Source organism: Homo sapiens, chromosome 10, assembly GCF_000001405.40.
Source record: "Homo sapiens chromosome 10, GRCh38.p14 Primary Assembly".
NCBI classification, from domain to species: Eukaryota; Metazoa; Chordata; class Mammalia; order Primates; family Hominidae; genus Homo; species Homo sapiens.
Window position 1 is genome coordinate 38,760,934 of NC_000010.11, and position 144,179 is coordinate 38,905,112.

The 144,179-nt window shown below is 38.1% G+C and overlaps 31 annotated features.

The window, feature by feature from the left end:
- Positions 24,337–25,292: an enhancer, noted in NCBI's record as "OCT4-NANOG-H3K27ac-H3K4me1 hESC enhancer chr10:39078401-39079356 (GRCh37/hg19 assembly coordinates)". NCBI's record gives its function as "activates a minimal SCP1, AML or CMV promoter by ChIP-STARR-seq in naive and primed H9 embryonic stem cells {active_cell/tissue: H9 hESC(naive and primed)}" and the evidence as "EXISTENCE:reporter gene assay evidence [ECO:0000049][PMID:30033119]".
- Positions 25,293–26,248: an enhancer, noted in NCBI's record as "OCT4-NANOG-H3K27ac-H3K4me1 hESC enhancer chr10:39079357-39080312 (GRCh37/hg19 assembly coordinates)". NCBI's record gives its function as "activates a minimal SCP1, AML or CMV promoter by ChIP-STARR-seq in naive and primed H9 embryonic stem cells {active_cell/tissue: H9 hESC(naive and primed)}" and the evidence as "EXISTENCE:reporter gene assay evidence [ECO:0000049][PMID:30033119]".
- Positions 26,249–27,205: an enhancer, noted in NCBI's record as "OCT4-NANOG-H3K27ac-H3K4me1 hESC enhancer chr10:39080313-39081269 (GRCh37/hg19 assembly coordinates)". NCBI's record gives its function as "activates a minimal SCP1, AML or CMV promoter by ChIP-STARR-seq in naive and primed H9 embryonic stem cells {active_cell/tissue: H9 hESC(naive and primed)}" and the evidence as "EXISTENCE:reporter gene assay evidence [ECO:0000049][PMID:30033119]".
- Positions 27,206–28,161: an enhancer, noted in NCBI's record as "OCT4-NANOG-H3K27ac-H3K4me1 hESC enhancer chr10:39081270-39082225 (GRCh37/hg19 assembly coordinates)". NCBI's record gives its function as "activates a minimal SCP1, AML or CMV promoter by ChIP-STARR-seq in naive H9 embryonic stem cells {active_cell/tissue: H9 hESC(naive)}" and the evidence as "EXISTENCE:reporter gene assay evidence [ECO:0000049][PMID:30033119]".
- Positions 28,162–29,118: an enhancer, noted in NCBI's record as "OCT4-NANOG-H3K27ac hESC enhancer chr10:39082226-39083182 (GRCh37/hg19 assembly coordinates)". NCBI's record gives its function as "activates a minimal SCP1, AML or CMV promoter by ChIP-STARR-seq in naive H9 embryonic stem cells {active_cell/tissue: H9 hESC(naive)}" and the evidence as "EXISTENCE:reporter gene assay evidence [ECO:0000049][PMID:30033119]".
- Positions 29,119–30,073: an enhancer, noted in NCBI's record as "OCT4-NANOG hESC enhancer chr10:39083183-39084137 (GRCh37/hg19 assembly coordinates)". NCBI's record gives its function as "activates a minimal SCP1, AML or CMV promoter by ChIP-STARR-seq in naive and primed H9 embryonic stem cells {active_cell/tissue: H9 hESC(naive and primed)}" and the evidence as "EXISTENCE:reporter gene assay evidence [ECO:0000049][PMID:30033119]".
- Positions 30,289–30,868: an enhancer, noted in NCBI's record as "OCT4-NANOG-H3K27ac hESC enhancer chr10:39084353-39084932 (GRCh37/hg19 assembly coordinates)". NCBI's record gives its function as "activates a minimal SCP1, AML or CMV promoter by ChIP-STARR-seq in primed H9 embryonic stem cells {active_cell/tissue: H9 hESC(primed)}" and the evidence as "EXISTENCE:reporter gene assay evidence [ECO:0000049][PMID:30033119]".
- Positions 30,869–31,447: an enhancer, noted in NCBI's record as "OCT4-NANOG-H3K27ac hESC enhancer chr10:39084933-39085511 (GRCh37/hg19 assembly coordinates)". NCBI's record gives its function as "activates a minimal SCP1, AML or CMV promoter by ChIP-STARR-seq in primed H9 embryonic stem cells {active_cell/tissue: H9 hESC(primed)}" and the evidence as "EXISTENCE:reporter gene assay evidence [ECO:0000049][PMID:30033119]".
- Positions 33,186–33,764: an enhancer, noted in NCBI's record as "OCT4-NANOG-H3K27ac hESC enhancer chr10:39087250-39087828 (GRCh37/hg19 assembly coordinates)". NCBI's record gives its function as "activates a minimal SCP1, AML or CMV promoter by ChIP-STARR-seq in primed H9 embryonic stem cells {active_cell/tissue: H9 hESC(primed)}" and the evidence as "EXISTENCE:reporter gene assay evidence [ECO:0000049][PMID:30033119]".
- Positions 33,765–34,343: an enhancer, noted in NCBI's record as "OCT4-NANOG-H3K27ac hESC enhancer chr10:39087829-39088407 (GRCh37/hg19 assembly coordinates)". NCBI's record gives its function as "activates a minimal SCP1, AML or CMV promoter by ChIP-STARR-seq in primed H9 embryonic stem cells {active_cell/tissue: H9 hESC(primed)}" and the evidence as "EXISTENCE:reporter gene assay evidence [ECO:0000049][PMID:30033119]".
- Positions 39,584–40,290: an enhancer, noted in NCBI's record as "OCT4-NANOG-H3K27ac hESC enhancer chr10:39093648-39094354 (GRCh37/hg19 assembly coordinates)". NCBI's record gives its function as "activates a minimal SCP1, AML or CMV promoter by ChIP-STARR-seq in primed H9 embryonic stem cells {active_cell/tissue: H9 hESC(primed)}" and the evidence as "EXISTENCE:reporter gene assay evidence [ECO:0000049][PMID:30033119]".
- Positions 40,291–40,995: an enhancer, noted in NCBI's record as "OCT4-NANOG-H3K27ac hESC enhancer chr10:39094355-39095059 (GRCh37/hg19 assembly coordinates)". NCBI's record gives its function as "activates a minimal SCP1, AML or CMV promoter by ChIP-STARR-seq in primed H9 embryonic stem cells {active_cell/tissue: H9 hESC(primed)}" and the evidence as "EXISTENCE:reporter gene assay evidence [ECO:0000049][PMID:30033119]".
- Positions 50,991–51,914: an enhancer, noted in NCBI's record as "OCT4-NANOG hESC enhancer chr10:39105055-39105978 (GRCh37/hg19 assembly coordinates)". NCBI's record gives its function as "activates a minimal SCP1, AML or CMV promoter by ChIP-STARR-seq in naive H9 embryonic stem cells {active_cell/tissue: H9 hESC(naive)}" and the evidence as "EXISTENCE:reporter gene assay evidence [ECO:0000049][PMID:30033119]".
- Positions 51,926–52,542: an enhancer, noted in NCBI's record as "OCT4-NANOG hESC enhancer chr10:39105990-39106606 (GRCh37/hg19 assembly coordinates)". NCBI's record gives its function as "activates a minimal SCP1, AML or CMV promoter by ChIP-STARR-seq in naive H9 embryonic stem cells {active_cell/tissue: H9 hESC(naive)}" and the evidence as "EXISTENCE:reporter gene assay evidence [ECO:0000049][PMID:30033119]".
- Positions 52,637–53,610: an enhancer, noted in NCBI's record as "OCT4-NANOG-H3K27ac hESC enhancer chr10:39106701-39107674 (GRCh37/hg19 assembly coordinates)". NCBI's record gives its function as "activates a minimal SCP1, AML or CMV promoter by ChIP-STARR-seq in naive and primed H9 embryonic stem cells {active_cell/tissue: H9 hESC(naive and primed)}" and the evidence as "EXISTENCE:reporter gene assay evidence [ECO:0000049][PMID:30033119]".
- Positions 53,611–54,584: an enhancer, noted in NCBI's record as "OCT4-NANOG-H3K27ac hESC enhancer chr10:39107675-39108648 (GRCh37/hg19 assembly coordinates)". NCBI's record gives its function as "activates a minimal SCP1, AML or CMV promoter by ChIP-STARR-seq in naive and primed H9 embryonic stem cells {active_cell/tissue: H9 hESC(naive and primed)}" and the evidence as "EXISTENCE:reporter gene assay evidence [ECO:0000049][PMID:30033119]".
- Positions 54,585–55,558: an enhancer, noted in NCBI's record as "OCT4-NANOG-H3K27ac hESC enhancer chr10:39108649-39109622 (GRCh37/hg19 assembly coordinates)". NCBI's record gives its function as "activates a minimal SCP1, AML or CMV promoter by ChIP-STARR-seq in naive H9 embryonic stem cells {active_cell/tissue: H9 hESC(naive)}" and the evidence as "EXISTENCE:reporter gene assay evidence [ECO:0000049][PMID:30033119]".
- Positions 55,559–56,530: an enhancer, noted in NCBI's record as "OCT4-NANOG-H3K27ac-H3K4me1 hESC enhancer chr10:39109623-39110594 (GRCh37/hg19 assembly coordinates)". NCBI's record gives its function as "activates a minimal SCP1, AML or CMV promoter by ChIP-STARR-seq in naive H9 embryonic stem cells {active_cell/tissue: H9 hESC(naive)}" and the evidence as "EXISTENCE:reporter gene assay evidence [ECO:0000049][PMID:30033119]".
- Positions 56,531–57,504: an enhancer, noted in NCBI's record as "OCT4-NANOG-H3K27ac-H3K4me1 hESC enhancer chr10:39110595-39111568 (GRCh37/hg19 assembly coordinates)". NCBI's record gives its function as "activates a minimal SCP1, AML or CMV promoter by ChIP-STARR-seq in naive H9 embryonic stem cells {active_cell/tissue: H9 hESC(naive)}" and the evidence as "EXISTENCE:reporter gene assay evidence [ECO:0000049][PMID:30033119]".
- Positions 57,505–58,477: an enhancer, noted in NCBI's record as "OCT4-NANOG-H3K27ac-H3K4me1 hESC enhancer chr10:39111569-39112541 (GRCh37/hg19 assembly coordinates)". NCBI's record gives its function as "activates a minimal SCP1, AML or CMV promoter by ChIP-STARR-seq in naive H9 embryonic stem cells {active_cell/tissue: H9 hESC(naive)}" and the evidence as "EXISTENCE:reporter gene assay evidence [ECO:0000049][PMID:30033119]".
- Positions 65,835–66,772: an enhancer, noted in NCBI's record as "OCT4-NANOG hESC enhancer chr10:39119899-39120836 (GRCh37/hg19 assembly coordinates)". NCBI's record gives its function as "activates a minimal SCP1, AML or CMV promoter by ChIP-STARR-seq in naive H9 embryonic stem cells {active_cell/tissue: H9 hESC(naive)}" and the evidence as "EXISTENCE:reporter gene assay evidence [ECO:0000049][PMID:30033119]".
- Positions 66,961–67,462: an enhancer, noted in NCBI's record as "OCT4-NANOG-H3K27ac hESC enhancer chr10:39121025-39121526 (GRCh37/hg19 assembly coordinates)". NCBI's record gives its function as "activates a minimal SCP1, AML or CMV promoter by ChIP-STARR-seq in naive H9 embryonic stem cells {active_cell/tissue: H9 hESC(naive)}" and the evidence as "EXISTENCE:reporter gene assay evidence [ECO:0000049][PMID:30033119]".
- Positions 82,057–82,904: an enhancer, noted in NCBI's record as "OCT4-NANOG-H3K27ac-H3K4me1 hESC enhancer chr10:39136121-39136968 (GRCh37/hg19 assembly coordinates)". NCBI's record gives its function as "activates a minimal SCP1, AML or CMV promoter by ChIP-STARR-seq in naive and primed H9 embryonic stem cells {active_cell/tissue: H9 hESC(naive and primed)}" and the evidence as "EXISTENCE:reporter gene assay evidence [ECO:0000049][PMID:30033119]".
- Positions 82,905–83,752: an enhancer, noted in NCBI's record as "OCT4-NANOG-H3K27ac-H3K4me1 hESC enhancer chr10:39136969-39137816 (GRCh37/hg19 assembly coordinates)". NCBI's record gives its function as "activates a minimal SCP1, AML or CMV promoter by ChIP-STARR-seq in primed H9 embryonic stem cells {active_cell/tissue: H9 hESC(primed)}" and the evidence as "EXISTENCE:reporter gene assay evidence [ECO:0000049][PMID:30033119]".
- Positions 83,753–84,600: an enhancer, noted in NCBI's record as "OCT4-NANOG-H3K27ac-H3K4me1 hESC enhancer chr10:39137817-39138664 (GRCh37/hg19 assembly coordinates)". NCBI's record gives its function as "activates a minimal SCP1, AML or CMV promoter by ChIP-STARR-seq in primed H9 embryonic stem cells {active_cell/tissue: H9 hESC(primed)}" and the evidence as "EXISTENCE:reporter gene assay evidence [ECO:0000049][PMID:30033119]".
- Positions 84,601–85,448: an enhancer, noted in NCBI's record as "OCT4-NANOG-H3K27ac hESC enhancer chr10:39138665-39139512 (GRCh37/hg19 assembly coordinates)". NCBI's record gives its function as "activates a minimal SCP1, AML or CMV promoter by ChIP-STARR-seq in primed H9 embryonic stem cells {active_cell/tissue: H9 hESC(primed)}" and the evidence as "EXISTENCE:reporter gene assay evidence [ECO:0000049][PMID:30033119]".
- Positions 85,449–86,296: an enhancer, noted in NCBI's record as "OCT4-NANOG-H3K27ac hESC enhancer chr10:39139513-39140360 (GRCh37/hg19 assembly coordinates)". NCBI's record gives its function as "activates a minimal SCP1, AML or CMV promoter by ChIP-STARR-seq in primed H9 embryonic stem cells {active_cell/tissue: H9 hESC(primed)}" and the evidence as "EXISTENCE:reporter gene assay evidence [ECO:0000049][PMID:30033119]".
- Positions 86,297–87,144: an enhancer, noted in NCBI's record as "OCT4-NANOG-H3K27ac hESC enhancer chr10:39140361-39141208 (GRCh37/hg19 assembly coordinates)". NCBI's record gives its function as "activates a minimal SCP1, AML or CMV promoter by ChIP-STARR-seq in primed H9 embryonic stem cells {active_cell/tissue: H9 hESC(primed)}" and the evidence as "EXISTENCE:reporter gene assay evidence [ECO:0000049][PMID:30033119]".
- Positions 90,846–91,842: an enhancer, noted in NCBI's record as "OCT4-NANOG hESC enhancer chr10:39144910-39145906 (GRCh37/hg19 assembly coordinates)". NCBI's record gives its function as "activates a minimal SCP1, AML or CMV promoter by ChIP-STARR-seq in naive H9 embryonic stem cells {active_cell/tissue: H9 hESC(naive)}" and the evidence as "EXISTENCE:reporter gene assay evidence [ECO:0000049][PMID:30033119]".
- Positions 94,847–95,570: an enhancer, noted in NCBI's record as "OCT4-NANOG hESC enhancer chr10:39148911-39149634 (GRCh37/hg19 assembly coordinates)". NCBI's record gives its function as "activates a minimal SCP1, AML or CMV promoter by ChIP-STARR-seq in primed H9 embryonic stem cells {active_cell/tissue: H9 hESC(primed)}" and the evidence as "EXISTENCE:reporter gene assay evidence [ECO:0000049][PMID:30033119]".
- Positions 95,737–96,621: an enhancer, noted in NCBI's record as "OCT4-NANOG hESC enhancer chr10:39149801-39150685 (GRCh37/hg19 assembly coordinates)". NCBI's record gives its function as "activates a minimal SCP1, AML or CMV promoter by ChIP-STARR-seq in primed H9 embryonic stem cells {active_cell/tissue: H9 hESC(primed)}" and the evidence as "EXISTENCE:reporter gene assay evidence [ECO:0000049][PMID:30033119]".

The following is a 144,179-nucleotide window of genomic DNA, read 5'->3' on the forward strand; positions in this document are numbered from 1 at the left end:
AACAACTTTGTAAGAATAGCTATCATTATATTACCATTGTATTTAAGTCTTTGTTTTTATGTGTTACAATTATCTTCTGCTAGTTTGTGGCTTATTTTTCATTCTGTGATGTTAATTTTTTAACCTAGTATTCTATTATTTTAAAAATACACAATCTTGAGTAGTCTACATGGTCATAACCATGGCATATTCATGTTGCGTATGTTCTGTGTCATAACCCAGAATTTTCTTTTTTTTTTTTTTTGAGATGGAGTTTTGCTTTCGTCACCCAGGCTGCAGTGCAATGGCGTGATCTTGGCTCACTGCAACCTCGCCTCCTGGGTTCAAGTGATTCTCCTGCCTCAGCCTCCCGAGTAGCTGGGATTACAGGTAGCTGCCACCACGCCCAGCTAATTTTTGTATTTTTAGTAATGACGTTTCACCATGTTGGCCAGGCTGGTCTCGAAATCCTGACCTCAGGTTATCCGCCGACCTTGGCCTCCCAAAGTGTTGAGATTACAGGCATGAGCAGCTGCACCCAGCCAACTTTCAGTCTTAAGTACCATTTTTTGCTGCTGTTTCTTTTTTTGAACCCCAGGAAAAAATTAACTCATTTAATCCCTTATTCAAACTGCTACAATTTTATTTTCAGTGTTGTCGCCTGGTTGTAGATGCATTTGTCTCTCCAAATGCACTGTGATTATTTTGAAGACAAAACATTTTTAGCATTGTGATATATATATATATATATATATATATATATACACATATATATGTATGTATGTATGTATATATGTATATAATATATATTGTATAAATATTTATATTTTATATATCATATAAAATTTATATATAAAAATATATATATATATAAATGCCTCTTATCCCTAATATAGGGACTCGATTCGTTTCTTCTAGTGTGGAGACAAGTCATATCATGGCTAGGGGCCATGATGGTAGGAGCAGTCAGAGGATTTCTTGCATTGTGATGAGTGCATATAAGTTAAATGAGCCACTTATCAGTAGATTTGATAGCAGGATAACAATTATATCACTGATGCCTAGGCAGTACATGACACTCGGTAAAGAATAGATTAATCCTCATGCTCTTCATCTTCCTCCTAATCTCTTTACCTGTGCTGCCCTCCAACTTTCAAAGTGCTCTGAGTCATCACTTACACAGTGTTCCTTAGCTGCCCCTTCAGTGGGCCAGTGTTTCTGTGCCCCAGTGTTCCTGAGAGTTAGAACACAGAAAACAGAGCAGCCTCTTGCCCACATCACAGAACATCTTTGTCTCCCTGTGGATCCTGCACATTTGTTCATTAGAGCTCAGGAATTGCCAGAGACTGGCTTTTGTGGCAATGGACACTAGATTCTTCAGAAGAATATTGATTGAAATCTCCCTGCTGTGACAGTTCCCTGCATGCAGGGCAGGAGTGTGTGCTTCTTCCCAGCAAAGGCAGAGGCAGGGCCTACAGAAACTGTGCCCGCAGCCTATAGTGATGGGGTCTATGAGGTAATTCAGGCAGATGAGGCAGTTGAGTTCTTTCTGGAAGGCTTGGGGGAAGTCTAAGTCCATTTTCCTGATGGAAGAAAACCAGAAGAATTTATTCTTATGCCATAGACAGACAAAGATCTACGCAAAGTTTGAATCAGGTTTTGAGTAGGATCCACTCACAGGTTTAAATCTATAGCAGGCTACGATTTTATTTTGCACATAACAAAAATGAAAAACTGAGGCACAGAATTCAAGCTTTGCAGAAAAATGTGTTGGCTCCCTAACCAACACACACACACACACACACACACCTACTTTCCCAAATTCTTTCCTCCTGTATGAAAAAAACTTAAGGCTGGGCACAGTGGTTCATGCTTGTAATCCAGCTCTTTGGGAGGCTGAGGCAGCAGGATTGCTTGATCCAAGGAGTCCAAGACCAGCCTGGGCAACATGATGAGACCCTGTCTCTACAAAAAGAAAAGGAGGAAAAAATTAGCTGAGCATGCCAATAGTCCCATCTACTAGGGAGGCTGAAGGGAGAGGATTGCTTGAGCCCAGGAGGTCAAGGCAGCAGTGAGCCGTAATCCAGCCACTACACTCTAGCCTGAATGACAGAGCAAGACTCTGTCTCAAAAATGAACAAAGAAAGAAAAGAAAGAAAGAGAGAGAGAGAGGGAGGGAAGGAGGGAGGAAGGAAGGAAGGAAGGAAGGAATGAAGGAAGGAAAGAAGGAAGGAAAAAAGGAAGGAAGGAAGTTTACAGAGTTTTTTGAGGTGTTAGTGTTCCCTAAATTGTATGGTCTTCAGAGGTTTACCCTCCTATAGCTTCAAGGGGTGAGTCCTGACTGGTAGGAAAATCAATCACACTCTTACTTGTCAGTGATTCATTTAGGGAAGACAGCTAACTAAGCTCTTCCAATTTGATTATTTCATTTAATTGTAACAACCATCTTATCATGACTTCTTCAAAATTACCCTGCCAGTAAGTGTTGGAGGACTCCCCAGAAACAGAAACCACCATGCTTCCTATATAGTCTATGGAACCATGAGCCAACTAAAGGTGTTTCTCAGGTATTTCTTTATATCTTTGGCCAAAATTAAAGAGTTAGGCTTTACTCTCCAAGATACTGCAACAGACAAAAAAAAGCCACCACTGTTTTCTAATGTTGTTTTCTTGTTAATTCAATCAACAAGTATTTTCTGGTAAGTTTAGTGTTCCAGAGACTGTTAACCTGGTGATGCACCGGTTAATAAAACATCCTTAAGAGAAATAAAAGTTTAAAAATAAACCTGATGATAAAATGCAGTAGTGTACACAATGCCACTTATCAGCATGTTTTCTGTCGGTCACCCATGATCCAGAAAATGTCTTTAGTATAAGCCATTGATAAAGATGCCTGAAAAATTTACGTATAGAAGACATAGTCACAAAATTATTTTTTTCTTTGATATCCCTTGTTACCTCAAACAGAATTTACCACTCCAATTCAATTTCTGAATACATGGGAGTTAATAGAATACTCCTAATCCATTTATAGGATCTACACTAAGTAAAAAAATTAAAGACATCTGAAAATTATTTTGTGAGTCCTTATAATCCATATCAACAATCATGGAATATATTATGTAATAGACCAAAAATTAATCATCATATTAACCAAAAACACATAGCAAGGCAAGATAACTAAATATTTTCATTTGGAAATTGGGAAATTTAGTCAATTTTAAAACTCAGCAAATGAGATCATTTCACAGAAGCAACCTAGGTTTGTTGGTAAATTAAAATTATAACATTTTCTTTTGGTTTGGGAGGGTAGTTGCTCTTCTGTAAATTGTGTACTCACATAAGAAATATATCTATGTTCTCAGAGACACTTGCTGTAGAGGTAATAATATGAAGTTAGCTCAGGGATCAGGGCCTCACAGTGCAGTGCTGGTAGCTTTTTTTTTTTTTTTTTTTTTTTTTTTTTTTTGCCCTGCACCTTGAGTAAAAGTTTCCTGAGGCCTCCCCGGAAGCAGAAACCACCATGCTTCCTGCATAGCCTATGGAACCGTGAGCCAACTAAAGGTATTTCTCACGTATTTCTTTATAGCAATGCAAGAACGTACTAATACAGCTAAGCAGAGGCCATCAGGACCAGCAACAGTCTGAGCTGGATGAGAGACAAAGCTAAACTTTGAGCAGCGGCAGGAGCTGCCAAGGAGACAGAAAGGAAGGATGGACTCCTAAATTCCAGGATGTCTCCTTTAAGTCTGTAAGAAGCTCAGCCACCGTCTCCTTACCTGACTCCTCTGGGAAAGAGTTTCCCTAGGTTAATCCATACAGGGATAGGGTAGGAGATGCCATTTGGATCTAGGAGCAGAGGGCAGAGACTCAGCAGGAAAAGTGTCTCTATGAGAAGGAGACACAGTGGAACAGGTGTGTAGGTTCACAGGGCCAGCTATGGGTAGAGTCGGGTGTACATTTTTAGAAGCCACAATTCCCAAAAATCTCCTGACTATAACATCAGTGCACAGAGCCAGTCAAATGGAGGAGGAGTGGGTCCAGGCAATTCAGGAAGAAGGAAAGTAACAAATGAGTTGTTGCAGGAGGACACCTTTTCTGTCGAGGTCACTAAACAAAACATTGTCTCCTCCCCTTAACTTCAGAAACAAGCAATGGAGGGTAAAAGTGTTGCCTGGGCCCTGGGGGCAAAGGCAGTAGATAACTTCTCTGTCGTGTTCTCCAGAAGGGCCCATTCCAGCCTCACAGGCCGAGAAGTCTGTTCGGTTCCCAAGTACTAGAGATGCTGCTATACGGGACTCCCGAATTTCCTTCCTGAAGCAGAGGCTGCCCAGCCTTTTCTTCCTGTTTTATTTTTTCCCAGGAAGAAACTTTCTTGTACAATTACAAGGTTCTACGGTTCTAAATTCCAATCTAGTCTTCCACATCATTTTGAAGGTATAATATTACTTGTCAAAATGGGATGATAGAAGATATGTGTGGACATAAATTGTTGACAAGGAAAAAACTAAAATAAGAAAATAAGAGAGAAAAATATATGTATGTACAGTGGTTAGCTAGAAATATGCCTTTTAAATATTTGGCATGTGGTATGTGGGCCTCAATATGTACTATTGCACTAGCTTCCCCAATATTAAGGGATGTCTTTTAAAAGAAAAACCTCTTCCTAAAAGGTTAACAGTTAAAATAACCAGAGTGGCACAGGTACCAGTCATTAAGTGAAACCTTTCATCTTCCCAGAATAGTACCTGTTCCCAAGCCAGCTTCTTTGAAAATCTCTTTTCTCTCCTTTACTATTTAGTTTACAGATTGTATAGTAACATTACAGAAACCACAATAGTAGCAAAAAAATAAATAATATTTTTAAATGAAAACTCACATCCTAACTCTACCAAAACATGAAAATTAAACCTGAATGCCTCCCATTCCTGATATATTTTTCACCTAAATATTCAGCTCTGGGATTGCATTGTTTTTGGATTGAGTGGAAATTATTGCCTGGTCTTGAAATCTTCCATAATGTGTGTGTGTGTGTGTGTGTGCATGTGTGTATGTGTATGTATGTATGTGTGGTGAATATATTTCTTTTTGTTCAGAGCAAACATTTTTTCAATATGTATATTTATTTTAGGCAGATTATGCTAGTAATTTTCTACAAATGTGCTTTTTAAAAAATAACCTTTAACTAAAAAAAAAATTATTCTTACTCAGTGGCCCACAATTGTTAAAAATGCTACTAATGGAGCTGGGTATGGTGACACACACCTGTCATCCCAGCTACTTGGGAGACTGAGGCAGGGGTATTGCTTAAATTTGGGAATGTGAAACCAGCCTGGGCAACATAGTGAGATCTCAATCTCAAAAATCAATCAATCATTAAAAAATAAAATAAAATAAAACACTACTAATAGCTTTTTAAAAAATAGTTCTTAACCAATTTTCCTAGCACCTTCCTTTCCTCAGTGAAGTATAGAAATATGTGGTCAGGCACTGTGGCTCACACCTATAATCCCAATAATTTGGGAAGCCAAGGTATGAGGATCAGTTGATTCCAGGAGTTCAAGACTAGCCAGGGTGATATAATGAGACTTGGTCTCTAACAAAAATTTTTTTTTCTTTAATTACCAGGGCATGATGGTGCATGCCTGTAGCCCAGCTACTTGGAAGGCTGAGGTAGGAGAATCACTTGAGCCCAGGAGGTCAAGGCTGCAGTGAGCCATGGTTGCACCACTGCACTCCATACCTGGGTGACAGAGTGAGACACAGTATCAAACACAAACAAACAACAACAAAAAGTATTTGTTTTAGAAAAAACATTTGGTGAGGTTTGGGCTTAAAAATATATTATTCTAAAATATTCATAAATATTCTCTAGTAATGATAAGATTAAAGTGACAAAGACAAACTTTTTTCCTGTGCAGTTCCATCTCTCACCTTCCTGTAATTTGTCTGTCCCATCCAGCTTCCAAAGGAAATTATTTACAAAATAATGTCTGCATCCTGGGTCTATATATCTATTGCCTATGAGGAGAGCGTTTAAGATCTGAGCCATCTTCAAGTCTTATTCTTTGTGTATAGCTCTCATGTTTTTGCAGGTTAAGTAAGTTTGTATACCCTTTATTTTATTAATCTGTGTATGGTCAGTTCATTTCAGGTAATCTTCAGAGGGTGAAAGGGGAAGCTTTTCACTTCACTCCTACTGTGACAACTAACTACTTTCTTAATTATTCAATTTTTTAGTCTATATCAACACTTTCATATACATTTACTTTTAAACAAAATTTTGCATCATTACACTTAAAATTTTATTTACCTTTTAAAAAGGAAATTAAAAATAAAATTAAAAATTATAAAATTTTACATAATAAAAATAAAATAAATGATTTATATAAAAATTAATCTGACCTGTGAAAAACACTATCCAGAGGCCAGGCGTGGTGGCTAACGCTTTTAATCCCAGCACTTTGGGAGACCGAGGTGGGTGGATCACGAGGTCAGGCGATCTAGACCACGATGAAACCCCTCTCTACCAAAAATACAAAAAATTAGCTGGGCGTAGTGGCGGGCGCCTGTAGTCCCAGCCACTTGGAGAGGCTGAGGCAGGAGAATGGCATGAACCCGGGAAGTGGAGCTTGCAGTGAGCCGAGATCATGCCACTGGAATCCAGCCTGGGTGACAGAGCCAGACTCTGTCAAAAAAAAAAAAAAAAAAAAAAAAAGAAAAAGAAAAAGAAAAACACTATCGAGAGAATAAAAAGACAAATCACAGACTGGGAGTAAAAATTTACAAAAGCTATATCTGGTGAAGATACATTTGTTATCCAAAATATACAAAGAACTCTCAGGACTCAATAATAGGAAAACAAATAGTCTAACACAAATGTAGAGATCTGAACAGACATTGCACCATAGAATACAGATGGATGATATGTAAGAACATTGAAAGATGTTCAACATCATTCATCATTAGGGAAATGTAAATTAAAACCACAATGAGATACTGCTACATGCCTATTAGAATAGCTAAAATTTAAAAGACTGACCATACTAAACATTGGTGAGAACACAAAGGAAAAGGAATGCTCATACACTGCTGCTGGAAATATAGCCACTTTTTCAGTTTCTTTAAAAGTTAAAGTGGCTGGGAGCAGTGGCTCACGCCTGTAATCCCAGCACTTTGGGAGGCCAAGGCGGGCAGATCACGAGGTCGGGAAATCAAGACCATCCTAGCTAACACGATGAAACCCCATACCTACTAAAAATACAAAAAATTAGCCGGGCGTGGTGGCTAGCACCTGTAATCCCAGCTACTCCAGAGGCTGAGGCAGGAGAATGGCGTGGACCCGGGAGGCGGAGCTTTCAGTGAGCCGCGATGCACCACTGCACTCCAGCCTGGGCAACAGAGCGAGACTCCGTCTCAAAAAAAAAAAAAAAGGTGAACATATCACACCACCTAGTCATTCAAATCCTGCTTATTTGCCCAAGACAAATGAAAGCGTATGTCCAAATGATTGGACAAACATTCGTAGCAACTTTATTAGAAATAGCAAAAACAACTGGAAGCAAACCAAATGTCCATCAAGAGGTGAATAGATACTCTAACTGTAGAATATCCATACAATAAAACTATTTTTTTTAAACTACGGGACAAAAAACAAAAAACCAAAGATAGAATCTAACTTCTTGGTAAATACATTCACTACTAGGATTTTTATAACAGAGAAGTCATTCTTTATTAACACTCTTTTGACTATGAAAATATTTTGACATCAAAAATCTGCAAAATTTGAAGAAACAAAGGACACACAGCTTTTTCTATTTTTTATTTTTATTTTATTTTTATTTTTTTGAGGAGTCTCTTTCTGTCACCCAGGCTGGAGTGCAGTGGCGCGATCTTAGCTCACTGCAAGCTGCGCCTCCCGGTTCACGCCATTCTCCTGCCTCAGTCTCCCGAATAGCTGGGACTACAGGCGCCCGCCACCAATCCCGGCTAATTTTTTGTATTTTTAGTAGAGACGGGGTTTCACCGTTATCCAGGATGGTCTCAATCTCATGACCTCGTGATCTGCCCGCCTCGGCCTCTCAAAGTGCTGGGATTACAGGCGTGAGCCACCGCCCCCGGCCCCAGGACACACAGCTTTAAAATTTCTTCTTGGTCTCACCCAGTGCCAACCACCTAAAACCTCTCATTTTCCCACAGACATTTCTTCTGCCTCCAGGACGGAGGTAGAGAATCTTGGCCTTGGGCCACGCACTGGGGACCATGCTGGGCTGCCATGGTCAGTGACGGACTCAGGTTCTCACCAGGGTCCCCAAAATAGGCCCCTGAAAAAAATGTTACCATCAGGGTGTGCTCCCTGATTCTTGTGTCTGCTGGAAGGAGGAAATCAAGTCAGGAACATTGTCAGGATAGAGATGAAAATGGGGCTCACTTTTCTGTCTCTTGTGATGTCAGACAAGCCTTTCAGCTCTGTCTCCTCAGCCCTCATGGAATTGTTTGGTGTGGACGCACCGAGATTCTGAACTGGGTCCCCTTTCCCTCTGCCCTTCTCTGGGGCCACATTCTGAGCTCTCCATTCCAATTTTTCCCCTAATTTGCCCTTGCATTTATTTATCTGGATTACTGTCTGCCTGTCCCAAAGAATAAAAGCTTTATCACAGTGGGGATTTTGTTTAAAAAATAATAATAACAGCTATATTTTTAGGAACCATAACACTGTCCAGCATATCGGTGGTGTCTGATAAAAAATGTTCGTTGACTGAATGAACAAATATATTATTCACAATTCACATTATCATGAACTGGCTAGGAAATTAAATACCTGATATCAGTATTGGCAACATTATGAAGTAAATATAATTCTGATACAGTGCTCGTGAAAGTCTAATATGAAATGCTCATTTTAGAAAACATTTTCTTGTAGATTTGAAAATGTTTCATCTCCATGAACTAGTTGTACATCTGCAAGTTGTGTATCTTTGGGTTAGGCAGAATAATTGCCCCCCACCAAAGACAGCCACATCCCAGTCTTCAGATAAGGTGAACATGCTAACGTAAGTTAGCATGTTCAAAGGGACTTGGCAGATGTGATTACCATTAAGGGAAATTACCTTGAATTACCTTGGTGAGCCAATCTAATCTCATAATTCCTTGAGAGCAGAGAATATTTTCTGGATGCTGAGATTCAGACAGATGGCAGTATGAGAAAGATGTGGCCTGCTATTACTGGCTTTTAAAACAGTGGTAGGGGGCCACAAGCCAAGGAAAGCCAGTGACCTTAGAAGCTGGGAATGACCCAAAGTTTACAACCAGGAAGAAACTGAGGATCTACAACAAGGAACTGAATTCTGCCAACAACCCAGATGCTCTTTTAGAGCCTTCAGAAAGAAATGCAGCCTGCCAACATCTTGATGTTAGTTCAGTGAGAGCCATGCCAGATTTCCAACCAAAACAATTCTAAGACAATAAGTTTGTGTGTGTTTTTTAAAACTGACTCAAATCTTACAAAAATGTGTTCTTTTAAGCCACTGAATTTGTGGTAAATTGTTACAGCAGGAATAGAAAACTGATACAACCCTAGAGAAAGTCTTTTACCTGTGCCCTGTAAACACACAGCAGAATTTTTTTTAACTTTTTATTGAGTTAAAAATACATATATAATTTACCTTCTGTACATTTTTAGAGGACAGTTTAGTGGTGATAAATACATTTATATTTTCTTCTCTTAATCTCCTCTTCCCACTCCCCTTGCTGGCCTCTAGCAACCACCGATTTACTTTCTATCTTCATGAGATCCACTTTTTTACTGCCCACATATGAGTGACAACATGTGGTATTTGCCTTTCTGTGCTTGGCTCATTCCACTTAACACAATGGCCTATGTTCATTAGGTTAAACCAAATGGCCAGCGCCACCTGTGTTGCTGCGAATGACAGAATTTCATTCTTCTTTGTATCTGAGTGGTATTCCATTATGTGTATATATGACTTTTAAAATCTATTCATTTGTTGGTGAGCACTTACGTTGATTCCATATTTTGTCTATTGTGAATAGCGCTGCAGTACACATCGGCATGTAGATATGTCTTTGATACATTAATTTCCTTTATTTTGGATATATATCCAGTAAAGAAATTGCTGGACCACATGGTAGTTCTATTTTTACTTTTTTGAGGAACCTCCATACTGTTCTCCATAGTGGCTTTATTAATGTAGATTCCCACCAACAGTGTGGTAGTATTTCCCTTTCTCCACATCCTTGCCAGCATCTGTTATTGCCTGTCTTTTTGAAACAAGTCATTTCAACCAAGGTGAGATGATATTGCATTGTGATTTTGATCTGCATTTCTTTGACGAATAGTGATATTTAACATTTTTTCATCTTCCTATTGGCCATTTGTATGTCTTCTTTTGAGAAAATATCTGTTCAGATCTTTTGCCCATTTTTAAATTGTATTTATTTATATATTTTTAACTATTGTTTTTTTTAGAAGCAAGGTCTTGCTTTGTCACCCAAGCTAAAGGGCAGTAGCATAATCATAGCTCACTGTAACCTCAAACTCCTGGGATTAAGAAATCCTCCTGACCAGGCGCGGTGGCTCACGCCTGTATTCCCAGCACTTTGGGAGGCCGAGGCGGGCAGATCACGAGGTCAGGAGATCGAGACCATCCTGGCTAACAAGGTGAAACCCCGTCTCTACTAAAAATACAAAAAATTAGCAGGACTTGGTGCCGGGCGCCTGTAGTCCCAGCTACTCAGGAGGCTGAGGCAGGAGAATGGCGTGAACCCCGGGGGAGCAGAGCCTGCAGTGAGCCGAGATCGTGCCACTGCACTCCAGCCTGGGCGACAGCGAGACTCCATCTCACAAAAAAAAAAAAAAAAAAAAAAAGAAATCCTCCTACCTCAGCCTCTTCAGTAGCCCATTTTTCAATCAGATTTTTTGTTTGTGTATTATTGAGTTGTTTGAGCTCCTTATATATTCTACTTGTTAATCCTTTATCAGATAGATAGTTTGAAAATATTTTGTCCCATTCTCTGGTTAGCTCTTCACTTTGTTGATTGTTTCCTTTGCTTGAGGCTTTTTAGTTTGATATAATCCCATTGTCTATTTTTGATTTTGTTGCCTGTGTTTCCGAGGTCTTACGCAAAAAAATCTTTGCCCAGACTAATGTCCTGGAGCATTTCTCCTATGCTTTCTTTTTTTCTTTCTTTTTTTGTTTTCACGCCATTCTCCTGCCTCAGCCTCCTGAGTAGCTGGGACTACAGGCGCCCACCATCATGCCCCGCTAATATATTTTTTTTTTGTATTTTTAGTAGAGACAGAGTTTCACCATGTTAGCCAGGGTGGTCTCGATCTCCTGACCTTGTGATCTGGCTGCCTTGGCCTCCCAAAGTGCTGAGATTACAGATGAGAGCCACCGCACCCAGCCTTTCCTATGCTTTTTTTTTTTTTTACTAGCTTCACAGTTTCAGGTCTCAGATTCAAGTCTTTAATCCATTTTTATTTGATTTGATTTTTGTGTATGGTAAGATGGGTTTCATTTTATCCTTCTGCATATGGTTATTCAGTTTTCCCAGGATCATTTATTGAAAAGACTGTTGTTTTCCCAGTGTATGTTCTTGATGCCTTTGTCAGAGATGAGTTGTTAGTAAATGTGTATATTTGTCTGTGATCTCTATTCTGTTCCACTGTCCTATGTGTCTGTTTTTATGCCAGAAGAAATATATTGGCAATAATTAGTACAGAAAAGCTGAAACAATGAAATGACAAAACTGAACTATACTGATATAATTCATTATGCTCACTAAATGCAATAGCATACAGCTAGGAAAACAATGTAGTGCACACGGTATTAAAATACAACACAATTCAATATACACAGTGCTCATAGTGGCCATCGTTAGAGTGTTGAAGAAGGGGATGTAGTCAGCAATAGTTGTACAGGTGACTTCAAAAGTAATAATAAGCACTTATGATTACTTTTGGCTTAATTTCTTAAACCAAGACTGGAGACACAGGTGTTCATTATGTGCTTATTATATATATAAAATAAATATTTTATAAATATATTGTTTCTATTCAGTATTTAATAAAGTAAATCAATAGAAAAGGTTAAAAAGCAAAGCACACATATTTCAAATGTTTTTTGCTCCAAATTATATAAACATTGCATAGTTATTGCCCTGGGCCTGGCAAGGTGACTCACACCTCTCATCCTAGCACTTTAGGAGACTGAGGCAGGAGGATAGCTTCAGCCCCAGAGGTCAAGGCTGCAGTGAGCCTTAATTGCACTACTGCACTCCAGCCTAGGTGACAGAGCAAGATGCTGTCTGAAGATAAAAATAAAAATAAGTTAATAAATAAATAAATATATGTTTATATATTAACTGATTTTATTAACTATATATATATATAGTTGTTGTCTTGGTCTATATGCAATCTTACAGTGCTTAAGACTTTGATACTGAGAACAGATCTCCTAGGTATATGCTGTGTTTCTGGGGTGACATGATGCTCTCATCTGGCCTCCGTGAGCCTAATTCTATCTTACATTTACCCCACTCTTCAACAACAACTTGGGGAGGTGTCCCTAAACATTCCTAGGTGAACCCAAACCTGTGGCCCTCAACACATTTCTAGGTAAAGCAAGCTCCTGACATATCCGTGGATATCCTCTCATTGGAAGAAGGGGGAAGAGGCCATCTCAAAATAATTCATTTAATATAGCTTTTCAGCATTAATTTTATTTTGATAAAGAGACACACAGCAAATAAAATTTCTAAAAAACTATAAACTTTCAAGCATTCTCACGCTAAATCTAGCCCTGCTCACATGCCAGGGAAATATAAAGGTAATCTGTTTCTCAACCTGACCAGGATGCTACAGTAATTAAAAATAAACTCAATCCCTGGATCCCTACCAAAGGGTCATTTCATATGGATCAAAGTTCTGGAAAAATTATTTGTCTGGAAATAGACTAATTTTCCAAAATATAATTGAAATAACAGCCTCTGGAAAGGGCCAAATACGACTCTTAATGATACAACAGCTAAATATAGGTCTGATGCTCATTCCGTGTGGACAACAATAGCAGCCGTCCCCACAAATGGCTGATTTGTGGGAAGTAAACACTACTTTTGCAGAATCTTACATGATTTCAGTAGAAGGGCAAGGATATTTCAGTTGGGAACAGATTGCTCCATGGTAATGTGATCACTATGTACCCAACAATGGCTCTTTCTTCCTAGCATCAATGCAGATGTTATTTTCACCTTAACTATTATCATTGCCTTTTCTAACCACATAAAAGTGTATCCTTTATATATCTGAAGTAAATTCATACTAGTGGTGTAACATCTCCAGCCATTTAAGTGTAAAAACAGAAAATGTATGATGTGTTTACTTACTGTTTTATACTCCTAACGCATGAAGAGAAGATCCTTTTATTCATTGCCTATACTTTTATTTCAAAACTTTCTGTAACACTTTATCTTATATCCAGCATAGAATTAAGATTTGCTTTTTGATTTAATCTGACAATATTTTTTCCTCTAGTAAGAGTCAAGCCCGCTTACTTTTAATGATAAATTGTGTTTGGTTATATTTTGTTTACAGTATATTATGCTATGATTTATATGCACATATCTGTCTTTTGCTGTCTTGTTTGTTTTTATTGCTTTTGTTTTGATGTTGTGATATTTGGAAGAGTTAAACTTTTATTCTGATGGCTACCTTATGTAATTTCAGAAAATCATCTCTTTCTTTAGACAGTAGCTAATGTCTCTAAACTAAGAACAATGGTATTAGCTGTATTCTCTTTCTTGTCCTCCCTATGTGATTTTTCATCACACAATTTGATTTAATCATATTAACTTTGATTCCCCTGATGCCATTAAGTGTGTTTACATTTCTATAAACAATATCCTTTGACTCCCAGGCATTACAGTTGAGCAGTCAGTAAAATCATTCTGAGGAATACTTTCTCTTTCCTTTTCTTCCATTTTTCTTAGTTGTATCATTTCTATATTGCCAGAGCACCTACAGTTGCATTTCTTTCTGTCAGCTTTATCCAGCATTTGTTTTTGTCTTTTATTTGAAGTTAAATATATTCCTTGCTCACTACAACACTGGGGGAAGGAAGGTTTCTGTTGTCATTGTTGTGCTTGTACAGTTGTTTATTTAAAAACATTGGCAAAAACAAAAACTGTATGTAGATGGAATGGAGATAAGACAGAAAATGAGAGAGACTGATTATGAGTGTGCCTATTCTAGACTGGGAGGCGTGCTACACTGAGTAGTGTCTGAAGGCCGCAGGAAAGGATGGATGATTGTGAGCAGGTAGACTTTCCACTGGAGGAGAGAAGTCCTGCTCTCAACAACCTGTGCAGAACCAGAAACTGGTAATGCTTCAAATCAACTTACAGACCTTTAGGTAGAAATTTAAGAAAACTCGTTTAACACCTAGTTTCCTAGAAAATATTAGCTACTATTTGCTGAGCATCTGTCAGTCTGTCTGTAGCATGGAAGATCTGAGTACAGGGGAAACTGAATTAGTAACAGTGGGTCAGAAAATTATATAATATTCAACCAAAATTCCTGCTTTACATACATAGCACCTGGTATTTCCAGAACTAGAAGGTAAAGAAATTATTTGTGCTTGAACTTGCAGAAAACTGCCTTTTCCCTTCTTCTCTTGCATCTTAACCTGGAGCTTTCCTTTTCTTGGGCCTCAGTGTGCTTCCCAACTCAATTTATAATTGACTTTCTGCAGTTTCTCCTTAGGACAGGGCTTTGTTTTGGGGGTGGTTAATTTGTAGGGTTCATAGGAAACAGACCACTCGCAGCACCTGCTTTTTGCCATCCTCACTCTCAGCTATGAGTTGAGGCCCAGGAAGCCTTCTGCCAGTCTCAGCTGCTGTTCTCAGATTAATCTGCTGAGTTCTTTTTGCCTAGTAAGAATCTCTGAATTTAGGAACATAGATGTTAGCGCTTCTATTTCTAGGTTTTCCAGTTCCCAGGGCCATTAAACATTTTTTTCCTTTCCTTTCCTTCTTCCAAAAAAATTGGTGATTCCCCTGGATCCCTGTGGTTTAACCTCACAAAAGGTCCATGATGACACCCTGTTACATTGTTTTGTCATAGTTAATACCTTGTTATCCCAGTTGCTCAGTCAGTTTTTGTGAGAGATTCAGGGATATTAATAAAACTGTGCTGCTGCTGCTACTAACATCTTGCATAAAATCCTATTAATTAAAATGTTTATTTTGCATGTGATTTGAACTTGTAATTTTTATTCAAAGTTTTTCAACAGAGATCCAGAAAAGACCCTCCTTATATTTTTAGTTGTGTGCATTGCAACACTTTTTAGTGAAAAAAAAAAAAAACATGAGAACAACACAAGTGATTTTAAAAGAATAAACCTACAATCCATTAATTATAAAATGAAATACTATGGAGATGTTAAGAATGAGGGAATCAATAAGAACTTGTGTGGGGTAACTACAAACTTTTAAAAAATTAATTTAATGCTCATGTGACCATATTATCGTTAAAAAATACTAGCATACTTGCACACACCTTCAAGCAAAATGGGTACACGCATTTAAAAATGTTTAAATTAAGTAAATGGCCCAATAATTTAACTATGTACAATTCTATGTTCTCTGATTATTTTATATGCTAGAAACAGACATTTCTGTTTTGTTTATTTCATTTGAAATAATTGTAGTCACATGAGGTTTAAGTTATAATACAGAGAGGTCACATATGCCTATTTTCTAATTGAATACCTTATTTATTACTATTGAGTTTTGAGAATTTTTTACATATGCTAGATGTAAGTTCTTTGTCAGATGTATGGTATGCAAATTATTTCTCCCAGTCTGTAATTCATTTTTTCAACCTCTTTACAGGGTTTTTCTAAGTAAAAAAAAAAAAAAAAAAAAAAAAGTATTATTTTAATGAAGTCCAGTTTTATCACTTTTTCCTTTTGTAGATTTTGTTTTTGATATCAAGCCTAAAAATTATTTGCCTAACCCAAGGTCTCAAGAGTTTTCTTCTATTTTAAAAGTTTAATGTATTTATTTATTAATTATTTTTGAGACGAGGTTTCGCCCAAGCTGTAGTGCAGTGGTGCCATCATTGCTCACTGCATCCACTAACTGCTGGATTGAAGTGATGCTTCCACCTCAGCCACTTCAGTAGTAGCTGGGATTACAGGCACGAGCTACCATACACAACTTTAAGTTTTATAATATTACATTTTACATTTAAGCCTGTGATTTATGTGAGCTAAATTTTATATAAAGTATAAATTTAGGTCAGTCTTAGTTTTTGTACCTGTGAATGTCCAATTGCTCTAGCACCATTTGTTGAAAAAGATATCTTTCCTTTAAACTGATTTTACATCCTTGTAAAAAAAAATCAGTTGAATATAGTGTGGTCTGTCATCTTTTAATAAGATAAAAACATTGGCACTCACCAGATATCAAAGTTTAGATATTTTTTTAAAGCTGAACTTCTGAAAATAGAATAAAAACACCTTCACATGTCAAATTAGTCAATTTATATAGGACTAATTCATTTAAATATATTAAAATACAAAATAATTCAAACCAGTAAAGTGATAATACAAGCCTATAAATTTAAAGGCTAATTATTAAGTCAAATTGCTGTATTCTACGTGTTAGAGTGAGTTCAAAAGATCCATTGTATTACTGAATAGGCAAAAGTTTTAATTTCAGAGGATGAAACTGATATATTACTGTCACCTTGTGGATATTCTGTTATTACAGGCTCTTATAAAAAGCAATGAGGGTATGTAATCTGTTCTAACAAGAAGCGTTTCCTTTTTTTTGTTGTTTTTATTATTGTTATTATTACATTTTAAGTTCTGAGATACATGTACAGAACGTGGAGGTTTGTTACATAGGTATACACATGCCATGGTGGTTTACTGCACCCATCAACCCATCATCTACATTAGGTATTTCTCCTAATGCTATCACTCCCCCTGCCTCCCACCCCCCTGACAGGCCTCGGTATATGATGTTCCCCTCCCTGTGTCCATGTGTTCTCATTGTTCAACTCAAAAGAAAATCAGAAGCATTTTCTGCTTTCCCAATTTCTTAAATACAATGCAACTTTATGTTTAATTTAACTAACTTAATTTTTTGAGACAAGGTCTAGCTCTGTTGCCCAGGCTGGAGTGGAGTGGCGTGAATATGGTTCAGTGAAACCTCCACCTCCCTGGCTCAAGTGATCCTCCTTCCTCAGCCTCTCGAGTAGCTAGGACCACAGGCACACACCACCATGGCCAGCTAATCTCTTTTTTATTTTTTGTAGAGATGAGGTCTCACTTTGTTGTCCACGCTGGTCTCAAACTCCTGGGCTCAAAGGATCCTCTTGACATGGCCTCCCACAGGGCTGGGATTTATAGGTGTGTGCCATGGCACCAGGCCTAAGCAACTGTAGAGAAGCCTTTTTTTCTTTCATAAAAACAGTTGTAGATATTTTCCTTATGGAATTTATTTGTGGTGAAATATTTTAATAGACGGATTAATTTGTTAAATAATTTGTCTCAGATAAAAATAATTGATTAATATTAAAACTACAAAACAAGTAGGGTCTTCTTTTTCTATGAAAAATGAAAGTTGATTCTGACATTTATGTAAACATTTTAAATATTCAAAGTATATAAATGTGAAGTCCTATCAAGGGTAATTAGACAAGAGAAAGAAATAAAGGGCATTCGAATCGGAAAGGAGGACATCAAATTGTTCCTATTGGCAGATGACATGATCTTATATATAGGAAAACCTGAAGACTCTACCAGAAAACTTTTAGAACAAACAAATTCAGTGAAGTTGCAAGACACAAAACTAATACACAAAGATTGGTTGCATTTATATATATGAACAACAAACTCGCTGAAAAAGAAATTAAGAAGGCAAACCCATTTACAATAGTTACCAAAAAAAACCCAGACATAAATGTAACCAAGGAGGTAAAATGAAAACTACAAAACACTAATGAAAGAAATTGAAGAGGATACAAACAAATGAGAAGACATTCACACTCATGGATCAGAAATATGAATGTTGTTAAAGTGACAGTACTACTCAAACGTAACCTACAGATTCAATGCAATCTCTATCAAAATACCTATGAACATTCCTCACAAAATTAAAAAAAAAATCCAAAGAGATTTTATGGAATCAAAAAATATTCTGAATAACCAAAGCCATCCTAAGCAAAAAGAACAAAGCTGGATGTATCATGCTACCAGACCTCAGAATATACTACAAAACTGTAGTAACCCAAAACATCATGGTATTGGCATAAAAACAGACACATAGACCTATGGAATAGAATAAAGAACCCAGAAAATCCACATATCTCAGCCAACGGATTTTTTACAAAGATGCCAAGAACAGTCATTGGGGAAAGGATAGTCTCTTCAATAAATGGTGCTGGAAAAACTGGATATCCATATGCCGAAGAATGAAACTAAACCTCTGCCTCTCACCCTATACAAAAATCAACTCAAAGTATCTCAAATACCCAAATATAAGACCCAAAATGGTAAAGCTACTAGAAGAGAACATAGGGAAGATCCTTCAGGACATTGCTCTGGGAAAATATTTTATGAATAAGGCATCAAAAGCACAGGCAACAAAAGAAAAAATAAACAAATGGGATCACATCAAGCTAAAAATCTTCTGCACAGCAAAGGAAATAATAAAGTGAGTGAAAACACAACCTACAGAATGGGAGAAAATATAAACTCATCTGGCAGGAAATTAATATCAAGAATATACAAGGAATTCAAACATATCAACAGCAAAGAAGCACAACAATCTAATTAAATATAAACAAATGCTCTGAACAGACATTTCTCAAAAGAAGACATACAAATTACCAACAAATATATGTAAAAATGTTCAACACCACTAATCAGCAAGGAAATGCTAATCAAAGCCACAGTGAGGCATCATCTTACTCCAGTTAGGATGGCTATAATAGAAGAGACAAAAATAACAAATGCTGACAACGACGTGAAGAAAAGGGACCTTTTTTTGACAGAATCTCACTCTCCGTCCAGGCTGGAGTGCAGTGGTGGTGTAATCTGGCTCCCTCTGCTTCTAGGGTTCAAATAGTTCTCCTCCCTCAGCCTCCTGGGTAACCGGAGAAAAAGGAACTCTTATGAACTGTTGGTAGGAATGTAAATTAGTGCAGCCAGTATGGAGAACTTTATTGAAACCCCTCAAGCAATCCCACTACTGGGAATTTATCCAAAGGAAAGAAAAGCATTATATTGCAGAGACATCTGCATCCCCATGTTTATTGCAACAGTGTTCACAATAGCCAAGATATGGAATCAACCTAGGTTTCCAACAACAGATGAATGGATTTTTAAAATATGGTATATATACACCAAGGAATGCTATTTAGCCATAAAAAAGAATAAATAAAATCCTGTCATTCTCAGCAACATGGATGGATCTGGAGGATATTATGTTAAGCAAAATAAGCCAGGAATAGAAATTTCAACACCACATGTTCTCACTCACGCAGAAGCTAAAAAATAGTTGATCTCATAGAAGTAAAAAGTAGAACAGAGGATACTGCAGGCTGAAAAGGGTAGGGAGAAAGGAGGAATAGTAAGAGATTTGTTAATGGATACAAAATTACAGCTAGGTAGAAGTAATAAGTTCTAGTGTTCTATAGTACTGTAGATGACTATAGTTAACAATACTATATTATGTAGTTTAAAATACCTAGGAGTAGTTTGAATGTTCCCAACACAAAGAAATAATAAATGTTTGAGACGATAGATATGCTAATTACCCTGATCTGATCACCATCTACATGTACTGAAACATCCCTGTATAGCCATGAATATGTATAATTTTTGTCAATTTAAAAAGTAAAAAAAAAAAATTAATCTTGGAGAATGCATTTGAAGGACTTGTACTTGAGAAATCAACTTAAGAACCTCTGTCTCCTTGGAATTTGTGTTTTCTAGACCAGCACTTCTCCAAATTAAAGCAAATTTAGGCTGGGCATGGTGGCCCATGTCTATAATCTCAGCACTTTGGAAGGCCGAGGCGGACAGATCACTTGAGGTCAGGAGTTCCAGACCAGCTCACCCAACATTGTGAAACCCTGTCTCTACTAAAAATACCAAAATTATCCGGGCATGATGGCATGTGCTGTAATCCCAGTTACTTTGGAGGCCGTGGCAAGATAATCGCTTGAACTGGAGAGGTGGAAGTTGCAGTGAGCCGAGATTGCACCACTTTGCTCCAGCCTGGGCAACAGAGCAAGACTCTGTCTCAAAAAAAAAAAAAAAAAAAAGCGAATTTAGTTCACTTTGGTATTGTGTCAAAATGCTGATTCTTTTAAAGTAAATCTAAAGAATTTAGATGTAGTTGAAGCTTGTCATCTGTTCTTAATTTTTTAATAAAAATATAATATTTCGATTCAGAGTAAATCTAAAGTGAGACCTGAAGCTGCTCCCAGGTGATACTGATGCTGCTTATTTTTGCACAGATTTTGAGTCACAAGGTTCTAAATTATTGGTTTGAAGTCCCACATGAGTAATTACTTGGGGAGCTCAATTAACACCCAGCAACAGACTAATTATTAATAAATCAGAATCTTCAGTATTAGGCTTCAATCATTGGCAATTTTTTTTTTGACACTCAGTCTCCCACTGTCGCCCGGGCTGAAGTCCTGAGGCCAGAATGAGACTAGCACATGGTTCCTTTGCCTACGTAAAGTGTGGCACACAATGGAATACTTCAGACTTCAAATTAGTATGGTAAGTGCTATGAAGAGTATGATTCGAGTCCATTATTTACCCAGAAAAGGGTCACTCAGCCCAGCCTGGGAGTTAGAGAAGGTTTCCTGAAGTCTTGACATGTGAGTCATGAAAGGACATAAGGAGTTAACCACGTGACAAAATAAGCTAAGAGAATTCTCAACAAAAGACAAAATATTGGCAAAGGCTTTTAGGCATATACTAGCTTAGTATTATTGGGAGAATGTAATGATTTTCTGTATTTCAAAAGTGTAAAATACAAACTGGGCCATGATATGAGATAAACCAGTAAATATGTTCTGGGAACAGATCATAGAAGGGCGTGTATGCTGTCCTAAGGAGCTTAAACTTCAACTTCAGTTCATGGGAGCCAATGACAAGATCTGAGCAGGGGAAGGATGTGGCTAGAGGGGCGTTTTAGGCAGACAAGATCCTCTGTGGATTACACCTAGGCTAAGCAACGGGTTAAAGTTGTTGTCTTAAGACAATAGTCCAGGTAAAAGATAATAAAGTTTTAAATTAGGATGTTAGTAGGAATGAGGAAGAGGGATGGATTTCAGAAATAGCAAGGAAATGTATTAGCAGGACTTGATTAGTGATTGACTTGGGGAAGGAGGGGAAGATAGAGTTCAGGATGACTCCGAGACTGTCTGGTGTCGGTGGCTAATGACTGAAGCTATTAATAGAGGTAGGAAATGCAAAACAAAAGCAGGCCCGGGGTGAGAGATGATAAATTTGAATTTTAACATTTTGAGTTTGGACATCCAGGATGAAATAACCACAAAATATTTAAATATACGAATCTGAAAAGGTAAGCATCATAAGCATATGAGCTATTGGTAAAATTCTGATACTTAATGAAGTCTCGCAGAGAGGCAGTACAGAAGCAAGCAATGGGCTGGGTATAAAACATAGGGAAATATTATTTAAATGAAGATGAAAGAAAAGGAGCCCACAAAGGAAGCTGAAAAGTCATAGTCAAAAAAAGAGGCTTGCCAAAGTGCCACCTTTGAAGCTCTGCTGTTACACTTTATAAGGAAACTTTTGGTTACCTGGGATTGCATGCATTTATAAAAGTTTCTATCATTAGGAAGACAATAATAATGATAAGGCTCTTTCTCATTGTTGTCAGTGTAATTTATCTATTTAATTATAGAACCTAGTTCCAGGATGCTTAATCTGAAGTATATACTTGGGGCAAAATGAATTATATCTTAATAATAATCTGGAATTTTTCTCTCTAACTTGACATATTTTAATTCTTGTTAGATTTTCAAAACGTCATACCTCGAACCACCACCAGATGGCTATGAGAATGTTACAAATATTGTGCCACCATATAAAGCTTTCTCAGCCCAAGGCATGCCAGAGATAAAATAAAATACATTTGTAACCCAAGTCTTTAAATGGTTCTTTTGCTATATAAAACCTTTATAGAGGACTAAAACCAAGGAAATTAGGTGAATCATTCATGCGGATTCATTGTTTGATATTCAGTACTATGAAAATCTCATCCCTCAAATTTAAAAAATTATAATAAAATAGAAAAGAACACCAGACAGAGAAAAAAGAAACAAAACAAATACATTAAAAACTGACCCTGCTGAAGCAGATGCCACTCTTTGAAATAACAAAGAAACTGCTGAACACGCCTTTAATTCAGTGAGGCAGTAGGTGTTTTTTTTTCTTTATTTTTGAGTATTGCCATTTGAATACATTCCACTCTCTTCCATTCGAGTCCATTCCACTCCATTCCATTCCATTCCATGCCATTCTATTCCATACGAATCATTTTGATGCCATTCCATTTGATTATATTCCTTTCGACTCCATTCCTTTCCATTCCGTTCCATTCCATTCCATTCCATTCCATTCCATTCCATTCCATTCCTTTCTATTCGATTCCAGTCCATTCCATTCAATTTGTATCCATTCCAATCGAGTCCATTTCACTCCCGTCCATTCCATTCGATGCCATTCCATTCGAGTCCATTCTATTCGAGTCCATACCTTTCAATTCCCTTCGATGCCATTCCATTTGATTCTATTCCATTCGACTCAATTCCCTTCCTTTACATTCCATTTGATTCCATTCCATACTATCCCTTTCCATTCCATTCCGTTGCATTCCATTTCATTCCATTCGTTTCCATTCCATTCGAGTCCATTCCATTCCAGTCCATTCAATTCGAGTCCATTTCATTTCAATCCATTCCATTTGATTCCATTCCATTCCATTCCATTTGATATCTTTCCATTGCACTCCATTCCATTCTATTCTTTTCGTTTCCATTCAATTCCATTCCTTTCGATTCCATTCCTTTCGATTCCATTCCATTAGACTCCATTCAATTCGAGTCCATTCCATTCCATTCCATTCCTTTCGAATCCGTTCGATTCCAATTTGCTCCAATCTATTCAATTTGAGTCCATTCCATTCCACTCCATTCCATTCCAGTATATTCCATTTGATTTCATTCCATTTGATTCCACTCCATACTATTGCAAATCCATTTCTTTCCATTCTATTTGAATAAATTTCATTCGAGACCATACCTTTCGGGTACATTCTATTTGAGTGGATTCCATTCGAGTCCAGTATAATTGGATCCATTCCATTCCATTCAATTCGATGCCATTCCATTCGATTCATTCCATTCGAGTCCATTCCATTCCATTCTATTCCATTCCATTCCATTCGTTTCCACTCCAGTCGGGTCCATTCCACTCCAGTCCTTTCCATTTGAGTTCATTGCATTCCAGTCCATTCCATTTGAGTCCATTCCATTCCATTGCATTCCATTCGATATCTTTCCATTACAATCCATTCCATTATTTTCCTTTCCATTCCATTCAAATCCATTTCATTCGATTCCATTCAATTCGACTCCATTCTATTCAAGTCCATCCCATTCCATTCCATTCCACTCCCTTCCTTTCAATTCCAATACGTTTGATTCCATTATGTTCCAGGCCATTCCATTCGACTCCATTTCATTCCAGTCCATTCCATTCTATTCCATTCCTTTTGATTCCATTCCACTCGATTCCACTGCATTCCATTCCATTGCATTCCGTTCTATTTCATGGCATTGCATTCCATTCCATTCCATTTGATTACATTCTATTTGATTCCATTCCATTCGAATCGATCACATTGCAATCCATTACATTCATGTCCGCTATATTCCAGTCCATTCCTTTCCCGTCCATTCCATTCAATTCCATTCTATTCGAATCAATTCCATACTACTGCATTCCATTCGATTCCATTCTATTCGAATAAATTCCATTCGAGACCATTTCTTTCGTGTCCATTCTATTTGAGTCCATTCGTTTCTAGTCCATTACATTTGGGTAAATTCCATTCCATGACATTCCATTCCATTCCATTCCATGTCATTCCATTCGATTATTTTCCATTCGAATCCATTCCTTTAAAGTCCATTCCATTCCATTAAATTCCAGTCCATTCCATTTGATGCCATTCCATTAGATTGTATTACATTCAACTCCATTCCATTCCATTCCGTTCCATCTGATTCCTTCCCATTCTATTCCTTTCCATTCCATTCCACTGCATTCCATTCCATTCATTTCCATTCCATTCGAGTCCATTCCATCTGAGTCCATTCCATTCCAGTCCATTCCACTCCAGACCATTCCATTTGAGTCCTTTTCATTCAATTCATTTCATTTCATTTGATATCTTTCCATTACACTCCTTTCCATTCCATTCCTTTTGATTCATTTCAATTCCATTCCTTTCGATTCCAATCCGTTTGATTCCATTCCATTCCTGTCCATTCCATTCTATTCCATTCCATCCCGTACCATTCGATTCCAGTCTTGTCGATTCAATTTTATTGCAGTCCAATCTTTCGATTCCACTCCTTTTAATTCCATTTGGAATCCTTTGGATTCCATTCCACTCGATTCCACTCTGTTCCATTCCATTGCATTCCATTCTATTCCATTCTATTGCATTCCATTCCATTCCATTTGATTACACTCCATTCGATTCCATTCCATTCAAATCTATTAGATTGCAATCCATTGCATTCAAGTCAGTTCTATTCCAGCCCATTGCATTCTGATCCATTCAATTCGATGCCATTCCATTCGATTCCATTCCGTGTTATTGCATTCCATTTGATTCCATCCTATTCGAATAAATTCCATTCGAGACCATTCCTTTCGAGTCCATTCTATTTGACTCCATTCCATTCGAGTCCATTACATTTGCGTCCATTCCATTCCATTCCATTCCATTCCATGACATTCCATTCGTTTCTATTCCATTCGTTTCCATTCCATTCGAGTCCATTTCATTCGAGTTCATTCCATTCCATTCCATTCCATTCCATTCGATGCCATTCCATTCGATTCTATTCCATTCGACTCCATTCCATTCCATTCCATTCCATTCCATTCCATGACATTCCATTCGTTTCTATTCCATTCGTTTCCATTCCATTCGAGTCCATTTCATTCGAGTTCATTCCATTCCATTCCATTCCATTCCATTCGATGCCATTCCATTCGATTCTATTCCATTCGACTCCATTGCATTCCATTCCATTCCATTCCATTCGTTTCCATTCCATTCGAGTCCATTCCACTCCAGTCTATTCCATTCGAGTCCATTCCATTCCAGTTCATTCCATTCGAGTCCATTCCATTCCATTCCATTCGATATCGTTCAGTTACACTCACTTCCATTCTATTCCTTTCGTTTCCATTCAATTCCATTCTATTCTATTCCATTCCATTCGATTCCATTCCATTCTATTCCATTCCTTTCGATTAAATTCCACTGGATTCCACACCATTCCATTCCATTGCATTCCATTCTATTCCATTCCATTGCATTCCATTACTTTCCATTTTATTACATTCCATTCGATTAAATTCGGTTCCATTCCTTTCGACTCCATTCCATTCGAGTCAATTCCCTTGCAATCCATTCAATTCCATTCCTTTCAGTTCGACTCCAATCCGTTGAATTCCAATATGTTCCAGTCCATACCATTCGAGTTCATTCCTTTCCAGTCCATTCCATTCGATTCCCTTCCATTTGATTCCATTTCTTTCGACTCCATTGCACTGGATTCCACTCCATTCCATTCCTGTGCATTCCATTCTATTCCATTCCATTGCATACCACTCCGTTCCATTTGAGTACATTTCATTCGTTTCCATTCCATTCAAATCAATAGCATTGGATACCATTACATTCGAGTCCATTCTATTCCAGTCCATTCCATTCCGGTCCATTCCATTCGTGTCCATTCCATTCCATGCCATTCCATTTCATTTGATTCATTTCCATTCGATTATATTCCATTCGACTCCATTCCATTCCATTCCTTTCCATTCCATTCTATTCCAATCCATTCCATTCGTTTCCATTCCATTTGAGTCCGTTTCACTACCGTCCATTTCATTCGATTTAATTCATTCCAGTCCATTCCATTCGAGTCCATTCCATTTCATTCCATTTCATTCGATATCTTTCCATTACACTCCATTCCATTCTATTCTTTCCATTACATTCAACTCCTTTTCATTCGATTCAATGCCATTCAATTCCATTCCATTTGATTCCAGTCCATTCTAATCCATTCCATTCCATTCCGTTCCATTCAAATCCAATCCGTTCGATTGCATTATGTTCCAATCCATTCCATTCTATTCCATTCCATTCCAGTACATTCCATTTGATTCCATTCCATTCAATTCCATTCCATTCGATTCCACTGCATTCCATTCCATTGCATTCCGTTCTATTCCATTCCACTGCATTCCATTCCATTACATTTGATTACATTCTACTCGATTCCATACCATTTGAATCATTCACATTTCAATACATTACATTCGTGTCCGTTCTATTCCAGTCCATTCCTTTCCAGTCCATTCCATTTGATTCCATTCCATTCGATTCCATTCAATTCGATTCCATGCCATACCACTCTTTTCCATTTGATTCCATGACATTTGGGTCCATTCCATTCCATGACATTCCGTTCCATTACATTCGATGCCATTCCATTCGATTATATTCCATTCAAGTGCATTCCATTCGAGTCCATTCCATTCCATTTCATTCCATTCCATTTGATGCCATTCCATTCGATTCTATTCCATTCTACTCCATTCCATTCCATTCCATCCGACTCCATTCCATTCTATACTTTTCCATTCCATTCCATTGCATTCCATTCAATTCGTTTCTATTCCATTCGAGTCCATTCCACTCCTGTCAATTTCTTTCGAGTCCATTCCATTCCAGTCCATTTGATTCGAGTGCATTCCATTCCAGTCCATTCCACTCGAGTCCATTCCATTAAATTCCATTCCTTTTGACATCTTTCCATTACACTCCATTCCATTTTTTTCCAATCGATTCCATTCCATTCGAATCTATTACATTGCAATCCATTACATTCCTGTCCGTTCTATTCCAGTCCACTCCATTCCAGTCCACTCCATTCGATTCCATTCCATTTGATACCATTCCATACTATTGCATTCCATTCCATTCTAATTGAATAAATTCCATTCGAGACCCTTCCTTTTGAGTCCATTCTATTTGAGTCCAGTCCGTTCGAGTTCATTACAATTTGGTCCATTCCATTCCATTAAATTCCATTTGATGCCATTCCCCTCTATTCTATTGCATTCGAGTCCATTCCATTCCATTCCATTCGATGCCATTCCATTTGATTCTATTCCATTCGACTCCATTCCATTCCATTGCCTTCCATCCAATTCCATTCCATTCTATTCCTTTCCATTCCATTCGTTTCATTTCCATTCCCATCCATTCCACTCCAATCCATTCCATTCGAGCCATTTCAATTCCAGTACATTACATTCGAGTCCATTCCATTCCATTCGATTTGATTTCTGTCCATTCCACTCCATTCCACTCTATTCCTTTCAATTCTCTTCAATTCCATTCTATTCCTTTCCATTCCATTCGGGTCCATTCCACTTGACTCCATTCCATTCGAGTCCATTCCATTCAATTCCATTCCATTCAGTTCAATTCCAATCTGTACAATTCCATTTTGTTCCAGTCCTATCCATTCGAGTCCATTATATTCCAATCCATTCCAATCGATTCCATTCCATTCGATTCCATTCCACTCGATTCCACTCCATTGCATTCCAGTGCATTCCATTCTATTCCATTCAATTGCATTCCATTCCACTCCATTTGATTACATTCCATTAAATTCCATTCAATTCGAATCAATTACATTGCAATACATTACTTTCCTTTCCATTTTATTCCAGTCCATTCCACTCCGGTCCATTCCATTTGACTCCATCCATTCAATTCCATTACATACTATTGCATTCCATTCGATTCCATTCAATTCGAATAAATTCCATTTGAGACCATTCCTTTCGAGATCATTCTAATTGAGTCCATTCCATTTGAGTTCATCACATTTGAGTCTATTCCTTTCCTTTCCTTTCCATTCCATTTGATGCCATTCCATTCGATTCCATTTCATTCGAGTCCATTCCATTCGACTTCATTCCATTTCATTCCATTCCATTCCATTCCATTCCTTTCCATTCGAAGCCATTCCATTGGATTCTATTCCATTTGACTCCATTCTATTCCATTCCTTTCCATCTGATTCCATTCCATTCTTTTCCTTTCCTTTCCATTCCATTCGTTTTCATTCCATTCGAGTCCATTCCACTCCAGTCCTTTCCATTCGAGAAAATTCCAATCCAGTCCATTCCATTGAAGTCCATTCCATTACATTCGATATCTTTCCACTGCGCTTGCTTCCTTTCCATTCCATGCGATACCATTGCATTCTATTCTATTCCATTTGAGTCCATTCCATTCGAGACCATTCCATTCCACTGCATTCCATTCCATACACTTCCATTCCATACTATTCCTTTCCATTCCATTCTTTTCAATTCCATTCGTTTTCTTTGCATTCGAGTCCATTCCACTCCAGTACTTTCCAGTCATGTCTGTTAAATTCCAGTCCATTCCATTCGAGTCCTTTCCATTCCATTCCATTCGATATCTGTCCATTACACTCCATTCCATTCTATTCCTTTTGATTCCATTGAATTCAATTACGTTCGATTCCATTGTATTCAATTCCATTCCATTCGACTCCATTCCATTCGAGTCCATTTCATTCCATTCCATTACGTTCCGCATGATTCCAATCCGTTCCATTCCATTTTTTTCCATTCCATTCCATCCCAGTCCATTCCATTCTAGTCCATTTAATTCCATTCCATTCCATTCAATTCCACTCGTTTCCAGTTGGTTCGATTCAATTTTGTTGCAGTCCATTCCATAACTTTACATTCCATTCGATTCCATTCCACTCGATTCCATTCCACTCGATTCCATTCCACTCAATTCCATTCTACTCGAAACCACTCAGTTCCATTACATTGTATTCCATTCTATTCCATTCCATTGCATTTGATTACATTCCATTTGATTCCATTCCATTCGAATCAATTACATTGCAATCCATTACAATCAACTGAGTTCTATTCCAGTCCACTCCATTCCAGTCCCTTGCATTCGATTCAATTCCGTTCGATTCCATTCCATACTATTGCATTCCATTTGATTCCATTATATTGGAATAAATTCCATTCAATACCATTCATTTCGAGTACATTCTATTTGAGTTCATGCCATTCGAGTCCATTACATTTGGGTCTACTCCACTCCATTCCATTCCATTCCATTCTATTCCTTGCCCTTCCATTCCATTGTATTCCTTTTGAGTCCATTTCATTCGAGTCCATTCCATTCCATTACATTCCATACCATTTGATGCCATTCCATTCGATTCTATTCCAGTTGACTTCATTCCACTCCATTCGATTCCATCTGATTCCATTCCATTCTATTCCTTTTCATTCCATTCCATTCCATTCCATTGCATTCCATTCCATTCCATTCCATTCCATTCCAATTGTTTCCCTTCCCTTCCCTTCCATTCCATTTCATTCCATTTGTTTCCTTTCCATTTGAGTCCATTCCATTCCATTCCATTCCATTCCATTCCATTCCATATCTTTCCATTGCACTCCATTCCATTCTATTCTTTTTGATTCCATTCAATTCCGTTGTATTTGATTCCATTCCATTCAATTCCATTCCATTTGACTACATTCCAATCGAGTCCATTCCATTCCATTCCATTCTGTTCCACTCGATTCCAATCTATTCGATGCCATTTTTTCCAGGCCAATCCGTTCGAGTACATTACATTTCAGTCCATTCTATTCCATTCCATTTGAAGCGATTCAATTCCACTCGATCCCACTCCTTTCGATTCCATTGCATTCTATTCTATTCCAATCCATTGCATTCCGTTTGATTACATTCCGTTTGATTCCATTCAATTTGATTCCATTCCATTTGATTCATTTCCATAGTATTGCATTCAATTAGATTCCAGTGTTTTCGTATGAATTCCATTCGAGGCCATTCTCTTTGGAGTCCATTCTATTTGATTCCATTCCATTAGTGTACATTACATTTGGGTCCATTCCATGACATTCCATTCCATTCCATTCCATTCCATTCCATTCATTTGATGCCATTCTATTTGACTCCATTCCATTCGAGTCCATTCCATTCGAGTAAATCCTTTCTGTTCCATTCCATTTCATTCCATTCCATTCGAAGCCATTCCATTGGATTCTATTCCATTTGACTCCATTCCATTCCATCTGATTCCATTCCATTCTATTCCTTTGCATTCCATTCCATTCCCTTCCCTTCCATTCCATTCGTTTCCATTTCTTTCGTGTCCATACCACTCCTGTCCATTCCATTTGCATCCATTCCACTCCAGTCCATTCCATTCGAGTCCATTCCATTCCATTCCATGCCATTCGATATCTTTCTATTACACTCCATTTCATTCTATTCCTTTCAATTCCATTCCATTCGGTTCCATTCCATTCGACTCTATTCCGTTCTAATCCATTCCATTCCATTCCATTCCATTCCATTCCGTTCTGTATGATTCCAATGTGTTAGATTCCATTTTGTTCCAGTCCATTACATTCGAGTCCATTCCATTGCAGTCCATTCCATTCGATTCCATTGCACTTGATTCCATTCCGTTCCATTCCATTTCATTCCATTCTATTCCATTCTATTGCATTCCATTCTATTCCATTTGATTACATTCCATTCGATTCCATTCCATTTGAATCAATTACCTTTCAATCCATTGCATTCGATTCCGTTCTATTGCAGTCAACTCCGTTTGATTGCATTCCATTCGATTCCATTCCATACTATTTCATTCCATTCGATTCCATTCTATTCGACTAAATTCCATTTGAGACCATTCCTTTCGAGTCCCTTCTATCTGAATCCATTCCATTCGAGTCCATTACAGTTTTGTCCACTCCATTCTATTGCATTCCATTCCATTCCATTCCATTGCATTCCATTCCATTCCATTACATTCCATGCCATTACATTCCATGCCATTACATTTGATTCTATTCCATTCGAGTCCATTCCATTGAATTCCATTCCATTCCATTCCATTCTATGCCATTCCATTCGATTTTATTCCATTTTACTCCATCCCATTCCATTCAGTTCCATCCAATTCCATTCCATTCTATTCCTTTCCCTTCCACTCCATTCCATTCCTTTCATTTCCATTCCATTCTAGTCCATTCGTCTCTAGTCCATTCATTTGGGTCCATTAAATTGCACTCTATTCCATTCGAGTCCATTCCATTACATTCCATTCGATATCTTTCCATTACACTCCACACCTTTCTGTTACTTCAAATTCATTCAATTCCGTTCCATTCGATTCCATTTCATTCAGTTCCATTACATTCAAATCCTTTCCACTCGAGTCCATTCCATTCCATTCTGTTCCATTCAATTCCAATCCGTTTGATTCCATTTTGTTCCAGTAAATTCCATTCGAGTCCATTCCATTCAAGTCCATTCCATTCGATTCCATTCCATTTGATTCCATTGCACTCGATTCCACTCCATTCCATTCCATTGCATTCCATTCTATTCCATTCCATTGCCTTCCATTCCATTCCATTTGATTACATTCCATTTGATTACATTCCATTTGATTCCATTCCATTCGAATCAATTACTTTGCAATCCATTTCATACGAATTTGTTCTATTCCAGTCCATTCTATTCCATTCCATTCCATTTGATTTCATTCCATTCTATTCCAATCCATAGTACTGAATTAAATTCGATTCCATTCTATTAGAATAAATTTCATTTGAGACCATTCCTTTTGAGTCCATTCTATTTGAGTCCATTCCATTAGATTCCTTTACATTTGGGTCCACTCCATTCCATTCAATTCCATTCGATGCCATTCCATTCTATTCTATTAAATTTGAGTCCATTCCATTAAATTCCATTCCATTCCATTCGATGCCATTCCATTAAATTCTGTTTCATTCGACTCCATTCCATTCCATTCTGTTCCATCTGATTCCATTCCATTCTATTCCTTACCATTCCATACAATTCATTTCCACTCTTGTCCATTCCATTTGATTCCATTCGACTCCAGTCCATTCCATTCGTGTCCATTCAATTCCTGTCCATTCCTTTCGAGTCCAATGCTTTAGACTCCATTCCATTCGTTTCAATTCCATACTATTGCATTACTTTCGATTCCATTCTATTCGAATAAATTCCATTCGAGAACTTTCCTTTCAAGTCCATTCAATTTGAGTCCATTCTTTTCTAGTCCATGACATTTTTGTCCATTCCATTGCATTCCATTTCATTCCATTTCATTCTATTCCATTCTATTCCATTCCATTCCATTCTATGACACTCCATTTGACTCTATTCCACTCGACTCCATTCCATTCGAGTCCATTCCATTCCATACCATTCAATTCGATGGCATTCCATTTGATTCTACTACATTCGACACCATTCCATTCCATTATGTTCCATCATATTCCATTCCATTCTATTCGTTTCCATTCCATTCCATTGCATTCCATTCCACTCCTTTTCTTTCCATTCATTTCCATTCCATTCCATTGCATTCCATTCCACTCCATTTCATTCCATTCTTTTCCATTCCATTCGAGTCCATTCCCCTCCTGGCCATTCCATTCTAGTCCATTCCATTCCAGTTCATTCCAATCGAGTCCATTCCATTCCATTCCATTCCATTCCATTCCATTCCATTCCATTCCATTCGTTATCTTTCCATTACCCTCCATACCATTCTATTCCTTTCGATTCCATTCAATTCTATTCCATTTGATTCCATTGCATTTGATTCCATTCCATGCGACTCCATTCCATTCGAATCCATTTAATTCCATTCCGTTCCTTTTCATTCAGTTCTATTAAATTTCAATCCGTTTGATTCCATTTTTTCCAGTCCATTCATTTCGAGTCCATTCCATTACAGTCCATTCCATTCGAATCCATTCCATTCCATTCCATTCAATTGCATATCTTTAACTTACACTCCATTTCATTCTATTCCTTTCGATTTCATTTAATTCCATTCCATTGCTCTCCATTCCATTCGAATCCATTCCATTCCATCAGTTCCATTCAATTCCAATCCATTCGATTACATTTTGTTCTGGTCCATTCCATTCGAGTCCATTCCATTCCATTCGATGTCACTCCATTGGATTCTATTCCATTTGACTCCATTACATTCCACTCCATTCCATCCTATTCCATTCCATTCTGTTCCTTTCCATTCCATTCCATTCCATTCTATTCGTTTCCATTTCTTTCGAGTCCATTCCACTCCAGTCCATTCCATAAGAGTCCATTCAATTGTAGTGCATTCCATTCGAGTCCATTCCTTTCTATTCCTTTCGATTTCTTTCCATTTTACTCCATTCCATTCTACTCCTTCCGAATCCATTCAATTCCATTATATTTTATTCCATTCCATTCGATTCCATTCCATTCGAATCCATTCCATTCGATTCCATTCGATTCCATTCCATTCCATTCGATGTCACTCGATTGGATTCTATTCTATTCGACTCCATGACATTCCACTCCGTTCCATCTAATTCCATTCCATTCTATTCCATTCCATTCCATTCCATTGCTTTCCATTCCATTCCATTCCATTCGTTTCCTTTCCTTTTGAGTCCATTCCACTTCAGTCCATTCCATTCTAGTCCATTGCATTCCAGTCCGTTCCATTCGATTCCATTGCATTCCATTACATTTGATAACTTTCCATTACACTCCATTCCATTCTATTCCATTCGACTCCATTCAATTCCATTACATTTGATTCCATTCTACTCCATTCCATTCTAGTTAAATCCTTTTCATTCCATTCCATTCCATTTGATTGTGATCTGCACGATTCCATTTTGTTCCAGTCCATTCCATTCGAGTCCATTCCATTCCAGTCCATTCCATTAAATTCCTTTCCCTTCGATTCCACTCCATTCGATTCCATTCCACTCGATTCCACACCGTACCATTCCATTGCATTCCATTCTATTCTATTCCATTCCATTGCATTCCATTCCATTCCACTTGATTACATTCCATTATATTCCTTTCCATTCGAATCAGTTACATTGCCATTCATTACATTTGAGTCCGTTCTATTTCAGTCCATTCCATTCCGGTCCATTCCATTCGATTCCATTCCGTTCAGTTCCATTCCATACTATTGCATTCTATTCGATTCCATTGTATTCGAATAAATTCCATTTGAGAACATTCTTTTCGAGTCCTTTCTCTTTGAGTTCATTCCATTCGAGTCCATTGCATTTGAGTCCATTCCATTCCATTCCATTCCATTCCATTCCATTCCACTCCATTCCATTCCATTCAAGGCCATTTCATTCAATTCTATTCCATTCGAGTCCATTCCATTCGACTCCATTCCATTCCATTACATTCTATTCCGCTCCATTCTATTCCATTTAAGGCAATTCCATTCGATTATATTCCATTCGGGTCCATTCAATTGGAGTCCATTCCATTCCATTACATTCCTTTTGGTTCTATTTGATGCCATTCCATTCGATTCTCTTCCATTCGAATCCATTCCATTCCATTCCCTTAAATCCAACTTCATTCCATTTTAGTCCTTTCCATTCCATTCCATTCCATTCTTTTCCCATCCATTCCAGTCCATTCCACTCCAGTCCATTCTATTGGAGCCCATTCCATTCCAGTCCTTCCCATTTGAGTCCATTCCATTCAAATCCATTCCATTCGAATCCACTCCATCCCTTTCCTTTCTATTCGATATCTTTCCATTACACTCCATTCTATTCTGTGCCTTTCGATTCTATTCAATTCCGTTCCATTCAATTCCATTTCTTTCAATTCTTTCCTTTTGACTCCATTCCATTCGAGTCCATTCTATTCCATTGCATTCAATATCTCTAGATTACACTCCATTCCATTCTATACTTTCAAATCCATTAATTCCATTCCATTCGTTTCCTTTCCATTCGGTTCCATTCCATTCGACTCCCTGCCATTCGATTCCATTCCATTCCATTACAATCCATTCAATTCGAATCCAATCCTTTCGATTCCATCTTGTTCCAGTCCATTTTATTCGAGTCCATTCCATTCCAGTCCATTCCATTTTATTCCTTTCCATTCAATTCCATTCCACTCGATTCCACTCCCTTCCATTTTATTGCATTTCATTCTATTCCCTTCCATTTCATACCTTCCATTCCATTTTATTACATTAGATTTGAATCCATTCCGTTCAAATAAATTACATTGCAATCCATTACAGTCGAGTCCATTCTGTTCCAATATATTCCATTCCAGTCAATTCCATTTGGTTCCATTCCTTTCTATTCCTTTCTATACTATTGCCTTCCATTCGATTCCATTCTTTTTGAATAAACTCCATTCGAGACCATTCCTTTCGAGTCCATTCTATTTGAGTCCATTCAATTCTTGTCCATTGTATTTGGTTCCATTCCGTTCCATTCCATTTCATTCCTTTCCATTCTTTCCATACCATTCGATCTCATTTCATTCTGTTCTATTCCGATCGAGTCCATTCCATTTCTTTCCATTCCATTCGATTCTGTTCCATTCGTCTCCATTCCTTTCCATTCCATTTCATCCGATGCTGTTCCATTCTATTCCTTTCAATTCCATTCCCTCCATTCAATTCGTTTCGATTCCATTAGAGTCCATTCAACTCCAGTACATTACATTTGTCTCCATTCCATTCCAGTCCATTTCATTCGAGTCCATTCCATTCCACTTGATATCTTTCCAATACTCTCCATTCTATACTATTCTATTTGATTCAATTCAATTCCATTCTATTCAATCCCATTCCATTCGTTTCCATTCCATTCGACTCCATTCCATTCGCGTCCCTTCCATTCCATTCCATTCCATTCTGTTCGATGCCATTCCATTGGATTCTATTCCATTCGTCTCCATTCCATTCCATTCCGTTACGTATGATTTCATTCCTTTCTCCTCCTTTCTATTCCATTCCCTTCCATTCGTTTCGTTTCCATTCCATTCGAGTCCATTCCACTCCTTTCCATTGAATTCCAGTCCATTCTCTTCCAGTCCATTCCATTCGAGTCCATTCCATTCCTTTCCATTCGATATCATTCCATTACCCTCCATTCCATTCTGTTCTTTTCGATTCCATTCAATTCCATTCCATTCAATTCCATTCCGTTCGGTTCCACTCCATTCGAATCCATTCCATTCGCTTCATTTCCATTCCATTCCGTTCCGTTCGATTCCAGTTGGTTTTATTCCATTTTTTTCCAGTCCATTCCATTCGATTCCAATCCATTCGAATATATTCCATTCAATTCCATTGCACTCGATTCCACTCTGTTCCATTCCATTGCATTCCATTCTATTCCATTCCACTGTATTCCATTCCGTTCCATTTTATTACTTTCCATTTTATTCCATTTCATTCGAATAAATTACGTTTCAATTCATTATATTCGAATCCATTCTATTCCACTCCATTCTATTCCAGTCCTTTCCTTTCAATTCCATTCCAGTCAATTCCATTCCATACTATTGCATTTCATTTGATTCCATTCCATTCAAATAAATTCCATTCAGGACCACTCCTTTTGAGTCCATTCTATTTGAGTCCAGTCCATTCGAGTCCATTACATTTGCTCCCATTCCGTTCCATTTGCATTCCATTCCATTCAATGACACTCCATTCCTTTCAATTCCATTTGAGTTCATTCCGTTCGAGTCCATTACATTTGGGTCCATTCCATTCCACTCCATTCCATTCCATTCCATTTGCATTCCGTTCCATTCCATTCAATGACAGTCCATTCCGTTCAATTTCATTTGAGTCAATTTCATTCGAGTCCATCACATTTTGGTCCTTTCCATTCCATTCCAATCCATTCCAATCCATTTGCATTCCATTCCATTCCATTCAATGACAGTCAATTCCATTCAATTCCATTCGAGTCCATTCAATTCGAGTACATTCCATTCCCTTCCTTTCGATTAAATTTCATTTGATTCTATTCCAGTCAACTCCATTCCATTCCATTCCGTTCCATCCAATCCCTTTCCATTCTATTCCATTCCAATCCATTCAATTTCATTCCATACCATTCATTTCCATTCCATTTGAGTCCATTCCACTCCAGTCCATTCCATTCCAGTCAATTACATTCAAGTCCATTCCATTCAAGTCCATTCCATTCCATTTGCTATCTTTTCATTACACTCCATTCCATTCTATTTCTTTAAATTCCATTCAATTCCTTTTTATTCGATTCCATTCCATTCGATTCCATTCCATTCGACTACATTCCAATCGAGTCCATTGCATTCCGTTCCTTTCCATTCCGTTCCGTTCGATTCCAATCCATTCGATTCCTTTCTTTTGCATTCCATTCCTTTAGACTGCATTCCATTACAGTTCATTCCATTCGATTCCATTCCATTCGATTGCATTCCATTTAATTTGATGCCATTCAATTTGATTCACTTCCATTCGACTCCATTCAATTCAATTCCATTCCATCAGATTCCATTCCGATATATTCCTTTCAATTCCATTCCTTTCCATTCCATTCCATTCCATTCCACTCGTTTCCATTGCACTCAATTCTATTCCACTTCAGTCAATTCATTTGAATACATTCCATTAAAGTTCATTCCATTCGACTCCATTCCTTTCCATTCCTTTCCATCAGATTCCATTCCGTTTTCTTCATTTCTCTTCCATTCCTTTCCATTCGTTTCCATTCCATTCGAGTCCATACCACTCCAGTCCATTCCATTTGAGTCCATTCCATTCCAGTCCATTCTTTTAGAGTCCATTCCATTTCATTCCATTTGATATCGTTCCATAACACTCCATTCCATTCCATTCCTTTCGATTCCATTCAATTCCATTCCATTCGACTCTATTACATTCAATTCAATTCCATTTGATTCCATTCGATTCCATTCCATTCCCTTCCAGTCGACGACTTTCCATTCGATTCTATTCCATTTGATTCCATTCCTTTTTATTCCGATCCATCCAGTTCAATTCCATTCTATTCCTTTCCATTCCATTCCGTTTTTTTCCTTTCCAGTCGAGTCCATTCCACTGCATTCCATTCCATTCGAGTCCATTCCAATACAGTCTATTCCATTTTAGACCATTCCATTCCATTCCTTTGCATTCGATATCTTTCCATTACACTCCATTCCATTCTATTCATTTGTATTCCTTTCAATTCCATTCCATTCGTTTCCATTCCATTCGACTCCATTCCTTTCGTGTCCATTCCATTCCAACCCGTGCGATTTGATTCCTAGCCATACGATTGCATTTTGTTCCAGTCCATTCCATTCGAGTCCATTCCATTCTATTCCATTCCATTCCTTTCTATTAAATTCCAGTCTAGTCCATAACATTCGAGTCCATTCCTTTCCATACCATTCCATTCCATTCCATTCCATTCCATTTGATGCCATTGCATTCAATTCTATTCCATTCGACTCCATTCTCTTCCATTCCATTCCATCCGATTCCATTCCATTCCTTTCCTTTCCATTCGTTTCCATTTCATTTTAGTTGATTACACTGTAGTCCATTCCATTCGAGTCTATTCCTTTCCAGTACATTCTAGTCCATTCTATTCCATTCTATCCCATTGGATATCATTACATTACCCTGCCTTTCATTCTATTCCTTTCGATTCCATTCATTTCCATTCCATTCAGTTTCATTCCATTCAACTCCATTCCATACCATTCCACTCCATTCCATTCCATTCCTTTCAGTTTGGTTCCAATCCGTTCAATTCTGCTTTGTTCTAGTCCATTCCATTCGAGTACAATGCATTGCAGTCCATTCCATTCGATTCCATTCAAATCAATTCCATTCCACTTGATTGCACTCTGTTCCCTTCCATTGCATTCCATTCTATTCCATTCCACTGCAATCCATTCGATTCCATTTGATTACAATCCATTCGATTCCATTCCATTTGAATCAAATACTTTGCAATCCATTTCATTTGAGTCTTTTCTATTCCAATCCATTCCATTCCAGTCCATTCCATTCAATTCCATTACATACTATTGCTTTTCATTTGATTCCATTCTATTCGAATAAGTTCCATTTGAGACCATTTCTTTCGAGTCCATTCTGAGTCCATTCCATTCGAGTCCATTTCATTTGGGTCCATTCCATTCCATGCCATTCCATTTGATTCATTTCCATTAGAGTACATTCCATTCGAATCCATTCATTCCATTCCATTCCATTCCATGCAATTCCATTCAATTATATTACATTCGACTCCATTCCAATCCATTCTGTTCAATCCGATTCTATTCCAGTCTATTCCTTTCCATTTCATTCCATTCTGTTCCTTTCGATTCCATTTCATTCGAGTCCATTCCATTCCATTCCAAGCCATTCCATTCAATTCTATTCCACTCGCCTCCATTCCATTCGACTCAATTCCATTCCATTCCATTCGACTCCATTCCATTCCATTCCATTCCATTCCATTCCATTCCATTCCATTCTATTCGATGACATTCCATTGTATGCTATTCCCTACAACTCCATTCAATTCCATTTCGTTCCATCAGATTCCTTTCCATTATATTGCTTTCCTTTCCATTCCATTCCATTCTATTCAATTCCATTCCATTCCATTCGTTTCCATTACATTTGAGTCCATTCCATTCGATTCCATTCCATTCAAGTCCAATCCTTTTGAGTCCATTCCATTCCATTCCATTTGATATCTTTCCATTACACTCCATTCCATTCTATTCCTTTCGATTCCATTCAATTCCATTCCGTTCGATTCCATTCGATTCAATTCCATTCCATTCGACTCTATTCCTTTTGAGTCAATTCCATTCCATTCTATTCCATTCCTTTCGATTCCATTCCATTTGATTACATTTTGTTCCAGTCCATTCCTTTCGAGTCCATTCCATTTCAGTCCATTCCATTCGATTCCATTCCATTCGACTCCGTTCCATTTGATTCCATTCCACTAGATTCCACTCCATTCTGTTCCATTGCATTCCATTCTATTCCATTCCTTCGCATTGCATTCCATTCCATTTGATTACATTCCTTTCGCTTTCAAGGCATTCGAATCAGTTACATTTCTTTCCATTATATTGGAGTCCTTTCTATTGCAGTCCATTGCATTCCAGTCCATTCAATTCTGTTCCATTCCACTCGATTCCATTCCATACTGTTGCATTCCATTCGATTCCATTCTATGCAAATAAATTCCATTTCACACCATTCCTTTAGAGTCCATTCTTTCGGATTCCATTACATTCGAGTCCACTACATTTGGTTCCATTCCATTCCATTCGATGCCATTCCATTCTATTCTATTACATTCGATAACATTCCATTCCAGTCCATTCCTTTCCATTCCATTCCATTCCATTGCATTCCATTCGATGCCATTCCTTTCGATTCTATTCCATTCGTCTCCATTCCATTCAATTCCTTTCCATCCGATTCCATTCCATTCTATTCTATTCCATTCCATTCTTTTACTTTCCATTCGATTACATTTCGTTTGAGTCCAGTCCACTGCAGTCCATTCCATTCCAATTCCATTCCATTGCAGTCCATTCGAGTCCATTCTATTTCATTCCATTCCATTGGAGATCTTTACATTACACTCCGTTGCATTCTATTTCTTTCGAATCCATTCAATTCCATTCCATTCGGTTCCTTTCCTTTCGACTCCATTCCATTCCATTCCATTTCATTCCATTCGATTCAAAGACGTTCGATTCCATTTTGTTCCAGTCCATTCCATTGGAATCCATTCCATTCCATTATGTTCCATTCGATTCCAATTCATTCGATTCCATTTTGTTGCAGTCCATTCCATTCGAGTGCATTCCATTCCAGTTCACTAAATTCGATTCCAGTCCATTTGAGTCCATTCTATTCCATTCCATTACATTGGATATGTTTACTTTACACTCCCTTTCATTCTATTCCTTTTGATTGCATTCAATTACATTAATTCCCTTCCATTCCATTTGAGTCCATTCCATTCGAGTCCATTTTATTCCATTCCATTCCATGCCGTTTGATTCCAATAGGTTCGCTTCCATTTTGTTCCAGTCCATTCCATTCGAGCCCATTGCATTCGATTCCATTCCATTCGATTCCATTGCATTCGATTCTATTCCACTCGATTCCACTCTGTTCTATTCCTTTACATTCCATTCTATTCCATTCCATTGCATTCCATTCCATTCCATTTGAATATTTTCCATTCGATACCATTCCATTCAAATCAATTCCATTCCATTCCATCACATTCATGTCTGTTCTATTCCGGTCCATTCCATTCAGGTCTATTCCATTCAATGCAATTCCATTCCATTCCGTTCCATACTATTGAATTCCATTCGATTCCATTCTATTTGAATAAATTCCATTCGAGACAATTACTTTCGAGTCCATTCTATTTGTCCATTCAATTTGAGTCCATTACATTTGGGTACATTCCTTTCCACTCCATTTCATTACATTCCGTGCCATTCGATGCCATTCCATTCCATTCTATTCCATTCGACTCCATTCCATTCGAGTCAATTCCTGTCCTTTCCATTCCATTCGATGTCATTCCATTAGATTCTATTTAATTCGTCTCCATTATATTCCATTCCAATCTTTCCGATTCCATTCCATTCCATTAGTTGCAATTCCATTCCATTCCATTTCATTCCATTCGATGCCATTCCATTCAATTGTATTCCATTCGACTCCATTCCATTCCATTCATTTCCATCCGATTCCTTTCCATTCCATTCCATATCATTCCATTCCATGCCATGCCATTGCTTTCGATTTTATTCCAGTCGACTCCATTCCATTCTGTTCAGTTCCATCTGATTCCATTCCATTCTGTTCCTTTCCAATCCATTCCATTCCGTTTCATTCCATTGCATTCCATTCTTTTCCATTTCATTCGAGTCCATTACACCCCAGTGCATTCCAATCGAATCCATTCCATTCCAGTCCATTCATTTGGAGATCATTCCATTCCATTCAATATCTTTCCATTACGCTCCTTTCCATTCTATTCCTTTCGATTCAATTCAATTCAATTCCATTCAATTCAATTCCATTAGATTCCATTACATTCGATTCTATTCCATTCTATTCTATTCCACTCTATTACACTCCATTCCATTCTATTGCATTCCATTCTATTCCATTCAATTGCATTTCATTCATTTCGATTTGATTACATTCCATTCGATTGCATTCAATTCGAATCAATTACATTGCAATCCTTTACATTCGAGTATGTTCTATACCAGTGCATTGCAGTCTGGTCCATTCCATTCGATTCCATTCCATTCGATTCCATTGCATACTATTGCATTCCATTCCATACTATTGCATTCCATTCCATTCCATTCTATTCGAGTAAATTCCATTCAAGACCATTCTTTTGGAGTCCATTTTATTTGATTCCATTCCATTCGAGTCCATTACATTTGACTTCATTCCATTCCATTCCATTCCATTCCGTTTGATTCCATCTGTTCGATTCCATTTTTTTCCATTCCAATCCATTTGATTCTATTCAATTCCAGTCCATTCCATTCGATTCCATTCCATTGACTTCCATTCTATTCCGCTCCATTTCATTCCATTCCTTACCATTCCGTTGCATTCCATTCCATTCCGTTCCATTCCATTTGATTACATTCCATTCAATTCCAAGGCACTCAAATCAATTACTTTTCATTCGATTACATTTTACTCCGTTCTATTCCAGTCCATTCCATTCCAGTCCACTCCATTCGATTCTATTCCATTCAATTCCTTTAGAAACTATGGCATTCCTTTCGATTAAATTGTATTCGAATATATTCCATTCGAGACCATTCCTTTCGAGTCCATTCTATGTGAGTCCATTCCATTCAAGTTCATTACATTTGGGACCATTCCATTCCATTCCTTTCCATTCCTTTCCATTCCATTCGATGCCTTTCCATTTGATTCCATTTCATTAAGACCATTCCATTCGAATCCATTCAATTCCTTTCCATTCAATTCCATTCTTGGCCATTCCATTCGATCTGTTCTATTCGAATCCATTCCATTCCATTACAGTCCATCTGATTCCATTACATTCCATTCAATTCCTTTCCATTCCAATCCGTTCTATTCGTTTCAATTCCCTTCGATTCCATTCCACTCCAGTCCATTCCATTCGAAGCTATTCCATTTGAGTCCATTCCATTCCGTTCCATTCCATTTGATATCTTTCCATTACAGTCTGTTCCTTTCTATTCCTTTCACTTCCAATCCATTCAATTCCATTCCATTTGGTTCCATTCCAGTCGACTCCATTCCATGCGAGTCCATTCCTTTCCATTCCATTCCATTTCATTCCTTTCCTTTCGACTCCAATCCGTTCGATTCCATTTTGTTCCAGTCCATTCCATTCGAGACCATTCCAAACCAGACCAATCCATTCAATTCCATTCCGTTCAATTCCTTTCAAATCGATTCCATTTCACTCAATTCCACTGCGTTCCATTCCATTGCATTCCATTATATTCCATTCCATTGCGTGCCATTCAATTCCATTTCATTACATTCCATTCGATTCCGCTCCTTTCAAATCAATTGCATTGCAATCCATTACATTCAAGTCCGTTCTATTCCAGTCCATTCCACTCCAGTCCATTCCATTTGATTTCATTCCATTCGATTACTTTTCATACTATGGCATTCCATTCGATTCCATTCTATTTGAATAAACGCCATTGGGGACCATTCCTTTCGAATCCATTCTATTTGAGTACATTCCATTTGAGTCCATTACGTTTGGGTCCATTCCATTCCATTCCATTCCATTCCATTCCAATATATTCCATTCCATTTGTTGCTAGTCCGTTCGATTCTATTCCATTCGACACCATTCCATTCCTTTCCATTCCATCTGATTCCATTCCATTCTATTCCTTTAAATTCCATTCCATTCCATTCCACTCGACACCATTCCATTCGAGTCCATTCCATTCCATTCCATTCCACTCCATTCTGTTCCGTTCGACTCCAATCCATTCAATTCCATTTTGTTCCAGTTCATTCCATTCGATTCCATTCCATTCCAGTCCATTCCATTCAATTCCATTCCATTTGACTCCATTTCACTCGATTCCACTCCATTTCTTTCCACTTCATTCCATTCTATTCCATTCCTTTGCACTCCATTCCATTCCATTTGATTATATTTCATTTGATTCTATTACATTCAAATCAATTACATTGCAATCCATTACATCCGAGTCCTTGTTATTCCAGTCCATTCGATTCAGATCCATTCCATTCTATTCTATTCCATTCGATTTCATTTCATACTATGGCATTCCATTCGATTCCATTCGAATAAATTCCATTCGAGACCATTCCCTTCAAGTCCATTATATTTGAGTACACTCCATTCTAGTCCATTACATTTGTGTCCATTCCATTCAATTCCATTCCATTCCTTTCGATGCCATTCAATTCAATTCTATTCCACTCAAGTCCGTTCCATTTTACTCCATTCCATTCCATTCAATTGCATCCGATTCTATTCCATTCTATTCCTTTCCATTCCATTCCTTTCCATTCCATTTGAGTCCATTCCACTCCAGTCGATTCCATTTGAGTCCTTTCCCTTCCAGTCCATTCCATTAGAGTCCATTCCATTTAATTCCATTCCATTCGATATCTTTCCATTACAATCCATTCCCTTTTATTCCTTTCAATTCAATTCAATTCAATTCAATTCAATTCAATTCTATTCGATTCCAGTCCATTCCATTCCGTTGCATTCAATTACAATCCGTTCGATTCCATTTTGTTCCAGTCCATTCCCTTTGAGTACATTCCATTCCAGTTCATTCCATTCGATATCATTCCTTTCGATTCCCATCCATTCGATTCCATTCCGTTGGAGTCAATGCCATTCCATTGCATTCAATTCTATTCAATGCATTTCCATTCGATTCTATTCCATTCGACACCATTCCTTTTCTTTCCCATGCCATCTGATTCAATTCCATTCTATTCCTTTCCATTCCATTCCATTCGTTTCCATGCCATTCGAGTCCATTCCTATCCAGCCAATTCCATTCGAGTCCATTCCATTCTATTCCATTCCTTTCAGTATCTTCCATTACACTCCATTCCATTCTATTCCTTTTGATTCCATTCAATTCCATTCAATTTGATGCCAATCCATTCGATTACATTACATTCGACTCCATTCCATTCGTGACCATTCCATGTCATTCCATTCCATGCTGTTCCATTTGATTCCAATCTGATTGATTCCATTATGTTCCAGTCCACTCCATTCTAGTCCATTGCATTCCAGTCCATTCCAATTGATTCCATTGCATTCGATTCCTTTCCACTCGATTCCACTACATTCCATTCCATTGCATTCCATTCAATTCCATTCCATTGCTTTCCGTTCCATTGCATTTGATTATATTCCATTCAATTCCATTGCTTTCGAATCAATGACATTGCAGTCCATTCCATTCGAGTTCGTTCTATTCCAGTCCATTCCATTCTGGGCCATTCCATTCGATTCCATTTCTTTTAATTCCATTCCCTACTATTGCGTTTAATTCGATTCCATTCTATTTGAATAAATTCCTTTCGATACCATTCCTTTCGAGTCCATTCTATTTTAGTCCATTCCATTTGTTTCTTTTACATTTGGGTCCATTCCATTCCATTCCAATCCATTCCATTCCATTCTATTTCTTGCCATTCCATTCGATGCTGTTCCATTCAAGTCCATTCCATTTCATTCCATTCCATTCAATTTCATTGCTTTCTATTTGATGCCATTCCATTGGATTCTATTCCATTCCCCTCCATTCCAATCCATTCTGTTCCATCCGTTTCCTTTCCATTATATTGCTTTCCATTCCATTCCTTTCCATTCCATTCGAGTCCATTTCACTCTAGTCCATTCCATTCGTGTCCATTCCATTCAAGTCCAATCCTTTCGAGTCCATTCCATTCCATTCGTTATCATTCCATTACACTCCATTTCACTCTATTCCTTTTGATTCCATTCAATTCCATTCCATTCTATTCCATTCCATTCCTATCCATTCCATTCTACTTCATCCCTTTTGAGTCCATTCCTTTCTACTCCATTCCATTTGAGTCCATTCCATTCCATTCCACTCCTTTCAATTCCGAGCTGTTTGATTCCATTGTGTTCCAGTCCATTCCATTTGAGTCCATTCCATTCTAGTCCATTCCAATCGATTCCATTCAATTTGATTCCATTGCATTCGATTCCACTCCACTCGATTCCACTATGTTCCATTCCATTGCATTCCATTCTATTCCATTCCATTGCATTCCATTCCATTCTATTGCATTTGATTATATTCCATTCGATTCCATTGCTTTCGAGTCAATGACATTGCAGTCGATTCCATTCGAGTTCGTTCTATTCCAGTCCATTCCATTCTGGGCCTTTCCATTCAATTCCATTCCTTTCGATTCCATTCCCTACTATTGCATTTAATTAGATTTCATTCTAGTCGAATACATTCCTTTTGACACCATTCCTTTCGAGTCCATTCTATTTTAGTCCATTCCATTTGATTCCATTCCATTTGGTTCCATTCCATTCCATTCCATTCCATTCCATTCTATTCCTTACCATTCCATTTGATTCTGTTCCATTCGAGTCCATTCCATCCAGTCCATTTCATTCCATTCCATTCAATTTCATTGCTTTCTATTTGATGCCATTCCATTGGTTTCTATTCCATTCCACTGCATTCCATTCCATTCTGTTCCATCCGTTTCCATTCCATTATATTCCTTTTCATTCCATTCCTTTCCATTCCATTCGAGTCCATTTCACTCCAGTCCATTCCATTCGTGTCCATTCCATTCAAGTCCAATCCTTTTGAGTCCATTCCATTCGTTATCTTTCCATTACACTCCAACTCACTCTATTCCTTTTGATTCCACTCAATTCCATTCCATTCGATTCGATTCCATTCCTATCCATTCCATTCTACTTCATCCTTTTTGAGTCCATTCCTTTCTACTCCATTCCTTTTGAGTCCATTCCATTCCATTCAATTCCGCTCCTTTTGATTCTGATCGTTCGATTCCATTGTGTTCCAGTACATTCCATTCGAGTCTATTCCATTCCAGTCCATTCCAATCGATTCCATCCAATTTGATTCCATTGCATTCGATTCCATTCCACTCGATTCCACTACGTTCCATTCCATTGCATTCCATTCAATTCCATTCCATTGCATTCCATTCCATTGCATTTGATTATATTCCATTCGATTCCATTGCTTTCGAGTCAATGACATTGCAGTCCATTCCATTCGAGACCGTTCTATTCCTGTCCATTCCATTCTGGGCCTTTCCATTCGATTCCATTCGTTTCGATTCCATTCCCTACTATTGCATTTAATTAGATTTCATTCTAGTCGAATACATTCCTTTTGATACCATTCCTTTCGAGTCCATTCTATTTTAGTCCATTCCATTTGATTCCATTACATTTGGTTCCATTCCATTCCATTCCATTCCATTCCATTCCATTCCATTCTATTCCTTACCATTCCATTTGATTCTGTTCCATTCGAGTCCATTCCATCCATTCCATTTCATTCCATTCCATTCAATTTCATTGCTTTCTATTTGATGCCATTCCATTGGATTCTATTCCATTCCACTCCATTCCATTCCATTCTGTTCCATCCGTTTCCATTCCATTATATTCCTTTCCATTCCATTCGAGTCCATTTCACTCCAGTTCATTCCATTCGTGTCCATTCCATTCAAGTCCAATCCTTTTGAGTCCATTCCATTCCATTCCATTCGTTATCTTTCCATTACACTCCAATTCACTCTATTCCTTTTGATTCCACTCAATTCCATTCCATTCGATTCGATTCCATTCCTATCCATTCCATTCTACTTCATCCTTTTTGAGTCCATTCCTTTCTACTCCATTCCTTTTGAGTCCATTCCATTCCATTCAATTCCGCTCCTTTTGATTCTGATCCGTTCGATTCCATTGTGTTCCAGTACATTCCATTCGAGTCTATTCCATTCCAGTCCATTCCAATCGATTCCATTCAATTTGATTCCATTGCATTCGATTCCATTCCACTCAATTCCACTACGTTCCATTCCATTGCATTCCATTCAATTCCATTCCATTGCATTCCATTCCATTGCATTTGATTATATTGCATTTGATTCCATTGCTTTTGAATCAATGACATTGCAGTCCATTCCATTCGAGACCATTCTATTCCTGCCCATTCCATTCTGGGCCATTCCATTCGATTCCATTCCCTACTATTGCATTTAATTCGATTCCTTTCTATTCGAATAAATTCCTTTCGATACCCTTCCTTTCGAGTCCATTCTATTTTAGGTCATTCCATTTGATTCCATTACATTTGGTTCCATTCCATTCCATTCCACTCCATTGCATTCCATTCTATTCCTTGCCATTCCATTCGATTCTGTTCCATTCGAGTCCATTCCATTCCAGTCCATTTCATTCCATTCCATTCCATTGCATTCCATTCCATTCCATTGCTTTCTATTCGATGCAATTCCATTGGATTCTATTCCATTCCACTCCATTCTATTCCATTCTGTTCCATCCGTTTCCATTCCATTATATTCCTGTCCATTCCATTCCTTTCCTTTCCATTCGAGTCCCTTTCACACCAGTCCATTCCATTCATGTCCATTCCATTCCAGTCCAATCCTTTTGAGTCCATTCCATTCCATTCCATCCATTATCTTTCCATTAAACTCCATTTCATTCTATTCTTTTTGATTCCATTCAATTCCATTCCATTCGATTCCATTCCATTCGGATCCATTCCATTCTACTTCATCCCTTTCAAGTCCATTCCTTTCTACTCCATTCCATTTAAGTCCATTCCCTTCCATTGCATTCAATTCCGCTCCTTTCGATTCCGATCCGTTCAATTCCATTGTGTTCCAGTCCATTCCATTTGAGTCCTTTCCATTCCAGTCCATTCCATTCGATTCCTTTCCATCTGGTTCCATTCCATTTGATACCATTCCACTCGATTCCACTCAGTTCCATTCCATTGCATTCCATTCTATTCCATTCCACTGCATTCCATTCCATTACATTTGATTCCAATCCATTCAATTCAATTCCGTTTTAAATTATTACTTTGCAATCCATTACATACGAGTCTGCTCTATTCCAATCCATTCCATTCTGTTCCATTCCGTTCGATTCCATTCCATTCTATTCCATTCAATACTCCTGCACTCCATTCGATTCAATTCTATTCGAATGAATTCCATTCAAACCCGTTCCATTTATTAAATTCCATTTGAGTCCATTACATTTGGGTCCATTCGATGAAATGCCATTCCATTCCATTCAATTCAATGCCATTCCATTCGACTGTATTCCATGAGAATCCATTCCATTCGAGTCCATTCCATTCCATTACATTTCATTCTATTCCATTTGATGCCATTCCATTCGATTGTATTCCATTCGACACCATACCATTCGATTCTATTCCATTGGACTCCATTACTTTCCATTCCATTCCATCCGATTCCACTCCATTATATTCCTTTCCACTCCATTTCATTCCTTTCCATTCCATTTGAGTCCATTCTACTCCAGTCCATTCCATTTGAGTCCATTCCACTCCAGTCAATTCCATTCGAGTCCATTCCTTTCCATTCCCATCCATTCGAGTCCATTCCATTCCCTTCCATTCCATTCGATATCTTTCCATTACACTCCAATCCATTCAATTCCATTCCGTTCGTTTCCATTCCACCTGATTCCACTTCGTTCCATTCCGTTGCATTCCATTCTGTTACATTCCATTGCATTCCATTCAATTCCATTTTATTACATTTCATTCGATTCCATTCCATTCGAATCAATTCCATGGCAATCTATTACATTCGCGTCCATTCTTTTCCAGTCCATTGCATTCCATTCCTTTCTATTCCATTTGATTACATTCCATTCGATTCCATTCCATTAGAATCATCCATCACAATCCATTACACTCGAGTTCTTTCTATTCCAGTCCATTCCATTTCTGTCCATTCCATTCCATTCCATTCCATACTTTTGCTTTCCATTCGATTTTATTCTATTCAAATAAATTCCTTTCTAGACCATTCCTTTTGAGTCCATTCTATTTGAGTCAATTCCATTCCAGTCCATTACATTTGGGTCCATTCCATTCCCTTATATTTCATTCCACTCCATTCGATTGGATGCCATTCCATTCTACTCAATTCCATTTGTGTCCATTCCATTCAAGTCCATTCGAATCCATTCCCTTCCATTCGATGCCATTCCATTCGATTCTATTCCATTGCATTCCATTCCGTTCCATCTGATTCCATTCCAGTCTATTCCATTCCATTCCATTCCATTCCATTCCATTTCACTCGTTTCCATTCCATTCGAGTCCATTGCACTCCAGTCCAATCCGTGCTACTCCAATCCATTCCAGTCCATTCCATTGCATTCCATTCCATTCCTTTCCATTCCATTGAATATCTTTCCAATATATTCCATTCCATTCTAATCTTTTCGATCCCATTCAATTCCATTACATTCGGTTCCATTTCTTTCGACTCCATTCCATCCGAGTCCATTGCATTCCCTTCCATTCCATTCCAGTTTTGTTCCATTCCAATCCGATTGATTCCATTTTATGCCAGTCCACTCCATTCGAGTACATTCCATTCGAGTACATTCCATTCGATTCCATTCCATTCGATTCCTTTCCACTCGATTCCAGTACGTTCCATTCCATTGCATTCCATTCTATTCCATTCCATTGCATTCCATTCCATTCCATTTGATTACATTCCATTCGATTCCATTCCACTTGATTCCATTCCATACTATTGCATTCCTTTTGATTTCATTCTATACAAATAAATTAAATTCGAGACCATTCCATTTGAGTCCATTGTGTTTGAGTCCATACCATTTGAATCCATTACATTTGGGTCCATTCCATTCAATGCCATTCCATTCTATTCTATTCCATTCGAGTCCATTCCATTCGAGTCCAATCCATTCCATTCAATTCCATTGAATTCCATTCCATTCCATTTTTTGCCATTCCATTCGATTCAATTCCATTCTAAAACATTCCATTCCTTTCCGTTCCATCCTATTTCATTCCATTCTATTCCATTCCATTCCATTCGTTTCCATTCCTTTCGAGTCCATTCCTCTCCAGTCGATTCCATTCGAGTCCATTCTACTCTAGTCCATTCCATTCAAGTACATTCCATTCCAACCCATTCCATTCGAGTCCATTCTATTCCAGTCCAATCCATTTGATATCTTTCCATTACACTCCATTCCATTCTATTCCTTTCTATTCTATTCAATTCCATTACACTCGGTTCCATTCCATTCGATTCCATTCCATTTGATTCCATTAATCTCGAGTCGTTTACATTCCATTCCTTTCTGTGCGATTCCAATATCTTCTATTTCAATTTGTTCTGGTCTATTCCATTCGACTCCATTCCATTCTATTCTGTTCCATTCCATTTTATTCCATTCGATTCTATTCCACTCGATTCCACTCTATTCCACTCCATTGCATTCCATTCTATTCCATTCCATTTCATTCCATTTCATTCCATTTCATTCTGTTCCATTCAATTCAATTCCATTCTAATCAATTACATTGAAATCCATTATATTCGAGTCCGATCTAATCCAGTCCATTCCATTCCGGTCCATTTCATTTGATTCCTTTCCGTTTGATTCCTTTCCATACTATTGCATTCCATTCGATTCCATTCCGTTTGATTCCCTCCCATACTATTGCATTCCATTCGATTACATTGTATTCAAATAAATTCCATTCGAGACCATTTCTTCTGAGTTCATTCTATTTGAGTCCATTCCATTTGAGTCCATTACATTTTGTTGCATTCCATTCCAATCTATTCCATTCCATTCGATGCCATTCCATTCTTTTCTGTTCCATTCGTGTCCATTCTTTACAAGTCCATTCCATTCCTTTCCATTTCATTCATTTCCATTCCATTCCGTTCCATTCCATGCCATTCCATTCTAGTAAATTCCATTCCATTCCGTTCTATCCGATTCCATTAATTCCAAACAATTTGATGCCATTCCATTCGATTCTGTTCCATTTGATTCCATTCCATTCCATTCCATTCCGTCCGATTCCATTCCATTCTATTCCTTTACAATATGTTCCTTTCCATTCTATTCGTTTCCATTCCATTATAGTCCATTCCACTGCAGTCCAATCCGTTCGATTCCATTTGATTCGACTCCATTCCTTTCGAGACCATTCAGTTCGATTCCTTTGCATTACATTCCATTCCTTTCCATTTGATGAAATTCCATTTGATTCTATTCCATGTCACTCCATTCCATTCCATTCCGTTCCATCCAATTCCAGTCCATTCAATTCCATTCCATTCCAATCCATTCCATTCCATTCCATTGGTTTCCATTCCATTCAAGTCCATTCCACTCCGTTCCACTCCACTCGATTCCATTCCTTTCAACTCCATTGTGTTCGAGTTCTTTCCATTCCATTCCATCCCTTTCTGTTCCGTTTGATTCCAATCCATTCCATTCCATTTTGTTCCAGTCAATTCCATTCGAGTCCATGCCATTCGATTCCATTTTATTCAATTCCATTCCATTCGATTCCATTAGACTCGATTCCACTCCATTCCATTCCATTGCATTCCATTCTATTCCATTCCATTGCATTCCATTCCTATCCATTTGGTTATATTCCATTCAATTCCATTCCATTCGAATCAATTACTTTGCAATCCATTACATTCGAGTCTGTTCTATTCCATTCCATTCCATTCCAATCCATTCTATTCGATTCCATTCCATTCGATTCCATTCCATACTATTGCATTCCAATCCATTCCATTCGATTGGAATAAATTCCTTTCGAGACCATTCCTTTCGAGTCCATTCCATTTGATTCTGTTCCTTTTGAGTCCATTATATTTGGGTCCATTCTATTCCTTTCATTTCCATTCCATTCTATGCCGTTCCATTCAATTCTATTCCATTTGTGTCCATTCCATTCGAGACCATTCCGTTCCATTCCATTCCATTCCATTCGATGCCATTCCATTCGGCTCTATTCCATTCAACTCAATTCCATTCCATTCCATTCCATCAGATTCCATTCCATTGTATTCATTCCGTTCCATTCAATTCCATTCCATTCATTTCCATTCCATTTGAGTCCATTCCATTCCAGTCAATTCCTTTTGAGTCCATTACAAGTCATTCCAATTGACATCTTTCCATTATATTCCCTTCAATTCTATTCCTTTCAATTCCGTTCCATTCGATTCCATTGCATTCGACTCCATTCCATTCAAGTCCAGTCCATTCTGTTCCGTTACTTCCATTCTGTTCGATTCAAAATCGTTTGATTCCATTTTGTTCCAGTCCATTCCATTCGAGTCCATTCCATTCGAGTCCATTCCATTGAAGTCCATTCCATTCGATTCCATTCCATTTGATTCCATTCCATTCGATTCCATTCCACTTGATTCCACTCCGTTCCTTTCTATTGCATTCCATTCTATTCCATTCCTTTGCATTCCATTCCATTACATACTATTGCATTCCATTGGATTCCATTTTATTCGAATAAATACAATTCGAGACCATTCCTTTTGAGTTCATTATTGTTGAGTCCATTCCGTTCAAGTCCGTTTCATTTGGGTCCATGCCATTCCATTCCATACCATTCCATTCGATGCCATTCCATTCCATTCTTTTCCATTCGAGTCCATTGCGTTCCATTCCATTCCATTCCATTCCGTTCCATACCATTTGATGCCATTCCATTCGACTCTATTCCATTCGACTCCATTCCTTTCCATCGCATTCCATCCGATTCCATTCCATTCAAATCAATTACATTGCAATCCACTACATTCAAATCCGTTCCATTCCATTCCATTCCATTCCAGTTCATTTCATTCAATTTCATTCCATTCGATTCCATTCCATACTATTTATTCTATTTGATTCCATTCTATTCAAATAAATTCCATTCGAGACCCTTCCTTTCGAGTCCATTCTATTTGGGTCCATTCCATTTGAGTCCATTACATTTGGATCCATTCAATTCCTCTCCATTTCACTCCATTCCTTTCCATTCGATGCCATTCCATTCTATTCTATTCCATTCGAGTCCATTCCATTCCATTCCATTCCATTCGATGCCATTCCATTCAATTCTGTTTCTTTTGACTCCGTTCCATTCGACTCCTTTCCATTCCATTACTTTCTATTCCTTTCCTTTTCATTTCATTCCATTCCATTCCATTCCATTCCATTCCATTCGTTTCCATTCCATTCGAGTCTATTCCACTCCAGTCCATTACATTGGAGTCCATTACATTCCAGTCGATCCATTCGAGTCCATTCCATTCCATTCAATATCTTTCCATTACACCCCAATCCATTATTTTCTTTTCAATTCCATTCAATTGGATTCCATTCGTTTCCATTCCATTCAATTCCATTCCATTCGAATCCATTCCATTCGATTCCATTCCATTCCTTTCCATTGTATTTCATTCCATTCGTTTCCAATTCGTTCGATTCCATTTTGTTCCATTCCATTCTATTCCATTCCATTTGATTCTACTCCATTCCATTCCATTCCGCTCAATTCCACTCCGTTCCATTCAATTGCATTGCATTCCATTACATTCCATTTGTTTACATTCCATTCGAGTCCATTCCATTCGAATCAATTACATTGCAATCCATTACATTTGCGTCCGTTCTATTCCAGTCCATTCCATTCCATTTCATTCCATTTGATTCCATTCCATACTACTACATTGCTTTCTATTCCAGTCTATTCGAATATATTCCATTCGAAACCAATTCTTTCGAGTACATTCTATTTAAGTCCATTCTATTCGAGTCCAGTGCATTTGGGTCCATTACTTTCCATTCTGTTCAATTCCATTTCATTCCATTCCATTCCATTCCATTCCATTTGATTCTGTTCCATTCGAGTCCATTCCCTTCGAGTCCATTCTATTCCATTCCATTCCATTTGATGCCATTCCATTCATTTCTATTCCATTCGACTCCATTCCATTCCATTCCGTTCTATCCAATTCCATTCCATTCTATTCCTTTCCCTTCCATGCCATTTCATTCCATTCCATTCATTTCCATTCCATTCGAGTCCATTCCCCTCCAGTCCATTACATTCCACTCCATTCGTCTCCAGTCCATTCCATTCCAGTCAATTCCATTCCAGTCCTTTACATTCGAGATAATTCCATTCCATTCCATTCCATTCCTTTCCATTACACTCCATTTCTTTCTATTCCTTTCGATTCCATTCACTTCCATTCCATTCGATTCCATTCGATTCCATTCCATCCATCTCCATTCAATTTGACTCCATTTCTTTCCATCCTATTCCATTCCATTCCATTCGATTCCAAACCGTTAGATTCCATTTTGATCCAGTCCATTCCATTCGAGTCCATGGCATTCCGGTCCATTCCATTCGATTCCATTGCATTCAATTCCATTCCACTCGATTCCACTCCTTTCCATTCCATTGCATTCCATTCTATTCCATTTTATTGGATTCCATTTAATTCCAATTGATTATATTCCAATTTATTCCCTTCCATTTGAAAGAATTATATTGCAATCCATTATTTTCGAGTCCATTTTATTCCAGTCCACTCCATTCCGATGCATTCCTTTTGATTCCATTCCATTCGATTCCATTCCATACTACTGCATTCCATTTGATTCCATGCTATTCGAATATATTCCATTCGAGACAATTTCTTTCAAGTCCATTCTCTTTGAGTCCATTCCATTCGAGTCCATTACATTTGGATATATTCCATTCCATTCCATTCCATTCGATGCCTTTCCATTGAAGACCATTCCATTCGAGTCTAGTTCATTCAAATCCATTCCATTCCATTCAATGCCATTCAGTTCGATTCTATTCCATTCGTCTCCATTCCATTCCACTCCGTTCCAACCGATTCCACTCCATTCTCTTCCTTTACATTCCATTCCATTCCATTCTTTTCCTTTCCATTCGAGTCCATTCCACTACAGTCTATTCCATTCAAGTCCATTCCATTCGAATCCATTCCATTCAATTCCATTCCCTTCAATTCCATTCCACTCGATTCCACTCCATTCCATTCCAATGCGTTCCATTTCATTCCTTTCCATTCGTTTCCATTCCATTCGCGTCCATTCCACTCCTGTCCATTCCCTTTGAGTCCATTCAATTCCAGTCCATTCCATTTGAGTCCATTCTATTCTGTTCCATTCTAAATCTATCCATTACCCTCCCTCCCTTTCTATTCCTTTTGATGCCATTGAATTCCATTCTAATAGATTCCGTTCCATTCAATTCCGTTCCATTCGTGTCCCTTCCATTTGAGTCAAATTCATTCCATTCTGTTCCATTCAATTCGATTCCAATCCGTTCGTTTCCATTTTGTTCCAGTCCTTTCCAGTCGAGTACATTCCATTCCAGTCCATTCTAATTGATTCCATTCCATTCGATTCCATTCCACTCGATTCCACTCTGTTCCATTCCATTGTCTTCCATTCTATTCCATTCTATTGCATTCCATTCCATTCCATTTGAATTCATTCAATTTGATTCCATTCCATTCGAATTAATTACATTGCAATCCATTTCATTCGAGTACGTTCGATTCCAGTCCATTCCATTCTGGTCCATTCCATTCGATTTCATTCCATACTATTGCATTCCATTCGATTCCATTCTATTTGAATAAATTCCATTCGAGGCCATTCCTTTTTCTTCCATTCTATTTGAGTCCATTCCATTAGATTCCATTCCATTCCTTTCCATTCCATTCAGTATCTTTCCATTACACTCCATTCCATACTATTCATTTTGATTCCATTCAATTCCATTCCATTTGGTTCTTTTCCATTCGATTCCATTCCTTTCGACTCCATTCCATTCGAGACCTTTCCATTCCATTCCATTCCATTCCATTTCTTTCCATTCCAATATGTTTGATTCCATTTTGATCCAGTCCATTCCATTCGAGTCCATTCCATTCCAGTCCATTCCATTCCAATTATTTCCATTCCAATATGATTGATTCCACTTTGATCCAGTCCATTCCATTCGAGTCCATTCCTTTCCAGTCCATTCCATTGAATGCCATTCCATTCGATTCCATTCCATTCAATTCCATTCCACACGATTCCACTCCGTTCCATTCTATTGCGTCCCATTCTATTCCATTCCAGGGCATTCCATTCCATTCCATTTGATTATATTCCATTCAATTCCATTCAAGTCGAATAAATTACATTGCAACCTATTACATTCGAGTCCACTCTATTCCAGTTCATTCTATTCCAGTGCTTTCCATTCTATTCCATTACATTTGATGACATTCCATACTTTTGCATTCCATTCGATTCCATTCTATTCAAATAAATTCCATTCGAGACCATTCCTTTTGAGTCCATTCTATTTGAGTCCATTGCATTAGAGTCCATTATATTTGGGTCCATTCCATTTTATTCCATTCCATTCCCTTCCATTCCAGTCGAAGCCATTCCATTCGATTCTATGCCATTCGAGTCCATTTCATTCCAGTCCATTCTATTCGAGTCAATACCATTCCATTCCATTCCGTTTGATATCTTTCCATTACCCTAAATTCCCTTCTATTCCTTTTGACTCCATTCAATTCCAATCCATTCTATTCCATTCCATTTGATTCCATTCCACTCGATTCCAATCCATTTGTGTCCATTCCATTGCATTCCATTCCATTCCATTTGATTATATTCCATTCGATTACATTCCATTCGAAGCAAATACATTACAATCCATTACATTCGAGTCCGTTCTATTCCAGTCCATTCCATTCCGATCCATTCCTTTCGATTCCGTTCAATTCAATTCCATTGCATACTATTGCATTCCTTTCGATTCCATTCTATTTGAATAAATTCCAATCGCGACCAATCCCTTCAAATCCATTCTATTTGAATCCAGTCCATTCGAGTCCATTACATTTCGGTCCATTCTATTCCATTGCATTCCATTTGATGCCCTTCAATTTGATTCTATTCCATTCGATTCCATTACATTCGCATCCATTCCATTTCATTCCATTCCATTCCAATCCATTTGATGCCATCTAATTGGATTCCATTCCATTCGACTCCATTCAATTCTATTCCATTCCATCTGATTCCATTCCATTCTATTCCTTTCCATTCCATTTCATTCTATTGCATTCTATTCGTTTCCATTTCATTCGAAACCATTCCTCTCCAGTACATTCCATTCGAGACCATTCCATTCCAGTCCATTCCATTGGATTCCATTCCTTTCCCTTCCATTCTATTCCATTCCATTCCATTCAGTATATTTCCATTAAACTCCATACCATTCTATTCCTTTTGAAAACATTAAATTCCATTCCCTTTGATTCCATTCCATTTGATTCATTTAAATTCAATTTCATTTCATTCGATTCCTTTCCACTTGATTCCACTATGTTCCATTCCATTGCATTCCCGTCTATGCCATTCCATTGCATTCCGTTCCATTCCATTTTATTACAATCCATTCAATACCATTCCTTTTGATACAATTACATTACAATCCATTATATTCCAGTTCGTTCTATTCCAGTTCATTCAATTCGTTTCCATTCCATACTGTTGCATTCCATTTGATTACATTCTATCAGATTAAATTCAATTTGAGACCAATCTTTTCGAGTCCATTCTATTTTAGTCCATTCCATAAAATTGCATTCCATTCCATTTGATGCCATTCCATTCGATTCTATTCCATTCGACTCCATTCCGTTCCATCCAATTCCACTCCATTCTATTACTTTCCATTCCATTCCATAGCATTCCATTCCCTTTACATTCCTTTCGTTTCCATTCCATTCGAGTCCATTCCACTGCAGTCCATTCCATTCGAGTACATTCGATTCCAGTCCATTCTATTTGATTCTGTTCCATTGCAGTCCATGGAAAGGAATAGAATGTAATGGAATCGGATGAAACATAATGGAATGGAATGGGGTCGAATGGAATAGAATAGAATGGAATGGCATCGAATCGATCACAATGTCATCGAATGGAATGAAATGGAATGGACTCGAACGGAATGGACTCTAATGGAACAGAATCGAATGGAATGGCATCGAATGGAATCGAATGTAATAGAATGGAATGGAATGGTCCCAAAAGTAATGGATGCGATTGGAATGGACTAAAATAGAAGGGACTAGAAAAGAATGGTGTCAAATGGAATTTATTCGAATAGAATGGAATCGAATGGAATGCAATAGTATGGAATGGAATCGAATGGAATTGAATCGAATAGAATTGGCTGGAATGGAATGGACTGGAATAGAACGGACTCAAACATAATTGATTGCAATGTACTAGATTTGAATGCAATGGATTCGATCGGAATGTAATCAAATGGAATGGAATGGTATGCAATGGAATAGAATTCGAACGGAATGCAATGGAATGGAAGGGATTAGAATCGACTGGAATGGAATCGAATGGAAAGGAATCAAATGGAATGGAATCGAATGGAATGGACTGGAATGGAATGGACTCGAATGGAATTGATTGGAACATAATGGATTCGAACAGATTGGAATTCAACAGAATGGAATGGAATGGAATGGACGCGAATGGAATGGAGTCGAATGGAATGGAACCAAATGGAATGAAATGGAATGGAATTGTAAGGAATAGAATGGAATGGATTGTAATGGAAAGATATCAAATGGAATGGAATGGAATGTATTCAAATGGCATGGATGGGTTTGGAAAGGACTCGAATGGAATGGAAACTAATGGAATGGAATGGAAAGGAAAAGAATAAAATGGAATGGAATCGGATGGAACCGAATGGTATGAAATGAAGTCGAATGGAATAGAATCAAAAGGAATGTCATCGAATGGAATAGAATGGAGTGGAATGGAATGGACTCGATTGAAATGGACTCGATTGTAATAAAATAGAATGGAATTGCATCTAATGGAATGGAATGGAAGGTAGTTTAATGGAAAGATTTCGAATGGAATGGAATGGACTGGAACGGAATGTACTGGAATGGAAGGGACCTGAATTTAATGGACTGGAGTGGAATGGACTAGAATGGAATGGAAACGAATGGAATGGAATGGAATAGATAGATTCGGATGGAATGGAATGGAATGCAATGTAGTCGAACGGAATAGAATCAAATGAAATGGCATCGAGTAGAATTGAATGTAATCAAATAGAATGGAATCAAATGGAATAGAATAGAATGGATTGGCATCAACTGGAATGGAATGGAATGTATTGGAATGGAATTTAAATAAATGGACCCAAATGTAATGGGCTCGAATGGAATGGATTCAAATAGAATGGACTGGAAAGGAATGGTTTCGAATGGAATTTATTCGAATAGAATGGAATCAAAAGGAATGCTATAATATGAATTAAAATCGAATGGAATGGAATGGAAAGGAATAGAATGGAACCAAATGGAATGGACTCTAATGGAATGGACTCAAATGGAATGTAATCTAAAGGAATGATCCCGAATGGAATTTACTCCAATAGAATGAAATCGAATGCAGTGCAATAGTATGGTATGGAATAGATTGGAATTGAATGGAATGGAATGGAATGGAATGGAATAGAATGGAATGGAATGGAATAGAACGGACTCAAATGTAATGGAGTGGAATGTACTTGATTCGAATGGAATTATATCGAATGGAATGTAATAAAATGGAATGGAATGGAACACAAGAGAATGGAATAGAATGGAATGGAATGGAGTGGAATCAAGTAGAATGGAATCGAATGGAATGCAATCAAATGAAATGGACTGGAATGGAATGGACTTGAATGGAATTCCAGTCATGGAGTAAAATGGAATGGAACCGATTGGAATTGAATGGAACAGAAGGGAATGGAATGGAAGGGAATGGAATCGAATGGAATTGAGTTGAATGGAATGGAATCGAATTGAATGGAATGGAGTGGAATGGAATTGAATTGAATGGATACCAATGGAATGGAATGGAAGGGGAAGGAATGGAATGGAATGGAATGGAATGGGATGGAACAGAATGGAATGGAATGGATTCGAATGGAATAGAATCGAATGGAATGGCTTCGAATGGAAAGGAATGGAATGGAATGGAATGGACTCAAATGGAATGGACTCAAATAGAATGGACTCGAAAGGAATGGTCTCGAATTCAATTAATTTGAATAGAATGGAAACGAAAGGAATGCAGTAGTATGGAATAAAGTCGAATGGAAAGTTATCAAATGGAATGGACTGGAAAGGAATGGACTGGAATATAATGAAAACGAATGTAATGGATTGCAATGTGATTGATTGGAATGGAATGGAATTGAATGGTATGTAATCAAATGTAATGGAATGGAATGCAATGGAATGGAATAGAACAGACTGCAATGGAATGGAACACAGTGGAATCGAATGGAATGGAAACCAATGGAATGGACTGGAATGGAATGGAGTCGAATGGAATGGACTGGAACATAATGGAATCTAACGGAATATACTTCAAAAGAAGGGAAAGGAACAGAATGGAATGGGCTCTAAATGAATGGAGTGGAAAGGAATGGAATTGAATGGAATGGAACTGAATGGAATGGAAAGGAATAGAATGGAATATAATGTAATGGAATGTTATCGAATGGAATGGAATGGAATGGATTCGAATGGAATGGAATTGAATGGAATAGAATCGAATGGAATGATATCGAATGGAATGAAAAGGAATGGAATGGAATGGAATGGACCAAAATGTAATGGACTCAAATGGATTGGACAGAAATAGAATGGACTCGAAAGGAATGGTCTCGAATGGAATTTATTTGAATTGACTGGAATCGAATGGAATGCAATAGTATGGAATGGAATAGAGTGGTATGTAATTGAATGGAACGGACCGGAATGGAACAGACTGGAATAGAATGGACTCGAATGTAATGGATTGCTATGCAATAGATTCAAATAGAATGGAATTGAATGGAATATAATCAAATGAAATGGAATGGAATGCAATGGAATGGAATAGAATGGAATGCAATGCAATGGAAAGGAGTGGAATCGAGTGGAAAGGAATTGAATGACATGGAATCGAATGGGATGGAATAGAAAGGAATGTACTGGACGGAATGGAATAGTATGGAATGCAATAGAATGGAAAGGAGTGGAATCGAGTGGAAAGGAATTGAATGACATGGAATCGAATGGGATGGAATAGAAAGGAATGTACTGGATGGAATGGACTCGAATGGAATGGACTGGAACAAAATGGCATCGAAGGGATTGGAATTGAACAGAACGTAATGGAATTGCATGGAATGGACTCGAATGGAATGGAGTTGAACGGAATGGAACCAAAAGGAATGGAAACGAATGGGATTGAACCGAATGTTATGGAATTGAATGGAATGGCACTTAATGGAATTGAAAGGAATAGAATGGAATGGAGGGTAATGGAAAGATATCAAACCGAATGGAACTGAATGGACTCGAACGGATTGGACTGGAATGCAATGGACTCGAATAGAAAGGCCTGTAGTGTAATGGATTAAATGGAATGGAAACAAAAGGAATGGAATGGAATTGAATATAAAGGAATCGAATGGAATGGAATTGGATGGAATTAAATGGAATGGAATGGAATCGAATCGAATCAAAAGGAATGGCATCAAATGGAATGGAATGGAATGGAATGGACTCGAATGGAATGGACTGTAATGGAATAGAATAGAATGGAATGGCAATGAGTGGAATGGATTGGAATGGCATGGAATGGAGTGGACTCAAATATAATGGACTCGAATGGAATAGACTCAAATAGAACGGAATCAAACATAATGGTCTCGAATGGAATTGAATCAAATAGAATGGAATCGAATGGAATGCAGTAGAATGGAATGGAATCCAGTGGAATAGAATCAAATTCAATGGACCGGAATGGAATGGACTGGAATAGAATGGACTGCAATATAATGGATTGCAATGGAATTGATATGAATGGAAAGGAATCAAATGGAATGGAATCAAATGGAATGTAATAAAATGGAATGGAATGGAATGCAATGGAATGCAATGGAAAGCAATAGAATGGAATGCAATGGAATGGACCAGAGTGGAATCCAGAGGAATGGAAACGAATGGAATGGAATCAAATGGAATGGACTGGAATGGAATGGACTGAAAGAAAATGGAATCGAACGGATTGGAATCGAATGGAGTGGGATGGAATGGAATGCATTGGAATGGACTCAAATGGAATGGAGTGGGATGGAATGGAATGCATTGGAATGGACTCAAATGGAATAGAGTCGAATGGAATGGAATTAAATGGAATGGAATCGATTTTAATGGAACTGGATGGAATCAAAAGGAATAGAATGGAATGGAGTGTAATGGAAAGATTTCGAATGGAATGGAATGGAATGGACACGAATGGAATGGGCTGGAATGGAATGGACTCGAATGGAATGGACTGGAGTGGAATGCACTCGAAGGGAATGGAGTCGAAAGGAATGGAATCGAATGTAATGTAATCGAACGGAATGGAATTGAATGGAATCGAAAGGAATAGAATCGATTGGAAGGTTATCGAATGGACTGGAATGCAATGAACTCGAATCTAATGGACTGGAAAAAAATGGAATAGAATGGATTGGAATTGAAGGGAACGGAATGGAATAGAATGGACCCAAATGTAATGGACTTGGATGGAATGGACCCAAACATGATGGACTCGAAAGGCATGCTCTCAAAAGGAATTTATTCGAATAGAAAGGAATCAAAAGCAATCCGATAGTATGGAATACAATCGAATGGAATGGAATCGAATGGAATGGACTGGAATGGAATGGACTCGATTGGAATGGACTGGAGAGGAATGGAGACAAATGGAATGGAAACGAATGGAATTGAATGGAATGGAATGGAAAGGAATAAAGTGGAATTGAATCAGATGGAAAGAAATGGAATGGAATAGAATAGAGTTGAATGGAATAGAGTTGAATCAAATGCTATCAAATGGAATGGAATGCAATGGACTCGAATTGAAGGAACATGAAAGGAATACAATCAAACGGAAAGCCATCAACTGGAATGGAATGAAATGGAATGGAATGGAATCAACTGGAATGGACTCGAACGGAATGGACTCAAACAGAATGGATTCGAAAGGAATGGTCTCAAATGGAATTTATAAGAATTCAATGGAATCGAATGGAATGCAATATTATGGAAAGGAAACAAATGGAATGGAATCTAATGGAATGGACTGGAATGGAATGGACTGGATTAGAACAGACTTGAATGTAATGGATTGCAATGTAATTGATTAGAATGGAATTGAATTGAATGGAATGGAATCAAATGGATTGGAATGGAATGACATGGAATGGAATATAACGGAATGCAATGGAGTGAAACGGAGTGGAATCGAGTGGAATGGAATCGAATGGAATAGAATCGAATGGAATGGAATAGAATGGAATGGAGTCGAATGGAATGGACCAGAACAAATTGAAATCGAACGGAAAGGAATGGAATGGAAAGGACTTGAAAGTAATGGAATCAAATGGAATGCAATCGAAGGGAATGGAACCAAATGTAATGGAATTGAATAGAATAGAAAGGAATAGAATGGAATGGAGTGTAATGGAAAGATATCAAATGGATTGGACTGGAATGGAATGGACTCGAATGGAATGGTTTGGAATGGAATGTACTCGAATGGAATGGACTGGAGTAGAATGGACTCGAATGGAATCGACTGGAGAGGACTGGCCTCGAAAGGAAAGGAAGCAAATGGAATGGAATGGAATGGAATGGAATGGAATGGAATAGAATGGAAGGGAATAGAATTGAATGGAATGGAATGGAATAGAATTGAAGGGAATAGGATGGAACAGAAAGGAATGGAATGGGTTGGAATGGAATTGAATCGAATGGAATGACATCAAATGGAATGGAATGGAATTCAATGGAATGGAATGGAATGGACTCGATTGGAATAGAATAGAATGGTATGGCATCGAATGGAATGCACCCAAATATAATGGATTCAAACGGTGTGGACTCCAACACAATGTACTTGAATGGAATGGTCTCGAATTTAATTTATTCTTATAGAATGAAATCGAATGAAATGCAATAGTATGGAATGGAATCGAGTGGAATGGAATAGAATGGAGTACACCGGAATGGAATGGACTGGAATAGAATGGACTCGAATGGAATGGGTTGAAATATAATTGATTCGAATGGAATGGAATCGATGGAATGTAATCAAATGGAATGGAATGGAATGCAATTGAATGGAATAGAATGGAATGCAATGGAATGGAACGTAGTGGAATTGACTGGAAAGGAATCTAATGGAATGGAATTGAATGGAGTGGTATCGAATGGAATGTACTCCAATGGAGTGGACTGGCACAAAATGGAATGAATCGGATTCAAATAGAACGGAACGGAATGGAATGGAATGGAATGCAATGGACTCAAATGGAATGGAGTCGAAAGGAATGGAACTGAATGTAATGGAATTGAATGGGATCAAAAGGAATAGAAAGGAATGGAATGTATTGGAAAGATATTGAATGGAATGCAATGGAATGGAATGGAATCCAATGGAATGGACTGGAATGGAGTGGACTAGCACAGATTGGACTGGATTGGAGTGGACTCGAATGGAATGGAAACGAGTGGAATGGAATGGAAAGGAATAGACTGGAATGTCATCGAATGGAATGGAATTGAATGGAAAGGAATGGACTCGAACAGAATGGACTCGAATGGAATAGGGTAGAATGGAATGGCATCAAATCGAATGGAGTGGAATGAAATGTAAGGGAATGGAATGGACCCAAATGTAATGGACTGGAATGGAATGGAATCAAATAGAATGGACTCAAAAGTAATGGTCTCAAATGGAATTTATTCGAATAGAATTGAATCGAATGGATAGCAAAAGTATGGAATGGAATCGAATGGAATGGACAGAAATGGAATGGACTGGAATAGAATGGACTCAAGTGTAATGGATTGCAATGTATGATTCTAAGGGAATGGAATCGTATGGAATGTAATCAAATGGAATAGAATGGAATGCAATCGACTGGAAAAGAATGGACGTGAGTGTAGTAGATTGTCATGTAATTGATTCAAATGGAATGGAATCGAATGAAATGTAATACAGTGGAATTGAATGGAATGCAACAGAATGTAACAGAATGGAATGAAATGGAATGGAATGAAGTGGAATCGGGTGGAATGGAATTGAATGAAATGGAATTGAATGGATTGGAGTGTAATGGAAAGATATCCAATGGAGTGGAAGGGAATGAAATGGACTCAAATGGATGGGAATGGAATGGAATGGACCCGAATGGAATTCACGGGAGTGGAAAAGACTCCAATGGAATGGACTGGAGTGGAATGGACTCAAATGGAATGGAAACGAAAGAAATGGAATGGAAAGGAATATAATGGAGTGGAATCGGATGGAACGGAATGGAAAGTAATGGAGTCCAATGGAATAGAATCGAAAGGAATGTCATCAAATGGAATAGAATGAAATGGAATGGAATGGAATGGACTCAAATTGAATGGATTCTCAAGAAATATAGTCAAATGGAATGGCATTGAATGGAATGGAATGGAATGGAATCGAATGGACCGAAATGTAACGGTCTCAAATGGAATTTAATCAAATAGAATAGACTCAAAAAGAATGGGTTCGATAGGAATTCATTCGAATAGAATAGAATCGAATGGAATGCAGTAGTATTGAATGGAATCGAATGGAATGGAATCAAATGGAATGGACCAGAATGGAATGGACTGGAATAGAGTGGACTCGAATGTAATGGATTGCAATGTAATAGATTAAAATGGAATGGAATTGAATGGAATGTAATTAAATGTAATGGAATGGAATGCAGTGGAATGGAACTGAGTGGAATCGAGTGGAATGGAATCGAATGGAATGGAATCAGATGGAAAGGAATCGAACAGAATGGACTGGAATGTAATGGACTCGAATGCAATGGACTGGAACACAATGGAATTGAACGGACTGGAATCAAAGGAGCGGAATGGAATGGAATGAAAGGGACTCGAAAGGATTGGACTGGAATGGAATGGACACCAACGGAATAGACTGGAGTGAAATGGACTCGAATGGATTGGAAAGGAATGGAATGGAAAGAATATAATGGAATGGAAACGGATGGAACAGAATGGAATGGAATGGAGTGGAATGAAATAGAATCCAATTGAATGGCATTGAATAGAAAGCAATGGAATGGAAAGGAATGGAATGAAATGGACTCGAATGGAATGGACTAGAATGGAACAGAATAGAATGGAATGTCAAGGAATAGAATGGAATGGAATGGATAGGATTAGAATGGATTGGACCCAAATGTAATGGAAACAAATGAAATGGACTAAAATAGAATGGACTTGAAAGGAATGTTAACGAAAGGAATTTATTCAAATAGAATGGAATCGAATTAAATGCAATAGTATGGAACGGAATCGAATGGAATGGAATCGAATGGAATGGCCCGGAATGGAATGGACTCGAATGGAATGGACTGCAATGTCATTGATTCGAAAGCAATGGAATCGAATGGAATGGACAGCCATGTCATTAATTCGAAAGCAATGGAATCGAATGGAATATAATCAAATGCAATGGAATGGAATGCAAGGGAATGGAATTGAATGTAATGCAATGGAATGGAACTTAGTGGAATCGAGTGGCATGGAATCGAAGGGAATGGAATCAATTGGAATGGACTGGAATGGAATGGACTCTAATGGAATGGACTGGAGCATAATGGAATCGAACGGATTGGAATTGAATGGAACGGCATGGAATGGAATGAAATGGAATGGTCACGAATGGAATGGAGTCGAATGGAATGTAATCAAATGGATTGACATCAAATATAATGGAATTGAATGGAATTGAAAGGAATAGAATGGAATGCAGTGTAATGGAAGATACCGAAAGGAATGGAATGGAATGGAATGGACTTGAATGGAATTGGCTGGATAGGAATGGACTCAAATGGCATGGAAAGGAATGGAATGGAATGGAAAGGAAAGGAATAGAATGGAATGGAATCAGATGGAAAGGAAAGGAATGGAATGGTGTTGAATGGAATAGAATCGAATGGAATTGCATCGAATGGAATTGAATGGAATGGAAAGGAATGAAATGGACTCCAAAGGAAGGGAATCGAATGGAAGGGAATCGAAAGGAATGATATCGAATGGAATGGACTGGAATGGAATGTACTTCAACGGAATGCACTGGAACAAAATGGAATCTAACGGATTGGAATTGAATGCAACGGAATGGCATGGAATGGAATGAAATAGACTTGAATAGAATTTAGTCAAATGGAATGGAATTGAATGGAATGGAATTGAATAGAATGAAATTGAAAGGAATCGAAAGGAATAAAAGGGAATGGATTATAAAGGAAAATTATCGAATGGAATGGAATTAAATGGAATGGACTGGAAGGGAAAGGACTCAAGTGGAATCGACTGGAGTGGAATGGACTCGAATGGAATGGAATGGAATGGAAAGGAATAGAATGGAATAGAATCGGATGCAACGGAATGGAATGGAATGGAGTCAAATGGAATTGAATCGAATGCAATGGCATTGAATGGAATGGAATGAATCAAATGGAATCGACTTGAAAGGAATACAATCAAATTGAATGGCATGGAATGGAATGGAATGGACACAAATGTAATGGACTCCAATGGAATGTACTCAAATATAATGGACTCGAAGGGAATGGTCTCGAATGGAATTTATTCAAATAGAATGGAATCGATTTGAATGTCATAGTATGGGATGAAATCGAATGGAATTCAGTCGAATGGAATGGATCTGAATGGAATGGACTGGAATAGAACGGACTCAAATGTAATGGATTGCAATGTAATTGATTTGTATGTAATAGAATTGAATGGAATATAATCAAATGGAATGGAAAGGAAAGCAATGGAATGGAATAGAATGGAATGAAGGGGAAAGAAATGGAGTGGAATCGAGTTGAATGGAGTTGAATGGAATGGAATCAAATGGAATGGAATTGAACGGAATGGACTGGAATGGAATGGGATCGAATGGATTGGACTGGAACAAAATGGAATCAAATGGATTGGAGTTGAATGGAACAGAATGGAGTGAAATGGAATGGAATAGAATGGACTCGAATGGAATGGCATCTACTGCAATGGAATTGAACGGAATGGAATGGAATTTAAAGGAATAGAATGGAATGGAAAGGAATGGAATGGTGTTGAATGGAATAGAATCAAATGGATTGGCATCGAATGGAATGGAATGTATTGGAATGGATTGGAATGGAATGGACCCAAATGTAATGGACTCGAATGGAATGTATTAAAATAGAATGGACTCGAAAGGAATGGTCCCGAATGGAATATATTCAAATAGGATGGACTTGAAAGGAATGGTCCCAAATGGAATTTATTCAAATAGAATGGAATCGAATGGAATTCCATAGTATGAAAAGTAATCGAATAGAATGAAATCGAATGGAATGGACCGGAGAGGAATGGACTGGAATAGAAAGGAGTTGAACGTAATGTATTGCAATGCAAATGATTTGAAAGAATTGGAATCGAATAGAATGTAATCAAATGGAATTGAATGGTACGCAATGGAACGGAATACAAAGGAATGCAATGGAATGGAACGGATTGGAATTGAGTGAAATGGAATCGAATCGAAAGGATTTGAGTGGAATGGAATCGAATGGAATGGTCTGGTTTGGAATGGACTCGAATGGAATGGACTGGAACAAAATGGAATCGAACGGATTGGAGTCGAATGGAAAGGAATGGAATGGAACGGAATGGAATGGAATGGAATGGAATGGAAAGGAATGGAGTCGAATGGAATGGAGTCGACTGGAATGGAACCGAATGGAATGGAATCGAATGGATTGGAAGTGAACGGAATCGAAAGGAATAGAATGGAACGGAGTGTAATGGAAATATATCAAATGGAATGGAACGTAATGGAATGGACTCGAATGGAATGGACTGGAATGGAATGGCCTCGAATGGAATAGACTGGAGTGGAATGGAATCGAAAGGAATTGAAACGAATAGAATGGAATGGAATGGAAAGGAATTCAATAGAATGGAATGGAATCGGAAGGAATTTAATGGAATGGAATGGATTCAAATAGAAGAGAATCGAACGGAATGGCAAAGAATGGAATTGAATGGAAAGGAATGGAATGGACTTTAATGGAATGGAATCAAATGGAATGGCATCGAGTTGAATGGAAAGGAACGGAATGGAATGGTCCCAAATGTAATGGACTCGAATGGAATGGACTCACATAGAATGGACTCGAAAGGAAGGGTCTCGAATAGAATATACACGAATAGAATGGAATCGAAAAGAATGCAATAGTTTCTAAAGGAATTGAATGGAATAGAATCGAATGGAATGGACTGAAGTAGAATGGAGTCGAATGTAATCGAATGAAAAATAATTGATTTGAGTGCCTTGGAATCGAATGGAAGGTAATCAAATGGAATGGAATGGAATGGAGTACAACGAAATGGAAAGGAATTGAATGCAAAGGAATGGTATAGAATGGAATACAATGGAATGGAACAGAGTGGAATTGAGTCAATGGAATCGAATGGAATGGAATCGAATGGAATGGACTGGTATTGAATAGAATCGAATGGATTGGCCTGGAAAAAAATGGAATCAAACAGATTGGAATCAAACGAAACACAATGGAATGGAATGGAATGGAAAGGAATGGAATGGAGCCAAATGTAATGGACTCGAATGGAATGGACTCAAATAGAATGGACTCGAAAGGAATGGTCTCAAATGGAATTTATTCTAATAGAATGGAATCGAATGGAATGCAATAGTATGGAATGGAATCGAATGGAATGGAATCAAATGGAATGGAACGGAATGGAATGGACTGGAATAGAATGGACTCGAATGTAATGGATTGCAATGTAATTGAAATGAATTAAATAGAATTGAATGGAATGTAATCAAATCAAAAGGAGTGGAATGCAATGAAATGGAATATAATGGAATGCAATAGAATGGAACAGAGTGTAATTGAGTGGAATGGAACAGAATCGAATAGAATCGAATGTAATGGAATCTAATGGAATTGAATTGAATGGAATGGAATTGAATGGAATCGAAAGGAATAGAATGGAAAGGAGTGTAATGGAAAGATATTGAATGGAATGGAATGGAATGGACTCCAAATGAATGGATTGGAATGGAATAGATTCGAATGGAATGCACCGGGGTGTAATGGACTCAAATGAAATGGAAATGAATGGAATGCAATGGAATGAAATGTCATGGAATGGAACGGAAAGGAATAGTATGGAATGGAATCAGATGGAACTGAATGGAATGGAATGGAGTCGACTGGAATAAAATCGAATGGAATGGCATCGAATGGAATGGAATGGAATGGAATTTAATGGCAACTAATGGAATGGAATGGAATCGGAAAGATTGGAATGAAATAGAATGGAGATGAATTGAATAGAATCTAATTTAATGACATTGAATGGAATGGAAAGGACTGGAATCGACTCAAATGGAATGGAGTTGAATTTAATAGAATGGAATGGAATGGCATCGAATGGCACGGAATGTAATGAAATGGAGTGGAAAGGAATGGACCCAAATGTAATGGACTCAAATTGAATGGACAAATAGAATGGACTCGAAAGTAACTGTCTTGAAAGGAATTTATTCGAATAGAATGGAATCTAATGGAATGCAATAGTATGGAATGGAATGGAATGGAATTGCATCGAATGGAATAGACCTGAATGGAATGGACTGGAATAGAACGGACACGAACGTGATGGACTGGAATGTAATCGAATCGAAAGGAATGGAATCGAATGGAAAATATTCAAATGGAATGGAATGGAATGCAATGGAATGGAATGTAAAGGAATGGAACAGAGTGGAATCGAGTGGAATAGAATCGAATGCAATGGAATCGAATCGAATGCAATGGACTCGAATGGAATGGACTGGAACAAAATGGAAGCAAACCTATTGGAATCGAACGGCATGGAATGGAATGGAATGGAATGGAATGGAATGAAATGGACTCGAATGGAATGGACTCAAATGGAATGGAACAGAATTAATGTAATTGAATGCAATCGAAAGGAATAGAATGAAAGGGAGTGTAAAGTAAAGATATCCAATGTAATGGAATGGAATAGAATGGACTCGAATTTACTGGGATCGAATTTAATGAACTGGAATGGAATTTACTCGAATGGAATGGACTGTAACAAAATGGAATCGAATGGATGGAATCGAACGGAACGTAATGGAATGGAATGGATTCCAATGGAATGCACTGGAACAAAATGGAATCGAATGGATTTGAATCGAATGGAAAAGAATAGAATGGAATGGAGTCGAATGGAATGGAAATGAATGGAATGGAATTGAATGGATTTGAAAGAAATAGAATGAAACGGAGGGTAATGTAAAGATGTCCAATGTAATGGAATGGAATAGAATGGACTCAAATGGGCTGCAATGGAATGGAGTTGAATAGAATGGACTGCAGTGGAGTGGACTCAAATGAAATGGAATCGAATGGAAAGTAAAGGAATGGAATGGAATAGAATAGAATGGAATGGAATTGGATGGAAAGGAATTGAATGGAATGGAGTCGAATGAAATGGAATCGAAAGGAATGGCATCGAATGGAATGGAATGGAACGGAATGGACTAATGGGATGGTCTCGAATGTAATAGAATAGAATGGAATGGCATGGAATAGAATGGAATGGAACCAAATGTAGTGGACTCGAATGGAATGGACTCAAATAGAATGGACTCTAAAGGAATGGTCTGAAATGGAATTTATTCGAATAGAATGGAATCGAATGGAACGCAACAGTATGGAATGCAATCGAGTGGAATGGAACAGAACTGAATGGACCGGAATGCAATGGATTGCAATAGAATGGACTCGAATGTAATGGATCGAAATGTAACTGATTCAAATGCCTTGAAAGCGAAAGGAATGTAATCAAATGGAATGGAATGGAATGTGAAGGAATGGAATAGAATGGAATGCAATTCAATGGAACGGAGTGGAATCGAGTGGAATGGAAACAAATGGAATGGAGTCGAATGGAATGGAATCGAATGGAATGGATTCAAATAGAATGGACTCGAATGGAATGGACTGTAACAAAATGTAATCAAACGGAATGTAATCGAACAGAATGGAATGGAATGGAATGGAACAGAATGGATTCAAAAGGAATGTAGTCGAATACACTGGAATTGAATTGAATGGAATCAAACGGAATGGAATTGAATGGAATCGAAAGGAATAGAATGGAATGGAGGGTAATGGAAAGATATCAAATGGAATAGAAAGGAATGGACTCGAAAGGAATGGACTGGAATGGAATGGACTCAAATGGAATGGAAACGAATGGAATGGAATAGAATGGAATGGAATGGAATGGAAAGGATTATAATGGAAAGGAATCTGATGGAACGAAATGAAATTGAATGGAGTTGTAGGGAATAGCATACAATGGAATGGCATCGAATGGAATGGAATGGAATGGACTCAAATGGAATGGAGGCAATTGGAATAGAATCGAATGGAATGGCATCGAATGGAATAGAATGGAATGGAATGGACTCGAATGAAATGGAAACGAATGCAATGGAATGGAATGAAATGGAAAGCAATAGAATGGAATGAATCGGATTGAACAGAATGGATTGGAATGGAGTCAAATGGAATATAATCGAATGGAATTGCATGGAAGGGAATGAATGGATTCGAATGGAATGTACTCGAATGGAAATGAATCGAATGAAATGGAATCGAATGGAATGGAAAGGAATGGAATGGAATGGAATGGAACCAAATGAAATGGACTCGAATGGAATGGACTCAAATAGAACAGACACGAAAGAAATGGTATCGAGTGGAATTTATTCGAATAGAATGGAATCAAATGCAAAGCAATAGTATGCATTGGAAATCAATGGAATGGACCGGAATGGAATGGATTGCAATAGAACGGACTCGAATGTAATGGGTTGCAATGTACTTGATTCGAATGCAATGGAATCGAATGGATTGTAATCAAATGGAATGGAATGCAATGCAATGGAATGGAATAGAATGGAATGCAATAGAAGGGAATGGAGGGGAATCAAGTGGAATGGAATAGAATTGAATGGAATTGAATGGAATGGACTGGAATGGATTGTACTCCAATGGAATGGACTGGAACAAAACGGAATATAACGGATTGGAATCGAACTGAAAGGAATGGAATGGAGTGGATTGGAATGGAATGGAGTGGAATGGAATGGAATGGAGTCGAATGGAATGGAACCGAATGGAATGGAAATGAATGGAATCGAAAGGAATAGAATGAAAGGCAGGGTAATGTAATGATATCCAATGGGATAGAATGGAATAGAATGGACTCGAATGGACCGGAAAGGAATGGACTCGAATGGAATGGACTGCCGTGGAATCGACTCAAAAGAAATGGAAACGACTGGAAAGGAAAGGAATGGAATGGAATAGAATAGAATGGAATGGAATCGGATGGAACAGAATGGAATGAAATGGAGTCGAATGGAATAGAATCGAGTGGAATGGCATCGAATGGAATCGAATGGAATGGAATGGCATGGAGTCGAATGGAAAAGAATCGAATGGAATGGCATCGAATGGAATGGAACGGAATGGAATGGAATGGAATGGGAAGGAATGGACTCGAATGCAATGGACTCAAATGGAATTTAATAGAATGGAATGGTATCGAATGGAATGGAATCGAATGGACACAAATGGAAAGGAAAGTAATATAATGGAACGCAATGGAATGGAATGGAATGAATGGACCCAAATATATTGGACTAGAATGGAACGCACTCAAATAGAATGGACTCGAAAGTAATGGTCTTGAATGAATGTATTCGATTAGAATGTAATCGAATGGAATGCAATAGTATGGAATGGAATCGAAAGTAATGGAATCGAAGGGAATGGACCGGAATGGAATGGACTGGAATAGAATGGACTCAACTGTAATGGATTGAACTGTAATCGATTAGAATGGAATGGAATTGAATGTAATGTAAAAAAATGTAATGGAATGCAAGGCAATGGAATGGAATAGAACGGAATGCAAGGCAATGGAATGGAATAGAATGGAATGCAATGGAATGGAACGGAGTGAAATCAAGTGAAATGGAATCGAATGGAATGGAATCGAATGGAATGGAATCGATTGTAATGGACTGGAATATAATGGACTCGAATGATTTGGACTAGAAAAAAATGGAATCGAACAGATTCGAAATGAACGGAACGTAATGGAATGGAATGGAATGGAATGGAAAGGACTCCAATGTAATGGAGTCGCATGGAATGGGATTGAATGGAATGGAATGGAATATAATGGAATTGAATGAAATTGAAAAGAATATAACGGAATGGAATGGAATGGAATGGAAAGAAATGGAATGGAATGGAATGGACTCAAATGGATCATACTGGAATGGAAAGAACTCGAATGGAATGGACTGGAGTTGAATGGACTCGAATGGAATGGAAACGAATGAATGGAATGGAAAGGAATAGAATGAAATGGAATGGAATAGAATGGAATGGAATCGGATGGAACGGAATGGAATGGAATGGAGTAGAAAGGAATAGAATTGAATAGAATGGCATCGAATGGAATGGAATGGAATGGACCCAAATGTAATAGCCTCGAATGGAATGGACACAAATAGAATGAACACGAAAGGAATGGTCTCAAATGGAATTCATTCAAATAGAATGGAATCGAATGGAATGCAATAGAATGGAATCAAAACGAATGCATTGGAGTCGAATAGAATGGACTGGACTGGAATGGACTGGAATGGAAAGGACTCGAAAATAATGGATTGCAATGTAATTTATTTGAATGGAATGCAATTGAATATACTGTAGTCAATTGGATTGGAAAGGAATGAAACGGAAATTAATAGAGTGGAATGCAATGGAATGGAACAGAGTGGAATCGAGTGGAATGGAAACAAATGCAATGGAATCAAATGGAAGGGATTCGAATGGAATGGACTGGAAAGGAATAGACTCGAATGGAATGGACTGGAACACAATGGAATCGAACGGATTGGAATCAAACAGAACAGAATGGAATGAAATGGAATGGATTCGACTGGAATGGAGTCAAATGGAATGGAACAGAATAGAATGGAATTGAATGGAATCGAATGCAATAGAACGGAATGGAGAGCAATGGAAAGATATTGAATGAAATGGAATGGAATGGACTTGAATGGAATGCACTGGAATGGAATGGACTCGAAAAGAATGGACTGGAGTGGAATAGACACCAGTGGAAGGGAAACGAATGTAATGTAATGTAATGGAATGCATTGGAATGGAATGACATTTCATAGAATGGACTGGAATCGGAAGAAATGGAATGGAATGGAATAGAGACAAATGGAATTGAATGGAATGGAATGGCATCGAATGGAATGGAATGGAAAGGAAGGGAATGGACTCGAATGGAATGGACTCAAATGGAATAAAATCGAATGGAAGTTCATGGAATGGAATGGAATATGATGTAATGGAAGGGCATGGAATGGAATGGAATGGAAAGGAATGGAGTGGAATGGACCCAAAAGTATTAGACACGAATGGAATGGACTCACATAGAATGGACTCGAATGGAATGGTTTTGAATGGAATTTATTCAAATAGAATGGAATCGAGTGGAATGAAATAGTATGGAATGGAATCGAATGGAATGAAATCGAACGCAATCAACCGGAATGGAATGGACTGGTATAGAATGGACACGAATGTAATGGATTGCAATGTAACTGATTCAAATGGAATGGAATCGTATGGAATGTAATCAAATGGAATAGATTGGAATGGAATGGATTGGAACAGAATGGAATACAATGGAATGGAACGGAGTCAAATTGAGTGGAAAGGAATCGAATGGAATGGAATCAAATGGAATGGAATCGAATGTAATGGACTGGAATGGAGTGGACTGGAATAAAATGGGATTGAACAGATAGGAATCGAGCAGAACAGAACGGAATGGAATGGAATGTCCTCGAATAAACTGGAATGGAATGGAAAGGAAGAAAATGGAATCAAACGAATTGGAATCGAGTGGAACGAAATGGAATGGAATGGAATGGACTTGAATGCAATGGGGTCAAATGGAATGGAATTGAATGGAATGGAATCAAAAAGAATGGAATTGAATGGAATCTAAAGGTATAAAATGGAATGGAGTTTAAAGGAAAGATATCGAATGGAATGAAAAGGAATGTACTTGAATGGAATGGACTGGAATGGAATGGACTCGAATGGAATGGACTGGAGAGGAAGGGTCTCGAATGGAATGGAAACGAATGGAATGGAATGAAAAGGAAAGGAATAGAATGGAATGGAATATGATGGAATGGAATGGAATGGAATGGAATGGAATGGAATGGACTCGAATGGAATGGACACTAATGGAATTGAATACAATGTAATGGCATCAAATGGAATGGAATGGAAGGGAGTGTAATGGAAAGATATCAAACGGGATTTAATGGAATGGAATGGATTCAAATGGAATGGACGGGATTGGAGTTTACTCAAATGGAATGGACTGGAGTGGAATGGACTCGAATGGAATGGACTGGATTGGAATTTACTCAAATGGAATGGACTGGTGTGGAATGGACTCGAATGTAATGGAAACGAATGGAATGGAATGGGATAGAATGGAGCCAAATGTAATGGACTCAAATGGAATGGACTCAAAGAGAATGAACTCAAAAGGAATGCTCTCAAATGGAATTTATTCGAATAGAATGTAATAGAATGGAATGCAACATTATGCAATGGAATCAAATGGAATCCAATATTATGGAATGGAATTCAATGGAATAGAGTCGAATGGAATGGACTGGAATAGAATGGTCTCGAATGAAATGGACTGCAATGTAATTGATTCAAATGGAATGGAATCGAATGTAAGGTAATCAAACTGATTGGAATGGAATGCAATGGAATGGAATTGAATGGAATGCAATGGAATGGAAAGAGCAGAATCGAGTGGAATGGAATCAAATGGAATGGAATCGATTGGAATGGACTGGAATGTAACGGACTCAAATGGATTGGACTGGAACAAAATGCAATCGAACAGATTGGAATCGAATGGAAAAGAATGGAATGGAATGAAACGGAATGGAATGGAGTGGAATGGTATCGAATGGTATGGAGTTGAAAGGTATGGAATCGAATTAAATGGAATGAAATAGAATGGAATTGAAAGGAATCAAAAAAAGAATGGAATTGAGTGTAAAGGAAAGAAATCGAATGGAATGGAAAGGAATGGATCAAACGGAATGTACTGGAATTGAACTGACGCTTATGTCATGGACTAGAGTGGAATGGACACGAATGGCATGGAAACGAATGGAATGAAAAGGAATGGAATGGAAAGGAATACAATGGAATGGAATCGGATGGAATGGAATGGAATGGAAACGAATGGAAGAGAATTCAATGGAATGGCATCGAATGGAATGGAAAGGAATGAACTGGAATGGACTCGAAAGGAATGGACTAGAATGGAATAGAATCAAATGGAATGGCATCGAATGGAATGGAATGGAATTTAATGGAATGCAATGGAATGGAATGGACCCAAATGTAATGGACACGAATGGAATGGACTCAAATAAAATGGAATCGAATGGAAGGGACTCGAATGGAATTTATTCGATTAGAATGGAATTGAATGGAATGCAATAGTATGGAATGGAATCGAATGCAATGGAATCGAATGGAGTAGACTGGAATGGAATGGACTCGAATAGAACGGACACGAATATAATGGATTACAATGTAGTTGTTACGAATGGATTGGAATCCAATGGAATGTTATCAAATGGAATGGAATGGAATGCAATGGAATGGAATGGAAAGGAATGGAATGCATTGGAATGGAATACAGTGGAATGCAATGGAAAGGAACGGAGTGGAATCAAGTGGAATGGAATCAAAGGGCATGGAATGGAATCGAATGGAATGGAATCCAATGGAATGGTCTGGAAGAAAATGGAATGATACGGACTGGGAACGAACGGAAGAGAATGGAATGGAATGGAATGGAGTGTAATGCAAAGACATCGAAAGGAATGCAATGGAAGGGACTCGAATGGAATGGAATGGAATGGAATGAAATGGACTCGATTGGAATGGACTGGAGTGGAATGGACTCGAATGGACTGGAGACGAATGGAATGCAAAGGAATGGAATGGAATGGAATGGAAAGGAATAGAAGGGAATGCAATCGGATGGAACGGAAAGGAATGAAATGCTGTCGAATGGAATACAATCGAATGGAATGGCATCGAAAGGAATGGAATGGAATGGAATGGACTCAAATAGAATGGACTCAAAATGAATGGTCTCAAATGTAATTTATTCGAATAGAATGGAATCGAAAGGAATGCAATAGTATGAAATGGAATCGAATGGAATGGAATTGAACGGAATGGAACGGAATGGAAAGGACTGGAATAGAACCGACACAAATGTAATGGATTGCAATGTAATTGATTCAAATGGAATGGAATCGAATGGAATATCATTGTATTGGATGGAAGGGAATGCAATGGAATGGAATAGAATGCAATGCAAAGGAAAGGAACGGAGTGGAATCAAGTGTACTGGAATTGAATGGAATGGACTAGAAAGGAATGGACTCAAATGGAATGGACTCAAATGGAATAGAATACAATGGAATGGCATCGAATATAATGGAATAGAAAGGATAAGAATGGAATGCAACCAAAAGTAATGGACTCGAAAGGAATGGACTCAAATAGAATACACTCGAATGGAATGGTCTCAAATGGAATTTATTCGAATAGAATGGAATCGAATGGAATGCAATAGTATGGAATGGAGTCGAATAGAATGGAATCGAATGAAGTGGATCGTAATGGAATGGACTGGAACAGAACAGACTCAAATGTAATGGATTGCAATATAATTGACTGGAATGGAATGGAATCGAAAGGAATGTAATCAAAAGTAACAGAATGGAATACAATGGAATGGAATAAAATGTAATGCAATGGAATGGAATGGAGTAGAATCGAGTGAAATGGAATCGAGTGGAATGGAATCGATTGGAATGTACTGGAATGGAGTGGACCGATATGGAATGGACCCGAATGGATAGGACTGGAACAAAATGGAATTAAACACACTGGAAAGGAATGGAACAGAATGGAATGGAATGAACTCGGGTGGCATGGAGTCAAAAGGAATGGAACCGAATGGAATGTAATTGAAAGGAATTGAAAGGAATAGAAGGGAATGAAGTGTAATGGAAAGTTATTGAATGGAATGCAAAGGAAATTAATGGAGTCGAAAGGAATGGACTGGAAAGGAATGAAATCGAATGTAATGGACTGGAGTGGAATGGAAATGAATGGAATGGAAACGAATGGAATGGAATGAAAATGAAGAGAATGGAATGGAATCGGATGGGATGGAATCGAATGAAATGGTGTCGAATAGAATAGAATCAAATGGAATGGCATCGGAAGGAATGGAATGGAATGGAATGGACTCAAATAGAATGGATTCAAAATGAATGGTCTTGAATGTAATTTATTCGAACAGAATGGAATTGAAAGGAATTCAATAGTATGGAATCGAATCGAATGGAATGGAACTGAACGGAATGGAATGCAATGGAAAGGACTGGAATAGAACGGACTCGAATGTAATGGATTGCAATGTAATTGATTCAAATGGAATGGAATCGAATGGAATATCATCGTATGGGATGGAATGGAATGCAATGGAATGGAATAGAAGGCAATGAAAAGGAAAGGAACGTAGTGGAATCGAGTGTAATGGAATCGAATGGAATGGAATCGAATGGAATGGAATCGAATGGAATGTATTGGAACAAAATGGAAATGAACCGACTTGAATTGAATGGAACGGAATGGAGTGTAATGGAATCGAATGCAATGGAATCGAATGGAATGGAATTGAATGGAATAGAAAGGAATAGAATGGAATTGAATGTAATGGAACAATATGGAATGAAATGAAATGGAAAGGAATGGACTCGAATGGAATGGACTGGAAAGGAATGGACTCGAATGGAATGGAATGTACTGGAGTGGATTTGAATGGAATGGATATGAATGGAATACACTGGAATGGAAAAGAATAGAATGGAATGGAATCAGATGGAATGGAATGGACTCAAATGGAATGGACTCAAATTGAATAGAATAGAATGGAATGGCTTCGAATGGAATGGAATGGAGGGGAGTGTAATGGAAAGATAGCGAAAGGAATTTCATGGAATGCAATGGACTCCAATGGAATGGACTGGATTGGAATTTAATGGAATGGAATTGACTGGAGTGGAATGGATTCGAATGGAATGGAATGGAATGGACTTGAATGAAATGGACTGTATTGGAATTTACTCGAATGGAATGGACTGGAGTGAAATGCACTTGAATGGAATGGAAACAAATGGAATGGAATGGAATGGAATGAAAAGGAATAGAATGGAATGGAATCAGATGGAACGGAATGGAATGTAATGGAGTCGAATGGAATAGAATCGAATGGAATTTCATTGAATGCAATGGAATGGACTCGAAAGGAATGGACTCGAATGGAATAGAATACAATGGAACAGCATCGAATATAATGGAATAGAATGGAATGGAATGGAAGGGACTCAAATGTAATGGACTCGAAAGGAATGGACTCAAATAGAATGCACTTGAATGGAATGGTCTCGAATGGAATTTATTCGAATAGAATGGAATCGAATGGAATGCAATAGTATGGAATGGAATCTAATAGAATGGAATCGAAAGAAATGGATCGGAATGGATTGGACTGGAATAGAACGGACTTGAATGTAATGGATTGCAATGTAATTGATTGGAATGGAATGGAATCGAATGGAATGTAATCAAACGTAATGGAATGGAATGCAATGGAATGGAATAAAATGGAATGCAATGGAATGGAATGGAGTGGAATCGAGTGGAATGGAATCGATTGGAATGGAATCAATTGGAATGGACTGGAATGGAATGGACTGTTATGGAATGGACTCAAATGGATAGGACTGGAACAAAATGGAAACGAACGCATTGGAATGGAATGGAATGGAATGGAATGAAGGAATGGAATGGAAAGAACTCTAGTGGAATGGAGTCAAAAGGAATGGAACCAAATGGAATTTAATTGAAAGGAATAGAAAGGAATAGTAAGGAATGAAGTGTAATGGAAAGTTGTCGAATGGAATGCAAAGGAATTTAATGGAGTCGAAGGGAATGGACTGGAATGGAATGGAATTGAATGGAACGGAGTGGAGTGGAATGGACTCGAATGAAATGGAAATGAATGGAATGGAATGGAATGGAATGGAATGGAATGGAATGGAAATGAATGGAATGGAATGGAATGGAATGAAAATGAATACAATGGCATGGAATCGGATGGAATGGAATGGAATGAAATGGACTCGAATGGAATAGAGTCGAATTTAATGGCATCGAAAGGAATTTAATGGAATGGAGTGGATTCGAATGGAATGGACTCGAGTGGAATAGAATAGAATGAAATGGCATCGAATGGAATGGAATGGAATGGAATGGAGTGGACCCAAATGTAATGGACTCAAATGGAATGGACTCAAATAGAATGGACACGAAAGGAATGATGTCGAACGGAATTTATTCGAATAGAATGGAATCGAATGCAGTGCAATAGTATGGAATGTAACCGAATGGAATGCAATCGAATGGAATGGAACAGAATGGAATGGACTTTAATAGAATAGACTCGAATGTAGTGGATTTCAAAGTAATTGACTTGAATGGAAAGGAAGCAAATGGAATGTAATCAAATGTAATACAATGGAATGAAATGGAATGGAATAGAATGGAATGCAATTGAACGAAACAGAGTAGAATGGAGTGGAATGGAATCGAATGGAATTGAATGGACTCGATTAGAATGGAGTAGAATGGAGTGGAATAGAACAGAATGGAAACGAATAGAATGGAATTGAATGGAATCGAAGGGAATAGAATTGAATGGAGTGTAATGGAAAGATATCTAAAGGAATGGAATGGAATGGAATAGCATGGAATTGTCTGGAATGGAAAGGACTCGAATGGAATGGACAGGTGTGGAATGGACTAGAATGGAATGGAAACAAACGGAGTTGTATGGAATGGAATGGAATGAAAAGGAATAGAATGGAATGGATTGTAATGGAATGATATCGAATGGAATGGAATGGGCTCGAATTCAATGGACTGGGATGGAATGGACTCGAATGGAATGGACTGGAGTGGAATGGACACGAATGGAATGGAAACGTATGGAATGGAATGGAATGGAATTGGATGGAAAGGAAAGGCAATGGAATGGAGTTGAATGGAATAGATTCGTATGGAATGACATCAAACGAAATGGAATATAACGCAATGGAATGGAATGGAATGGAATGGAAGGGACTCGAATGGAATGGACTCGAATGGAATAGCATCGATTGGAATGTCATCAAATGGAAGGGACCCAAATGTAATGGACTCGAATGGAATTGACTCAAATATAATGGACTCGAAAGAAATGGTCTCGATTGGAATATATTCGAAAAGAATGGAGTCGAATGGAATGCCATGGTATGGAATGGAATCTAATGGAATGGAATCGAATGGAATAGAACCGAATGGAATGCACTTTAATGGAATGGACTCGAATGGAAGGGAATGGAGTGGAATGGACTCGAATGCAATGGAAACGAATGGAAAGGAAAGGAATGGAAAGGAATAGAATGGAATGGAATTGGATGGAATGGTATGGAAAGGAATGGAATCGAATGGAATAAAATCGAATGGAATGGCATCAAATGGAATGGAATGGAATCGAATGGAATTGAATGGAATCGAATGGAATGGAGTCGAAAGGTATAGAATCAAATGGAATGGCACCGAATGGAATGGAATGGAATGGAATGTAACCAAATGTAATGGACTCGAATGGAATAGACTCAAATAGAATGGACTCAAAAGGAATGGTCTCGAATGGAATTTATTCGAATAGAATGGAATTGAATGGAACGCAACAGTATTGAATGTAATTAAATGAAATGGACCGGAATGGAATAGACTGGAACAGAACGGGCTCAAATGTAACGGAATGCAATGCAATTGATTTGAATTTAGTGGAATCAAACGCAATGAAATCAAATGGAATGGAATGGTTTGCAATGGCATGGAATAGAATGCAATGCAATGGAATGTAACGGAGTGGAATTAAATCGAATGGAATGGATTTGAAAGAATGGAATCAAATGGAATGGACTCGAATGCATTGGAATGGAACAAAATGGAATAGAATGGATTGGAAATGAACGGAATGGAACGGAATGGAATGGAGTGGAATAGACTCGATTGGAGTGGAGTCAAATGGAATTTAACCGAATGGAATGGAATGCAATTGAAAGGAATCAAAATGATTAGAATGGATTGGAGTTTGATGGAAAGATATGGAATGGAATGGAATGCTATGGACTCTAATGGAATGGACTGGAATGTAATACACATGAACGGAATGGACTGGAGTGGAATGGTCTTGAACGGAATGGAATGGAATGGAAAGGAATGGAATGGAATGGAAAGGAATGGAATGCAATGGAATGGAATGGAATGGAATTGGATGGAACGGAATGGAAAGGAATGGAGTTGAATGAAATATAATCCGATGGAATGATATGTAATGGAATTGCATGGAATGGAACGGACTCGAATGGAATGGACACGAATAGAATAGAATAGAATGGAATGGCATCGAATGGAATGGAATGGAATAGAATGGAGTGGACCCAAATGTAATGGACTCCAATGGAATGGACTCAAATAGAATGGAATCAAAAGGAATGGTCTCGAATGGAATTTATTAGAAAAGAATGGAATTGAATGGAATACAGTAGTATGGAATGGAATCGAATGGAACGGTATCGAATGGAAGGGACCACAATGGAATCGAATGGAATAGAATGGACTTGAATGTAATGGATTGCAATACAATAGAATCGAATGGAATGGAATCGAATGGAATGTAATCAAATGGAATTGAATGGAAAGCAATGGAATAGAATATAATGGAATTCAATGGAAAGGAATAGAATGGAATGCAATGGAATGGAACAGAGTGGAATCAAGTGGAATGGAATCGAATGGAATGGAATCGAATGGAATGGACTGGAGAGGAATGCAATTGAATGGAATGGAATTGAACAAAATGGAATTGAAATGATTGGAATCGAACAGAACGGAATGGAAGGGAATGGAATGGAATGGAAAGGAAAGGAATGGAATGGAAAGGAAAGGAATGGAATCAAAACAAATGGAGTCGAATGGAATGGAATCGAATGGAATGGAATCGAATAGAATGGAATTGAATGGAAATGAAAGGAATAGAACGGAATGGAGTGTGATGGAAATATTTCAAATGGATTGGAATGGAATGGACACAAATGGAAGAAGTGGAATGGAATGAACTCGAAGGAAGTGGGTGGGAGTGGAATGAACTAGAATGGATTGGAAACGAATGGAATGGAATGGAACGGAAAGGAATAGAGTGGAAGGGAATCGGATAGAATGGAACAGAATGGAATGGAGACAATGGAATAGAATCGAACGGAATGGCATCGAATGGAATGGAATGGAATGGACTCGAATGGAATGGACTCGAATGGAATAGAATCAAGTGGAATGTCATCGAATGCAATGGAATGTAATGGAATGGACTCGAAACGAGAGGCCTGGAATGGAATGGACTAGAATGGCATGCAAAAGAATCGAATGGAATGGAATGGAATTTAATGGAATGGAAAGTAATAGAATGGAACAGAATCGGATGGAACGGAATGGAATGGAATGGAGTCAAATGGAATAGAATCGAATGGAATGGCATCACGTGGAATGGAATGGAATGGAATGGAATGGACTCTAATTTAATGGAAACGAATGGAAAGGAATGGACTGGAATGGAATGGACTAGAATGGAATAGAATAGAAAGGAATGGCATTGAATGGAATGGAATGGATTGGAATGGAATGGACACAAGTGTAATTGACTCGAATGGAATGGACTCAAATAGAATGGAATCAAAAGGAATGGTCTAGAATGGAATTTATTTGAACAGAATGGAATCGAATGGAATGCAATAGTATGGAAGGGAATCAAATGGAATGGAATTGAATGGAATGGACTGGAATGGAATGGACTGGAATAGAATGGACTCGAAAGTAAAGTATTGCAATGTAATTGATATGAACGGAATGGAATCGAATGGAATGAAATCCAATGGAATGGAAAGGAATGCAATGGAACGCAATAGAATGGAATGCAATGGAATGGAACGAAGTGGAATTTAATGGAATGGAATCAAATGAAATGAAATCGAATAGAATGGACTCAAAAAGAATGGAATGGAATGGAATGGACTCGAGTGTAATGGACTGAAACAAAATGGAATCGAACGGATTGGAATTGAAAGGAACGGAATTGAATGGAATGGAAGAGAATGGACTTGAATGGAATGGAGTCGAATGGAATGGAACCGAATGGAATGGAATTGAAAGGAATCGAAAGGAATAGAATGGAATGGTGTGTCGTGGAAAGATATTGAATGGAATGGAAGGAATGGAAAGGACTCGAATGGAATGGACTGGAATGGAGTGGATTTGAATGGAATGGCCTGGAGTGGCAAGGACTCGAATGGAATGGAAACGATTGGAATGGAATTGAAAGGAATAGAATGGAATGGTATCGGATGGAACTGAATGGAATGGAATGGAGTCGAATGGAATAGAAATGAAGGAAAGGGCATGGAATGCAATGGAATGGAATGGCCTCGAATGAAATGGAATCGAATAGAATAGAATTAAATGGAATGACATAGAATGGAATAGAATGGAATGGAACCGAATGGAATGGAATGGACTCGAATGGTATGGAATCGAATGGAAAGGAAATGAATGAAATGGAATCGAAAGGAATAGAAAGCAATGGAGTGTCATGGAGAGATATCGAATGGAATGGAATGGAGTCGAATGGAATGGACTGGAAGGTAATGGAATCGAATGGAATGGACAGGAGTGGAATGGACTCGAATGGAATGGAAACAAATGGAAACAAATTGAATGGAAGGGAATGAATGGAAAGGAATAGAATGCAATGGAATCGGATGGAAAAGAATGGAATGGAAAGGAGTCGAATAGAATAGGATAAAATGGAATGACATCGAACGGAATGGAATGGAACAGAATGGAATTAAATGGACTCGAATGGAATTGGCTCGAATGGAATAGAATCAAATGGAATGGGATCGAATGGAATAGAATAGACCAAAATGTAATGGACACAAATGGAATAGACTCAAATAATATGGACTCGAAAGTAATGGTCTCGAATGGAATTTATTTGAATAGAGTTGAATCGAATGGAAGGCAATAGTATGGAAAGGAATAGAATTGAATGGAATGGAGTCGAATGGAATGGACTGGAATAGAACGGACTCAAATATAATGGACTGCAATGTAATTGATTCGAATGCAATGGAATCGAATGGAATGTAAGCAAATGGAATGGAATGGAATGCAAAACAATGGAAGAGAATGGAAAGCAATTCAATGGAACAGAGTGGAATCGCGTGGAATGGAATAGAATGGAAGGGAATTGAATGGAAGGCAATCGATTGGAATGGACTGGAAAGGAATAGACTGGAATGTAATGGAATCGAATTGAAAGGAATCGAATAGAATGCAATAGATTGGAATGGACTGGAATGGAATGGACTCGAATGGAATCTACTGGAACTAAATGGAATCGAACGGATTGGAATCGAGCAGAACGGAATGTTATGTAATGGAATGGAATGGACTCGAATGGAATGGAGTCGAATGGAATGGAACAGAATGGAATGGGATCGAATGGAAAGGAATTGAATGGAATCGAAGGGAATAGAATGGAGTGGAGTGTAATGGAAATATTTCAAATGAAATGGAATGGAAAGGACTCAAATGGAATGGACTGGAATGTAATGGACTCGAATGTAATGGACTGGAGAGCAATGGAAACTAAAGGAATGGAAACGAATGGAATGGAATGAAATGAAATGGAATAAAATGGAATGAAATCGGATGGAACAGAATGGAAAGGAATGGAGTTGAATGGAATAGAATCGAAAGGAATGGCATCAAAAGGAATGGAATGGAATGAAGTGGAATGGACTCGAATGGAATGGAGTAGAACGGTAGAGAATCAAATGTAATGGCATCGAAAGGAATAGAATGGAATGGAATCGACCCAAATATAATAGACTCGAAAGGAATCAACTCAAATAGAATGGACTCGAAAGGAATGGTCTCGAATGGATTTTATTCAAATAGAATGGAATCGAATGGAATGCAATAGTATGGAATGGAATCGAGTGGAATGGAATAGAATGGAATGGACCGGAATGGAAAGGCCTGGAATAGAACGGACTCGAATGTAATGGATTGCAATGTAATTGATTGGAATGGAATGGAATTGAATGGGATGTAATCAAATGGAATGGAATGGAATGCAATGGAATACAATAGAATGGAATGAAATGGAAAGGAACGCAGTGGAATAGAGTGGAATGGAATCGAAAGGAATGGAATCCAATGGAATGGTATCTAATGGAATGGACTGGAATGGTATGGACTCGAATGGAATGGACTGGAACAAAATGGAAACAAACGGATTGGAATTGAAAAGAACCGAATGTAATCGAATGGAATGGAATAGAGTCAAATGGAATGGAATCGAAATTATTGGAATTGAATGCAATGGAATTGAATGGAATCGAAAGTAATATAATACAATGGAGTGTAATGGAAAGGTATTGAATGTAATGGAATGGAGTAGAATTGATATAAATGAAATGGACTGGAATGCAGTGGAATGAACACGAATGGAATGCAAACGAATGGAATGGAATGGAATGGAATGGAAAGGAATAGACTGGAATGGAATAGGATGGAATGGAATGAAATGGAATGGAGTCGAATGGAACAGAATCGAATGGAATTGCATCGAATGGAATGGACTGGAATGGAATGGAAATGACTCGAATGAAATGGAAACAAGTGGAATGGAATGGAATGGAATAGAATGGAATGGAATCGGATGGAAAGGAATGGAAAGGAATGGAATGGAGTCGAATGGAATAGAATCGAATGGAATGGAATGGAATGGACTCGAATGGAATGGACCCGAATGAAACAAAATCGAATGGAATGGCATGGAATGGAATGGAATGTAACGGAATGGAATGGAATTGTATGGAATGGAATGGAATGGAATGGAATGGAATAGAATGGGATGCAATGGACAGGAACGGAGTGGAGTTGAGAGAAAGAAATCAAATGGAAATGAATCGAATGAAATGGATTTGAATGGAAAGGAGTGTAATGGGATGGACTCGAATGGAATGGACTGGAACAAAACGGAATCATCCGGATTGGAATAGACAGGCACTGAATGGAATGGAATGGACTCGAATGGAATGGAATCGAATGGAATGGATTTGAATTGAATGCAAAGGAATAGAATGGAATGGAGTCTAATGGAAAGATATCGAATGGAAAGGATTGGAATGGAATGGACTCGAATGGAATGGACAGGAATGGAGTGGACACGAATGAAATGTAGTGGAATGCAATGTACCCCAATGGAATGGAAAAGAATGGAATGGAATGGAATGGAATGGAAAGGAATAGAATGGAATGGAATTGGATGAAATGGAAGGGAAAGGAATGGAGTCGAATGGAATAGAATCTAATGGAAAGTTATTGAATGGAATGGAATGGAATCGAATGGAATGGAATCGAATGTAATAGAATCGAATGGAATGGAAGTGAACGGAATCGAATGGAATGGAATGTTATGGAGTGATATGGAAAGATATAGAATGGAATGGAATGGAGTCGAAAGGAATGGACTGTAATGGAATGGACGCGAATGAAATGTCATGGAATGGAATGTACCCCAATGGAATGGAAACGAATGGAATGGAAAGGAATAGAATGGAATGGAATTGGATGGAATGCAAGGGAATGGAATGGAGTTGAATGGAATAGAATCGACTGGAAAGTCATTGAATGGAATGCAATGGAATCGAATGGAATGGAATCCAATGTAATAGAATCAAATGGAATGGAATTGAATGGAATCGAATGGAATGGAATGGTACAGAGTTTTATGGAAATATATAGAATGGAATGGAATGGACTCGAATGCAATGGACTGGAATGGAATGGACTCGAATGGAATGTACTAGAATGGAAAGGACTCGAATGGAATGGAAACGAATGGAAAGGAACGGAAGGGAAAGGAATAGAACAGAATGTAAATGGATGGAATTGAATGGAAAGGAATGGAGTCTAATGGAATGGACCCTAATGGAATGTATTCGAATGGAAAGGACAGGAGTGGAATGGAATCGAAGGCAGTGCAAACGAATAGAATGAAATGGAATGGAATGGAATGGAAAGGAATGGAATTGAAAGGAATACATTGGAATGGAATCTGATGGAATGGAATTAAATGAAATGGAGTCTAATGGAAAAGAATCAAGTTTAATGACATCAAATTAAATGGAATGGAATCGAATGGAATGGAATTGAATGGAATGGAATTGAATGGAATGGACTCTAATGGAATGGACTCGAATGGAATGGACTGCAACAAAGTGGAATCTAAAAGATTAGAATGGAACGGAACGAAATGGAATGGAATGGAATGGAATGGACTCGATTGGAACGTAGTCGAATGGAATGGGATTGATTGGAATGGAATCGAACACAACGAAATTGAACGGCTTTGAAAGGAATAGAATGGAATGGAGTGTAATGTAAAGATACCGAATGGAATGGAATGGACTCGAATGTTATGGACTTGAATGGAATTGACTCGAATGGAAAGGACTGCAGTGGAATGGACTGGAATGGAAGGGAAACGACTGGAATGGAATGCAATGGAATGGATTGGAATGGAATAGAATAGAATGGAATTGGATGGAAAGGAATGGAATGGAATGGAGTCAACAGTAATGTAATCAAATGAAATGGAATGAAATGGACTCGAATTGAATGGACTCAAATGGAATTGAATGGAATGGAATGTCATTGAATGGTATGGATTGGAATGGAATTGAATGGAATGGAATCGAATGGAATGGACTGGAATGGAATGGAATGGAATAGGAAATATACGAATGTAATGAATTGAAACGTAATTGATTCAAATGGAATGGACTCAAAAGGAATGGTCTTTAATGGAATTTATTCGAAAAGAATGGAATCGAATGGAATGCAGTAGTACGGAATGGAATGGAATGGAATGGAATAGGAAATATATGAATGTAATGAATTGAAACGTAATTGATTCGAATGGAATGGACTCAAATGGAAAGTAATTAAATGGAACAGAATGGAATGCAATGGAATGGAATACAATGGAATGCAATGGAATGGAACAGAGTGGAATTGAGTGGAATGGAATGGAATGGAATGGAATAGAATGGAATTAAATGGAATGGACAGGAACAAAATGGAAACAAAAGGACTGGAATCGAATGGAATGGAATTGACTCCAATGAAATGGAATTGAATGGAATGGAACTGAATGGAATGGAATTGAATGGAGTGGAATTGAATGGAATTGAAAAGAATAGAATGGAGTGGAATGTATTGGAAATATATCGAATGGAATGGAATGGAACGGACTCGAATGGAATGGACTGGAATATACCGGGCACGAATTTAATGGATTGTAGTGGAATGGACACGAATGGAATGGAAATGAAAGGAATACAAGGGAATGGAATTGAAAGGAATGGAATTCAATAGGATGTAATGGAATGGAATGGAATGGAGAGGAAGGGAATAGAATCAAATGGAATGGCATCAAATGGAATGGAATTTAATGGAATGGACTCGAATGGAAATGACTGGAACAAAATGGAATGGAAAGGGCTGGAATTGAATGGAATGGAATGGAATGGAAAGGAAGGGAATACAATGGAATGGAGTAGAATGGAATGGAACCAAATGGAAAGGAATCAAATGGAATGGAATTGAATTGAATCAAATAGAATAGAATGGAATGGAGAGTAATGGAAAGATACCGAATGGAATGGAATGGAATGGAATGGAATGGAATGGAATGGAATGGAATGGACTCGAATGGAATGGACTTGAATGGAATGTACTCGAATGTAATGGACTGGACTGGAATGGACTCAAAGGGAATGGAAAAGAATGGAATGGAAGGGAATGGAATTGAAAGGAATAGAATGGAACAGAATTGGATGAAATGGAATGGAATGGAATTGAGACGAATGGAATAGAATTGAATGGAATGGCATCAAAAGAATGGAATTCAATGAAATGGAGTGGACTCGAATGGAATAGAACAGAATGGAATGGTATCGAATGGAATGGAACAGAATGGAATGGAATGGAATGGAATGGAATGGAATGGAAGGGAATGGAATGGATTGGACCCAAATATAATGGACTAGAATGGAGTGGACTCAAATAGAATGGACTCGGAAGGAATGGTCTCAAATGGAATTTATTCGAATAGAATGGAATCGAAAGGAATGGATTCAAATGGAATGGACCGGAATGGAATGGACTGGAATAGAACAGACTTGACTGTAAGGGATTGCAATGTAACTGATTTGAATGGAACTGATTCAAATGTAATATAATCAAATGGAATGGAATGGTATGAAATGGAAGGGTGAAGAATGGAATGCAATAAAATGGAAGGGAGTGGAATCGAGTGGAATGGAATGGAATTGAGTGGAACAGAATCAAATGGAATGGACTGAAATGGAACAAACTGGAATAGAATGGACTAGAATAAAATGGAATCGAACGGATTGGATTCAAATGGATCAGAAGGGAATGGAATGGAATGGAATCGAATGGCATGGAGTCGAATGGAATGGAACTGAAAGGAATGGAAACAAATGGAATGGAGTTGAATGGAATTGAAAGAAAAGGATGCTATGGAGTGTAATGGAGAGATATCGAATGGAATGGAATGGAAGGGACTCGAAGGGAACGGAGTTGAAAGGAATGGAATCGAATGGAATCGAATTGAATAGAATTGAAAGGCATAGAATAGAATGGAATGGAATGGAAAGATATCGAATGGAAGGGAATGGAAAGGAATGGATTCAAATGGAATGGATTTGAATGGAATGGACTTGAACGGAAAGGACTGGAATGGAAAGGACTGCAATGATATGCACTGGAGTGGAATAGACGGGAATGGAAGGGAAACGAATGGAATGGAATGGAAAGGAATAGAATGGATTGAAATTGGATTTAACGGAATGGAATGGAATGGATTTCAATGGAAGAGAGTCGAATGGAATGGCATCAAATGGAATGTAAATGAATGTAATGGAAGGGGGTGCGCTCAAATGGAATGGATGGGAATGGAATAGAATAGAATGGAATGGCATTGAAAGGAACGGAATGGAATGGAATGGAATGGAATGGAATGGAAAGGAATGGAGTGGAATGGAATGGAGTGGACTGAAATGTTATGTACTCAAATGGAATGGACTCAAATAGAATGCACTCGAAAAGGATTGGTCTTGAATGAAATTTATTCGAATAGAATGGATTCGAATGCAATGCAATACTATGGAATCAAATAGAATGGAATAGAATTGAAAGGAATGTAATCAAACGGAATGGAAGGGAATGCAATGGAATGGAATAGAATGGAATGCAATGGAATGGAAAGGAGCAGAATCGAGTGTAATGGAATCGAATAGAATGGAATCAAATGGAATGTAATCAATTGGAATGTACGCGAATGTAATGGATTCGAATGGATTATACTGGAAAATAATGGAGTCAAACAGATTGGAATCTAACGGAACAGAATGGAATGGAATGGAATGGAATGGAATAGAATGGAATTGAATGGATTCGAAAGAATAGAATGGAATGCTGTGTAATGAAAAGAAATAGAATGGAATGGACTTGAATGGAATGTACTGGAATTGAATGGACTCGAATGGAATGGACTGGAGTGGAATAGACTCAAATGGAATGGAAAAAATGGAGTGGAATGGAGTAGAATGTGGTGGAATGGAATGAAAAGGAATAGAATGGAATGGAGTCGGATGCAATGGAATTGAATGGAAACGAAATTAATAGAATGGAATGGAGTGTAATGGAAACACATCAAATGGAATGGAATGGAATGGACACGAAAGGAATGGACTGGAATGGAGTGGCCTCGAATGGAATGGAAACGAATGGAATGGAGTGGAATGGAATGGAATGGAATGGGATGGAGTGTAATGGAAACATATCGATTGGAATGGAATGGAATGGAATGGAATGGACTCGAGAGTAATGGACTGGAATGGAATGGCCTCGAATGGAATGGAAATGAATGGAATCAAATGGAATGGAATGGAATGGAATGGAATGGAATGGAATGGAATCAAATGGAGTGGAATTGAAAAGAATAGAATGGAATGGAATCGGCTGGAACGGAATGGAATGGATGGAGTCGAATGGATTACAATCGAATGCAATGGCAACAAGTGGAATTGAATGGACTCGAAGGGAATAGAATTGAATGGAGTGGCATAGAATGGAATGGAATTGAATGGACCCAAGTGTAATGGACTCTAAAGGAAAGGACTCAAATAGAATGGACTGAAAATAAATGGCCTCGAATGGAATTTATACAAAAAGAATGGAATCGAATGGAATGCAATAATATAGAATGGAAACGACGGGAATGGAATCAAATGGAATGCACCGGAATGGAATGGACTGGTATAGATCGGACTCAAATGTAATGGATTGAAATGTAATTGATTCAAATGAAATGGAATCGAATGGAATGTAATCAAATGGAATGGAATGGAATGCAATGCGATCGAATAGAATGGAATGCAATGGAATGGAACGAAGTGCAATCGAGTGGAATGGAATCAAATGAAATGGAATCGAATTAAATGGACTGGAATGGAATGTTGTGGAATGGAATGAACTGGAGTGGAATGGACTCAAATGGAATGGAAACGAATGGAATGGCATGGAATGGAGTGGAACAGAATGGAATGGAAAGGAATAGCATGGAATGGAATGGAATGGAATGGAATCAAATGTAACGGAAAGGAAGGCAATGGAATGGAATAGAATGGAATGCAATGGAATGGAACGGAGTGAAATCGAATGTAATGGAATCGAATGGAATGGAATCGAATGGAATGGAATCGATTGGAATGGACTGGAATGTAATGGACTCGAATGGTTTGCACAAAAAAAATGGAATCGAACAGATTGGAATCGAACGGAACGGAATGGAATGGAATGGAATGAAATGGAATGGACTCCAATGTAATGGAGTCGAATGGAATGGAATGGAATGGAATGGAATGGAATGGAATATAATGGAATTGAATGAAATTGAAAGGAATATAATGGAATGGAAGGGAATGGAAAGAAATGGAATGGAATGGAATGGAATGGACATGAATGGAATGTACTGTAATAGAATGTACTCGAATGGAATGGACTGGAGTCGAATGGACTCGAATGGAATGTAAAGGAATGGAATGTAAAGGAATGGAATGGAATGGAATGGAATGGAAAGGAATAGAATGGAATGCAATCGGATTGAATGGAATGCAATGGAATGGAGTTGAATGGAATAGAATCGAATGGAATGGCATCAAATGGAATGGAATGGAATGAACTGGAATGTAATGGAATGTAAACAAATGTAATGGAGTTGAATGGAATGGACTCAAATATAATGAACTCAAAAGGAATGTCTCGAAAGGAATTCATTCGAATCGAATGGAATCGAATGGAATGCAATAGAAGGGAATCGAATGGAATGGAGTGCAGTTGAATGGAATGGAACGGAATGGAATGGACTGGAATAGAAAGGACTCGAATGTAATGGATTGCAATGTAATTGATTCGAATGGAATGCAATCAAATGTAATGTAATCAAATGGATTGGAAAGGAATGCAATGGAATGGAATAGAACGGAATTCAATGGAATGTGACGGAGTAGAATCGAGTGGAATGGAATCTAATGCAATGGAATCAAATGGAATGGATTCGAATGGAATGGACTGGAATGGAATGGACTCAAATGTAATGGACTTGAATAAAATGGAATCAAATGGATTGGAATCAAACAGAACGGAATGTAATGTAATGTAATGGAATGGAATGGAATGGAATGGAATGGAATGGAATGGAATGGAGTGGAAGGACTCTAATGGAATGGAAACGAATGTAATGGAATGGAATTGAATGCATTGGAATGGAATGAAATAGCATAGAATGGAATGGAGTTGGATGGAATGGAATGGAATGGAATGGAGTCAAAAGGAATAGAATCGAATGGAATGGCATTGAATGGAACAGAATGGAATGGAATGGAATGGAAAGAACTCGAATGGAATGGACTCAAATGGAAAAAAATGGAATGGAATGGCATGGAATGGAATGGAATAGAATGGAATGGAGCGGAATGGACCCAAAAGTAATGGACCCGAAAGGAATGGACTCAAATAGAATGGACTCGAGGGTAATGGTCTCGAATGGAATTTATTCAAAAAGAATGGAATCGAAAGGATTGCAATAGTGTGGAATGGAATCGAATGTAATGGAATCGAATGCAATAGACTGGAATTCAATGTACTGGAATAGAATGGACTCGAATGTAATGGATTGCAATGTAATTGATTCAAATGGAAAGGAATCGAATGGAATGTGATCAAGTGGAATAGAAGGGAAAGCAATGGAATGGAACAGAATGGAATGCAATGGAATGGAACAGAGTGAAATCGAGTGGAATGGAATAGAATGGAAAGGAATCAAATGGAATGGAATCGAATGTAATGGACTGGAATGGAATGGACTGGTAGAAAATGGAATCGAATGGATTGGAATCGAGCAGGACCAAATGGAATGGAATGGAATGTCCTCGAATGGAATGGACTGCAATGGAATGTACTGGAAAAAAATGGAATCGAATGGATTGGAATCGAGTGGAATGGAAGGGAATGAAATGGAATGGACTCGAATGGAATAGAGTTGAACGGAATGGAATGGAATGGAATGGAATGGAATGGAATAGAATGGAATCAAAAGGAATAAAATGGAATGGAGTGTAAAGGAAAGATATCGAATGGAATGGAATGCAATGGACCCGAATGGAATGGACTCAGATGAAATGGACTGGAGAGGAATGGTCTCAAATGTAATGGAAACGAATGTACTGGAATGGAATGGAATGGAATGGAAGGGAAAGGAATAGAAGGGAATGGAATCAGATGGAAGGGGATGGAATGGAATGGATTCAAATGGAATGGACTTGAATGGAATAGAATAGAATGGAATGTCATCGAACGGAATGGAAATGAAGGGAGTGTAATGGAAAGATATCAAATGGAATTTAATGGAATGGAATGGACTCGAATGGAATGTACTTCATTGAAATTTACTCGAATAGAATGGACTGGAGTGGAATGGACACGAATGGAGTGGAATGGAGTGGAATGGAATGGAATGGAAAGGAATAGAATGGAATGGAATCACATGGGTCAGAATGGAATGGAAAGGAGTCGAAAGGAATAGAATTGAATAGAATGGGATTGAATGGAATGGAATGGAATGGACTCGAATGGTATGGACTCGAATGGAATAGAATACAATGGAATGACATCGAAAGGAATGGAATTGAATGGAATGGATTGGAATGGAATGGAATGGCATGGAACCAAATGTAATGGACTCGAAAGGAATGCAATCAAATAGAATGGTCTCGAAAGGAATTGTCTCAAATGGAATGTATTCGAATAGAATGGAATCGAATGGAATGCAGTAGTATGGAATAGAGCCGAATGGAATGGAATCGAATGAAATGGACCGGAATGGAATGGACTGGAATAGAATGGACAAGAATGTAATGGATGGCAATGGAATTGATTGGAATGGAATGGAATCAAAAGGAATGTAAACAAATGAAATGGAATGGAATGCAATGGAAAGCAATAAAGTGGAATGCAATGTAATGGAACGTAGTGGAATCGAGTGGAATGGAATCGAATGGAATGGAATCGATTGGAAAGGAGTGGAATGGAATGGACTCGAATGGATAGGACTGGAACAAAATGTAATCGAATGCATTGGAATGGAACGGAACGGAATGGAATGGAATGGAATGAACTCGAGTGAAATGGAGTCGAATGGAATGGAACTGAATGGAATGGAATTGAATGCAATTGAAAGGAACAGCATGGAATGGAGTGTAATGGAAAGGTATCGAATGGAATGGAATGGAATTTAGTGGAATCGAACGGAACGGACTGGAATGGAATGGAATCGAATGGAACGGACTGGAGTGGAATGTACCCGAATGGAATGGAAACAAATGGAATGGAATGGAAAGGAATAGAATGGAATGGAATCGGATGGAACAGAATGGAATGAAATGGACTCGAAGGGAATAGAATCTAATGGAATGACATTGAATGGAATTTAGAGGAATGGAATGGAATGGAATGGAATGGAAAGGACACGAATGGAGTGGACTCGAGTAGAATAGAATAGAATGGAATGTCATCGAATGGAATGGAATCGAATTTAATGGAATGGAATAGACCGAAATGTAATGGACTGCAATGGAATGGACTCAAATAGAATGGACTCGAAAGAATGGTCTCAAATGGAATTTATTCGAATAGAATGGAATCGAATGCAATGCAATAGTAAGGAATGGAATCGAATGGAATGCAATCGAACCGAATGGAACAGAATGGAATGGACTGGAATGGAATGGACTCGAACGTAATGGATTTCAAAGTAATTGATTCGAATGGAATATAATCAAATGGAATGGAAAGGAATGCAATGGAATGGAATAGAATGGAATGGAATGGAAAGTAATGGAATCGAGCAGAATGGAATCGAATGCAATTTAATTGAATGCAATGGAATCGAATGGAACGGACTGGAATGGAATGGACTCGAATGGAATGGACTGGAATAAATTGGAATGGAACGGCTTCGAATCAAATTGAACGCAATGGAATGGAATGGAATGGAATGGACACGAATGGACACGAATGGAATGGAGTCGAATGGAGTGGAATAGAACGGAATCAAATCGAATAGAATGGAATTCAATGGAATTGAAGGGAATAGAATGGAATGCAGTGTAATGAAAGATATCTTATGGAATGGAATGGAATGGACTCGCATGGAATTGTCTGGAATGGAATGGTATCGAATGGAATGTACTAGAGTGGAATGCACTAGAATGTAATGGAAACAAACGGAATGGTATGGAATGGAATGGAATAGTAAGGAATAGAATGGAATGGAATAGGATGCAATGGAATAGAATGGAATGGAGTCAAATGGAATAGAAACGAAAGGAATGGCATCAAATGGAAAGGAATGGAATGGAATGGAATGGAAAGGAATGGACTCGAATGGAATGGACTCGAATGGAATCGAATCAAATGGAATGTCATCAAAAGGAATGGAATGTAATGGACCCAAATGTAACGGACTCGAATGGAATGGACTCAAATAGAATGAACTCGAAAGAAATGGTTTCGAAAGGAATATAATCGAATAGAAAGGGATCGAATGGAATGCAATTTTATGGAATGGTATCTGATGGAATGGAATCGAAAGGAATGGAATGGAATGCAATGGACTGGAATAGTACGGACTCGAATGTAATGGATTGCAATAAAACTAATTCGAATGGAATGGAATCAGATAGAATGTAATTGAAAGGAATGGAATATAATGCAATGGAATGGAATAGAATGGAATGCAATGGAATGGAATAGAATGGAATGCAATGGAATGGAAGGGAGTGGAATCGAGTGGAATGGAATCGAATGGCAAGGAATCGAATGGAATGGACTCGAATGGAATGGACTCGAATGGAATAGACAGGAACAAAATGGAATAGAAAAGATTGGAATTCAACGGAATGGACTCGATGGGAATGGAGTCAAATGGAATGGAATGGAGTAGAATGGAATTGAAAGGAATGGAGTATAATGGAGAGATATCAAATGGAACGGAATGGAATGGACAAGAATGGAATGGACTGCAGTGGAATGGACTCGAATGGAATGGAAAGGAATGGAATGGAAAGGAAAGGAATGGAATGGAATGGAATAGAATGGAATGGAAAGGAGTCGAATGGAATGGAATCAATTGGAATGTCATCATATGGACTGGAATGGAATGCAATGGACTCGAATGGAATGGACTGGAATGGAATTGAATGGAGTGGAAAGGCATCGAATGGAATGGAATGCAATGGAATGGAATGGAATGGAATGGAATGGACCCAAATGTAATGGATTCGAATGGAATCAACTCAAATAGAATGGATTCAAAAGGAATGATCTCGAATGGAATTTATTCGAAAAGAATGGAATTGAATGGAAATCAATAGTATGGAATGGAATCAAATGGAATGGATTCGAATGGAATGGAACAGAATGGAATAGATTGGAATAGAATGGAGTAGAATGTAATGGATTGCATTGTAATTGATTCGAATGGAATGGAATCGATGGAAATTTTTCAAATGGAATTGATGGAATGCAATGGAATGGAATAGAAAGAAATGCAGTGTAATGGAACGGAGTGGAATTGAGTGGAATGGAATGGAGAAAAATGGAATCGAATGGAATGTAATCTAATGGAATTGAGTCAAATGGAATTGACTGGAAAAAAATGGAATCGAATGGATTGCAATCAAATGGAACGGAAAAGAATGGGATAGATTGCACTCTAATGGAATGGAGTCGAATGGAATGGAACCGAATGGAATGGAATTAAATAGAATGGAATTGAACGGAATCAAATGGAATAGAATGGAATGGAGTGAAATGGAGTGATATTGAATGGAATGGAACGGACTTGAATGAAATGGACTGGAATGGAATGGAACCTAATGGAATGGAATTCAATGGAATCAAAAGGAAAAGAACGGAATGGAGTGTAATGGAAAGATATCGAATGGAATGGAATGGAATTGAATGGAATGGAGTCGAATGGAATGGACTTTAATGGAATGGACTCAAATCGAATGGACTGAAGTGGAATGGGCTCGAATGGAATGGAAAGGAATAGAATGGAATGGAATTGGATGAATGGAATGGAATGGAGTCGAATGGAATAGAATCGAATGGAATGGCATCAAATGGAATGGAATGGAATGGAATGGAATGGACTCGAATGGAGTAGAATCAAATGGAATGGCACTGAATGGAACGGAATGGAATGGAATGGAATGGACCCAAATGTAATGGACTCGAATGGAATAAACACAAATAGAATGGACAAGAAAGGAATGGTCTTGAATGGAATTTATTCGAATAGAATGGAATTGAATGGAATGCAATAGTATGGAATGTAATTGAATGTAATGGACCGGAAAGGAATAGACCGGAATAGAACGGACTCGAATGTAATGGAATGCAATGCAACGCAACGGATTTGAATGGTATGGAATCGAATGGAATGAAATCAAATGGAAAGTAAGTGTATGCAATGGAATGGAACAGAATGCAATGCAATGGAATGGAACGGAGTGGAATCGAGTGGAATTGAATCGAATGGAATGAAATTGAATGGAATGGACTGAAATGGAATGGACTCGAATGGATTGGACTGGAACAAAATGGAATTGAAAGGATTGGAATCGAACAGAACAGAATGGAATGGAATGGAATGGACTCGATTGGAATGGAGTCAAACGGAATGAAACCGAACAGAATGAATCGAATTGAATGGACTTGAATGGAATCGAAATGAATAAAATGGATTGGAGTGTGATGGAAAGATATGCAATGGAATGGAATGTAATGGACTCGAAGTTAATGGACTGGAATGGAATGTAATTGAATGGAATGGACTGGAATGGAATGGTCTCGAAATGAATGGAAACGAAATGAATGCAATGGAATAGAATGGAATGGAATTGAATGGAAAGGAATTGGTTTGGAACTGAAAGGAATGGAATGGAGTCAAATGTAATATAATCCAACAGAATAATATTGAATGGAATGGAATGCAATGGAATGGAATGGAATAGAATGGAATGGAATGGACCCAAATGTAATGGACTCGAATGGAATGGACTCAAATAGAATGGACTCAAAGGGAATGGTCTCGAATGGAATTTATTTGAATAGACTGGAATAGAATGAAATGCAATAGTATGGAACGGAATCGAATGGAATGGAAGTGAATGGAAAGGACTGGAATGGAATGGACTGGAATAGAACAGACTCAAATGTAATGGACTGCAATATAATAGAATCGAACGGAAAGGAATCGAATGGAATGTAATCAAATGGAATTGAATGGAATGCAATGGAATGGAATATAATGGAATGAAATGGAATGGAATATAATGGAATGCAATGGAATGGAATGGAATGGAATGCATTGAAATGGAACAGAGTGGAATTGAGTGGAATGGAATCGAAAAGAATGGAATTGAATGGAATGGACTGGAATGGAATGTACTTGAATGGAATGGATTTGAACAAAATGGAATCGAAAGCATTGGAATGGAATGGAATGGAATGGAATGGAATGGAAAGGAATGTGATGGACTCGAAACTAATGGAGTTGAATGGAATGGAATCAAATGGAATGGAATTGAATAGAAAGGAATTGAATGGAAATGAAATGAATAGAACGGAAGGGAGTGTGATGGAAAGATTTCGAATGGATTGGAATGGAATGGACACGAGTGGAACGAAGTGAAATGGAATGGACTCGAAGGGAAAGGACTGGAGTGGAATGGACTCGAATTGATTGGAAATCAATTGCATGGAATGAAATGGAATGGAATGGAAAGGAATACAGTGGAAAGGAATCGGATGGAACAGAATGGAATGGAACGAAGACAAATGGAATAGAATCGAATGGAATGGCATCGAATGGAATGGAATGGAATGGACACGAATGGAATGGATGCAAATGGAATAGAATCGAATTGAATGGCATCGAATGGAATGGAATTTAATGGAATGAACTCGAATGGAATGGACTGGAATGGAATGGACTCGAATGGCATGGAAAAGAATGGAATGGAATGAAAAGGACTGGAATGGAAAGAATAGAATGGAATGGAATCAGATGGATCAGAATGGAATGGAATGCAGTCAAATGGAATGGAAAGGAATGGAATGGAATGGAAAGAAATAGAATGGAATGGAATCAGATGGATCAGAATGGAATGGAATGCAGTCAAATGGAATAGAATAGAATGGAATGGAATCGCATGTAATGGAATGGAATGGAATGGAATGGAATGGAATGGACTAGAATGGAATGGAAACGACTGGAATGGAATGGAATGGACTAGAATGGAATAGAATAGAAAGGAATGGCATCGAATTGAATGGAATGGATTGGAATGGAATGGACACAAATGTAATGGACTCAAATAGAATGGACTCAAATAGAATGTACTTGAAAGGAATGGTCTCGAATGGAAATTATTTGCACAGAATGGAATCGAATGGAATGCAGTGGTATGGAATGGAATTGAATGGAATTGAATCGAATGGAACGGAACATAATGGAATGGACTGGAATAGAACAGACTCAAAAGTAATGGATTGCAATGTAATTGATTTGAATGTAATGGAATTGAATGAAATGTAATCAAATGGAACAGAATGGAATGCAATGGAATGGAATACAATGGAATGCAATGGAATGGAACGAAGTGGAATTGAATGGAATGGAATCGAATGAAATGAAATCGAATGGAATAGAATCAAATGGAATGGACTGAAATGGAATGGACTCGAATGTAATGGACTGGAAAAAATGGATTAGAATGGATTGGAATTGAACCGAAAGGAATGGAATGGAATGGAATGGAAGAGCAAGGACTTGAATGGAATGGAGTCGAATGGATTGGAACCGAATGGAATGGAATTGAATGGAATCGATAGGAATAGAATGGAATGGTGTGTTGTGGACAGATATCAAATGGAAGGGAAGGAATGGAATGGACTCGAATGGAATGGACTGGAATGGAGTCGACTCAAATGGAATAGACTGGAGTGGCAACGACTGGAATGGAACAGAAACGAATGGAATGGAAAGAAAAGGAATAGCATGGAATGGTGTCGCATGGAAATGAATGGAAAAGAATGGAGTCGAATGGAATAGAATCGAAAGGATTGGCATCGAATGGAATGGCCTCGAATTGAATGGAATTGAAAGGAATAGAATTAAATGTAATGGCATCGAATGGAAGGGAATGGAACCAAATGGAATGGAATGGACTCGAATGGTATGGAATCAAATGGAAAGGAAATGAATGAAATGGAATTGAATGGAATCAAAAGGAATAGAATGCAATGGAGTGTCATGGAAAGATATTGAATGGAATGGAATGGACTGGATTCGAATGGAATGGACTGGAATGGAATGGACTCGAATGGAATGAACTGGAGTGGAATGGACTCAAATGGAATGGAAACGAACGGAATGGAATCAAATAGAATGGAAAGGAATAGAATGGAATGAATGGAAGTGGATGGAAAGGAATGGAATGGAATGGACTCGAATAGAACAGGAGCCAATGGAATGACATGGAATGGGAAGGAAAGGAATGGAATGGAATGGAATGGACTCGAATGGAATTGGGTCGAAAGGAATAGAATTGAATGGAATGGCATCGAATGGAATGGAATGGAATGGAATAGACCAAAATGTAATGGACAGAAATATAATGGACTCAAATAATATGGACTAGAATGCAATGGTCTCGAATGGAATTTATGCGAATAGAATTGAATCAAATGGAAAGCAATAGTATGGAATGGAATCGAATGGAATAGAATCGAATGGAAGGGACTGGAATGGAATGGACTGGAATAGAACTGACATGAATGTAATGGACTGCAATGTAATTTATTCGAATGCAATGGAATCAAATGGAATGTAATCAAATGGAATAGAATGGAATGCAATGGAATGGAAGAGAATGGAATGCAAAGGAATGGAATGGGGTGGAATCACGTGGACTGGAATACAATGGAAGGGAATCGAATGGAATACAATGGATTGGAATGGACTGGAATGGAATGGACCCCAATGGAATCGACTGGAATTAAATGGAATCAAACAGATTGGAATCAAACAGAACAGAATGTAATGGAATGGAATGGAATGGACTCAAATAGAATGGAGTCGAATGGTATGGAACCGAATGGAATGGGATCGAATGGAATGGAATTGAATGGAATCATAGGGAATAGAATGGAGTGGAGTGTAATGGAAATATATCGAATGGAATGGAATCGAATGGACACGAATGGAATGGACTGGAATGGAATGGACTCGGATGGAATGGACTGGAGAGGAATGGACCATAATGGAATGGAAGCGAATGGTATGGAATGGAATGGAATGGGATGGAATGGAATGGAATGGGATGGAATGGAATGGAATGAAATGGAATCGGATGGAACGGAATGGAATGGAATGGAGTCGAATGGAATAGAATCGAATGGAATGGTATGAAAAGGAATGGAATGGAATGGAATGGAATGGAACAGACTCAAATGGAATGGACTCGAATGGAAGAGAATCAAATGGAATGGCATCGAATGGAATGAAATGGAATGGAATGGACCCAAATATAATGGACTCGAAAGTAATGGTCTCAAATGGATTTTATACGAATAGAATGGAATCGAATGGAATGCAATAGTATGGAATGGAATCGAATGGAATGGATTGGAATGGAATGGACTGGAATAGAACGGACTCGAATGTAATGGATTTCAATATAATTGATCCAAATGGAATGGAAACGAATGGGATGTAATCAAATGGAATGTAAAAGAATGCAATGGAATGCAATAGAATGGAATGCAAAGGAATGGAATGGAGTGGAATAGACTGGAATGGAATGGAAAGGAATGGAATCCAATGGAATGGTACCTAATGGAATGGATTGTAATGGTATGGACTCGAACGGAATGGACTGGACCAAAACGGAAACGAATGGATTGGAATCGAACGGAATGGAGTGGAATCAAATGGAATGGAATGGCGTCAAAATGAATGGAACCGAATGGAAAGGAAACGAATAGAATGGAATTGAATGGAATCGAAAGGAATAGAATGCAATGGAGGGTAATGGAAAGATATCGAATGGAATGGAATGGAATGGAATGGAATGGAATGGAATGAAACGGCCTGGAATGGAATGGACTCGAATGGAACGGACTGGAGTGGAATGGATTCGAAAGGAGTGGAATGGAATGGAAGGGAAGGGAATGGAATGGAAAGGAATAGACGGGCATGGAATAAGAAGGAACGGAATGGAATGGAATGGAGTTGAATGGAATACAATCGAAAGGAATTGCATTGAATGGAATGGACTGGAATGGAATGGAGCTGACTCGAATGAAATGGAAACGAATGTAATGGAATGTAATGGAATGGAATGGAAAGGAATAGAATGGAAGGGAATCGGATGGAACAGAATGGAATGGAATGGAGTCGAATGGAATAGAATTGAATGAAATGGCATCGAACGGAATGGCATCGAATGGAATGCAATGGAATGGACTCGAATGGAACAGCATCGAATGGAATGGACTCGAATGGAATGGACTCGAATGGAACAGCATCGAATGGAATGACATCGAATGGAATGGAATGGAATGGAATGGAATGGAGTGGAATAGAATGGGATGCAACGGAAAGGAATGGAGTGGAGTTGAGTGGAAAGAAATCGAATGGAAACAAATAGAATGGAATGGATTCGAATGGAATGGAGTGGAATGGAATGGACTCGAATGAAATGGAATGGAACAAAATGGAATCGTACGGATTGGAATCGAATGCCATGGATTGGAATGGAATGGACTCTAATGGAATGGAGTCGAATGGAATGGAATCAAATGGAATGGAATTGAATGGAATACAAAGGAATAGAATGGAAAGGAGTGTAATGGAAATATATTGAATGGAAAGGAATGGAATGGAATGGACTCAAATGGAATAGACTGGATTTAAATGGATTCGAATGGAATGGAGTCCAGTGGAATGGACTCGAATGGAAAGAAAAAATGGAATGGAATGCAATGGAAAGGAATAGAATGGAATGGAATTGGATGGATCAGAATAAAAAGGAATGGAATCGAAAGGAATGGAATCGAATGGAAATTCATCGAATGGAATGGAATGGAATGGAATGGAATGGAATGGAATGGAATTGAATGGAATGGAATTGACTGTAATAGAGTCGAATGGAATGGAATTGAATGGAATCGAAAGGAGTGGAATGGAATGGAGTGTTATGGAAAGATATCAAATGGAATGAAATGGAATGGATTCGAAAGGAATGGACTGGAATGGATTGGACTCCAATGGAATGGACTGGAGAGGAATGGACTCGAATGGAATGGAAATGAAGGGAAAGGAAGAGAACGGAATGGAATCAGATGGAAAGGAACGGAAAGGAATGGAGTCAAATGGAATGAATTGTAATGGAATATATTTGAATGAATGGACTGGAGTGGAATGGAATTGAATGCAATGGAAACGAGTGGAATGGAATGGAATGGAATAGAATGGAATGGAATGGAATGGAATGGAAAGGAATGGAATTGAAAGGAATTTATTGGAATGGAATCTGATGGAACGGAATTGAATTGTATGGAGTCGAATGGAAGGGAACAAATTGAATGGCATCAAATTAAATGGAATGGAATCAAATGGAATGGAATCGAAAGGAATGGACTGGAATGGAATGGAATCGAATGGAGTGGACTGCAAAAGAAAGGAATCGAATGTAATGCAATGGAATGGAATGGAGTCAAATGGAATGGACTGCAAGAGAAAGGAATCGAACAGATTAGAATCGAATGGAACGGAATGGAGTGGAAAAGAATAGAATGGAATGGAATGCAATGGACTCAATTGGAATGTAGTCGAATGGAATGGAATCGAATAGAATGGAATCGAATAAAAAAGGAATTGAATGGAATTTAAAGGAATAGATTGGAATGGAGTGTAATGGAAAGATACCTAATGGAATGGACTTGAATGGAATTGACTGGAATGGAATGGACTGGAGTGGAATGGACACGAATGGAATGGATATGAATGAAACGGAATGCAATGGAATGGATTGGAATGGAATAGAATGGAAAGGGATTGGATGGAACGGAATGGAATGGAATAGATTTGACTGGAATAGAATCAAATGAAATTTCGTCAGATGGAAGGGAATGGAATGTACTCGAATTGAATGGACTCGAATGGAATTGAATGGAATGGACTGTCATTGAATGGAATGGAATGGAATGCAAAAGGAATGAAATGGAATGGAATGGACCGAAATGTGATGGACTCGAATGGAATGGACTTGAATGGAATTGAATGGAATGGACTGTTATTGAATGGAATGGAAAGAAATGCAAATGGAATGGAATGGAATGGAATGGAGCGGAATGGAATGGACCCAAATTTAATGGAGTCGAATGGAATGGACTCAAATTTAATGTACTCGAATGGAATGGACTCGAATGGAATTGAATGGAATGGACTGTCTTTGAATGGAATGGAATGCAAATGGAATGGAATGGAATGGAGTGGAATGGACCCAAATGTAATGGACTCAAATAGAATGGACTCGAAAGGAATGGTCCTGAATGGAATTTATTCAAATAGAATGGAATCGAATGGAATGCAATAGTATGGAATGGAATTGACTGGAATGGAATTGAAAGGAAAGGACTGGAATGAATGGGGTGGAATAGAATGGATTCGAATATAATGAATTGAAAAGTAATTGATTCAAATGGAATGGAATCAAACGGAAAGTAATAAAATGGAACGGAATGGAATACAATAGAATGGAATAGAATGGAATGCAATGGAATGGAATGAAGTGGAATCGCGTGGAATGGAATCGAATGGAATATAATCGCAAGGATTGGAATCAAACGGAATGAACTGGAACAAAATGGAATCAAAAGGACAGGAATCGAACAGAATGGAATGGAATGGAATTGACTAGAATGGAATGGATTCGAATGGAATGGAACCGAGCGGAATGGAATTGAATGGAGTGGAATTGAATGGAAACAAAAAGAAAAGAATGGAATGGAGTGTAATTTAAAGATATCAAATGGAAAGGAATGGAATGGACTCGAATGGAATGGACTGGAATAGAATGGACTGGAATACAATGGAATGGAGTGGAATGGACTCGAATGGAATGGAAGGGAATGGAATTGAAAGGAGTAGAAAGGAACTCAATCATGTGTAACGGAATGGAATGTAATGGAGACAAATGGAATAGAATCGAATGGAATGGCATCGAATGGAATGGAATTGAATGGAATGGATTCCAATGGAATGGAATAGAACAAAAATGGAATTGAACGGACTGGAATAGAATGGAATGGAATGGAAGGGACTCGAATGGAATGGAGTCAAATGCAATGGAACCGAATGGAATGGAATTGAATGGAATGGAATTGAATTGAATAGTATGGAATGGAATGGAATGGAAAGATATTGAGTGGAATGGAATGGAATTGAATGGACTCGGATGGAACGGACTGGAATGGAATGGAGATGAATGTAATGGACTGGAGTGGAATGGACTCGAATGGAATCGAAACGAATCGAATGGAGGGAATGGAATTGAAAGGAATAGAATTGAACAGAATCGGATGAAATGGAATAGAATGGAATGGAGACTAATGGAACAGAATCGAATGGAATGACATCGAATGGAATGGAATGAAATGAAATGGACACGATTGGAATAGAACAGAATGGAATGAGATCGAATGGCATGGAAAGGAATGGAAAGGAATGAAATGGAAAGGAATGAAATGGAAAGGAATGGAATGGAACCAATTATAATGGACTAGAATTGAATGGACTCAAATAGATTGGACTCCAAAGGAATGGTCTCGAATGGAATTTATTCGAATAGAATGGAATCGAATGGGAGGCAATAGTATGGAAAGGAATAGAAAGGAATGGAATCAAATGGAATTCACCAGAATGGAATGTATTGGAATAGAATGGACTCGACTGTAATGGATTGCAATGTAATTGATTTGAACGGAATGGATTCAAATATAATGTAATCAAATAGAATGGAATGGTATGAAATGGAAAGGAATAGAATGGAATGTAATAAAATTGAAGGGAGTGGAATTAAGTGGAATGGAATCGAATGGAAAGGAATCAAATGGAATGGACAGGAATGGAATGGACTCGAATAGAATGGACTGGAACAAAATGGAATCGAATGGATTGGATTCGATTGGAACGGATTGGAATGGAATGGAATGTAATCCAAAGGCATGGAGTCAAATGGAATGGAACCAAATGGAAAGGAAATGAATGAAATGGAATTGAATGGAATTGAAAGTATAGAATGGAATGGAGTGTAATCTAGAGATATCGAATGGAATTGAATGGAATGGACTCGAATGGAATGGAGTTGAAAGGAAAGAATCGAAAGAAATGGAATTGAATGGAATGGAATTGAATAGAATCGAAAGACAGAATAGAATGGAGTGTAACGGAAAGATATCGAATAGAAAGGAATGGAATGGAATGGATTTGAATGGAATGGATTTGAATGGAATGGACTCGAATGGAAATGACTGGAATGGAATGGACTACAATGGAATGGACTGGAGTGGAATGGACTGGAATGGAAGGGAGAAGAATGGAATGGAATGGAATGGAAAGGAATAGAATGGAATGAATTCGGATTTCATGGAATGGAATGGAATGGAATGGAATCGAATGGAAGAGAATCGAATAGAATGGCATCAAATAGAATGGAAAGGAATGGAATGGAATGGAATGGACTCCAAATTAATAGACTCGAATGGAATAGAATCAAATGGAATGGCCTTGAATGGAATGGAATGGAGTGGAATGGAATGTAATGGAATGGAATGGAGTCAAATGGAATAGAATCAAATGAAATGGCATCGAATGGAATGGAACGGAATGGAATGGAATGGAATGGAATGGAATGGAATGGACTCAAATGTAATGGACTCGAATGGAATGGACTCAAAGAGAAAGGATTCGAAAATAATGTTCTCGAATGGAATTTATTCGAATACAATGGAATCGAATGGAATGCAATAGTATGGAATGGAATCGAACGGAATGGAATCGAATGGAATAGACCAGAATGGAATGGACTGGAATAGAACGGACTCGAATGTAATGGATGGCAATGTAATTGATTCGAATGGAATGGAATATAATGGAATGTAATCAAATGGAATGGAATGCAAAGCAATGGAATGGAATAGAATGGAATGCAATGGAATGGTACGGTGTGGAATTGAGTGGAATGGAATCGAATTGAGTGGAATCGAAGGGAAAAGAATCGAATGGAATGGACTGGAATGGAATGGACTCGAATGGAATGGACTGCAACAAAATGGAATCATACGGATCGGAATCGAATGCAATGGAATGAAATGAAATGGAATTTACACGAATGGAATGGAGTTGAATGGAATGGAATAGAATGGAATGGAATGGAATGGATTCGTAAGGAATAGAATGCAACGGAGTGTAATGGAAAGTTATCAATTGGAATGGAATGCAATGGAATCGAATGCAATGGACTGGAATGGAATGGACTAGAATGGAATGGGCTGAAGTGGAATGGACTTGAATGGAAAGGAAACGAATGGAATGGAATGGAATGGAATGGAAAGGAATAGAATGGAATGGAATTTGGTGGAACGGAGTGGAATGTAATGGAGTCTAATGGAATAGAATACAATGGAGTGACATCAAATGAAAAGGAATGTTATGGAATGGACTCGATTGGAATGGATTCGAATTGAATGGAATCGAATGGAATGGAATGAAATATAATGGAATTGAATTGAATCGAAAGGAATAGAATGGAATGGAGTAAAATGTAAAGAAATTGAATGGAATGGAAAGGATTGGACTCGAATGGCATTTACTGGAATTGAATGGACTCTTATGGAATGGACTGGAGTGGAATGGACAAAAAAGTTATGGAAACTAATGGAATGGAATGGAGAGGAATAGAATGGAATGGAATAGGATGGAACGGAGTGGAATGTAATGGAGTTTAATGGAATAGAATCCAATGGAGTGACATTGAATGGAATGGAATGGACTCGAATGGAATGGACTGGAACAAAATGTAATAGAATGGATTGGAATTAAACGGAACTGAATGGAATGGACTCGAATGGAATGGAGTGAAATGGAATGGAACTTAATGGAATGGAATTGAATGGAATTGAAAAGAAGAGAATGGAATGGAGTGTAATTTAAAGATATGCAATGGAATGCAATGGAATGGAATGGAATGGAATGGAATGGCCTCGAATGGAATGGACTGTAATGGAATGGACTCGAAATGAATGGACTGGAAAAAATGGAATCGAATGGATTGAAATTGAAAGGAACTGAATGAAACGGAATGGAATGGAATTTAATGGACTCGAATGGAATGGAGTCGAATGGAATGGAATCAAATGCAATGGAAGCAAATGGAATGGAATTTAAAGGAATTGAAAGGAATAGAATGGAATGGAGTGTAATGGAAAGATGTCGAATGGAATGGAATGGAATGGAATGGAATGGAATGGACTAGAATAGAATGGAGTCGAATGGCATGGAACCGAATGGAATGGAATTGAATGGAATCGAAAGGAATAGAATGGAATGGAGTGTAATGGAAAGATAACCAATGGAATGGAATGGAATGGAATGGACTTGATGGGAAGGGAGAGGAATGGAATGGACTAGAATGGAATGGTCAGGAGGGGAATAGACTCGAATAGAATGGAAACGAATGGAATGAAATGCAGTGGAATGGAATGCAATGGAATGGAATGGAAACGAATGGAATGAAAAGGATTGGAATGTAATGCAATGGAATGGAATGGAATGGAAATGAATGGAATGAAAAGGATTGGAATGGAATGCAATGGAATGGAATGGAAAGGAATATAATGGAATGGAATATGATGCAACGTAATGGAATGGAATGGTGTGAAATGAAGTAGAATCAAATGGAATGCCATCAAATGGAATGGAATGGAATGGAATGGACTCGAATGGAATGGACTCGAATGGAATAGAGTCAAATGGAATGTCATAGAATGGAATGGAATGGAATGGAATGGAATGGAATGGAAGGGAATGCAATGGACCCAAATGTAATGGACTAGAAAGCAATGGAATCAAATTGAATGGAATCGAAAGTAGTGCAAGAGTACGGAATGGAAACGAATGGAATGGTGTCAAAAGGAATGGACTCGAATGGAATGGACAGGAATTGAATGGATTCACATGGATTGGACTGGAGTCGAACGGACTCAAATGGAATGGATACCAGTGGAATGGAATTGAATGGAATGGAAAGGAATAGAGTGGAATGGATTTGAATGGAATGGAAAGGAAAAGAACGGAATGGAATTAGATGGATCGGAATGGAATGGAATGCAGTCGAATGAAACAGAATTGAATGGAATGGCATCGAATGGAATGTAATGGAATTTTATGGAATGGACTAAAATTGAATAGAATAGAAGGGAATGGCAGTGAATGGAATGGAATTGAATGGAGTAGACCCAAATGTAAAGAAATCTAATGGAATGGACTCAAATAGAATGGACCCAAAAGGAATGGTCTCAAATGGAATTTATTTGAATAGAATGGAATCGAATGTAATGCAATAGTATGGTTTGGAATAGAATCGAATGGAATCGAATGGAATGGAACGGAATAGAATGGACTGGAATAGAGCAAAATCGAATGCAATGGATTGCAAAGTAATTGATTCGAATGGAATGGAATCAAAAGGAATGTAATCAAAGTGAATGGAATGGAATGCAATGGAATGGAATAGAATGGAATGCAATGGAATGGAACGGAGTGGAATCGAGTGGAATGGAATCGAATGGAATGGAATTGAATGGAATGTCCTGGAATGGAATGGACTCGAATGGAATTTACTGGAACAAAATGGAATCAAACGGATTGGAATCAAACAGAACAGAATGGAAAGGAATGGAATGGACTCGAGTGGAATGGTTTTGAATGTAATGTAACCGAATGGAATGGAATCGAATGGAATGGAATTGAATGAATTCGAAAGCAATAGAATGGTGTGGAGTGTAGTGGAAAGATATCGAATGGAATGGAATGGAATGGACTCTAATGGAATGGACTGCAACTTAATGGACTCAAATGAATGGGCTCGAGACGAATGGACTAGAATGGAATGGAAATGAATCGAATGGAATTGAGTGCAATGGAAAGGAATAGAATGGAATGGAATCAGAAGGAACTGAATGGAATGGAATGGAGACGAATGGAATAAAATCGAAATGAATGGCATAGAATGGAATGGAATGGAATTTAATGGAATGGACTCGAATGGAATAGAATCTCATGTAATGGCATGGAATGGAATGGAATGGAATGAACCCAAATGTAATGGACACTAATGGAATGGATTCATATAGAATGGATTCAAAAGGAATGGTCTCAAATGGAATATATTTGAATAGAATGGAATCAAAGGGAATGCAAAAGTATGGAATGGAATCGAATGGAATGGACCGAAATAGAATGGACTGGAATAGAATGGACACAAATGTAATGGATTGCAAAGAAATTGATTCGAATGCCTTCGAATAGAATGGAAGGCAATGAAATGGAATGGAATGGAATGCAAAGGAATGGAATAGAATGCAATGGAATGGAATGGAATGGAGTTGAATCGAGTGGAATGGTATCAAATAGAATGGAATGGAAATTAATGGAATGGACTCGAAAGGAATAGAATCTAATGTAATGGCATGGAATGGAATGGAATGGACCCAAATGTAATGGACCCTAATGGAATGGATTCATATAGAATGGACTCAAAAGGAATGGTCTCGAATGGAATATATTCGAATAGAATGGAATCAAAGGGAATGCAAAAGTATGGAATGGATTCGAATGGAATGGAATCGAATGGAATGTAATCAAATGGAATAGAATGGAATGCAATGGAATGGAACGGAATGGAATTGAGTGGAATGAAATCGAATGGAATGGAATCAAAAGTAATGGAATGCAATGGAATGGACTCAAATGTAATGGACTGGAACAAAATGGAATCTAACGGATTGGAATCATACGGAAGGGAAGGGAATGGAATGGAATGGAATGGAATGGATTCAAACGGAATGGTGTTGAATGGAATGGAACCGAATGGAATGGAATTGAATGGAATCAAAAGGAATAGAATGAAATTGAGTGTAATGGAAAGATATCGAATGGAATGGAATGGAATGGACTCGAATGGAATGGACTGGAGTGGAATGGACACGAATGGAATGGACCGGTGTGTTATGGACTCGAATGAAATGGAAACGAATGGAATGGAAGGGAATGGAATGGAATGCAAAGGAACAGAATGGAATGGAATCGGATGGAATGGAATGGAGTCGAATGGAAAAGAATCCAATGGAATGGCTTCGAATGGAATGGAATGAAATGGAATGGAACGGAAAGGATTCGACTCGAATGGAATGGACTCGAATGGAATAGAGTCGAATGGAATGGCATCGAATGAATGGAATGGAATGGAATGGCATGGAATGGAATGGAATGGACCCAAATGTAATGTACACAAATAGAATGGACTCCAAAAGGAATGGTCTCGAATGGAATTCTTTCGAAAAGACTGGAATCGAGTTGAATGCAATATTATGGAAATGAATCAAATGGAATGGAATCAAATGGAATGTAATCAAAAGGAATGGAACGGAATGCAATGGAGTGGAATAGAATAGAATGCAATGGAATGGAAAGGAGTGGGATCGAGTGGAATTGAATCGAATAAAATGGAATTGAATAGAAGGGAATCAATTGGAATGGACTGAAATGTAATGTACTCGAATGGATTGGCCTGGAAATAATTGGAATCGAACATATTGGAATTGAGTGGAATGGAATGGAGTGGAATGGAATGGACTCGATTGGAAGGTAGTCAAATGGAATGGAATTGAATGGAATGGAATCGAATACAATGGAAATGAATGGAATCAAAAAGAATAGAATGGAATGGAGTGTAATGGAAAGATATCGAATGGAATGGAATGGAATGGACAGGAAAGGAATGGACTCGAAAGGAACGGACTGGAGTGGAATGGACTCGAATGGAACGGACTGCAGTGGAATGGACTCGAATGAAAGGGAAACAAATGGAATGGAATGGAATGGAAGGGAAGGAAAAGGAAAAGAATGGAATGGAATCAGATGGAATGGAATGGAGTGGAATGAAGTCAAATGGAATAGAATCGAATGGAATGGCATCGAATGGTATGGAATGGAATGGACTCGAATGAAATGGACACAAATGGAATACAATGGAATGGAAGGGCAAGGAATAGAATGTAATGGAATGAAATGGAGTGGAATGGACACAAATGTAATGGACTTCAATGGAATGGACTCAAATAGAATGGACTCGAAATGAATGGTATTGAATGGAATTTATTCCAACAGAATGGAACCGAATGGAATGCAATAATATGGAACGGAATCGAATAGAAACGAATCTAGTGCAATGGACCAGAGTGGAGTGGACTGGAAGAGAATGCAGTCGAATGTAATAGATTGCAATATAATTGATTCGAATGGAATGGAATCAAATGTAATATACTCAAATGCAATGGAATGGAATACAATGGAATGCAATGTAATGGAACTGAGTGGAATTGAGTGGAATGGAATCGAGTGGAATGTAATCGAATGGAATGGAATCGAATGGAATGTTATGTTATGGAATGGACTGGAACAAAATTGTATCGAACCAACTGGAATGGATTGGAACGGAATGGAGCGGAATGGAATTAAATGGACCAGAATGGAATGGACTGTAATGGAATGGACTGGAACAAAATGGAATGGAACAGATTGAAATCACGCGGAATGGAATGGAATGGAATGGACTCGAATGGAAAGGAGTCAAATGGAATGGAATCGAATGGAATGGAATCGAATGGAATTGAATTCAATGGAATCGAAAGGAATAGAATGGAATGGAGTGTAATTGAAAGATATCGAATGGAATGAAATGGAAATGACTCGAATGGAATGGACTGGAATGTAATGGACATGATTGGAAAGGTACTGGAGTGGAATGGACTCGAATGCAAAGAAAACGAATGGAATTGAAAAGAATGGAACAGAAAGGAATAGAATGGAATGGAAGCGGATGGGATGGAATGCAGTGGAACAGAATGGTCTCAAATGGAATGGACTCGAATGGAATAGAATAGAATGGAATGGCATCGAATGGAATGGAAAGGAATGGAGCGTAATGGAAAGATATCAAATGGAATGGAATGGACTTCAATGGACTGGGCTGGATTAGAATTTTCTCGAATGGAATGGACTGGAGTGGAATGGACTGGAATGGAATGAAAATGAATGGAATGGAATGGAATGGAAAGGAAAGAATGGAATGGAATCAGATTGAAAGGAATGGAATGGAATGGAGTCAAATGGCATAGAATCCAATGGAATGGCTTCGAATGGAACGGAATGGAATGAAATGGAATGGAATGAAGTTGAATGGAATGGACTCAAATGAAATAGAATCGAATGGAATGGCATCGAATGGAATGGAATGGAAAGGAATGGAATAGACCCAAATGTAATGTATTCAAATGGAATGGACTCAATTAGAATGAACTTGAAAGGAATGGTCTCGAATGGAATTTATTCGAATTGAATGGAATCGAATGGAATGCAATAATATGGAATGGAATTGAATGGATGGAGTCAAATGGAATGGACCGGAATGGAAGGACTGGAAGAAAATGGACAGGAATGTAATGTATTGCAATGTAATTGATTCGAATGGAATGGAATCTAATGGAATGTAATCAAACGGGGAGGAAAGGAATGCAATGAAATGGAATAGAATGGAATGCACTGGAATGGAATGGAGTGGAATCGAGCGGAATGGAATCAAATGGAATGGAATAGAATGGAATGGAATCGATAGGAATGGATTGGAATATAATGGACTCGAATGGATTGGACTGGAAAAAAATGGAATCGGACAGATTGGAATCAAACAGAATGTAATGGAATTGAATGGAATGGACTCGAATGGAATGGAAAGGAATAGAATGGAATTGAAAGGGATTGAAAGGAATAGAATGGAATGGAGTGTAATGGACAGAAATCGAACCGAATGGAATGGAATGGACTCGAATGTAATGTACTAGAATTGAATTGACTCGAATGGAATGGATGGGAGTGGAATGGATGCGAATGGAAATGAAACGAATGGAATGGAATGGAATGGAATGGAATGGAATGGAATAGAATGGATTGGAATTGGATGGAACGCAATGGAATGTAATGGAGTCGAATGGAATGGACTCGAATGGAATGGAATGGCATTGAATGCAATTTAATGGAATGGAATGGACCCAATTGTAATGGACTGGAATGGAATGGACTCAAATAGAAGGGACTCAAAAGGAAGGGTCTCGAATGGAATTTATTCGATTAGAATGGAAAGGAATGGAATGCAATAGTATGGAATGGTATCGAATGGAATGGAATCGAATGGAGTGGACCGGAATGGAGTGGACTGTAATAGAATGGACAGGAATGTAATGGATTGCAATGTAATTGATTTTAATGGAATGGAATCGAATGGAATAGAAAGGAATGGAGTGGAATGGAAAGATAAAAAAGGAATGCAATTTAATGGAATGGACTCGAGTGGAATGGACTGGAATGGAATGCACTCGAATGGAATGGACTTGAATGGAATTGGCAGGAGTGGAATGGACTCGAATGGCATGGAAATTAATGGAATGGAATGGAATGGAAAAGTATAGAATGGAATGGAATGGGATGGAACGGAATGGAGTCGAATGGAATAGAATCGAGTGGAATGGCATCAAATGGAATGAAATGAAATGGAATGGAATGGACTCGAATGGAATGCACTTGAATGGAATATAATTGAATGGAATGGCATCGAATGTAATGGAATGGAATGTCATGGAATGGAAAGGACCCAAATGTATTGGAATCGAATGGAACCCAGCAATATGGAATGGAATCGAATGGAATGGAATCAAATGGAATGGACTGCAAAGGAATGGACTGGAATAGAACGGACACGAATGTAATGTATTGCAACGTGATTGATTCGAATGGTATGGAATCGAATGGAATGCAATCAAATGTAATGAAATGGAATGCAATGGAATGGAATAGAATGGAATGAAATGGAATGGAACACAGTGGAATCGAGTGGAATGTAATCGAATGGAATGGAATCAAATGGAATGTACTGGAATGGAATGGAATTGAATGGAATAAATTGGAACATAATGGAATCGAACGGATTGGAATTGAACGGAACGGAATGGAATGGAAAGGAATCGAATGGAATGGAGTCGAATGGAAAGGAATCAAATGGAATGGAATTGAATGGCATTGAATCGAATGAAATGGAGTTGAATGGAATGGAAAGAATAGAATGGAATGGAGCGTAATGGAAAGATATCAAATGAAATAGAATGGAATGGAATGGACTCGAATGGAATGGACTGGAATGCAATGAACTCGAATGAAATGGACAGTAGTGGAATGGACTCGAATGGAATGGAAACTAATGGAATGGATTTGAATAGAATGGAATGGAAAGGAATAGAATGGAATGGAATCAGATGGAAAGGAATTGAATGGAATGGAGTCAAATGGAATATAATCGAATGGAAAGGAATCAAATGGAATGGAATGGAATGGAATGCAATAGAACGGAATTGAATGTAATGGTTTCCAATGCTATTGATTTGAATGGAATGGAAACGAATGGAACGTACTCAAATGGAACGGAGTGGTATGCAATGGAATGGATTAGAACGGAATGCAGGGGAATTGAACGGAGTGGAATTGAGTGGAATGAAGTCGAATGGAATGGAATGGAATGGAAGGGAATCGAATGTAATGGACTGGAATGGAATGAACTCGAATGGTATGAACTGGAACATATTGGAATGGAAAGGATTAGAGTCGAACTGAAGGGAATGGAATTGAATGGATTGCAAGGGAATTGACTCAAATGGAATGGAGTCGAAAGGAATGGAACCGAATTGAATAAAATCGAATGTAATCAAATGGAAAGTAACGGAATGCAATGGAATGGAATAGAATGGAATGCAATGGAATGGAATGGAGTGGAATCAAGTGGAATTGAATTGAATGGAATGGAATCGAATGGAATGGAATAGAATGGAATGGAATCAAATAGATTGGAATTGAATGGAAATGAAAGGAATAGAATGGAATTGAGTGTAATTGAAAGATATCGAATGGAATGGAATGGAATGGACTCGAATGGAATGGACCCGAATGGAATAGACTGGAGTGGAATGGACTAGAAAGGAATGGAAACGAATGGAATGGAATGGAATGGAATGGAATGGAATAGAATGTAAAGGAATTGAAAAGAATGGAATGGAATGGAATAGAATGTAAAGGAATGGAAAGGAATGGAATGGAATGGAGTCGAATGCAATAGAATCGAATAGAATGGCATCGAATGGACTGGAAAGGAATGGTATGGAATGGAGAGAACTCGAATGAAATTGACTCAAATGGAATGGGCACAAATGGAATAGAATTGAATGGAATGTCACGGAATAGAATGGAATAGAATGGACAAAAAGGTAATGGACTCAAATGGAATGGACTCAAATAGAATGGACTCGAAAGGAATGGTCTCGAAAGAAACTTATTTCAATTGAATGAATTCTAACGGAAAGAAATAGTATGGAATGGAATCGAATGGAATGGCTTCGAATTGAATGGATCAGAATGGAATGGACTGGAATAGAATGGACTTGAATGCAATGGATTGCAATGTAATAGATTCAAAAGGAATGTAATCAAATGGAATGGAATGGAATGCAATGGAATGGAATAGAATGGATTGCAATGGAATGGAAAAGAGTGGAATCGAGTGGAATGGAATCAAATGGAATGGAATCGAATGGAATGGACTGGAATAAAATTGAATCGAATGGAACGGGATAGAATGGAATAGAATGGAATGGAATGGACTCGAATGGAATGGAGTCGAATGGAATGGAATCGAATGGATTGGAATCGAATGGAATGGAATTGAATTGAATCAAAAGGAATGGAATGGAAAGGAGTGTAATGGAAAGATATCAAATGATATGAAATGGAATTAAATGAAATGGACTTGAACAGAATGATCTGGAGTGGAATGGACTCTAATGGAATGGACTGGAATGGAATAGACTCGAATGGAATGGACTGGATTGGAATGGACATGAATGGAATGGAAACAAATAGAATGGAATGCAGTGGAATAGAATGGAACAGAATAGAATGGAATGGAATTGGATGGAACGGAATGGAATGGAATGGAGTCGAATGCAATAGAATCGAATGAAATGGCATCTAATGGAATGGACTGGAATTTAATGGAATGGAAGGGACTTTAAAGCAATGGATTCGAATGGAAGATAATCGAATGGAATGGCATCGAATGGAATGGAATGAAATGTCATGGAATGGAATTTACCCAAATGTAATGGACTAGAAACGAATGGACTCAAATAGAATGGACTCGAAAGGAATGGTCTGGAATGGAATTTATTCGAATAGAATGGAATTGAATGGAATGCAGTAGTATGGAATTGATTCAAATAGAATGGAATTGAAAGGAATGGACAGGAAAGGAATGGCATGGAATAGAATGGACACGAATGTAATGGATTGCAATGTGATTGATTCGAATGGAATGGAATCGAATTCAATGTAATCAAATGGAATGGAATGGAATGGAATGCAATGTAATGAAATAGAATGGAATCCGATGGAATGGAACGCAGTGGAATCGAGTGGAATGGAATCGAATGGAATGGACTGGAATAAAATGGAGTCGAATGGAATGGACTGGAACATAATGGAATCAAACGGATTGGAATTGAAAGGAAGGGAGTGGAATGGAATGGAATGGAATGGAATGGACTTGAATGGAGTGGAGTCGAATGGAATGAAATCGAATGAAAAGGATTTGAATGGAATCAAAAGGAAAAGAATGGAATGGATTGTGATGGAAAGATATCGAATGGAATGAAATGGAATGGAATGGACTCTAATGGAATGGACTGGAATGCAATCAACTCGAATGGAAAGGACTGGAGTGGAATGGACTTGACGGGAATGGAAACGAATGGAATGGAATGGAATGGAAAGGAATAGAATGGAATGGAATCGGATGGAATGGAATGGAATGGAATGGAATGGAGTCGTATGGAATATAATCGAATGGAATGGAATCAAATGGAATGGAATGACATTGAATGGAATGGGCTCAAATGGAATGGAATCGGATGGAATGGAATGGAATGGAATGGAGTCGTATGGAATATAATCGAATGGAATGGAATCAAATGGAATGGAATGAAATCGAATGGAATGGGCTCAAATGGAATGGACTCGAATGGAATGAATTAAATGGAATGGCCTGGAATTGAATGGAATGGAATGGAACCAAATATAATGGACTCGAACGGAATGGACTCAAATAGAATGTACTCAAAAGGAATGGTCTTGAATGAAATTTATTCAAATAGAATGGAATCAAATGGATTTGCAATAGTAAGGAATGGATTCAAATGGAATGGAATCGAATGGAATATACCGGAAAGGAATGGACTGGAATGGAATAGACTCGAATGGAATAGACTGGAGCAAATAGGAATCGAATGGATTAGAATCGAATGGAATGGAATGGACTCGAATTCAATGGAGTCTAATGGAATGGAATCGAATGGAATGGAATTGAATGGAAACGAAAGGAATAGAATGGAATGGAGTGTAATGGGAATATATGAAATGGAATGGAATGGAATGGAATCAAATGGAATGGACTGGAATGAAAAGGAATCTAATGGAAGGGACTGGAATGGAATGGACTCGAATGGAATGGAAACGAATAGAATGAAATGGAATGCAATGCAATGGAATGAAAGGTATAGTATGGAATGGAATCAAATGGAATGGAATGGAAGGGAATGGAGTCGAATGGAATATAATCGAATGGAATGGCATCGAATGAAATGGAATGGAATGGACCCAAATATAATGGAGTCGAATGGAATGGACACAAATAGAATGGATTTGAAAGGAATGGTCTCGAATGGAATTTATACAAATAGACGGGAATCGAATGGAATGCAATAGTATGGAATGGAATTGAATGGAATGGAAACAAATGGAATGGACTGGAATGGAATGGACTGGAATAGAACGGACTCGATTGTAACATATTGCAATGTAATTGATTCAAATGGAATCGAATGGAATGTAATCAAAAGGAATGGAATGGAATGCAATGGAATGGAATTGTATGGAATGCAATGGAATTTAATGGAGTGAAATCGATTGGAATGGAATTGAATGGAATGGAATAGAATGGAATGCAATCAAATGGAATGGAGTCAAATGGAATGAACTGGAACAAAATGGAATCAAATGGATTGCAATCAAAGGGAACGGAATGGAATGGAAACCAATGGAATGGAAAGGACTCGAATGGAATGGAGTCGAATAGAATGGAATTGAATGGAATAGAATCTAATGGAATTGAATCGAAGGAAATGGAATTGAAAGGAATCGAATGGTATAGAATAGAATGGGGTGTAATGGAAAGATATCAAATGGAATGGAATGGAATGAAATGGAATCGAATGGCATGGACTGGAATAGAATAAACTCGAAAGGAATGGAGTCAAAAGGAATGGAATCGAATGGAATGGAATTGAAAGGAATTAAAGGAATAGAATGGAATGGAGTGTAATGGAAAGATATCAAATGGAATGGAAAGGAAATGATTGGACTCGAATGGAATGGACTGGAATGGAATAGAATCTAATGGAATGTACTGGAGTGGAATGGACTCGAATGGAATGGACTGGAGTGTATTGGACTAGAATGGAATGGAAACGAAAGGAATGGAATGGAATGGAAAGGAATAGAATGGAATGGAATTGTATAGAACTGAAAGGAATGGAATGCAGTCGTATGGAATGGCATCAAATGGAAAGACTGGAATGGGATGGAATGGAATGGACTCGAATGGAATCGACTCAAATGGATTATAATAGAATGGAATGTCATTGAGTGGAATGGAATGGAATGGCATGGAAGGGAATGGAACCAAATGTAATGGACTCGAAAGGAATGGACTTAAATAAAAATGGACTCAAAAGGAATGGTTTCGAATGGAATTTATTCGAATAGAATGGAATCAAATGTAATGCAATAGTATGGAATGGAATCGACAGGATTAGAATAGAATGGAATGGACCGGAATGGAATGGACTGGTATAGAATGGACTCTCATGTAATGGATTGCAATGTAATTGATTCGAATGGAATGGAATCCAATGGACTGTAATCAAATGGAATGAAATGCAATGCAATGGAATGGAATAGAATGGAAAGCAATGGAATGGAACGGACTGCAATATTGTGGAATGGAATCGAATGGAATGGAATCGAATGGAATGGAATCGAATGGAATGGAAACGAATGAAATGGAATGGAATGGAATGGAAAGAAATAGGATGGAATGGAATCGGATGGATCTTAGTGGAATTTATTGGAGTCAAATGGAATAGAACCGAATGGAATGGCATCGAATGGAATGGAATGGAATGGAATCGAATGGAATGGAATCGAATGGAATAGAATAGAATAGAATGGCTTCGAATGGAATGGAATAGAATGAAACGGAATGGAATGGAATTTAATTGAATGGACAGAAATGTAATGGACTCGAATGGAATGGACTCAAATAGAATGGACTCGAAAGGAATGGTCTCGAATGGAATTTATTTGAATAGAATGGAATTGAATGGAATGCTATAGTATGGAATGGAATCGAATGGAATGCATACGAATGGAATGGACCGGAATATGATGGACTGGAATAGAATGGACTCGAATGTAATGGAATGCAATGTAATTGATTTGAATGGAATGGAATCGAATGGAATGCAATCAAAAGCAATGGAATGGAATGCAATGGAATGGAATTGAATGGAATGCAATGGCACGGAATGGAGTGGAACTGAGTGTAATGGAATCGAATGGAATATAATCTAAGGAATGGAATCAAATGGAATGGACTGGAATGGAATGCACTCGAATGGAATGGACTGGAATAAAATGAAATCGAACAGATTGGTATCAAATGGAACGGAATAGAATTGAATGGAATGGAACAGACTCGAATTGAATGGCGTCAAATGGAATGGAGTTGAATGGAATGTAATGGAATGGAATGGAATGGAATGGACTCGAATGGAAATGACTGGACTGGAATAGACTCGAATGGAATGTAAATGAATGGAATGGAATGGAATGGAACGAATACAGTGGAATGGAATCAGATGGAACAGAATGGAATGGAATGCAGTCGAATGGAATGTAATGGAATGGAATGGACTCAAATGGAATGGACTGGAATGGAATGGACTCGAATGGAAATGACTGGACTGGAATGGACTCGAATGGAATGGAAATGAATGGAATGGAATGGAATGGAACGAATACACTGGAATGGAATCGGATGGAAGAGAATGGAATGGACTGCTGTCGAATGGCATAGCGTCGAATGGAATGGCATCGAAAGGAATGGAATGGAATGGAATGGAATGGACTCGAATGCAATGGACTCGAATGGAATGGACTGGATTGGAATGGACTCAAATGGAATGGACTGTATTGGAATGGACTCGAATGGAATGGAATGGAATGGAATGGAATGGAAAGGAATAGAATGCAATGGAATCAGATGAAACGGAATGGAATGGAATCGGATGAAATGGAATAGAATGGCATGTAGTCGAATGGAATAGAATCAAATGGAATGGCATTGAATGGAATGGAATGGAATGGAATGGACTCGAATGGCATGAACTCGAATGGAATAGAACAGAATGTAATGGCATCAAATGGAATGGAAATGTATGTATTGGAATGGAAAGGATTGGAATGGTTCCAAATATAATGGACTCGAATGGAATGGACTCAAATAGAATGGACTCGAAAGGAATGGTCTCGAATGGAATTTATTCTAATAGAATGGAATCGAATGGAATGCAATAGTATGGAATGGAATCGAATGGAATGGAATCAAATGGAATGGAACGGAATGGAATGGACTGGAATAGAATGGACTCGAATTTAATGGATTGCAATTTATTTCATTTAAATGGAATGGAATCGATTGGAATGTAAAGAAATGGAATGGAATGGAATGGAATGCAATGGAATGGAATAAAATGGAAAGCAATGGAATGAAACGGGGTGGAATCGAGTGGAATGGAATGGAATGGAATGGAAACGAATAGAATGAACTGGAATGGAATGGACTGGAACAAAATGGAATCGAAAGGATTGGAATCGAACAGAAAGGAATGGAATGGAACTGAATGGAAAGGAATGGAGTCGAATGGAATGGAATCAAATGGAATGGAATCGAATGGAATGGAATTCAATGGAATGGAATGGAATGGAATGGAGTGTAATGGAAAGATATCAAATGGAATGGAATGGAATGGAACGTGATCGAATGGAATGGACTGGAATGGAATGGACTCGACTGTAAAGGAAACGAATGGAATGGAAAGGAATAGAATGGAATGGATTTGGATGGAACGGAATGGAGTGCAATGGAGTCGAAAGGAATAGAATTGAATGGAATTACATCGAATGGAATGGAATGCAATGGAATGGAAAAGAATGGAATGGACTGGAATGCAATGGACTCGGTTGGAATTTACTCGAATAGAATGGAATCAAAAGGTATGCAATAGTATGAAATGGGATCCAATGGAAGTGTATTGAATGGAATGGAATGGAATTGAATGGACTGGAATAGAACGGACGCGATAGTAATGAATGGAAATATAATTTATTCGAATGCCTTGGAATCGAATGAAATGTAATCAAATGGAAATGAAAGGAATGCAGTGGAATGGAATAGAATGGAATTCAATGGAATAGAACGGAGTGGAATCGAGTGTAAAGGAATTGAATCGAATGGAATCAAATCGAGTGGAATCGAACGGAATGGACTGGAAAGGAATGGAATCAAATGGATTCGACTGGAAGAAAATGTGATCGAATGCATTGGAATCAAATGGAACAGAATGGAATGGAATCGAATGGAATGGAATGGAATCGAATGGAATGGGGTCGAATGAAATGGAATGGAATGGAAAGGAATGAAATGGAATGGGTTGGAATGGAATGGAATAGAATGGAATAGAATGGAATGGAATTGGTTGGAAAGGAGTGGATTGGAATAGACTCGAATGGAATAGAATGGAATGGATAGGCATCTAACGGAATGTAATGGAATGGAATGGAGTCGAATAGAATGGACCCAAATGTAATGGACTCGAATGGAATGGACTCAAATAGAATGGACTCAAAAGGAATGGTCTCGAATGGAATTTATTCGAATATAATGGAATCGAATGGAATGCAATAGTATGTAATGGAATCGAATGGAATGCATTCAGATGGAATGGACCAGAATGGAATGGTCTGGAATACAATGGACTCGAAAGTATTTGGATTGCAATGTAATTGATTCGAAAGGAATGGAATAGAATGGAAAGTAATCAAATGGAATGGAATGGAATGCAAAGGAATTTATTGGAGTGGAATCAAGTGGAATGGAATCGATTGGAATTGAATCGAATGGAATGGACTGGAACAAAATGGAATCGAACAGATTGGAATTCAATGGCACTGAATCGATGGAATGGAATGGACTCGAATGGAAGGGAGTCGATTCGAATGGAACCAAATGGACTGGAATCAAAAGGAATGGAATGGAATAGAATGGATTGTAATGGAAGATATCGAATGGAATGGAATGGATTCAGATGGAATGGAGTCGAAAGGAGTGAAATTGAATGGAATGGAATTGAATAGAATCGAATGCAATAGAATGGAATGGAGTGTAATGGAAAATATCTAATGGAAAGGAATGGAAGGGAATGGACTCGAAAGTAATGGACTGGAATGGAATGGAAACGAATGGAATGGACTGGAGAGGAATGGACTCAAATGGAAAGGAATGAAAGGAATGGAATGGAATGGAATGTAAAGGAATGGAATTGAATGGAATCAGATGGAATGGAATGGAATGGAATGGAATGGAATGGAATGGAATGGACTCAAATGGAATAGAATCTAATGGAATGGTATCGAGTGGAATGCAATAGAATGGATTGGAAAGGAATCGAGTGGAATGGATTCGAATGGAACAGGATCAATGGAGTGGTATCGAATAGAATGGAATTTAACGGAATGGAATGGAAGGAAATATAATGGACTCTAATGGATTGGACTCAAATAGAATGGTATTGAAAAGAATGGTCTCGAATGGAATTTATTGGAATTGAATGGAATCAAATGGAATGCAATAGTATGTAATGGAATCGAATGGAATGCATTCAGATGGAATGGACCAGAAAGGAATGGTCTGGAATACAATGGACTCGAATGTATTTGGATTGCAATGTAATTGATTCGAAAGGAATGGAATAGAATGGAAAGTAATCAAATGGAATGGAATGGAATTCAAAGGAATTTATTGGAGTGGAATCGAATGGAATGGAATCGATTGGAATTGAATCGAATGGAATGGACTGGAACAAAATGGAATCGAACAGATTGGAATTCAATGGCACTGAATCAATGGAATGGAATGGACTCGAATGGAAGGGAGTCGATTCGAATGGAACCAAATGGACTGGATTCAAAAGGAATGGAATGGAATGGAATGGAATGGAATAGAATGGATTGTAATGGAAGATATCGAATGGAATGGAATGGATTCAGATGGAATGGAGTCGAAAGGAGTGAAATTGAATGGAATGGAATTGAATAGAATCGAATGCAATAGAATGGAATGGAGTGTAATGGAAAATATCTAATGGAAAGGAATGGAAGGGAATGGACTCGAAAGTAATGGACTGGAATGGAATGGAAACGAATGGAATGGACTGGAGAGGAATGGACTCAAATGGAATGGAATGAAAGGAATGGAATGGAATGGAATGTAAAGGAATGGAATTGAATGGAATCAGATGGAATGGAATGGAATGGAATGGAATGGAATGGAATGGAATGGACTCAAATGGAATAGAATCTAATGGAATGGTATCGAGTGGAATGCAATAGAATGGATTGGAAAGGAATCGAGTGGAATGGATTCGAATGGAACAGGATCAATGGAGTGGTATCGAATAGAATGGAATTTAACGGAATGGAATGGGAAGAAATATAATGGACTCTAATGGATTGGGCTCAAATAGAATGGTCTTGAAAAGAATGGAATCAAATGGAATGTAATAAAATGGAATGTAATGGAATGCAATGGAATGGAATAGAATGGAATGCAATGGAATGGAACAGAGGGGAATCGAGGGGAATGGATTCAAATGGAAAGGAATCGAATGGAATGGAATCAAATGCAATGGACTGGATTGGAATGGAATCGAATGGAATGGACTGAAATAAAGTGGAATCGAACAGATTGGAGTGGAATGGAATGGAATGGAATGGACTCGAATGGAATGGAGTCAAATGGAATGGAATCGAATGGTATGGAATTGAACGGAATGGAATTGAATGGAATCGAAAGGAATATAATGGAATGGTGTGTAATGGAAAGATATCGAATGGAATGGACTAGAAAGGAATGGACTGGACTGGAATGGACTGGAATGGAATAGACTAGAGTGGAATGGACTTGAATGGAATGGAAACGGATGGAATGGAATGGAATGGAATGGAACGGAAAGGAACAGAATAGAATCCAATTGGATGGAAAGGAATGGAATGGAATGTAGTCGAATGGAATAGAATCAAATGGAAAGGCATCAAATGGAATGGAATTGAATGGAATGGAATGAATTGGACTCGAATGGAATGGACTCGAATGGATTATAATCGAATTGAATAGCATCAAATGGAATGGAATAGAATAAAATAGAATCACATGGAACGGAATGGAGTGGAATGGAGTCGAATGGAATAGAATCAAATGGAATGGCATCGAATGGAATGGAGTGGAATGGAATGAAATGGACTCGAATGGAATGGACACGGATGGAATAGAATCGAATGGACTGGCATGGACTGCAATGGAATAGACAGGAATGGAATGGAATGGAATGTAATGGACCCAAATGTAATGGACTTGAATGGAATGGACTCAAATAGAATGCACTCGAAAGGAATGGTCTTGAATGGAATTTATTCGAATAGAATGGAATCGAATGGAATGCAATAGTATTTAATGGAATCGAATGTAATCTAATCAAAAGGAATGGAGCAGAATGGTATGGACTGGAATAGAATGGACTCGAATGTAACGGATTATAATGTAATTGATTCGAATGGAATGGAATCGAATGGAATGTAATAAAATGGAATGGAAGGGAATACAATGGAATGGAATAGAATAGAATGCAATGGAATGGAACGTAGTGGAATCGAGTGGAATGGAATCGAATGGAATGGACTGGAGTGGAATGGACTCAAATGGAATGGTCTGGAACAAAGTGGAATCGAATGGTTTGGAATCGAATGGAATGGATTAGAATGGAATGGAATGGAATGGACTCGAATGGAATTGAATTGAAAAGAGTCAAAAGGAATAGAATGTAATGGAGTGTAATGGAAAGACATCGAATGGAATGGAATTTAATGGAATGGACTTCAATGGAATGGAGTCTACTGAAATGGAATCGAATGGAATGGAATCGAATGGAATGGAATTGAATATAATTGAAAGGAATAGAAAGGAATGGAGTGTAATGGAAAGATATCTAATGGAAAGGAATGGAATGGAATGGACTCGAATGGAGTGGATTGGAATGGAATGGACTCGAATGGAGTGGAACTCTAAGGAATCGAACGGAATAGAATGGAATAGAGTGTAATTGCAAGATATCAAATGGAATAGAATGGACTCGAATGGAATGGAGTAGAATGGAATGGAATTGAATGGAATGGAATCAAATTGAATGGAATTGAGTAGAATCAAAAGGAATAGAAGGGAATGGAGTGTAAAGGAAAGATATCGAATGAAAAGTAATGGAATGGAATGGACTCGAATGGAATGGACTGGAGAGGAATGGACTCGAAAGCTATGGAAATGATTCAAATGGAATGGAGTGGAATGGAAAGGAATAGGATGGAATGGAATCGGATGGAATGGAATGGAATGGAAAGGAGTCGAGTGGATTAAAATCAAATGGAATGGCATCGGATGGAATGGAATGGAATGGAATAGACTGTGATGGAATGGACTTGAATTGAACACAATCGAATGGAATGGCATCAAATGGAATGGAATGGAATCAAATGGAATGGACTCAAATGGATTGGACTGGATCAAAACGCAATCGAACGGAATTGAATGGAATGGAATGGAATGGACTTGAATAGAATGGAATCGAATGGAATTTAACCGAATGGAATGAAATTGAATGGAATCGAAAGGGATAGAATGGAATGGAGTGTAATGGAAAGATATTGAATGGAATGGAATGGAATGGAATGGAATGGAATGGAACGGACTCGAATGGAACGGACTCGAATGAAATGGACTGGAGTGGAATGGACTTGAATGGAATGACATCGAATGGAATGGAATGGAACAGAATGGAATCGAATGGAATGGACTCGAATGGAATAGAATCGAATGGAATGGCATCGAATGGAATGGAATGGAATTGGATGGACCCAAATGTAATGGACTCGAATGTAACAGACTCAAATAGAATGGATTAAAAAGGAAGGGTCTCGAATGGAATTTATTCGAAAACGGTGGAATCGAATGGAATTCAATAGTATGGAATGGAATCGAATGGAATGGACCAGAGTGGAATGGACTGGAATAGAACAGACTAGAATGTAATGGATTGCAATCCAATTGATTTGAGTTGAATTGAATCAAATGGAATGTAATCATATGGAATGGAATGGTATGCAATGGAATGGAATAGAATGGAATGCAATGGAATGGAATGGAGTGGAATCGAGTGGAATGGAATCGAATGGAATGGACCATAATGGAATAGAATCGAATGTAATGGCATCGAATGGAATGGAAAGGAATGGAATGGAATGCAATGGAACAGATCCAAAAGTAATGGATACGAATGGAATGGACTCAAATAAAATGGACTCGAAAGGAATGGTCTCGAATGGAGTTTATTTGAATAGAATGGAATCCAAAGGAATGCAATAGCATCTAATGGAATCGAATGGATTTGAATCAAATGGAATGTACCGGAATGGAATGGACTGGAATAGAACAGACTCGAATGTAATGGATTGAATTGTAGTTGATTCGAATGCCATGGAATTTACTGGAATATAATCAAATTTAATGGAATGGAATGCAACGGAATGCAATAGAATGGCATGCAATGGAATGGAACGGAATGGAATCAAGTGGAATGGAATTAAATGGAATGTAATCTAATTGAATGGAATGGAATCGAAAGGAATGGAATTGAATGGAATGGACTGGAATGGAATGGACTCTAGTGGGATTGACTGGAACAAAATAGAATGTAACAGATTGGAATTGAACGGAATGGAATGGAATGGAAAGGAATGGACACGAATGGCATGGGGTCGAATGGAATGGAATCGAATGGAATGGACCAGAATGGAATGGAGAGGTATAGAATGGACTCGAATGTAATGGATTGTAAATATTTGATTCAAATGGATTGAAATTGAATGGAATGTAACGAAATGGAATGGAATGGAATGCAAAGGAATGGAGTAGAATGGAATGCAATGGAATGGAAGGGATTGGAATCGCATGGAATGGAATTGAATGGAATGAAATCGAATGGAATGTAGTCGTATGGAATGGACTGGAATCGAATGGAACAAAATGGCGTCGAACGAATTGGAATCGAATGGAATGGAATTAAATGGAAAATACTGGAATAGAAAAGACTCGCATGTAATGGAGAGCAATGTAATTGATTCAAACGGAATGGAACTGAATGGAACATAATCAAATGGAATGGAATGGAATGCACTGGAATGGAATAGAATGGAATGCAATGGAAAGGAACAGAGTGGAATCGAATGGAATTGAATCGATTGGAATGGAATCGAATGGAATGGAATCACATGGAATGGACTGGATTGGAATGGACACTAATGGAATGGAAACGCATGGAATGGAATGAAATCTAATGGAAAGGAGTAGATTGGAATGGAAACGGATGGAGCGGAATGGAATGGAATGGAGTAGAATGGAATAGAATCCATTGGAATGACATCGAATGGAATGGAGTGGAATCGTAAGGATTGGAATTGAATGGAATGGAGTGGACTCGAATGTAATGGACTCGAATGGAAGAGAATTGAATGGAATTGCGTCAAATTCAATGGAATGGAATGGAAGCAAAAGTAATGGACACAAAAGAAATGGACTCAAATAGAATGGACTCGAATGGAATGGTATTGAATGGAATTTATTCCAATAGAATGGAATCGAATGGAATGCAATAGTATGGAATGGAATCGAATGCAATGGATTCGAATGGAATGGATCGGAATGGAATGGAATGGAATACAACGAAGTCGAATGTAACGGAGTGCAATGTAATTGATTCGAATGCAATGGAATTAAATGGAATGTAATCAAATGAAATGGAATGGAATGCAATGGAATGGAACAGAATGCAATGCAATGGATTGGAACTGAGTGGAATCGAGTGGAATGGAATCGAATGGAATGGACTTGAACAAAATGGAATCAAAAGGATTGGATACAAACGGCACAGAATAGAATGAATGGAATGGAATGCACTCGAATGGAAAGGATTGGAATTCAATGGACTCGAATTGTATGAACTGGAGTGGGATGGAATCGAAAGGAATGGAAACGAATAGAATGGAATGGAATGGAATGGAAAGGAATTAAAAGGAATAGATTGGAATGGAATCGGATGGAATAGAATGGAGTCTACTGGAATAGAATTGAATGGAATGTAATCGATTGGAATGGACTTGAACAAAATGGAATCAAACGGATTGGATTCAAATGGCACAGAATAGAATGAATGGAATGGAATGCACTCGAATGGAAAGGATTGGAATGGAATGGACTCGAATTGTATGGACTGGAGTGGAATGGAATCGAATGGAATGGAAACGAATAGAATGGAATGGAATGGAATGGAATGGAGTGGAATGGAATGGAAAGGAATTAAAAGGAATAGATTGGAATGGAATCGGATGGAATGGAATGGAGTCAATTGGAATAGAATTGAATGGAATGGCATCAAATGGAATGGAATGGAATGTACTCGAAGGGAATGGTATCAAATGGCGTAGAATCAAATGGAATGGCAACGAATGGAATGGAATGGAATGGAATGGACCCAAATGTAATGGACATGAATGGAATGCACTCAAATAGAATGGACTCGAAAAGAATCAAATAGAATGGCCTCGAATGGAAAGGAATGGAATGGAATGAATCGGAAAGGAATAGAATGCAAAGGAATCGGATGGAATGGAATGGAAGGGAATTGAGTTGAATGGAATAGAATCAAATGCTATGGCGTCGAATGGTATGGAATGGAATGGAATGGAATGGAATGGAATGGAATGGAATGGACTCGAATGGAATGGACTGGAGTGGAATTGACTTGAATGGAATGGACTGGAATGAAACGGACTTGAATGGAATGGACTGAAGTGGAATGGACTGGAATGGAATGGACTCGAATGGAATGGACAGGAGTGGAATGGAGTCGAATGGAATGGAAAAAAATGGAATGGAATACAATGGAATGGAATATAAAGGAATAGAATGGAATGGAATCGGATGGAATGGAATGCAAGGGAATGAAGTCGAATGGAATAGAATCGAATGGAATGGCATCGAATGGAATTGTATATAAAGAACTCGAATGGATTTGACACGAATGGAATAGAGTCGAATGCAATCGCCTTGAATGGAATGGAATGGATTGGAATAGAATGGAATGGAATGGAATGGACACAAATGTATCGGACACGAATGGAATGGACTCAAATAGAATGGACTTGAAAGAAATGGTCTTGAATGGAATTTATACTAATAGAATGGAATCGAAAGGAATGGAGTCGAATGGAATGTAATCAAATGGAATGGACTGGAATTCAACGGATTCGATTGGAATGGAGTGGAACAAAATGAAATCAAATGGATTGGAATCGAACAGAATGGAATGCAACGGAAAGGAAAAGAATGGACGTCAATGGAATGGAGTCAAATGGAATGTAACCAAATGGAACGGAATTGAAAGGAAATGAAAGGAATAGAATAGAATGGAGTGTAATGGAAAGATATCGAATGGAATGGAAAGGAGTGGAATCGACTCGAATGGAATAGACTGGAACGAAATAGTCTCGAATGGAATAGACTGGAACGAAGTGGAATCTAATAGAATGAAATGGAGTGGAATGGAATCAAAAGGAATGGAAACGAATGGAATGGAATGGAATAGAATGGAAAGGGATAGAATGGAATGGAATTGAATGGAATGGAATTTAAAGGAATAGAATGTAAGGAATTGGATGGAGCGGAATGGAATTGAATGGATTTGAATAGAATAGAATCGAATGGAATGGCATTGAATGGAATGGAATGGAATGGACTCGAATGGAATGGACTCGAATGGAATTGAATAGAATGGAATGGCATCGAATGGAGTGGAATGGAAGGGAGTGCAATGGAAAGATATTGAATGGAATGGAATGGACTCGCATGGAATGGCCTGGAATGGAATGGACTCGAATGGAATGGACTGGAGTGGAATGAACTCGAATGGAAAGAAACGAACTGAATAGAACGGAATGGAATGGAAAGGAATAGAATGGAATTGAATCGGATGGAACAGAATGGAATGGAATGAAGTCGAATGGAATAGAATTGAATTGAATGACATCAAATGGAATGGAATGGAATAGAAAGGACTCGAATGGAGTGGACTCAAATGGAATAGAAACAAATGGAATGGTATCGAATGGAATGGAATGGAATGGAATGGATCCCAATGTAATGGACTCGAAAGGAATGGACTCAAATAGAATGGACTCGAAAGGAATGGTCTCGCATGGAATTTTTCAAATAGAATGGAATCGAATGGAATGCAATAGTATGGAATGGAATTGAATGGAATGGAATCGAATGGAATGGACCGGAATGGAATGGAGTGGAATAGAATGGACTCAAATGTAATGGATTGCAAAGTAATTGATTCGAATGGAATGGAATCGAATGGAATGTAACCGAATGGAATGGAATGGAGTGCTATTTAATGGAATAGAATGGAATGCAATGGAATGGAACAGAGTGGAATCGTGTGGAATGGAATCAAATGGAATAGCATCGAATGGAATGGACTGGAATGGAATGGACACGATTGGAATGGACTGGAACAAAATGGAATCGAACGGATTGGAATAGAATGGAACGGAATGGAATGGAATGGAATGGAATGGACTTGAATGGAGTGGAGTAAAATGGAATGGAATCGAAAGGAATGGAAAAAAATGGAATGGAATTGAATGGAATCGAAATGAATAGAATGGAATGGAATTTAATGGAAAGATATCGAAGGGAATGGAAAGGAATGGAATCGGATGGAATGGACTGGAATGGAATGGACTCGAATGGACTGGACTGGAGTGGAATGGACTCGAATGGAATGGAAAAGAATAGAATGGAATAGAATCGGATGGAATGGAATGGAATGGAGTCAAATGGAATAGAATTAATTGGAATGGCATCGAATGGAATGGAATTGAATTGAATCAAAATGAATAGAATGGAATGGAGTTCAATGGAAAGATATTGAATGGAATGGAAAGGAATGGACTTGGATGGAATGGACTGGAAAGAAATGGACTCGAATGGAATAGACTAGAGTGGAATGGACTTGAATGGAATGTAAACGAATGGAATGGAATGGAACAGAAAAGAATAGAATGGAATGGAATCGGGTGGAGTGGAATGGAATTGAGTCGAATGGAATAGAATCAATTAGAACGGCATCGAATGGAATGGAATGGAATGGAATGGAATGGAATGGAATGGAATGGAATTAAATTAAATGGACTCGAATGCAATGGCCTCGAATGGAATAGAATCGAATGGTATGGCATCGAATGGAATGGAATGGAATGGAATGGACCCACATGTCATAGACTCAAACAGAATGGACTCAAATACAATGGACTCGAAAGGAATGGTCTCGAATGGAACTTATTCGAATAGAACGGAATCAAATGGAATGCAATAGTATGGAATGGAATCGAATGGAATGGACCGGAATGGAGTGGAAAAGAATGGCCTTGAATGCCATGGATTGCAACGTAATTGATTCGAATGGAATGGAATCAAATGTAATGTAATCAACTGGAATGGAATGCAATGCAATGGAATGGAATGGAGTGAAATCGAGTGGAATGGAATCCAATGGAATGGAATCGAATGGATTGGAATCGATTGGAATGAGCTGGAATGGAATGGACACGAATGGAATGGACTGGAACAAAATGGAATCGAACAGATTGGAATCTAACGATACGGAATGGAATGGAAGGAATGGCCTCGAAAGGAATGGAGTGGAATGGAAGGGAATCAAATGGAATGGAATCAAATGGAATGGAAATGAATGGAATCAAAAGGAAAAGAAGTTAATGGAGTGTAAAGGAAAGATAACGAGTGCAATGGAATGGAATGGAATGGACTTGAATGGAATGGAATGCAATGGACTCGAATGGAATGGACTGGAGTGGAATGGACTCGAATGGAATGGAAATGAATGGAATGGAATGGAATGGAATGGAATGGAATGGAATGGAATGGAATGGAATGGAATGCAATGGAATGGAATAGAATGGAATGGAATCGTATGGCACTAAATGGAATGGAATGGAGTCTAATGAAGAGGAGTTGAATGGAATGGCATCGAATGGAGTGGAATTGAATGGATTTGAAAGGAATGAACTCGGATGGAATAGAATAGCATGGAATGGCAACGAATGGAATGGAAAAGTAGGGAGTGAATTACAAGATATCGAATGGAATGGAATGGAATGGAATTGACTCAAATGGAATGGACTGGAATGGAATGGACTCGAATGGAATGGACTGGAGTGGAATGGACTTGAATGTTATGGACTGGAGTGGAATGGACTTGAATGTTATGGACTGGAGTGGAATGGAAACGACTTGAACGCAATGGATTGGAATGGAAAGGAAAAGAATGGAATGGAATCGGAAGGAATGGAATGGAGTGAAATGGAGTCAAAAGGAATAGAAACAAATGCAATGCAATCGAATGGAATGAAATGCAATGGACTCGAATGGAATGGACTCGCATGGAATAGAATTGAATGGAATGGCATGGAATTGAATGGAATAGAATGGAATGCAATAAAATGGAACGGAGTGGAATCGAGTGGAATGGAATCGGAAGGAATGGAATGGAGTGAAATGGAGTCAAAAGGAATAGAAACGAATGCAATGCAATCGAATGGAATGAAATGCAATGGACTCGAATGGAATGGACTCGCATGGAATAGAATTGAATGGAATGGCATGGAATTGAATGGAATAGAATGGAATGCAATAAAATGGAACAGAGTGGAATCGAGTGGAATGGAATCGAACCAAATGGAATGTAATGGAATGGAAAGGAATGGAATGGAATGGACCCGAATGGAATGGAGTCAAATGGAATGGAATCCAATGGAATGTAATTAAATAGAATGGAATTGAATGCAATTGAAAAGAATAGATAGAATGGAGGGAAATGGAAATATATCGAATCTAATAGAATGGAATGGAATGGACGCGAATGGAATGGACTGGAATGGAATGGACTCGAATGGAATGGACTGGAGTGGAATGGTCTCGAATGGAATGGAAAGGAATGGAAGGGAATGTATTGGAAGGGAAAGTAATATAATGGAATGGAATCATATGGAACGGAATGGAATGGAATGGAGTCAAATGGAATAGAATTGAATGGAATGCAATCAAAGGAATGGAATGCAATGGACTCGAATGGAATGGACTCGAATGGAATAGAATAGAATGGAATGGCATGGAATGGAATGAAATAGAATGGTATGCAATAAAATGGAATGGAGTGGAATCGAGTGGAATTGAATCAAACCGAATGGAATGGAATGGATTGGAATGGACCCGAATGAAATGGTGTAGAATGGAATGGAATCGAAAGGAGTGGAATTGAATAGAATGGAATTGAATGTAATCGAAAGGAATAGAAAGAATGGAGGGTAATGGAAATATATCCAATGGAATAGAATGGAATGAAATGGACTGGAATGGAATGGAATAAAATGGAATGGACTGGAGTGGAATGGACTCGAATGGAATGGAAACGAATGGAAGGGAATGGAATGGAATGGAATCGGATGGAAAGGAATAGAATGGAATGGAATTGGATGGAACGGAATGGAATGGAATGGAGTTGAAAGTACTAGAATCGAATGGAATGGGATCAAATATAATGCAATGTAAGGGAATGGAATTCAATAGACTTGAATGGAATGGACTTGAATGGAAAAGAATGGAATGGAATGGCATCGAATGGAATGGGATGGAATGGAATGGAGGGTCCCAAATGTAATGGACTCAAATGGAATGGAGTCAAACAGAATGGAATCAAAAGGAATAGTCTCGAATAGAATTTATTCGAATAGACGAATCGAATGGAATGCAATAGTATGGAATGGAATCAAATGGGTGGACTGGAATGGAACGGATTGGAATAGAACTGACTCGAATGTAATGGACTGCAATGTAATTGATTCGAAAGGAATGGAATAGAATGCAATGTAATCAAATGGAATGGTAAGGAATGAAAAGGAATGGAATAGAATGGAATGCAATGGAATGGAAAAGAGTGTAATCGAGTGGAATGGAATTGAATGGAATGGAATCGAATTGAATGGAATCGATTGGAAAGGACTGGAATGGAATGGATTCGAATGGAATGGACTGGAACAAAATGGAATCGAAATAATTGGAATCGAACGGAAAGGAATGGAATGGAATGCAATGGAATGGACACGAGTGGAATGGAGTCAAATGGAATGGAATTGAATGGAATGGAATTGAATAGAATGGAATTGAACTGAATCGAAAGGAACAGAATGGAATGGAGTGTAACGGAAAGATAACGAATGGAATGGAGTGGAAAGGAATGGAATGGACTCGAATGGAATGGACAGGAAAGGAATGCACTCGAATGGAATGGACTGGTGTGTAATGCAATCAAATGGAATTGAAACAAATTGAATGCAATGGAATGGAACAGAAGGGAATAGAATGGAATTGAATCGGATGGAATGGAATTGAATGGAGTGGAGTCAAATAGAATAGAATTGAATGGAATGGCATCAAATGGAATGGAATGGGCTCGAAATGAGTGGATTCGAATATAATAGAATAGAATAGAATGGCATTGAATGGAATGGAATGGAATGGAATGGACTCAAAAGGACTGGACTCGAATGGTATAGAATGGAAAGGAATGGCATCGAATGGAATGGAATGGAATGAAATGGAATGGAATGGAATGAAATTGAATGGAATGCAATGGACCCAAATTTAATGGACTCGAATGGAATGGATTCAAATAGAATGGACTCGAAAGGTATGGTCTCGAATGGAATTTATTCGAATAGAATGGAATTGAATGGAAAGCAATAGTATGGAATGGAATCGATGGAATGGAAATGAATGGAATGGACCGGAATGGTATGGACTGGAATAGAACGTACTCGAATGTAATGGATTGCAATGTAATTGATTCGAATGGAAAGGAATCGAATGGAATGTAAGCAATTGGAATGGAATGGAATGAAATGGAATGGAGAAGAATGGAATGCAATGGAATGGAATGGAGTGGAATCGAGTGGAATGGAATCAAATGGAATGGAATTGAATGGAATGGAATTGAGTGGAATAGAATAGAATGGAATGGACTTGAGTGTAATGTAATTGAATGGACTCGAATGGAATAGAATCTAATGGAATGGAATGGAATGGAATGGAATGGAATGGAATGGAATGGAATCGAATGGACCCAAATGTAATGGACTCGTATGGAATGGACTCAAATAGAAATGGATTAGAAAGGAATGCTCATGCGTGGAATTTATTCAAATAGAATTTAATCAAATGGAATGTAATAGTATGTAATGGAATCGAATGGAATGGACAGGAATGGAATGGACTGGAATAGAACGGACTTGAATGTAATGGATTGCAATGTAATTGATTTGAATGTAATGGAATTGAAAGGAATGGAATCAAATGGAATGGAATGGAATGCAATGGAATATAATAGAATGCTATGTAATGGAATCGAATGGAATGTAATCAAATGGAATGAAATGGAATGGAATGCAATGGAATAGAATAGAATGCTAAGTAATAGAATGGAATGGAGTGGAATCGAGTGGAATGGATGGGAATGGAATGGACACAAATAAGAAAACTGGAACAAAATGGAATGGAACGGATTGGAATCGAACGGAACAGAATGTCTAGAATAGAATGGAATGCACTTGAATGAAATGGAGTCGAAATGAATGGAGTCGAAATGAATGGAATCGAATGGAATGGAATCGAATGGAATGGAATTGAATAGTATCGAAAAGAATAGAATGGAACGGAGCGTAATGGAAAGATATCGAATGGAATGGAAAGAAATGGACTCGAGTGGAATGGACTGGAATGGAATAGACTTGAATGCTATGGACTGGAGTGGAATGCAGTCAAATTGAATGCAAACAAATGGAATGGAATGGAATGGAAAGGAATAGAATGGAATGGAAATGGATGGAACACAGTGGATTGGAATGGATTCGAATTGAATAGAATTGAATGGAATGGCAATGAATGGAGTGGAATGAAATGGACTGGAATGAAATGGAATGGAATGGAATGAAATGGAATGGAATGAACTCTAATGGATTGTATTCCAATGGAAGAGAATCAAATGGCATGGCATCGAATGGAATGGAATGGAATGGAATGGAATGGAATGCAATGGACTCATATTTAATGGACACGAATGGAATGGACTCAAATAGATTGGACTCGAAAGGAATGGTCTCGACTGGAATTTATTCAAACAAAATGGAATTGAATGGAATGCAATAGTATGGAACGGAGTCAAATGGAATGGAATCGAATGGAATGGACCGGAATGGAAAGGAATGGAATAGAAAGGACTGAAATGTAATGGATTGCAATGTAATAGATTTGAATGGAATGGAATCGAATGGAATGTAATCAAATGGAATGGAATGGAATGCAATGGAATGGAATAGAATGGAATGCAAGAAAATGGAATGGACTGGAATCAAGTGGAATGGAATCGAATGGAATGGATTCCAATGGAATGAAATCAAACGGAGTGGACTGGAATGGAATGGATTCGAATGGAGAGGACTGGAACAAAATGGAAACGAATGGATTGCAATCGAATGGAATGGAATGGAGTGGAATGGAATAGAATCTAATGGAATGGCATTGAATGGACTGGAATGGAATAGATTCGAATGGAAAGGACTCCAACGGAACTGAATCATATGGAATGGCATCGAGTGGAATGGAATGGAATGGAATGGAATGAAATGGAACCAAATGTAATGGACTCGAATGGAATGGACTCAAATAGAATGGACTCTAAAGGAATGGTCTCGAATGGAATTTATTTGAATACATTGGAATCGAATGGAATGCAATAGAATGGAATGGATTGGAATCAAATCAAATCGAATCGAATGGACTGGAATGGAATGGACTGGAATAGAATGAATTCGAATGTAATGGATTGCAAAGTAAATGATTTGAATGGGATGGAATCGAATTGAATGTAATCAAAAGGAATGGAATGCAAGGCAATGGAATGGAATAAAATGGAATGCAATGGAATGGAATGGACTGGAATCGAGTGGAATGGAATGGAATCGAATGGAATGGACTAGAATGGAATGGACTCCA